This window comes from Euleptes europaea, chromosome 9 (genome assembly GCF_029931775.1).
Source record: "Euleptes europaea isolate rEulEur1 chromosome 9, rEulEur1.hap1, whole genome shotgun sequence".
Taxonomy (NCBI): domain Eukaryota; kingdom Metazoa; phylum Chordata; class Lepidosauria; order Squamata; family Sphaerodactylidae; genus Euleptes; species Euleptes europaea.
This window is the reverse complement of record NC_079320.1, coordinates 30646248-30786855: the sequence shown is the minus strand read 5'-3', so window position 1 is coordinate 30786855 and position 140608 is coordinate 30646248. Positions and strand designations below refer to the sequence as shown.

Genomic DNA, 140608 nt, shown 5'->3' with positions numbered 1-140608 from the left:
ATCATGCAAAGTTGGGTGCTGCCATGCCTATGCTTCTCCTTGCTGACTACCCTGCCCACAGGCTGGCTGGGCAAAGCTGGGCACCACTGTGCTCCTCCTCTTGCCTCTCTCTCCTTCCCTTCCTGTCAGCTCACTTCATGACTATCCAGCAAGCTGCCAGCAACCCTTGCCTCATCCCAGCCTACTTTGTCTCCCACACTTTCCTAGGTTGTCCAGAACTCCTCTTCCTCCTTCACTCGCCCACAGTCTTCCAAGCTCTCAGTCTTTCCCCCTCTCTCTCTGCTTTCTCCTTCCTATAGGTACAGAACATTACATATTTAGATAAAGCATTATATCACAGTGTATTAGCATCTGCTATACATTGAATCTGGCCCAATGTATCTTAATTTTTTTTTAAACTGCCACTGTTCTTCTGGATTCAGTTCAAGAACACCATTTGGGGAAACGGTGCAGTTATACACACTATTTCATCTCACTCCTCAAGAGCCCCGCAAGGACACTCTTAGATAACTGCTCTCTTTTGGCAGTTTAATTTGAATATAAGCAGGAGTTTTTGAACCTTGCTGTGAATCTTTTTGGTCTGTCTCTCCAAAATCTCTTTCGTCCCAACTACTGAAATCTGAAATGGCTTCCCTAATTTGGCTTCACCTGCTGAACACCTGTGACAGAGCTTTAATCCTTAGTGCAATTACTTAAATAGTTTGCATTCTTGTCTTGCTTTAAATTGCCATTGGGTAATAACGGACAAACTCTTAACAGATGTGGTACTCTATTGCCATGAAATGTAAATGTCACTTGTCTTTCATGTTGACAGTTGTGCTGGGATTTAAAAGAAAAAGATGTCGATCAGAACATCCGAACAAATGATCTCTTGGTAGATAGTCCTCCATACAGAGAATGGCTTTTAAAACCTTGTCTTAATCTTCAAGGATCTTGCTTTATCTTTGCTACACATTATGACAACTTTGTGTACCCATGAATTTTATTAGATTTTTGAAAAATCCTGCTCTTCCTTGAATATGTAGGTGATTGGTAGCTACATTTAATTGTGGTGTGGGGCAGACTGAATCTTCACTGCGTCAATTACCAAGAGCCAGAGAGGACTACATGTGTATGACTTTTACTTGTGCACCTCCCAACCTCAATGGATCCAAATGGATTTAAAATCTTGTGTATTCACTAATGCAATCTTGGGGAAGAGATGTTTTTAAAGAAATTATGAAGGGGGTAAGGGAGAGACATTAACTTTAAATTGACCTAGATTTGACCTTCATTGAATATAAGCAGAAAGAAAAGTTAAGAGAAAATACAAAGGCAGTGCCATAACATAAAGAAATTACACAAATGGAGAATACCCTAATACTAAGAAACCACATATATGCACATCAGACAAATTGGGGGAATAAGAAATTAACAAGCAATGTCAACAGTTCCTACTGGAAGCCATTCTGTTATTCTTCCATGTATAGTCCAAAACTGGTCCTCACCCACATTGTTGTTATGTGCGTGCAGTGTCCCCCAAAAGCAAGGGACATGCATACACCATGCGTTCACTCGTTTGATAATAAAAGGCACAGTAGTCAGGAACATTATTATCAGGTGATGACTGCTTCGTCTGCTGGCAGAAATAGGACTGCAGTATTGGTGTCGAACCCAAGAAAAGCAGCTATTGTGTTAAGTTTTTAAAAAATATTTCAGAACAATGTTTTTAATAGTATTCAGTATAAGCAACAGTAAAACTTTAGGTAATATGCCTAACTATTCATAAAACCAGAAAGATCAGTCGCTCTCTTCGTCTTCATCTTCGTCTTCATCTTCGTCTTCATCTTCGTCTTCATCTTCCTCATCCCCCTCCCCACTTTCTGGTGCCTCACTTGTAGTCTCTGTAGTGGTGGGGTTCTCTTCTGTAGTGGTGGGGTTCTCTTCTGTAGTGGTGGGTTTCTCTTCATCTCCTTTATCTGCTGCTGGAGATTCTTTTTTACTGGCGGCTTTAGGAGGTTCCTCTGCCTTGTCTGAATCCTTTTTCACACTGGGCTTTTGAGAAGGAGTAGAAGATGGTGGAGGAGGAGGAGGCGGTGCAGCAGCGGGAGCAGGCAGCAATTCAACTGGTGGTATAGATAAGGTTTTTGAACTGGGTTTCTTACTAGGGGGTTCATGTAAAGATGGCTTTGCACTTCCCCAGCTGACTCTATCTAGCTCTTCTGAGGACTCTTCATCATGCAATTTGTCTGCCATGTTCTTCTTCTGTGTTTCATCCTGAGTCTGATACATGTCTTTGAGCCAAAGAGGCTTATCCATCATCTCAGTGCCTGTTGTGGAAAACTCTAGATCTGATGGTTCCTTTTTTCTGCCCAGAAAGCTCCTTTCTCTGGCAGAAGAACGCTGAGAGCAGATCTCAATCAGGCTGATAATGGCAATGATAATCATGATGATAGCAGTCACCGAAATAGCCAAAAGCAGCTTGTTTCCATATCCGTATTCTGGAATCCCTTGGCTTGGTATCACGGCCAAAGGCTTCTCCAGTTTCCTTGAACTTCCTGCAGTGGTATTAGCTACATTCTTGGAAGGCACAAAATATGGCTTCCACGGGGAGGAGGTCTCCTTGATATTTTCACTGAAGAGTTTCATGAGGAGGCTTGTTCTGGAGATGAGTTTAACACAAGCTGTCTGAATTGTGGGCACCGTGCAATCCATTTTCAGAACACGGACCACATGAGAGATTAGCTTCCTCACCGGTGCATTCGGGATGAGGGAAGTCAACTGCTTGTTCAGTTCAGCTTCAAAGAGGTCACCCTGAAGCAAGTGGTCACCCTTTTGTGGCAAGAAGTCCAGCGGGGGGGAAACAGAGGTCCTCTGATGCTCCCAGTATGTCCCATGGGACAATGTTATGCCAGGCGACCGCTCATTTAAGGAGGGTTCTGAGCCAGAAGCTGAGACTTCAGATTTTCCATTTCCTGAAAGAGGATCACTTCTGTGTAGCAGCTGCTTTAGCAGCTCTTGTTTAGTCAAAATGTGCGCCCCAAGTCCGTTTCCCAATTCTGCCATGGAGTTTTTGTCGCTAGAGAGGCTAGACAAATCGTTGTCATTATTTTCCGCTATGATGGAGCCAGTCAGCTTGCCAGTGTCAGTAGGGGAGTCTGAAACGGAGCGTTTCCGAGAAGACTGAAGTGCGGCTTGGTGAAACCTGAGAAATGAAAGGGGGTGCTGAGGGGTGAGGGCCTTTGCTAGTCGCCTCTGGCTTTGAGCCTCGGTGTCCAGCTCAACGACACTGGGCTGGTCTGCAGACAGTGAGGCTACCTTTGCAACCTCTTGTCCATCCCTGCCAAGCCTGACCAGTGTGGCTTTGCTTCTTTGGTGTATCCCAGGCAAGTTTTCTTTCGCTACTTCCCTTGCATGCCTTCCTTTCCTGAGGGGAGTATCTGTAGACTCTGTTGCCGCCTCGTGCACAGACGTCGTTGAAACTTGGGCCGACAACTCGTTTTGGGTAGCCACCTCCGGACTGCCCTTGTCAAGTTCCAGAATTTGTTTTTTGATTGCTGTCTGCAGCAGACTGACCAGCAGGTAAAGCCTTTTCAGCTCATGTTTGTCAACCCAGTTCACATCCAAGGGCTCATCTGCCTTCAGATGCATTAACCGCTGGACTGATTTTAACAGGCTAACATTGGCAGCTAAGCTGGAGTAGTTTTGGGCCAGAGCCAGTATGTCATTGTTGGGAACGGCTCCCTCCAGCAAGATGCTAAGAGGACTGCTGCCATTAACTTTCCTGATTTCTAACGCCTTCATGACCTCTCCTTGCATCTTTTTCAAGGGCTCTTCATTTCCACATTGAGACGCATTTATAGCACATGACTCTGTGCATTCCAGCGTGACCGTCTCAGACAAAACTTCAATGTCGTCCTTAATATGGCAAAGACAGCAGAACATCTTTTTGGGCAAGATGAGTGTTCTCAGATGCAGGTCGGTTTGCAACAAGTCCTCCAGTATCTCTGGCATCATTTTGGTGTCACCGAGATCTAGAAGCTTCAGTGAGGGGAGATGGTAAAAATATGAATCCTCAACGACTGCCAGTGGATTGTGGCTGAGATCCACCTTGAGCAAAAATTGCATGCCATGCCAGGCCCGGAATGTCCCATTAGTGATTCGTTCAATGATGTTGCCGCTGAGGTTTATAATCTGCAGGAATGGGACAGGCTCAAACACGTTTCTTTCCATAATTTGGATTTTATTACATGACACGTCCAGGTAGGTAAGGGAAAGCAAGCCTTCCAGAGATGAGCTCTGAAGTCTGCTCAAGCTGTTGCCCTTGAGGACCAAGTATTCAGCCCAAGGGTAGGCCTTCCACGGTTCTTCCCCAATAGACGAAATCACATTCCCAGTAAAGTCCAAGTACTTGAAAAGATTAGGATGAACGGCTGGCTTGAGAAGGGGCACTCGGTGTAATCCGGGTGGGTTGGTGATCCTGCTGCAGTTGAGGATTTCCAAGGTGCAGCGGCAGGGGGATGGGCAATGACCTAGAGCTCCATCCAGCTTCATAAGGCACATCAGTAGGATCACAAGGAAGAGGTGGGTATAAGTCATGGCAGCAGGGTCCGTACTAAAGAGCAGACCTTTAGCAGACTAAAGAGCAAGCACTGTGGGCATGCATTATGTGTGTCTGATTAATTGTGACATCATTTATCAGGTCATCCAGCATTATAGCGTAGCTGTCACCACGGCAACAATGGAGGCAATGATTCAGAGGTGAGATGGGCTTGAGACCCTGGGAGTGGCTGGCTCTCAGTTGGGGCATTTTTAAATTTGTTTTTGTAATCATGTAATACAAATCTAATTTTAAGTGTACTCATTGTACAATGTACAGTATTAGGACCAGAACCAATGGGTTGAAATTAAATCAAAAGAGTTTCTGTCTAGACATTAGGAAGAATTTTCTAACAGAGCAGTTCCTCAGTGGAACAGGCTTCCTCAGCAGGTGGTAAGCTCTCCTTCCCTGGAGGATTTTAAGAAGAGGCTAGATGGTCATCTGTCAGCAATGCTGATTCTATAACCTTAAGCAGATCATGAGAGGGAGGGCACCTTGGCCATCTTCTGGGGATGAAGTATGGGCCACTGGGTGTGTGTGTGGGGGGGAGGTAGTTCAGAGTTTCCTGCATTGTTCAGGGGGTTGGACTGGATGACCCTGGTGGTCCCTTCCAACTCTATGATTCTATGATTCAAATATATCTAAATATAATACAAAATTTCTTCCTTATACATTCATCCAGTTTAATTTTGTTCCAATAAAACAAAAATACCACTTAACAAACATTATCTTGTGCAAGTTGTTTACCATCCCAGGTTTGTCTATAAACAGTTATTAACTCTGTGTACATAATGTACCATATTTTACGGAGCCATACTCCATACTTGGTATCTTTACCCGCTTCCATTATTGTGCTACCCAAATTCTGGCTGCTATTAGCAAATTCCAGGTAAGTGCCTTACCTTTTCTAACATTACTAAGATACCCTAAAAGAACTGTGATAGGGTTACATGAGGTCTTACAACGAATCATTTCTGTTATTACATTTGTTATGACATATTTCTTGCCAAAAATAGTTGAATATTTGGACAAAACCACCAAATATGGATAAAAAACACCAACATGATTTTTACATCTCCAGCAAACTGAAGAGGACATGAATACCATGTTTGCCTTTGCCAGTCTTTGTTGCGTATACATCATGATGCCTATACATCATTTTCCCTTAACCTGGGTGGCCTGGGTTTGCCTGATCTCATTATACCTTGGCTGCAAAGCAGGGTCAACCCTGGATGGTACTTGTATGTGAGACCACTAAGGAAATCGAGGGTTGCTATACAGAAACATACAATGGAAACCAACTCTGCTTGCTTCGTGCCTTGAAAACCCTACGGGGGTCAATCATAAGTTGGCTTGACAGTACTTTCTATCACCATGCATCATCTTAACAGTATTTTCTCTTACTTCAATATTTAATGAAGATTTTCAAAGAATTGTGTGTAACTGAAGCCAAATATTATCCGACATTGATATCTTTAAGTCAGTTTCCATCCTGGTCTTTTTCTTTTTTCCATTCTGTGTATCTGCTAAAAGTGTATATATTTTTGGTGACTAGCCTTTCTTGACCAAATGGTCTGGATATAATACAATCCCATTTATTTGTGGGATGAAATATATTTATGTGATGTTGTATAGACAAAAGGGCACTTCTATAGGACAATCCTGATGCCATTACACCTGAGGCTCCCCAATCCACTCCTAAAGGGTTTCTGGAGGAGGCTGGCAGCGAAAAGATGAAATGTGGGGCTGTACACTGGCATCCCCAGCAACTATACTGTCACTGTCCAAGCAGGTCACCGGGAGCAAAGGCAGGTTCATGACAGACAGGGTAGAAAGAACCAATCATGGGCTGCCAGGAACGAGGACCCAACCCTGTGCTCATCACAGTTGAAGGGAAGATTTGTGGGCTTCCTAGAGGCACCTGGTTGGCCACTGTGTGAACAGATTGCTGGATTTGATGGGCCTTGGTCTGATCCAGCATGGCTTTTTTTATGTTCTTAGGGGTGAGTCCATGGACCACAGGGCCCTGCCTGTGGCACACCTATCCACCCCTTTAAAGGAACAGGGTCTTTTCAAAAGTAACAGGGCAGCTGACAGAGAAAGCAGTTGGGAAGGGCCCCCAGCAACCTGCCCACCAGCAGAAACCCCAAACGGGCACACGCTGCTTGCAGCCCAAAGGGTGCAACCACCAAAAAAGGAGTACAGGGAGGTGACAAGGAGAATGCCCCCAGCCAGGGATGTCTGGTGCTCACCAGGGTGGTGCCTCCCAGTGGACTGGTCACATTGCCAAGGGCATCCCCAGGCAGACCTTTCTGGTGGTGGAGCAGGAGCAGGAGTGGGGCTGCCGGGGCAGGCCCTGGTGTGGGGGCAAGCAGTGGAGCCGACAGATCCTGCAAGAGCCACTCAATTCATGCCTGCCCATCCCTGACAACCAGGAGCAGCCACCACTGACACAACCAGCCCCTCCATGCATTGGTGTTCCCAGGAGAAAGCATCCCTCCACTCATGGTAGGTCTCTAGCTACTCCAACTTGATTGCCACCCACATGGAGGAGAAAGTGGGAGAATGGACTGTGCTGGCCTTGGCCAGGGCCCTGACAAGGCTTCCGAGTCCCCCACATACACAGGGGGCTGCAGTGGCCACAGCACTGGAGGAAGGCGTCAAATTGCTGTCAGATGGGTGCGAGGTGCTGTGGCCATGGCTCATTCTTGGGCTTGCCCCTTCAGGCCCCTTCACCTGACTTTCACTGCTGATGTTATGGACCACCTTTATGCCCTGACCCCTTTGAGACAAGTCATGACATACACCTGAGGGTCCTTAGGGAGCTCAAATGTTAGATTGTTCAACCCGTATATGTAATTTATCACTAGATTCAACCATAATACCAGAAGACTGGAGATTAGCAAATATTATACCAATTTTTTAAAAGGGGTCCAGAAGGCAACCAGAAAATTACAGGCCAATAAGCCTAATGTTTGTCTCAGGCAAATTAATAGAGGATAGGTCTATCAGTGGTGGCTACTAGCCCTGGTGGTGACTAAAGGGAACCTCCATATTTAGAGGCAGTAAATCTCTGAATACCAGTACCAGGCGGCAGCATCAAGGGAGACATGATAGAGGTTTATAAAATTATGCATGGGGTGGAGAGAGTTGACAAAGGACTTTTTCTCCTTCTCCCAAAATACTAGAACTTGAAGGCATCCAGTGAAGCTAATGGGCAGTAGATTCCGGATGGACAAAAGGAAATACTTCTTTACATGAGTGATTAAAATGAGGAATTTGCTGCCAGAGGATGTAGTGATACCCACAGGCACAGACAGCTTTAGAAGGGGATTAGACAGATTCATGGAAGATGGGTCTATCGGTGGCTTCTAGCCATGGTGATTAAGGGGAACCTCCATGTTCAGAGGCAGTGAACTTCTGAATAACCTGTTGGCCACTAATTAAGACTGTGTGCTGGACTAGATTGACCACTGGTCTGACCCAGCAGGGTTCTTTTTATGTTCTTATAGCCCTATCATCAGTAAGACTGGCATACATACTCATTGGAGCACTTTCAATTGAGCCTTGTATTCACCCCATACCTCTATCAAGTCTTCTTGAATAAGATTCCCTTTTGTCTTAAAGTGATGCTTTAGTATATCCATAACCAAAATGAGAGAGGGATGTTTATATTAAATTGTTTGACTCTCCAACTTATTCTTATATTTATTTACCAGTTTAAATATTTATATCTCTCCTTTCCTTGTGGTTCAAAGCAGCTTAAAATAACAGTTTAAAACATTTTTTCAGTTAAAACCAAAAATAAAATAGCAAACCTCAAATCTCTCCCCCCTCCCCCTGCCATTCAAACCCACTCAAAAGCCCTGGCAAACAGGCAAGCCTTCCAGCACCTCCTGAAGACAATTCAACCAAAAGATATTTATCTGAAATAAGAAATCAGGAGACAGGGGAAACTGTGTAAGGTGCAATATATTGGTTAAGTACAGAAACACACTGGAGAAGACAATTGCTTACTACATTTTTGTTCATCCAGGTAATAAATGGATGTGATAACCATATTTGCTTCCCCCTCCTACCAGAGTTAAATAAATTTGCATTCTAAAGATGTTTGTCATATCATACGCTGATGCTAGATGAGAAAATAATAGTGAATCATTTCAAGAGGAAATCGTTAAAGTTAGACTTAGCTTCTTTGTTAAACTGTATGATGTAAATGTAAACAGCTCCTTCCATACATTGTATACTAAATATAAACAATTCACCAAAACTTCCACCATAAAAAAAGAGCATCACATACAAACTGTACTTACAGGTGGTTTCGTGGCTGCAAGACCCATTCAGTACACAGGAAAAACACCTGCTCCTGATTATATACTTCATGTGTAAATGCAAGATGCCAATGCCATACAGGTACACAGCTTTTGGAACATATGCACATAATGATTGCCACAGTGAAAAATGTGGGAACTAAAAATATTGTTGACAAACCTGATTAAAACTGCAACTCCAGTGAACTATAGATCAATTTTTTATTAATAACGTAAGTGTATTTCATCAGCGTACTATAATCACACAAATTTGCCCTTTGACGGCTTTCATTATGTAGACTGGTTTTTCACAGAAACTTGATTTCAAATATTATTTCACATTGTTTTTTGAAGTGTGGTTGAGACACTCAGAAAGCAAATCCAAAGTGAGTCTACTTAGAAGCAAGTCCCATTTTATTCAGCCTCAATTGCAATCCTAAAACAACTTTCCGCAGACTAATGCCCATAGAATGAGATTTACTTCTGAGGAATCCTGGCTAGGATTATTCTCATAAAGTTGGCATAGGAATCGATTCACCTTTCTTCACCTTTCTCTGAACCCATCTTTGTTTCAGTAGCATTTTCTTGTCATTTTTTTCAGCCCCTTCAGGTGACTTGGGGTAATCAGTTACCGCTCTGGATAAGCTCTAAGCCGGGACTGTGCTTTACCTAGGGTTGCCAACCTCCAGGTAGTACCTGGAGATCTCCCACTATTACAATTGATCTCCAGATGACCAAGACCAGCTCCCCTGGAGAAAATGGCTGCTTTGGAGAGTGGACTCTATGGCATTCGACCCCCGCAGAACTCCCTCCCCTCCCCAAGCCCCCACCCTCCCCAGGCTCCACCCTCTAAATCTCTAGGAATTTCCAAACCCAGAGTTGGCAACCCTAGCTTCTTATACTTAATGCTTAAGCTTGGTGTCCTTCCACACTTCTAGTCCAGCTTTTGCTTTGAGAGCCAGTGTGGCATAGTGGTTAAGAGCAGTGGTTTGGAGGGGTGGGCTCTAATCTGGTGAACTGGGTTTGATTCCCCACTCCTCCACATGAGCTTTTTTTCATTTTGGATTGTCTCATCATAGTGGTTTCAAGGTAAAGGTTGGTCAGAAGTGGTTTACCAGTGCCTTCTTCTGTGCAGTACTAACCAGGGTTACTAATTTGCAAGATCTGAGCAAGGCTGTCAAAGACAGGACATTCTGGAGGACTTTCATTCATAGGGTCGCCATGAGTTGGAAGCGACTTGGCGGCACTTAACACACACACACACGAGCGGCGGAGGCTAATTTCGTGAACTGGGTTGGATTCCCCACTCCTCCACATGAAGCCAGCTGGGGCACTTGGGCTAGTCACAGCTCTCTTCGAGCTCTCTCAGCCCCACCTACTTCACAGGGTGTCTGTTGTGGGGAGGGGAAGGTGATCGTAAGCCGGCTTGATTCTCCCTTAAGTGGAAAAGAAAGTCCGCATATAAAAACCAACTCTTCTTTTGATCTAATTCAAGTTTTTTGAAGTAATTAAGATACTAACATAAATAAGTAGAGTTTAAGATAATGATAAAGGTGGTTTATTATAATGAATTAGACACTGAATACAAAGAGAAATAAGAATATCAAATGGACAGAGGAGGGGGAGGGGAAGTCAACTATATATATTTCTTTAATGATAAGACAGAAATTCTTTATAGTATATACTATATGAATGTAATGATATAATAGAATGTGAAATAGTTTGAAAAAATAATTTAAAAAGTTAAATAAAAACCAACTCTTCCCATTTCCCTTTGCAATGAATGGCCGTTCCATCCAACTATTACACACCGGCAGCTGTTTCTAGCCTCTCCATACGGTATGGAAAGGAGTAGCTGAGGCAGCAGCAGCCCAAGTGAAAGAGCATCTACTAAAAGCAATCCTTCGTGCTTCCTGTAAGAACTTGCAAGAGTTCCCCCCACCCCCGCTCTTTCCAAGCTTCTTTCTTAACGCATGGGAGGTTTCACCTTGGATCGGCCCCTCTCTAGATGCCCATTTTCCTCCCATCTGAATTCTCAAAACTCTGCCTGGGGGCTTATTGTCGAGTTTGGAGAATTGGGCTGGGGGAGACATGCATCTGGAGAGCGGCCAATCCAGTGGCTCGGTGGGAGAGCATCCGCTTGGCACGCAGAAGGTCCCAGGTTCAATCCCCGGCATCTCCAGTTAAAAGGACTAGGCAGGTAGGTGATGCGAAAGATCCCTGCCTGAGACCCTGGAGAGCCGCTGCCAGTCTGAGTAGGCAATACTGACTGATGGACCAAGCGTCTGATTCAGTAAAGGCAGTTTCATGTGACTCTTGGCTATGAAAGGCAATGAGATTGTTTAGCCAGTTACTGCACATTCTCCATGAACAACCAGGTGTGATCCAGAGAAGAGATGGAAGTACTGTTGGTTGACATTTGCAGTTTAGGGTACACTGGAATGCCTCACTGCCTTGTATCCTTACCAGCTGCCCTGGCCTAGGCATTGTAAAATATTCTTTGGTAAAATCCAGACTAGACTGCTGTACGATAGTCTGTATGGGGCAACCTGTGAAGATGGTTTAGTCACTAGAGCCCTGAAGGATTCATCGGCTTGAACACATTAGATCAATGTTTTTCCAGCCTTAGTTGGTTTCTGGGCCCAGTTAATTTGTGCTGGTGTTGATCCTTAAAGTCTGAAATGACATGGATTATTCAGGTTTTTAACCTGAAAATTACCCCCATTATCCTCTTTGGTGTTGCCATCTGGATAACATTCATCAATGAATTTATAGATCGTACATTGCTTCAGTTCTTACGAAAACTCCTAAATGCCCCTCGATGTGTTGCTGGCGTTACTCTTCGTTCCGAGTTTGGCCAGGCGATGCGAAAGACCCCTGCCTGAGACCCTGGAGAGCCGGTCTGAGCAGACAATACTGACTTGGACAGACCAAGGGTCTGGTTCAGTATAAGGCAGCTTCAAGTGTAAATGCGTTCAATTTTGGGGAGGGGCTGTGGCTCAGTGGTAGAGCCTCTGCTTGGCAACGCAGAAGGTCCCAGGTTCAATCCCCGGCATCTCCAGTTAAAGGGACGAGGCAAGTAGGTGATGTGAAAGACCTCCGCCGGAGACCCTGGAGAGCCGCTGCCGAAGTGGCTCAATGGTAGAGCATCTGCTGGGCATGCAGAAGGTCCCAGGTTCAATCCCGGGCACCTCCAGTTAAAGGGACCAGGCAAGTAGGTGATGTGCGAGACCCCTGCCTGAGACCCTGGAGAGCCGCTGTCGGTCTGAGCAGACAAGACTGACTTCCATGGACCCAGGGTCTGGTTCAGTATAAGGCAGCTTCCTGGGTCCATGCGAAACCTCCCGCGCGCTTCCGCCCACAGTTGACTGGCGGGGAAGCCGCGGCGAGGGCTTCCTCCTAGCCAGTGCGCAGACTCCGAGGGCCTTTTCCCGACGCGCTCCCCCCGCCCCCGGCTCGGCGCGCGCCCTCGCGAGCACTGTTAGACGTGGCAGTTCGCGGAGCGCGCTCCCGGGCGGAGCGAGGAGCCGGCTGGTCTCGAGCCTCCCTGCCCAGCGGCGGCTCCTTGGCGGGACCCGGCTCGAGGGCTCGCCCGGGAAAGGGAGAGAAGAGGGAGGAGAGCCCCGGCAGGTGAGCAGAGCCGAGGAGCAGCGCGGCCGGGCGTCTTGGGCTTGGGACCACGTTGGGATGTGGGGGTGGGAGAGGGGAAGCCCGGGGTGGGAAGGAAGCATCCCACAGGAGCAGCAGCAGCAGCAGCAGACTGGGGTGCAGCAGGTGTGCCTCATTTACACACTTTGCAGATTCCCCAATAGTACAAAAGGGCCAGAGTCCAGGAGCACCTTAAAAAACTAACAAAAATATTTTCTGGTAGGGTATGAGCTTTCTGAAGAATATTTTTGTGAGTCTTTAAGGTGCTCCTGGACTCTGGCCCTTTTGTACTTCAGACAGACTAACTCGGCTACCCACTGTAAATTATGCTAGGAAAAGTTGAGGGCAGCAGGAAAAGAGGAAGACCCAACAAGAGATGGATGGACTCAATAAAGGAAGCTCATACCCTACCAGAAAATATTTTTGTTAGTCTTTAAGGTGCTCCTGGACTCTTGCCCTTTTGTACTACTGCAGACAGACGAACAGGGCTACCCGCTGTGAATTATCTGCATATTCCCCAGGAAGGGAGGAATGCACCCCTAAGTTAGAGGGAACTGAAAAGTTCATCCTTCTCCCGCAGCATTGGGGAGGGGGCGGGCGCTTTGTTTACAAACCAACCATTAGGGTAGTTGCCTAGGGTTTGGAGGTCTTGCATGGACAGGAACACATGAAGGTGCCTTATACTGAGTCAGATCCTTGGTCCATCGAAGTCAGTATTGTCTGCTCAGACCGGCAGCGGCTCTCCAGGGTCTCGGGCAGAGAGGTCTTTCACATCACCTGCTTGCCTAGTCCCTTTAACTGGAGATGCCGGGGATTGAACCTGGGACCTTCTGCGTTGCCAAGCAGAGCCTCTACCACTGAGCCACAGCCCCTCCCCAAAATTGAACACATTTACACATGAAGCTGCCTTATACTGAACCAGACCCTTGGTCCATGGAAGTCAGTATTGTCTGCTCAGACTGGCAGCGGCTCTCCAGGGTCTCAGGCAGAGGTCTTTCATATCACCTACTTGCCTGGTCCCTTTAACTGAGACGCTGGGGATTGAACCTGGGACCTTCTGCATGCCAAGCAGATGCTCTACCACTGAGCCGTGGCCCCTCTTTGAGGAGCAGGTTCAAAAAATTAGGTGATTTTGTTAATAATCAGGAAACATTTTATGTATGCTTTTAAGCGCCGTTTAGAAATCTTCCCCCCCCTCCCCATCATTACATTTCTAATTGAAGCTTCAATGTCTCTTAATTGTGCCACAAGACTTTGGTTTTCTGGCTACCTTAAAAATCCACAAGAGTTGACCACGCTTCCTTATAATGAATAATTAGTTGATACACTTATATACTACTTTTCTGCCATTGCAGCTAAGGTGGCTTATGAAACAACTGCCCACAGTATTAAAAAACAGAATGAAAAGGGGATAGGAAGGGAAGACGTGAACAAGCAAACTCAGGTGTAAACTCTAAGATAATTTATAAAACTGTTCCATAATGACCAGATGATATAGCTGTTGCAGGAGAGATTTCTGGGAGTGGAGGAGACAAGGGCCCAGACAGGCCAATGAAGGAGGTTTTGCTGTTACTTCTAATTGCAGCTAGGTGGACTGGGCACTAATGGAAGCAGTTTAGGAAAGATGGAGTTGGCCATTCTTTATTTGTAGTGGCTAGAGTAGAATCTGGACCATGGTAAAAAATCTGGGGAAAGTGGGATCTGGATCACATTGAAAAATCCGGAGACAGTACATGAACACTGAGAAGGAATTGTACAACTTGTTCACTAGGTGCTGAAAGTAGCAAAGATCAATACAGCCACATAACATATTGCCAGTTTGGGCATGGGGAAACTTCCCACCATTTCAGTGAATGGTGCCTCCGTATCACCTTCTGATTTATTTCTTCTAAAGTCCTTTTATGTTAATCCTTCTGGCATCAGCTTTAGCATTGACATTTCAGTTGTTGCTCATTTCTGGCCCATTCAAAATACAGCCACATGTAATGTGATGGTGCATGCTTTGGCATGCTAAAACCATGTATGAGTAGATTTCTGCGTGGCTGCAATCCATCTCCTCTTTCAGCAGGACTCTGGGTGTTCGGTTGGGTTCACATGGACATGCTTGCAAGATTACCCTGTGAGCTTCATGGCAGGGTATTTATTTATTTATTATTTACTTCATTGATATGCTGCCTTTCTCCCCAATGGGAACCCAAAGCAGCTTACATTGTTCTTCTCTACTCCTGTTTATCCCTATAACAATCCTAGCAGGTAGGTTAGGCTGAGAGTGTGTGGCTGGCCCAAGGCCACCCAAGCAAGCTTCCATGGCAGAGCGGGCATTTGAACTCGAGTCTCCCAGATCCTAGTCTGACACTCTAACCACTGCACCACACTGGTAGGGATTTGAATGCAGATCTCCCCAGTCCTGATTTGATAATCTAACCGCTACAACACACTGGTCATGAGTAGTTGTGCTCTTGGTCTAAGGAAAAGATTTTCTAGGAATGTCAAAAGCATTAACCAAAGTTTTCTGTGATATGAAACCAGCATTATGAACACTTGTTGCAGTTGTGCTTTTCTCGCTCAAGCAACTCTAAATCTAACGTGCAGCTTTAGTATTGCCTTGTGTGGTTTTAATGATGTGCTCCGTAACTTGCATTTCTAATGTATTTCAAGAGAAGGATGGGATTGATTGCCATTTATAATGCAATATGGAAGAGACTCAGGTAACTCAACCAGCATTGTTTTGTTTGCACTTCTGCTTTCAGTCCTCTTGGTTTCTAATGTGAGTAGCAAGTCTGACGTGGCACATTTTTTTTCTGTCTCTCAGCTGTGCAGGAAGTAGTTTTCTTTATTTACTATCACTACGAAGAACATTACCAGCTGCTGGAACTTCTTTAAATGTTACTCTTTATAATGACAGTGCAAACTGCAGTATTGGTGCTTTAATGCTTGCCGGTGACCAAAGCTCAGTCTGCCACGTTTCATTCTGCTCAGGAAGGGGAAATAAAAACTGCCACTGGGAGCAACTGTGTGCTTACATCTCTCTCTCTGTCTCTTTCTGTTTCATTCACTAGAAGTCTCAAAAGAGAGCATCGGCATTTCTGTGCTTTTGCACTGCTGTATTTGCATGAATCGTAAGAGCTCTTGACTATTTTTAGAAATTGTTTTAATAAGTTTATAAAAACATTCATTTGAAACAACCTTGAATATAGAAGGAAAATAAAAGCAAATATTCCAACATGAGGAATAAGCAATTTACAATACAGGCTATGTTTTCTGGATTCATAGAATTTAGTACCCAAAGGTCAAGAAAAAATCAATATCCAAGGCCAAATTATACAATATAAAGGTTATATCAATAGAAAATATGTGTGTGTGTGTGTGTGTGTGTGTGTGTGTTTATATATATATATATATATATATATATAATGTATATTTTTAGTTTGGAACTGTGATTGTTTTGACCACTGAAGAAGGCTATTTGGCCGAAACATGTTTGGTCGAATATATATATATATCTTCGACCAAACATGTTTCGGCCAAATGGCCTTCTTCAGTGGTCAAAATAATCACAGTTCCAAACTAAAAATATACATAACTTTCTAAAAATCTTGATGACTGTAGGTACATTGTGTTCTGAAAAAAATAAATAAAAAGATATAAAATCTCTCTCCCTCGCTCCAAGAACCGCCGTCAGCCCCAGACAAAGATTTCAGCTGGGCCTACTATATGACCCTGATTCAAACCCAATTCCATAACAAATCACTTTGCTTACATTTACCATGAATCTATAGTACTAAAAGAATCAGCCTATCTGTCCATTAATGGCAGGTCTCACTCATCAGAGAATAAAGCAAGGAGACTTAGAATTGGCCACCAGCTTGTGGGAGTTCTAGGGCCAAAAATGAAAGGCATGGTATTAGTCTGGCCCAGATGAGACAAACCACCACCACTACCCCATACTATTTGCAATGGAAGCTAAGGGTCTTTGTTTGTGGCAGGCATAACTCTTTAGAAAATAAAGCAACATGTTTGAAGACTGGCTACCAACCACAGAAAGATGATGGAAGTTGCAGTGCCAAAAATGAAGGGAATCAAAACACTGTGAACTAGGTTATCTTCACAATAGGAAACATGTAATAAGAGAACTTGTAAGCAACCTGTCATGTGTTTCTAATACTCAAATCCCCAATCTACCATGGAAGGTTGCTGGGTGTCACCCTACCTCACAGGGTTGTTGTGAGGATAAAATGAAGGAGAAAGATGTGGCTTTGGGTCTCCATTTTGGAGAAAGACTGGGTATGACATTTGTTTTATATTTAAAAGATTACATCCTTTGTCATATAACAAAGTAGGCTTTACAAAGGGCTGTTAGATTTTCCACCAACACAACAACAACAGTAATAATCCAGTGCCTGAACTGGGCGTTCTAACTTCTGTTCCACATGTATAACCACTAAAACAGATTAATGTTCCATTATTCATGTAAAGTGTGGAGGAGGGGGGAAGCATCCTTTTACTACTTTGTTGGATCATGAAGAAATATTAACTCCCCCCCCTTTCTGTTCATAATATTAACAAAGGTTTGCTACTATACTACTAGTAAATACATTCTGCTGCCAAGCAGGATAAGGATGAGAAGTTGAGACCTTGAAAATAATTTTTGGGGGGCATGGAAAAAATTACGTGGAGGGGGAGAGAAATGAGTGAGAAAGTGTGGAAAAGAGGGAGAGATGTAAAAGAAAAGAGGGATGGTTTGTTTTATCTTGCTGCAACACACTAACTACCACTCTGCATGATCTGACAGCAACTGGAGGCTTACTTAACAGTGTCATTAACATATGGATGGCACCCTGATATAAGGCGAAGAATGATCTTGTTAAGTCGTACATAATTAACTGGGGGTATCCAGTAATTTGCAGGGAGTGCCACATTATATGCCTACTGGACAAAAATTATGGGTGTGTGCTTGATGCATGGCCCTCTTGGCCCTCAGGAAGCAGGCTTGTTCTTTGGAAGCTAGGGTTGCCGACCTGGAGAAGCTGAGGGAGAGAGGTACGTGGACAAATCGTTCATGTAAACTGAGAACATCCAGCACTGCCGGTATTTATTTTATAAATAGATCTACACCACCTTTCCATTATTGCTCATGGTGGCTTACAATTCTAAATTAAAACCATCCCTAAAACCCCATTAAGGTATTTTATGCATGGGTTGGATCTCCCTGCTTGGATCTGGGTTCATCGCACATTAAAGTAACCCGGGTTTGGCGAAACTGTATGCATTGGCTTGAATGATCAGGGACTAAACTGTGTGCTGATCAAACCATGAATACAGAAAAACAGTCTCCCAGGCGCCAATCAGGTACCACCCCTTTAAATGCTGCTCTGTAATAGGCTACTTCGCAGTAATCCCCGTGAGAGAAGATTTCCTTCCCCCCAGACCAAACTGCCGCATAAAAAAGCATTTTAAGAACAAAAAACGGAGCTACCTGAAAGAAGGGGGGGGGATTGAAGCCTTGTTTTAAAAAAGCCTTTCTTTTGCTCAGAAAAAGCTCCGGGGTAGCAGGAAGCACTTGAATCCCCACCTCTTTACACACTGCTTTGTGATTGGCTGTGAGCGCAGCCAATCTTCTGTTTTCCCCTCTGTATGCTGCTTTGAAGAGGGGGTTGGAAAAGGGTGGGGCATGATGGCACGGGGAAGCTCAACCCGAGAACAGAGTATGCTTGCTTTGTGACTCTGGAATGAGCCAGGATGAACGGTTTAATTCGGGGCAGAAGAGGAATGGGAAAAGCCGGGTTCGTTTTGCGTCGAAACAGCTTTGAGCTTCCAAGGAATGAGGTATCGTGCATACTGAAAAATTTGATCCTGGCTGAAATGGGGAATAAAGGAGGTTCAAGTGACCATGCATAAATTCCCCTGACCCAAGACAATTCCTGCAGATCAAAACTCTTAATCAGCCTTATATCTCTGTCCCAAAACCAGCCTGTAGTCAGATTTAAAATGGTCAAGGGGAAATAATACCTGGAGTTGCTCTTCTTCAGAAAACATAAATTTGAAACAGGTCTACAGTTAGCCAAGACCTCCTTGTCCAGTGATAGTTTCTTCAATAATGGTCTATGTAGTCCCTTTCAGGACCTTTAGGAAAACCACTTCTATCAAAGAGGCATTGATGGTATTCTGATCTGAGGAATCTAAATCCCTCTTTACAAGATTTTATCAACCATGAGAGACACAGATCTAAACTACAGATAGTGGCATTGACATTACCCAAGATTTTGTCATATCACATCTATTTCATTCCCCACCTATTTCTTTTTTTTTTTAAATGTGGCTTCTAAATATCCAGAAATATTACATCTCTAGACTACCCTAACAAATGTACCACTGCTGTCCTCATTCCCCAGCACAAAATTTTTTGCTATGTTCCTGGGAATGCCTGACATGGTTGTCAGCGATCACCTTGGCTGGGTTGTGGCATAGAGAAAGTGCAATACAGGTTAATAAAATTAATTCTAATAAACGAAAGTTAAGTACTGGCTCACCTATTATTCATTGAACTATGATGGCTACCCTCAGTTATGCTCACGGGCCCTCCAACCCAAAATGAGCCTGTATTAAGTCAAGTCTAAGAAATAAATTTGGTCATCTGCTTTCTTGTGTGAGGGCTGACAGAATATTTGTCTCTTGACTGCAGATGTTCTTGCATCTCGCTGTGTGATCTTAACCTGCGATTTCTACTGTTCAATCAGAGAAATAACGGGGATTAAATTTCTGTTTCAGATTTTTATGACTCGTTTGCCTTCAAAAAGGTAGTATTGCTGAAATGAATCAGCAAGGATATGTTGCAACACCTCCATATTCCCAGTCTCAGCCGGGAATGGGGGGATTTTCTCCAGGCTTTGGTCAACCTGCTTCTTCGCCTCTATATGGACACTATGGTGACGTAAACCCATCATCTTCTGCCCCTCAGTCAGGTAGAGTAACATTGTGGTTGAGATTATGTAAAGCTTGGTTGTTGTTCTCTTAATAGTATACTCAGGATAATATATCTTCTATGTGTTTATCTTTCTGTCTAGAATTTAATTTCTGTCTTTGTTTTAAAGTCAAAATTTTCTTCTTGGTTACAAAGAAATGCTGACAATTGTTGTTGAATACCAGGAGTCTCTTGTTTTCATGCTGAATTCAAAGTTCAACTTGTATGGCTGCAAAACAAAGACCAGTGAGCAATTCACAATCACTTATTTTTGTTCTAACAGAGTACTGCAGAAAGTTAGACGACACGGGTATTGAACACATTGTTTTCTGCTTTAATGGTGGAAAAGGGGCTAAATGGCAAATTCTCTGTGTGTTTTTCTTTAGCTGTTGCTAATGTATCCTTTAATGTAATGGCTTGTTATTAGCTCCATGTTCTTCACTACATTTTATTTATTTAGCTATGTCGAAAACAAGTGTGCCTTTTGGGCCTGGTGCTCCTGTGGGATCTCCACCTCCCAGTACCCACCAGTTTAACCAGGCCAGTCTCCAGAATGGACCCAGCAATACAGCACAGCAATCAAACAGGTGATCTTAAAAATAAATCGCAAAACAGGTTTTTATGTTTGTTTTTCTGCTGTTTTAGGATGGAAATATATGCTGTATGTGCCACTGAAAGTTGGTTTAGATCTATTAAGACCTTTCTATAGCTCTTAAGACGGAAAAGCAATGGGCCAGAGTCAGCAATGCATCTTAGACAGTTGACAACATTTGACCTCCATTTTCTTTATGTGTATGCAATATGAACTGTGTGGGCCTTTTCCCCTCTAGTGAAAACGACAGTATTCACCTTGCTACTCCTTGTAGTGCAAAGAAGCCAGTCTTCTGTTAGTAGATACAAGCCAAATAAAGTTATTGGCTTAATACATTTAGGATGGCTTATGTTATCCTGGGCTGGAAAAGTGGACATTTACATGTCTGTGTTGTAAAAATGATGGGGCATGCTAGACTTCTAATTGATCAGATGGAGTCCTGTGAGACTGGGCTGCTCATCTGTTGGTTGGGTGATCAATCCGCATTTAGTTACCTGATAAGTCCCCAAAGCAATAAGTTTTATTCCTGCATATGCGTTTCTTGCCATTTCAGACTGATGCTGCGGAAATGTGTGCTGCCCCCAAACCCTAGATTCATCCAACGCACCTTTTGTAATGCCATCTAGCTTTATAAACATTTGGGTAGGGTGGATACTGGTAAAGATAAACATAATACATTTTTCAGATAAATAGTTCTTCTGGCCCAATTAAACCCTTTGCTCTGGAATACCTGTTAAGAGATGTATGTATAAGTTAGATTAATTAAGGGGGGAAACTTGATTCTTTTATTCCTGGATCAAAAATTTAGATTAGAGTTCAAGGCCTAATTTGATCCATATGTTTTGTGCAATCTTAATGTGGAATGCATTCCCTGGATAGAGAATAACCTTTGACTTGCATGCCTGATTGAAACAGATCAAAGCAGGATGTGTGTGAACCATGAGATGAGGTTTAGTTCTATTTCAGTTCTTTGTTTCCTTTATGGCATCATCTGATAGTGCCAAGCAAGAGTTAACAATGTTACATTTTATGAAATTTACGGGCTATTAATATATGCTCTAGCATGTATCTTAGTTTTCCATCCTGGGAAAAGCCTCTTGAGCAAGTTTACTTATAAATTGAAGCCAAATACTTTTGGTGAATTAACTTTCATTCAGTCAGCATTGTTTTCCATCTTTAAGCCTTTTATCTTTAAGAAGGACATATGTAACAGTATTGTTGTGGTCTGTTTATCTTGGTAGATTCTCCCCACCCCCATAGCCTCAAAGTTTACCCGAGAAAATTCATTAGCATAACACATTTGTCAAAAATGGGTAGGAGGAAAAGCCTAGTTTAGGATAAGTTATTGAGGACCTAGCTGGTGAAAAACTGTGAATATGAAGAACATAGTTAAGAAAGCAACAGCAAACAACTAAAAGAAAGATGATCGCTGAATCATTAAGTAATATAATTTATTGCCTGACTGAGGTTAGTATCACTCCAGTGACCTAGAGAGGACTCCCAAGTTCAATTTTAATTTTCTTAAGAAAAATAGAAGATATTACTTAAGGCAGTGCATAAGGATTTGGAGAAGTTATGAAGTGTCCTGCACCATGCCAATCTGAGGCTAATCCAAAATTCCTTCAGAAGCAGGTAGGCTACAATCCTGTATGCGCTTATTTGGAAGTAAATCTTACTGAAATCTGCAGTACTTGCTTATGAGTGAATATCTGTAGAACTGGGTTCTGAACTGATACTTGTGGCCATTGCTAGCTCTTACCTTTTCACCCTCTTTCCATCCCCTGTATGGTACCGCTGTTTAAAATGAGTATGTCTGGTGGAAGGGGCTTTATCTGTCTGTTAAGAATCATGTTGTGCTGCCTGTCAGAGTTACATGCCCACAATATTTCAAAAAGATTAAATAGTTGTTTAGGAAAACTATGCCTGTGTGAAATGAAAGGGTCATCTTTACAACGGGGCACATAATTGCTCCAAGAAATTTCTTATTTCCCAGATCTTGCTGCTGTTAACAGAAGACTATGTTCGTGATAAGTCTTGCTATGTAAATAGTACCACTCATTGTTCTCTAAGGACCTGAACTAAAGGCACATGATGCAACAACAAATGATTGGTGCTTGGAACATAGATTTCATTGGATCCCTATGTATCTCCCCTTGAGTTCTTCAGAAGAAAAAGTGTGTTGCAAATGTCAGAGCTCCAGCTGGTGTAGAATGCTGCAGCTTGGCTATTATTGGGAGCTAGATGGACTCAGCCTTCCATCCTTCCGAGGTCGGTAAAATAAGTACCCAGCTTGCTGGGGGTAAAGTGTAGACGACTGGGGAAGGCAATGGTAAACCACCCCATAAACATAGTCTGCCTAGTAAACTCCATAATGTGACATCACCCTGTGGGTAAGTAATGACCCGGTGCTTGCAAGGGGGACTACCTTTACCTTTTAGATGACGCGTGCATATTACTCCCATCCTGCCTGTCCATCAGTTACCGGGCTCAATTTAAGATATGAGCTATCACATACAAAGGTCTTGATAGCCTTGGACCTTTGTATCTGCGAGACTGTCTGTCCCCCTATGCTCCACCATAACAGCTTCATTCATTGGAGCAGGGTCTTCTGCAGGTACCAACTTGCAAATGGGCAAAATCAACAACGGCCCATACATGTACCTTCTTCGTTGTGGCCCCCACCTTGTGGAATGGCCTGCCTCAGGAGATCAGGAAGGCTCCCGCTCTCATTATTTAACTATGCAAAACTGAATTATTCAGGAGGGGTTTTCTACACAAGCAATACACTTGCACTGTACTAAATGATTCACAGACTTACTAAGAAAAATTATTAGGAACTGTGGTCTAAACTAACTACTGTATTGAGCTTTTGTAACTAGGATCCTACTATGGAATTTTGCATCATTTAATGTGTCATGTTAATACTTATGCTTTGCTTTAGTTCTGTTTTTAGACTTCTGGTTGGTTCTACAACCCTAATCCTATTGCATTGTTTACTGAACAATCTGTCATTTGTATGGACTCATTCTGTGTAATCCTCTGAGTCCCAGTGAGAAAGGCAGACTATGACTAACATTAAAAAATAAGTAACATGCAAACAGACTTCCTTGATAGGTTTCCTGGCTGCTTTCATGTGTGTATCTATGCATTATTTTGTGAACAGAGCCTGTAGTCATGACTTTTTCAGACCTTGCCTTTTAAGTGTTAACTATGAAAAGAATATTATGTTGGGTTTAATCTAAAGTTTAGTCAGAGGAAGTTTGATAAGGGAATGAAACTGCTCTATCTCCCCCTTCTCACTTTTGGAGGACCCTTAGAAACAGCAGGGGGGCAAAGTAAACATCTGCAATGAGAGAATAAAAATTACTCCCCCCCCTTTCTGGTGCTGAAATTACTTGTGCTGGTGGGAAAATGATGTTTTAATCTATCTCATTGTCTTAGGCTTTGATTTACCTGAATTGTTATGTGATGCTACTTTGTCTTTTCAGGTATCCAGCCCCTCCACCTTCCTATTCCTCATACTACCATCCTTCACAAGCTTCTTATCCAAACAGCCCACCACCTTCATCCACAGCACAGCTAGCTAATCGGCTTGGCAATATGCAAGTAAACAGTTACAGTAAGCATTGCACAGTTATTTGTAAAAACTATTGAGTGATCATGAATTTTGGTATTTTTAAATGTAAGATAAAAAAATATTTTTTTCTTTCAGTCTTTTTTTTTTTTGCCTTAATCAAACTTGTGTGTGTGTTAAGGGCTGTCAGGTCGCTTCCAACCTATGGTGACCTCCAAAACTTCCTGTTGTTAACAGCCTTGATCAAACGTAGCGCAAACAAAATCAGTTTGCACAATTTTGTCATCTTCAGGTCAACATGATCTTTTTCAGGGGACTTGCAAATTACTATGTACTAGAAAAATTGTTTTTAACAGGGACTGCGTTTTGGAGAAGGCTAGTTTAATCTACTGAATGATCTTGAAATATGATATTCTAATCTAGACCCTACTGAGACAGCCCCAAGTTTTGTTAGGCTGTCCAGATACTGACACATAAAAGAGGATTGTAAACTGGAAAGTTATTTTCATCATCTCACTTTTAGTTCTTTGCACAAAGTTTCAAGTGCAAATTATTGATTGGTCAATAAATTCCTGCCATTACTGAGAAAAAAAATTAATTGTTTAAAAATCCTCTCTAGGAGGAAGTATATTTACCAAAACCTTTCCAGGGAGTTTAGATTTTGTGAGCTTTTTATCAGGAAAAAGTAGATTGTTGCCCCTTTTGTCGACCTAGGCATATAGATATCCTAACACAATCTTACATTACTATATGTGCAGTGATGGGCATATGAAACGGGCTTCCTCATTCATTTCAAATCCACACATGTATCCCTGTGATTTGTGGAGCTGCCCGTCAGTTGAACTGAACAGACAAGTATGTGCAATTAAGGGAGCTCTAAGTGCACAGCAAAGTTTTGGAGATCAACGATACCATGGGGCTCAGGTAGAATGTAATGACTTGGTTTGTGGAGGGAACTGTAAATAACAGCAATTTAAATTCATATTGAAGACGGAAATTTTTCCTAATCTGTTCTGCAAAATAACAGAAACTTACTACTTTTTTATAATACCAGTAAAGTAGTAATTTTAAAATGTGAGGTCTTAGTGATCCTTGTCGTATGGTTTAAGCTCTCAAATAAGGCCTTTTAATATGGAGATGTATGAAGCTGCCTCATGTGGTGTCAGACCCTTGGTTTTTCAAGGCCACTATTGTCTTCTCTGACTGGCACTGGCTCTTTTGAGTTTCAGAGGTCTAAGACCTTTCTAACTGGAGGTACCAGGGATCGAACCTGGGACCTTCTTCATACCAAGCGGATGCTCCACTGTTGACCGCTAGCCCATCCACCAAGCATTTTGATGAAAGTATTTTAATTTTTTTTAAATTGAGTTAAAAGTGTTAAGATTAGTAATCAAAGTCATACATAAGGTTATGGTAAGTTAGGATTAAAAAAAATATTGAAGATTGTGTTAAGTTAATATAAGTGATTTTGTACGAAACAGATAATAGCTGCATGGTACTCAGTTTGTTATTTCAAAGGTTTTTTTTTGGGTATGTGTATGCTTAATTATTAGCCAGTCTACTAACTTCTTCAGTAGATGTTTAGTGTATAACTTGCTTATGATATTTAGCAAGTTGATTGGTCGATAATTTGAGGGGGTGCTTAATTATTATGTTTTCATACAGGTCCCAATAGTGCTCCAACCCTTCTTCCTCCTCTGTCTTCTGGGCTCCAGCCATCTTTACAAGGTCCTCCGCCTCCATCACAGCCAGCGGCCTTGCCATCTGGTCCTCCAGGTTCTCCGCCACCAGCAAACAACTTGAACAGTCATTGCTCTCCACCTCCGCTCCCTCCAGGAGCCAGGCACGAAGGGATCTCTGGCTCTAGCCCACTGAATGCAAACCTGCTGCAGCAGCAGCAGCAACTCTCAAACCAGCCCTCGGGCCCTGGATTTCCTCCTCAGTATGGTGAGCTTGCATGCTAGTCTGAATGGAATGGCTACTTTGCAACGACCATTTTGAATCCTTTTTTGGGGGGTGGAGTGGCAGCTGGTAAAGCGATTTGGAGTCGATAAGGTGTAGGTTACACTTGCCTTTTCTTGCCTTCTCTGTTCTAAATCTCCCCTGCTGCTTTTTTTATATAAAAAAGGAAGCAACATGAGTGTATTAGGGTCTGGTGGAGGGAAAAGCAAGATGTGTGGGCAGTAGGAATGTTAAGGATGATTTGCCATGTTTCCGGAGATGTCTGTGTAATGCTACTACTATTTATTGGTCTTTATGCAATAACAAGGCAGTGAATATCTAATCCTCATATAGGCTAGATTTATCTCTCCTGCATAAATGTTTTTTTAAAAAAATGCAAACAGCTATGCCTTCTTTCAACAGTTATTTTGGTCTTTAGATTAGTTATAAGTAGATCAGGCAAAAACTTAGCTTGGAGTAGAAAATTCAAATCAGTTCATTACCAGTATGCTAGCAGTTTCCCATTTCCTTTCTAACCAAATGGCTTAAAAACCAGGATCAATCTGAATCAATGCTAGATTCCTGTGAACCAAAGTGGGTGCTGGACAGGCCAATGTAGTTGAGTCCAAGGCTAATTTTATGGTCTGAGTGCTATACGAGATGTACAGCAAAATAACCATAGGGAGATCTGTAGGCTGGACTGATGCTGGATGTTTGAGGAGCATACCACATTGTCTGTCTATGGACCAAGCTACATGTAAGTCACACGTGCACACCCATTTTTCCTGAGATGCTTAAGCAATTGTAGCAGGAGGGCAGATGATATCCATGTTGTACCTGTCTTTTTTTCCGTACCAGAACTTTTTTAAAAATAGGCTGGATAGAGACCCCTTTTGCAATCTGAAAAAAGCAAGGAGGAGGGAAGAATTCAAAAACCCTTTCCTTAGAGTTGTATTACTGATACATACCCTTTCCCAGCTGCTGGGTATTATGCTCAAAAGACCAGTCAAGAGTTTCTCCAGTCATGGAACTCCAGCATCACATGCAGTTTGGTTCTGATGACAAGTAAACTTGATGGAACATGGATATGAGAGCTTAAATGAGGCTATTCAGTCTTCAGAAAGCAAAGTGTGCTTGCTCAGCTGCAGTTTGGGTCAGTGCCATGTGGGAAGTGAAGAGGATTTGACCATTCCACCCCTTCTCAGTTTCTCAAATTGAAACTAGGCTTCTGTGCTTTTATTAGTGGTTTTAAAAGGTGGAAAGAAAGGTTTTATAAGGACATCTTTCCCCTTAAATCTGTAAAAAAAAAACTGTGGGAAGCCTAGTGTAATTAGCAAAATGGAGATGGGATTGAAGGGTCTGGACCCTTAGTTAATGCATTCACAGTGCAATCTGAAGCCGAGTCACTTCAGCCTGAGCTCATTGTTTCAAACTCATTGATTTCAGTGGGCTTGGGTTGCAGTTACTTTACATATGATTCCTCTATTAGTGAATCAGAGTGCCTTGCATCCAAAAGTTATCATCCTTCTTCCATCCTGTCTCATAAAATTCCATGGGGGTCATGTCTGTCTCGTCTGTGCATATGAGAATAGCCTCTTTGGGTGTGCAGATTGATAGCACAGAGCTAGACAAGGGAAATATATGTCAGTAGAGTGTCATTTGTGATAAAGGCAAACTATCTTGCCGTCTGATGGAACTTAGAAGAAGAGTTGGTTTTTATATGCTGACTTTCTCTATCACTTAAGGAAGAATCATACCGGCTTACAATCACTTCCCTTCCCACAACAGACACCCTGTGAGGTAGGTGGGATGAGAGAGCTCTAAGAGAACTATGACTAGCCCAGGGTCACCCAGCTGGCTCCATGTGTAGGAGTAAGGAAACCAACCTGGTTCACCAGATTAGCCTCCGGCGCTCATGTGGAGGAGTGGCGAATCAAACCCGGTTCTCCAGATTAGAGTCCACCCCTCCAAACCACCACTCGTAACCACTACACCACTCTGGCTCTCAAAATAAAGGCTTTAGCTTCCAATTTTGGAGAATTCAACATTTAAAAAAAACATTTGAATTTTGATATTCTTTTCACTTTTGAAGGTAACTTTGCTCCTCCCATGGCAGGGGCACAGTTTTCCTACCCAGGTGGCCTTCCCTCAGGCCCTGCACAACTGGCTGGACCACAACAGAAGAAACTTGATCCTGATTCCATTCCAAGCCCAGTGAGTAACAATTTCAGACCATGAGAATGGAATGATTAGAGTGGTGCCTAAAATAGATAAGTTGAAAATGTGAAGTTCCACATGATTCAGAAGATATGGGTTGGATCCAAGCAAGCAGAAAGAACTTCCTTTTGTGCAAGGGGTGGCCGTGGTGGTCCCACAGTTTCTTCATATTCCCTCTTCCAGTTGCTGCTGTTGTGCTGCATCCCAACAGAGACTTTTCATAGGGAACACAGGAACATGAAGTGGGAGATGGGAAAACCCAGTTTCCTAATTGCTGGATCTAACACAATGATATTTGTTTATTATGGTCTCTGTGATGACTTCTGCATGGAAGCTATCTGTTTATGTACTTCTTAAGTGCTGATTGTCAACCAAAGAGGAAATACTTTTCTACTATTCTTTGGGGAGGCTTATGATGCTGAAAGTGTTTACTGCATATGTGATTTGTTTGTGCTTTCCCTGTTAGTGAAACAGATTTCATTTCAAGATTTTAAATAATTTTGGGACCACCACAGACAAGGCCCTGCTTAGTAATCTCATAGATCTTTCCTTCTGAACCAAGGTTCTGAACAACAGAACAGCAAAAAAACTCCTATCTCCCAGATGTGCAGTAATGTGTTTAATAGACCAAAGACTGCTATAATATTGTAATGAAACTGAGAAAATCATAGCTGGACCCTGCTTACACTTAAAAAAATATATTTTATTTGTTAGATTCAGGTAATCGAAAATGACAAAGTTTCCAAGGGTGGTCAGCTCTATGCTACAAACACCAGAGGACAGGTTCCTCCTCTGGTTACTACAGATTGTGTGATCCAAGATCAAGGTAAATGTGCAATTACATTGAGCCTTTTTTCTGTGTGAATTTAATGTCTGTCTTGGCTGGCATATTCACATTTAATTTTTGCATTGCCTTTGTTAATTTTAAAGAGCACTTTTTTGGCTTCTTTTTTGAGCCAGGTGTGTATGTAGGATACTAGTCAGTTGAAATTGTTCTACAGCTGTGGGAATCATAGAATCAGAGTTGGAAGGGATCACCAGGGTCATCTAGTCCAACCCACTGCCCAGTGCAGGAAATTCACAACTACCTCCCCCCCACATCCCCAGTGACCCCAACCCTCCCCCCACCATACAGGATCCCACAATCAAAGCACTCCCGACAAATGGCCATCTAGCCTCTTCTTAAAGACCTCCAAAGACAGGGACTCCACCACCCTCCGAGGCAGCACATTCCACCGTCGAACAGCCCTCACCATCAGAAAGTTCTTCCTAATGTTTAGGTGGAATCACTTTTCTATTAGTTTAAATCCATTACTCTGTGTCCTAGTCTCTGGAGCAACAGAGAACAAGCTAGTTCCCTCATCAACATGACATCTCTTCAAATATTTAAACATGGCTATCATGTCTCCCCTCAACCTCTCTTCTCCAAACTAAACAAACCCAACTCCCTAAGTCTCTCCTCATAGGGCATGGATTCCAGACCTTTGACCATTTTGGTCGCCCTCCTCTGGACACGCTCCAACTTGTAAACATCCTCCTTAAATTGTGGAACCCAAAACTGGACACAGTATTCCAAGTGAGGTCTGACCAATGCAGAATACAGTGGTAGTATTACTTCCCTTGATCTAGACACAATACTCCTATTGATGCAGCCCAGAATTGCATTGGCCTTCTTAGCCACCAGATCACACTGTTGACTCATGTTCAGTTTGTGGTCCACTAAGACTCCCAGATCTCTTTCACATGTACTGTTGTCAATATGGATATCAATAATATGGATATATGGATTCCATATTCTTAATAATTCCATAACCTTAATATCCTTAATTGGCATCTTCTGCCAATATGACCTATTTGTTTGTCCATTTTGTTTGAATAACTGGGTTTAAGCTAGTATCGGTAGCAAAAAAGGCAAATGGGATCTTGGGCTGCATCAACAGAAATATAGTGTCCAGATCACGTGAAGTTATGGTATCGCTTTACTCTGCTCTGGTTAGACCTCACCTAGAGTACTGTGTTCAGTTTTGGGCATCACAATTTAAGAAAGATGTAGACAAGCCAGTTCGCTGGGGATGAGGGCGGGTTATAAATTTGAAAAAATAAAATAAAATAAATAACATGTCCAGAGGAGGGAAACAAAGATAGTGAGGGGCCTGGAGACCAAGTCCAATGAGGAAAGGTTGAAGGAGCTGGGTATGTTTAGCCTGAAGAGGCGAAGACTGAGAGGTGATATGGTAACCATCTTCAAGTACTTGAGATTTGATGAGGATGTTTGGTTACTGAGCTGATTTAATTATTTTGACTTTTGATTTTTTTGTAATGAAGCCTTAGCTACTTTTATAAGAGGGTGCTGAAGAGGAAGGCAAAGTGTTATACCTTACGTTCATTTGTTTTGGGTTTCTTTTGAATGTCTCAGGTCATGCCAGTCCTCGTTACATTCGATGTACAGCATATTGCTTTCCGTCATCCGCAGACATGGCTAAGCAGGCTCAGATTCCACTAGCTGCTGTCATCAAACCATTTGCCAATGTTCTCCCAAACGAGGTAAGCAAGGAAACTGCAGCTTTTGTTCCGAAATTCAGGTTTTTACTAACTGTGTTTATACTGGTATCACAATGATTAGTATCTTAAAGAAAACTACAGATTTTTTTAGTAACCTTCAGCAAAACAGCCACATATATTTTGTATACAAGCCATTCGTTTCTAGCACTGTGTATGTCCAGGCTGGTACACAAAGATCTCTCAGATACTTGCAGATATATCTAGGCTATCCTTGGAAAACTGCAAACTCTTCTTTCTTGAGACCTTGGATCATACAACTATTAAAAGGCCTTTGAAACAACAAAATATGTGTAGGCCTTTCCCACCCTTCTAGTGCTATTGACTAACTTCCTGGGTTGAGCCAGTATCTGCCATGATGTTGGCTACAGTCAGCCCAGTTGAGAGTACTATATATAGTCCCATCTGTTAACTATAGGTAGAAGAAGAAAGTTGTTTTTTTATATGGCGACTTTATCACTTAAGAATTAAACTGGCTTACAATCACCTTCCCTTCCCCTCCCCACAACAGACACCCTGTGAGGTAGGTGGGGCTAAGAGAGCCTGACTAGCCCAAGGTCACCCTGCTGGCTTCATGTGTAGGAGTGGGGAAACAAACCCAGTTCACCAGATTAGCCTCCGCCGCTCATGTGGAGGAATTGGGAATCAAACCGGGTTTTCCAGATCAGAGTCCACCGCTCCCAACCACCGCTCTTAACCATTATACCACACCATTTACCTTTTCTTGGTAAATGTGGACAAGCCTGATCTCTTTACACTGTGGCTAATAACTGTCATGGCAGTGTGGGTTATGTATACATAGCCTCTGCCTATTTTTGTGAGAATTCTATTGTGATGGAAGGGTAAAGAAATTTCATTGGTCAGGGAACAAGTCAGTATTCACAATTCAGGAGCATCCTCTGAAATGAATGGTCATGCCCTTGCAAAGGGGCTCTAGCCAGACCTACCAAACCTGTCGTCATGTACCCTTTTCAGCAGACATCTTATGGGGTTGGGTTTCAAGAAATCTTCGGGTTGGTTAGAGATAATTGCTGTTTAGTTGTTTAGAGAGGTTGCTAACTGTAATGTGAGTTTGTACTTGTTTTTAAATTTGATGTAAGCTACTTTGAGTCCCGTTGATTGGTAGAAAAGTGGGATATAAATATTTTAAATAAACGTAATCTTGTCTATATTGATTTATTAGTTCAGACAATATAGTTTCTTTTCATTTTTTCCTACCCCAATAGGGATGATCTATGAAGACTATTTATAGTTTTTGGAGAATACAATATCATTGTTTGACATAATTTATTTTTAGCAAGCCACTGCTTTAGCAACAGTCTATAAAAATAAATGCTAACAGGCTATCATGTTAGGCCAAGCACTCTGCAAGTTTGTTTTGGAGATGTATGAATCTTTGCCAAGCTCGGATAAACCAGATGATCTTTGTTTAACATTTGATGTTGCTTGCTACTAATATTATCTGTGCTAGAGGTACAAATTGCAATGTGTGAAGCTTATTTCAGTTCCAAATAATATGTGCATGTGTGTATTTTTGCAGTATCTGAAACAAATGTAGGTGGGTGGAAAGGTGGCATAAAATGTTTTAAATAAAATCAATAAAAAGTTACTGGCTGGTGAAAAGTTAAATAGGCATTTTATTAACATTTTTATTTTTAGACTATTATAATGTTTTAATCAAGGTTGTGGGTAACTGTATCATCTGTACTTGTGTGAAGTAATTTTATATGCATTAGACTTCGTTTTTGTTTTAAGATATTTAAAATGTTAAATTCTTTAAAAAAGGATTTGAGTGGCAAAAGTTAAAGAAAACTGATAGATTATTAAGTTTAGGTTTAAGTGGCCTGTAGTTGTAACTTTGTCATAAACCAGCCCATATCATGTTCCACTAATCAAATACTAGAAGCTGAAGATTTGGAGGGTCCTCAAAAGGAAGAAATCTAAAGTGTGAATCAGGGGGTCCCACAAAGTTCCCAACTTAACCAAGGTTTCCTCTTGCATTGTCACATTTGTACCCAGCAATCTAGATGATAAATGTATGGTACTACCAGGTATCTGCTCTAGTTTGAGTATTTTTCTAATACTACTTACTCCATAGCTCCCTCTTTATAATCATAACGGAGGTAAGATTGCTTCTTGCTTATGTACTGAAATCAGAAAGGTGCAGCATAGTGGTAAGAACATGTTATAACCCAGTATAATAATCAGATAATTGCAAATAGTCTACATCTTTGCAGTTTATGATGCCAAACCAATTTGATCAATGAAGAGAGAAAAAATTTAATCTATGAGGAATGATACCTTCAATCTGTCCTTGAATGTTTCATCATCCAGCATCAATAGAAGCTGGTCATAACATGCAACAAAGAATCTTGGAAACTTTTTTTGAGCTCTACCTACATTCAAACTAGTATAAATAGTTACCACAAGAAAAATGTCTGGATATGGGCCCTATAGAGGAAAATATGAAATGAACGCATTTGAAAAAATAGGACACCAAAATGTGACTGAGTAGCATATATGTGAGGAAAATGTTCCTATAATATTAAAGATAAAATATTAAAGATGTTAGAATGAAATGCCTGCTTATACAAGGTGATTCTACGCTGCATACAGTGGATTGTATCCAACCAGCTTTTTGCTAGTGGAAAATGAAGGATTCCCTTGGACCACCAAAAGGCTATGCTGGGGTTTATGGGATCTAGATGTACAAAAGTCACATGTGACATCCCTTTTGCATATGGGATGGCAAGGAGAGAAATTGGGTGAGAGAGAGTAAAAAAAGGGCTGGATCCAACCTTTTCTACATACATTAACACGTGAAAACAGGGTTTTGCTTGTGCTCACAGATGCTGTACCTAGATTTGAGGAGAAATGGCCTCCCTGTTCGTATTGGGTATTGTGGGTTGGGGTGGGGCTGGGTTAAATTTATCAGCCAGTCTTTCTACAATGTACCTACTCTGTTTGCACACTGTGGCGTGGTCAGAATTGTGTTGGCTGAGTCATAGTGTCTTTGCTTTATATTTTTGTAACCTCTTGACGGTATGATATTTGGACTAGTTAAGGCAAGATCCAGCTCTAATGGATCATACATGAAGCATGTGAACCATGGTTTATGAAGACTGAATCTGCAGACAGTTCAGTGTTATGATTCTTTTTAACAACAATGCTTTGGGTAGTAAAGGGGAGAGACTGTGGCTCGGTGGATAAATAGAGTTGTTATGTCCCTCTTCGCCACCAGCGGGAGGTTTTTGGGGAGGGGAGGGACTTCAATGCCATAGAGTCCAATTGCCAAAGTGGCTGTTTTCTCCAGGTGAACTGATCTCTATTGGCTGGAGATCAGTTGTAATAGCAGGAGATCTCCAGCTAGTACCTGGAGGTTGGCAACCCTATGGATAAAACATCAGATTTGCATGCTGAAGGTTCTAACTTCAAACCCTGGTATCTCTAGCTAAATTGATCAGGTAGTACATGCTGTGAAAGATCTCTCCCTGAGACCCTGGAAGCCACTGCCAGTCACAGCAGACATTTCTGATTTTGATATGGCCTGAGTTTGTATAAGGCAACTTCATGTGTTCAGTGAGTAGAATATGTTCTTCATAACCAACCTATAGCAACTGTAGAACAGGCAAAAGGTGTGGCAAAATATCTTGACTACAGTACAGTAAGAATAGGATGGCCCCTATGGATGATTTTGCTAACTGACCTTCTATTTGAGTTTTGATCTATAAATTATATAACAGAATGGTTTTTGTTTTTCGTGCATCTTACTTTATAATCTGAACATTATCATTCTAAAGTGGAATAATGTTTGATATTTAGTTGCTTACGTTTATCATAATAATAATAATGTAGTAAACGTAATAAACGGCCTAAAACCTAAGGGGAACTACATACATGGGAAACTTTATACAATTTGCTGCTTTTAAAGATGTCATGAAAAACCTTTATGGACATTGTAAAAATGAAACAACACCCTTCTTTGATAATTTTACATATACTTATTTATTATTTAATTGTTTCGTTTGTACCCTGCCTTTCTCCCTAATGGAGACCCAGAGTGGCTTTCATCGTTCTCCTTTCCTCCATTTTATCCTCACAACAATCCTGTTAGGTAGGTTCGGCTGAGAAAGTGTGACTGGCCCAAGGTCACCAGCAAGCTTTCGTGACGCAAGTGGGGATTTGAACCTGGGTATTCCAGAGTCCGCCACTCTTAACCACTCCACCGCACTGGCTCTCATGGTTCTGTTTTATAACTTCATACTTGTGGCCCTTCTGTATTTTGGTTCGGATGGGTCAGCACATTTTCCCTTTTTAACTTTGCAACGGAGAAGACTGACTTTTGGTAAAAACAAAACAAAAACAAAAGAAAGCGGGGACTTCAACAGTCATGACAGTGGACTGGTCAAATGTTATTTCACAATAACACAACAGCAATTACAGATTTTTAAAAACTCCAGTGGCTGGGAAAATGGCAGTCATGGCTGTAGGAAAACCAGATTGGCCTGCCCTGCATTGTTGTGAATAGGGTTGCAAACTCCAGGGGCCCCCTGGAGATCTCCAGCTCTTACACCTCATGTCCAGACTACAGAGAATAGTTCCCCTGGAGAAAATGACTGCTTTGGAAGGTGGACTCTATGTAGGGTTGCCAGCTCTGGGTTGGGAAATGCCTGGAGATTTTGGAGGTGGAGCCTGAGGAAGGCGGGGTTTAGAGAGGGGAGGGACTTCAATGCCACAGAGTCCAATAGCCAAAGCAGCCGTTTTCTCCAGGGGAACGGATCTCTGTCGCCTGAAGATCTGTTGTAATAGCTGGAGATCTCCAGCCACCACCTGGAGGTTGGCAACCTTAACTCTATGGCATTGTACTATGCTGAGGTCACTCCCCTCTCCAAACCCTGCCCTCTCTAGGCTCCACACCACCCACCCCCATTTCCAGATATTTCCCACCCCAGAGCTGGCAACCCTAATTATGAAGGAATACAATCAAGCAGGCTGCTGAACATCCACAAAGGGGGTCAGTGGACAATAGAACCCCTCAACAAACAAATTGTCTTCCTGTTCTCAACCCACAAACAGGATGTGAGCTGAACTGGTGGGTGTTTGAGCTTTCTTAGTAATCTGCCATCTGATTTGGTGGTTGGTTTATTTTGCCTTTCTAAGGTAACCCACATTTTTCTGAATATTGGGCTGGATTTATGTGTCAGAAGTCTTATGCAAACTCCCTCTTCATAGGCGCCATGTACACATACAGTGTCTGCTGCTGCTGCTGCTGCAAAAAAACCTTTTAAAATGTATAGTTTGTTGGTTCTTGTGGGTTATCCGGGCTGTGTAACCGTGGTCTTGGTGGGTTATCCAGGCTGTGTAACCGTGGTCTTGGTATTTTCTTTCCCGGATAACCCACAAGAACCAATGAACTCTGACCGTGAAAGCCTTCGACAATATTTTGTATAGTTCTTTGTCCAAATCCTTTTCAGGGTGCTGCTTCAGTCATGGCAAAATGTTCGTGAATCTTTTACAAATTTACTTGGTGGATCCATGTTAGTATAAGAGAACAGAGAGAGAAGCATCTTGTCTATGCCTACCCACTGAGTTACATGGCTGAAGTGGTATCCACACAGGAACAGGCTTCTGTGGTTTCTGTGTTGCTGGCAGAGCTACTGATTCAGGCAGGTTTCCCCTTAGTTACCCTGCCCTAGTCCCCTAGCAGCCGCACTTCCCCTGTCCCAGGCCAGCAAGTCTTTTTCAATTTTCCTTAAATTGGTAACTGAATATTATATCTATATGAGGTGTATAACAATATCTGTAACAAGCTCTCTGAATTCATTTCGAAAAGAATGCTTCTGGCCCTCTCTGTTGCAGAGATACGTCTTTCCCTTTTTATCTTTATAACAGAAGGGGCTAGAATCTTATTGACAGTCATGTGGGTGGAAAAAAATGCTTCTTAACAGCATTGAACAGATAACCTGTGTGGAAATGGCCTGAGTAGCATTTTAAAGCTAAGTATCCTTAAATTCAGCTTGCACAAGGCTCAAGGATTGTTTCCAGAATGAGTTCCAAAGTACCAGGACACTCTGAATTGATTTTGGTTCTTCTGGTGGATACATCAATGGATACATCCAGTGTAAGAGCACTAAATAAGAATTTTGTAGTTTAAAAGGTCTTTCTGGGTTGTTGTTTTTTTGTCAGTGATTACCAGCAGTGACATTACTTGGAGAAGGAATGGATAGCTTTTTAGCAAATGCTCATGGGGCCCCGAGTGTAGCAGCTTGCATGAAACCACAGATACATTAAGCTGTTATCACTGTATTTACAGCTGTAAATGTCACTAATCCAAATATTTCAGCTGAGTAAAAGCTATCAGGTATGAAAAAGTGAGAAGCTTCAGCCATCAGTTATTTTAACGACTTCCCAGTAACAAAGTTAAAACTACAGCTTCTTTTATTAGCTATTACCTGTCACTTCTGCATACACGGTTTGTTAACTCTCCTTTCAGTTCCTTCGTTCTGATTGCTTATTCTTGCTGACATTTTGGAGATCTGTGGTCTAGGGCAGTTTCTTGATTATCATCTTGCATTCCAATTTCATGTTCCCACTTCTGTTGCAACTGCTGACCTTCCCTTGATAAACAACGTGGCCCAACTTCCAAATAACAGTCAGCACTTCAGAGCTGAGAAGTGGCTGCTTGTGCTCTTTGGTATTAAGCACCATCGCTTCAGCTCTGCCATTGTTAGAATCTGTATCTTCTAGTCTGCTATCCTATACCAAGCACATCACAGTTGGACAAGAGAGGGAAGAAATATTCACCACACAGAACAACAGAATTACTGAGATGGAAACTGTGCTTAGAAGATAATGTATACATAAGATATCGTAGGGAGTGGATGATTCTGCCAACAAAGATTTTTGAAGATGGACTTTGTGTAGTATCTAGTTGCCCGGTATTCTATGCCCAAAAACGCATGGTCCCTTAACCCACTTTATTCCCTGTTTCAGCCAGGATCAAATTGACCCAGGCTGGGGGGAAACTACGCATTACCTTGAAAAGCAGGAACGAAACTGTATGCAAATCCATCCATGTAAACAGAAAGTGCGGGAGACGTGCACAGTTCCTGTTGAGCTTGCAACACCTCCGCCCCCCAGTGATTGGTAGTTTCCCGGGGCAGGGAAGGCCCTCATTGGTCAATTTGAATTGACCAATCACCGGTGGCGTGGGGGGTGTGCCAAACTAAACAGGAACTTTATGTCTCCCGCACTTTCTGTTTACATGGATCGATTGGCACAGTTTCGTCCCTGCTTTTCAAGGTAATGCGTACAGTTTCCCCTCCAGCCCGGGTAAATTTGATCCTGGCTGAAACAGGGAATAAAGTGGGTTAAGGGACCATGCGTTTTTGGCCTATGTATTTTCAGTGTTCAGTTAGACCAATATGTTGTAACACTAGAAAACTGCCAGTGACTGGATTAAAGAATGTATTCCTTTACGTGTAATAATTTTCATTACAATCAGCTCACTCTTCCAGATGCTTTTGGAGGCTTTAATTGTACAGCTTGTTCAAAAATAAGAAGCATTTCATATAGAGCAAAATGGCTGAATAGTTCTTTGAAGATGAATGTAAGTCAGCTTATGTCCAAGGACTGTTAAGATTGTGCTTTCAGCTATTCTAGTATCAACTCATAAATGCCATAATAGCCATTCAAGTGGTGTTGCTGACTGTGGAATGTGATAGTAAACCTTTAACTTTATGTGTTCGCTAATGTTGTCATGGTTCCCTTGATTTTGTTCTCTGGTGTTGTGGCATGCCAGTTGGGGTGCTGTACCCATTGACCATATATGAATTTGTTGAATGCCTAAGTGTGTATGTGTTGCCTCTTACCAACATCTGGGCCATCTTTACAGCATTATATCCCCCCGGGCAAAGCAGTGCCCTGGGGCCCCAACCTACACAACCACTCACAGGAATAAAAATGTAAATGGTCAATAAAATTAAAGATATATTTATTGGTGCTTCCATAATGAACAAGTCCTTTCTTACATTCAGTATTTATTAATATTGTTCATTATCTTTAGTAAAACACATGCTAAATATGCATTTTCCAATAACAAATATTTATAGTTTAGTATTTATTTATTCATTGACAGCAAGTAACAATATACATAGATTAGCATGGGGCCCCTATGCTTGTGGGGGCCCCGGGCAACTGCCTAGTGTGCCCTTGCGTTAAGATGGCCCTGACCAGCATGCAAGTTAAAGATTAAAGAAGATGAGTATCAGCTATTCCTGGGATAGGGCCAGCTTTTTCTTACTAGCAATAAGAATGGTATTAAGCAATTACCCTTAATAAGAGAATTTTGACTGCTAAGGCAACCGGTTGATACATTTCATATACTTGCATGATGATGTGTCTTTGGCCACATGATGGGTTGGATCCTACGGAAGATTTTCCATATGTGCAATAGCTAAAATGATTCCTTGCGGTTTGCTTATGCTAAATGAAAGAAATTGTACTCTCCACTATCTTTTACACATGTGCACAAGGTACAATTTCAAAACTAAATACAGCCACCTGTTGTTCGTTCCACTGCTGCATATACACATTGGTATTTTGTTAAAAATTATATTAAAGCATTTTGTTGCTGTAGTTGTGCTAGTGCTTGTGCAAGCAGAACCGAGCTCAGTACATTTTCCTTTTCACCTCCCCCACCCCCCGGTCACTGGGTCCAACCCTCTGTTTTTTCAAATATTGAGATATGATATCTGTATCTTGCTAATGGAGAAGGGAGGAATACCTAGGCATTTTATGATTGTTAATGCAACTGTAACCCAAAGTGGCAAAGTTCGTGAACTGTGTGTTTCTAATAAGGCCATCTCTGTTCTTGCCTTGTGTAGAGTTGAATGGTGCTTGCATGACCTCTAAACTATTCTAACAGTTTATGTGTGGAATTATCCTTTAAATTAATTATTGGTTCTCAAATGAATCCAATATTTATTTTAAATAAAGACAAAGCGGGCATTCTTAATATCAACTGTGAATATATCTGTTTCCCCGTAATCAACATTCATACGTAATGGGATAGTAAGATAAATTAGTAATGCAGGTTGGATATTTCCCAGCTTCGTTAGAAGGTGATTTTAATCTTCCTGTCCTGAGGACAGTATGAATTTTACCTAGCGGAGGCTGCAGTAAACCAGCCCTCTGAATTATTTTCATATCCTAGTTCACAGTGACACCTACAGAGGCTATGGTGCATAAAATTGCTTTCTAAAATGTGCCCTGTCTACACTGGTAGCTACAGTTGGGATTACAGGAGTTTGAATCTGTTATTTGCATACAGTATGTATGCAAAAGTGTATGTTTGTTAATTCCATAACATTAATGTGTATAATTGAACTTCCAGCCAGGAATACAAGACTCTGACTGTGTTCTTGATGGTTTAAAATTAAAGTTATTTTATTTAGTAGTAAAAAAGAAACGATGTGCTACAGTTTGAGTGGGAGCATAACTTTTTGAGTGGGAGCATAACTTTTTACAGAGGTGATTAATTTTGTATTGGACATACTTCTTGTGTTGGCTTTGGGAAAACTGAGGTGCAAACCTGAGTTAAAATCCACAAGAGACATCAAAGAAGCACAAAATCCTGCCAAAAGAATTTTCTATACCAAGCATGGGCTTTCCCTCACTTGCTTTTTAAAATGTGGGTTTTGAAAGGAAGCTGACGAAAGAACTTTGAAGAGAAATTGCGGAATTAATATTTAGCAGAAGGTTTGAGTTGATTCAGGCCTTAGTTGGGACAATAGTTCCTTCTCACTATACAGCTTAAAATCTTCCCAGGTTTGCTATTATTTATTTTAAAATGGCCTCCTCTTTTCCTTCTAAAGAGGGTCCGGGGCAGTTTATAAACTGAGAATATCCAGCATCTTTGGTTTTGAGGTTATTCAGTAAAAATTAATACAATAAACATTGCTGAACCAAAGGAGAACATCCACAAACCCTGATGCCTCCAACTACAAGCAGCTTTTAGATTTTTCCTGGCTGTCAGTCAGTTATATTGGTAATACATCCATCTAAAAATAGAGCACCTGTGCTGGAAGTTGGGTGGTAACCTTTCCTCCCAGGTGTTTCTATTCAACTGTTATGCCATCTTGTGAAATCAGGTGAGGAATTATGGTTTTTAATGCCCTGAGAAAAAGGAAGCCGCCCTGAGCCTAGCTGGCTGGGAAAGGTGCGGGGTATAAGTAAAATTAAAAAATAGTTTTGAGCAGCTAGGAGATGAGAATAAAAAGTGGCATATTGCTCTTGTAAGATTTCACTGTGTTCATCTTCTGTACATATACTTGAGTTGTGCATTGGAATAGCAGACTGTACTTCTGGCATTTCTTGGCCTTTGACCCGAAGTTTTTAAAAAAGTTCTATACGTGTGTGTAAAAGCTATATACATCATTTTAGGATAACCTCCATTTAGATCCCCCCAAAAAGTTAGAACACACAAAAAAAATCTTAGTTTTTAAGGATCACACAATACTATATTGTTTTAAGTGTGACAGACTAACAATACAATCTTATGCAGAGTTATTGCAGTCTAAACCCATTGGAGTAACTGCATAGGATTGAAGGCTGTTATGGTTGAATAACAAGATCATTCCTGCAGTGTGTGACATTTTCATGGTTTTACAGAACCATTTGTCTGGCAACCTATTTGACATTGCTTTGTGTTGCAGCCTCAGGCCTGTTCATTTCTATTGGGTTAGGTGAAGATTTTGCCATGGAAATGGATTAAGGCTGTCCATAACAATTCTTAGTTCTTGTTGATCAAACCCAGCACAAAGAACCAATATGCTTGGCTTCTGCTGCTGAAGACACAGACCATGAGGCCAGTTTGAAAGTGGTTTGTCAGATAAAGACTTCAAAGGAAGGTCTGTGTCCATGTGCACATAGCTCATTTGTATGGTGGTGTTGGTCAGTAACAGTTGCTGCTGCCGCCGCCTTAAGTTTGTTGCTGAATAAATAACAAGATATTAGCTCCCCCTCCCCATTTAGAGTACACCAAAAAAATCTGATCTCAATAAAGAAATCTTTTTTGGAATAAGCACATTCTTGATAAAGACTTCATAATTTCAATAGTCTCTAATTCCAAATAAATGTGTCTAGCGTGCCGTCAAATCACAACTGATTCATGGCAGCTCAATGAAGTGTAACTTCATTCAGTTTTTGAGGCAACAGATGAGTAGAGGTGGTTTGCCATTGCTTTCCTCTGCATAGCAGCCCCGGTCTTCCTTGGTGGATCATGTTTAGCTTCCAAGCTCTGGTGATATTGGGCTAGTCTGGGCTGTTAGGGCTGCTAAAAAATCAGTCTTGCCCAGGTATAATTCTGTAGGACTGCCTTAGTGCTGATTAATCATAACATTCAGCAGCCCAAGTTGAGCATTTGAGCCCTATTCATTGTAGTAGTGGTGATTTGTAGAGTAAGATGGACAAAAGCAATAAGCTGGATCACATCCTCTAGTTTATTAGAAATTTAGAACCTTGATTATATTTTACCATTATGATCTCAAGGACAGAGATGGTTTGTAAATGGATTGTATGTGTGTGTGTGTAAAGTGTCGTCAAGTTGCAGCTGACTTATGGTGACCCCTTATGGGGTTTTCAAGGCAAGGGACTAACAGAAATAGCTTGCCATTGCCTTCCTCTGTATAGCAACCCCGGTATTCTTTGGTGGTCCCCCATCCAAATACTGAGCTGACCCTGCTTAGCTTCCGAAATCTGACGAGCTCAAGCTATACCATGCTGCCTTCCCTCCCTGTAAATGGATTACCAAACAGCAAACTGGAGGAGAACAAGAACATCTTCGAAATAAAACAAAATAAGGGCATCACTCTAGACTGCAGATGAATTCTTATTTTTAAGAAGTTTACAGAAAGATTTTTAAAAAAAAGATGTATCTTCTATTTGAAGTGTTACAGCATATCCCTTTAGGATTTTACCACCTCATTCTAGTCTATGTGTAAACCATGCCTGCTGTCCTTTAAAGACAATTGGGATATATTTTTTAAAAATGTATACAGCCTGTATTCATTTACCTTGATTTGATTCTGCATTAGTAAGCATGAGGCAGGGAAAGAGCTTTGAAACGGTGAATGCATCCAGGGTGAAAGAGACTTTCTGTTATTAAATTAACATTTCAGGGCTGATGGGTGGGGATGTGAAGATTTTTTAAAAAATTAATGACATTGTTCTTCCCTTTTCTGCAGACGCCACTTTATCTGGTAAACCACGGGGAAACAGGGCCCATTCGATGCAACAGGTGCAAAGCATATATGTGCCCCTTCATGCAGTTCATTGAAGGCGGAAGAAAATATCAGTGTGGATTTTGTAACTGTGTGAATGATGGTAAGTTGTGTCCATTTGATATATTTCCCAAAATCAGCCACTTCCAAAAAACAAAAACAAAACAGCACTATGTATTAAAAAGTATTTGTTTTGCTTTCATCCCAACCCTAACTGCCTTTATTTGTCAGTAAGTCATGTTGATTACACTGGAATTTACTTCCCGTTTAGTGATTTATTATTGCGGTCGTTGATATTTTTATTCTATGGAGTGTGCAGTTGCTAGTGCTGCTGAATGAAGTTGAATGCAGATATTTTGAACAGCGTTGCTTTCTGTAGTGGGCTTTGCTAATAACATGTTAGACCCTAAGAGAAGGGGTATTCATGGCTACTAGTAAAAATGGATACTAGTCATGATGCATACCTATTCTGCCCAGGAACAGAGGAGCATGCCTATTATATTAGGTGCTGTGGAACACAGGTAGGATGATGCTGCTGCAGTTGTCTTGTTTGTGGGCTTCCTAGAGGCACCTGGTTGGGCCACTGTGTGAACAGACTGCTGGCATTGATGGACTTCAGTCTGATCCAGCATGGCCTTTCTTATATTCTTATGTTCATTTTATTGAAATCTCATCTAGTACAGGATGAAACATATTGACTGTCTTCTTAAGGAGTAAAATAGCAAGGCATTAATTTATAAAGAGTCGTTCTATCTGACACTTAAATCTGTGAGGGGGTTTTGAGAAACCTTTTTGTTTTGCCTTCCTCTGTATTACAAATTATGACTGCTGTGGAGCTGTGATGTAATGGAAATTTTTACTTATTCAGTTATAAAGTATTTTCATGTGCTGCTTTTTGGTATAAAAATACATACAGTGATTTAGAAAAATTAATACCAGAAAAACAGCAATATCAAAAAAGAACCATCAGCAGAAATGTAGTTCAGAAAGATTAGATTTGCTGCCGCAGCTGTCTTTAATCACCAAAAGCAGATCAAAAAAGGAAGGTTTTTAACTAACTTAAAAAAAAATGGAGATAGAGCTAAAAAAAATGTTCTTGAGGGAAAGTGTTGCCCAACTTCAGGATCTCAATAGAAAAGGACCTGCATCTTGTAGCGGTCAGTTGTGCCTCCACATAAAATGGAAAACACGCAGTCTGATTGATAGAGCTTAAAAAAAGAAGCTGGAGGGTAAGAGGTTCAAAACTGATAAAAGGAAGTATTTCTTCACACAACGAATAGTTCAATTGTGGAACTCCCTGCCCCAGGATGTGGTGATGGCTGCCAACTTGGAAGGCTTTAAGAGGGGGGTGGACATGTTCACGGAGGAGAGGGGTATTCATGGCTACTAGTCAGAATGAATACTAGTCATGATGCATACCTATTCTGTCCAGGATCAGAGGAGCATGCTGAATATATTAGGTTCTGTGGGAACACAGGCAGGATAATGCATAGGCATGGGGGCAGCAACTGAAAAGACTTGAGCCAGGACTGTTTCTGAATGTGGCTTAGATAAGGAGGCTGCTGACAGTAGACCTTGTGGAAAAGGTGGTGTTTCAACTATGTGGGCCCCATTTCATGAAGAACTTTAAAGCTAAGCAGCAACACCTTGATCTGGGCCCAGAAATTAACCAGAAGCCAGTGAAGGGATCTCAGAATACAAGTGACATGGTCTTGCCCAACAGCACCAGATATCGAATGGGGTGCTGCGTTTTGTACCAGCTGCAATTTCTAACTCATCTTCAAGGGGGGAGCCCTATGTAGAATGTAGTATAGTAATCTAGCTTCTCAGCTACTGAAGCATGGATCAGCATGACCAAATCAGGCTCCTGTAAACAGTGTGGAAAACAATATGTATATATTTGCTGAGATTGAACCTTTTTCTCCAAGACCAAGCAAAACTCCCAAACTCTTAACAGTGTCTTTCCGTAAAAGCGGCACACCACCAATGGTAGGTAGAGCCATCCCATTTAAAGTAGTAGCCCAGCCAGTGTCACCTCGGTCAAATCTGGATTTACCTTCAGTTTGTTCTCCCTCAGCCACACCACTGCATTCAGACACTGGGTCAGGACAGAAATAGCTTCAGCTGGAGGCTTATGCAGAGTAATATATAGCTGTCATCAGCATATTGATGACAACCTACTCTAAAACTTCTGACTATTTCAATATAGCTATTAAACAACATAGGAGCTAACACAGAGCTTTGTGGCACCATCTCCCCCCCCCCCCCATGTCAGCTCCCAAAGAGATAATTCAGCATCTGCCACTGGAACATTTTGTGAGCAGTCTGCTAGAAATACCTGGAAACATCTCAGCACTCCTCTGCCCAGACTTGCCTCACCTTCCAGGTGCCTCAGCAGTATTGCATGGCACACTGTCAAAGGCATCTGACAGATCTCATAGCAATATGTTCTCCTTGTCTTTCTGGAGATGGAGGTCATCCACAAGCACCACTAAAGCTATCTTATCCCAAACCTAGAGCTGAAGCCCAACTGAAAAGGATCAAAGGCAGATGGAGAGCCAGTGTGGTGTTGTGGTTAAGAGCGGTGGACTCTAATCTGGAGAACCGGGTTTGATTCCCCACTCTTCCACATGAGCAGCGGACTCTAATTTGGTGAAACCGGGTTGGCTTGGCATATCAAAACCAACTCTTCTTCTGTTTCTCCTTCAAATATTTGTGGAGTTTATCTGCCACTACCCATCCAATAACCTTTCCTAAAATGGAAAGATCTTTCCTAAAATGGAAAGATCAAGACAGATCTATAGTTGGCCCAGTCCTGCTTGTCTAAAGATTCCTCCTTCAGTAGAGGTCTGGTAACTGCCTTTTTCAGTGGCTTGGGAAAACCCTTTACATTAAGGAGGCATTACAAATCTTCTGAATGAAAGAACCCGGTGCCCTTCTACAGGATGTTACAGGCTAAAGAAGACATGGATCTAGATTGCAACTCCCTCCCAACCCATGCATTTCCCTGCTAAACTCAGTGGAGTCCCTTGCTGCCACTGGCTCTCTTTTATCTGGATTGAGTGTTTTTCTGGATTGTGTTTAAGTTTATTCACTTTCTTCCACTCCATTCTTGCCTCCTTGGGATGTATTCAAGGATACCACCATTTCATATGGATTCAATAGGAGAGAGAATTTGAGTATCATCAGCATACGTCACTGATCCCCTGGGTAGCTTCACCCAGTGGTTTCATGTAGATGTTTAATAGCGCAGAAGACAAAACTGAACCCTTAGAATGCCGTAGAACAACCTCTGTGTCGCAGGGTAACTGCCTCCCAGCAATACTTCTGAAATCTGCCTTCCAGAAATAGGCTCCCAACTAAGAAATATGGCCTGGAAGAATCCATAGTCAGAGGTATGAAATGCTTCTGAAAGATTCAGGAGAATCAACAGATAACGTTCTCTAACTGGTCATATTATCATGATATTTTCCATGACCCATGTATTTCTTCCAAACTTCTCCCATTATCCCAACCACCCCTAACTCCCAACTTAGCTAGTGGCTGTATCTTTTGCTACATCAAGTGATGAGGCAGCAGGTTGGCATCAGTCGTAGCTTTTTGTTAGGCACTATTGGGACACAGCTGAAACAGTACCCCAGTAGTAGCAGAAGAGCAGCTAACCCAAGATAAGTAGGGTTGAGTGGGAAATAGATTGCCGTTCTCTAGTTTGGTTTATATATCTGAACCAGATAACAACTTGGAGTGATGATGCTCACATTTGTAGAAAAGGTGAGCATTATGAGCCAAGGGGCTAGACATAGTTCCAAGGATTTTTCTCAAAGGAGGTTGCAGTAGCCTATTAAAAATGTTGAATAGCTCCACTGAATGACATTCTGCAAGTGCAAGGAAAAGAATGATTTCTTTGTTGCCAATACTGCTGCAGAATATGTTCTTTTCTGGGCTTTTGCAGAGCAATCCACAAGGGAAGAGCAGAATGCCCTTAGGAGCTGGTGTGACCCCGGCCACCGACATTAGTGCCACTTGCGCTGGCGAAACTGGCACTAATGCCAATGCAGGGCCGCTTACGCCGGCGCTAGGGAGCGGCGGTGCAGCATGAGGCAGGGGTACTGGTCTCCCGTGCAGAGCCTCCTGCTGCTGCCAAAGGGGATGTTCCCGGGTGCGGGGCTGACTTTAGACAGCTCCCTAAGCCCTTTCGCCCCAGGAACGTTCCCCTCTTACAGGCACAAACTTGCACCTGCAAATATCATGGTGTAGCCCCATGAAACACTGTGGAGCCGTTTCATGGGGCTTGGGGGGAATTAATTTTCTTATACCTACTGCTCCACTGCAAGCCGCTCAGGAGGTGGCGTGGCTGCGCCAAACCCAGGCGCTTCTTAGCTATCCTCCCCCCTTAGGATTGCGCTCAGAAGCTTGTGTTTTCCTAAGAACATGCTGTTTTCAGATGCAAGCAATTGGACCAAGAAATAAACTTCTGTCTTAATGTGTGGAAAGAGCCAAAAGGGTTTATACTGCGTTTATATGAGCTTAGCAAGGATCACCAAACAATTTAAATATAACTTACTTGAATCCTTTGGACACATCAGTTCTGTAATATAACACTATTCCAGTAATTTATGTCTCAGATGTAATTTTATAGGCTGTGTCGTTTTGTTTTCTGAATTGGTTGCACGTGTATTTTAAGTGAAAATACATTTTACTCACCTAGCGAAGAACAAATGTTTTCTTTATCATCTCCCTTTATGACAGTGGGTTTTAATAAAATAAATCATCATACGTTTACTGTGCCAGGAGTTAACTTTGCACAGGAGATGCCATCCCATATTTGTCGAATTGCAATTGCATGTGACTCATAAGTATGAGCTCCTAAGCTTTTGGCTGGATCCCAAGATTTTGCCAGAATGAGACTTTCGAGACATTTGTATCAAGTTGGATTTCCTCAGCTGGATCAAAGTGGCACAGAGCTTTCCCAAATACAGTAATCTTTTCAACTCTGAAACATGAACCTCCAAAGACTTGTGCCAATTCTTGTCTGCTTCAAAGCTTAATTTGAGGAGCTCATAGAGGGTAGTTGGCTACATAGGCTGTTATTCAATATTAAGTTTTCACAAATGCCTGCTATGCGCATAGCAATAAACTACCAAAACATTCTGTTTGCAATATCAGTTTAAAATAATAATTTGCACTTATGCATGGCACTTTCATTTGAGTTCTTTTATGTACAATTCCAAGGAATACCAGGGTTGCTATGCGGAGGGAGGCAAGGGCGAACAACCTGTGCTTAATCACTTGACTTGAAAACCCTACGGGGTCGCCAGAAGTCAGCTGTGACTTGACAGCAAAAAAAAAGTGTACAATATTCAAGCAAAGATTTTCAGTAGGAGAAGGAGAATGGCCTGGTAAAGCATAAGAAGTGGTTGCAAAAATCATGTCAGGCATTTCACTAACCATCCAGCTGAATTAAATGTAAGGCTTACCTTCTAAATGTAAGCCAGCATAGCTTCTAGGATTCATCTGCACAGTCCCCCCAAAGTGCTTCTGACTTTCACTGGTAGCAGTGCTTCCATTCTTGAATTTGTGCTGATACAGTCTACACTAAAGAGACCTTCCTGATTCTGTAGCACAATATCTTCTCTGCACTATCATGATCCATTTGAAACCTGTGTGGGTGACAAAGGAGGTTAAATATACTGCTTACTCACACATTCTGCATAGTAGTTACAAAGCTGTCTCACCATTGGTCAGTCTAGTCCAGTGTTATCCACGCTGATGCTCAGGAGGGTCTTTCCATAGGATTGAATGTGGGATCTAACCAATGTATTCTACCACTGAGCCATGATCATCTAAGTTGGTCCAGGATCTTTTCAAAAGCTACCTTTTTCAAATGATGAGGCTTCAGAAATATATACAGATTAGGTCTGCATGGCAGGGTGATTCTGGAATTCATGTTCTCTATCGTGGCTTGTATACCAGCTCGATTCGAGTCCAGTAGCACCTTAGAGACCAACAAGATTTTCAGGGTATAAGCTTTCGAGAGTTGAGTCGTTCCTCAACAGATACCCATCGAAGGGCGATTTGACTCTTAAAAGCTTATACGTCGAAAATCACATTGGACTTGAAGGTGCTACCGAACTTGAATCTAGCTGTTCTACTGCAGACCAACATGGCTACAACTCTATAAAGAGACTTTATAGAGGTCTTTATGAATGGCTTTTACCCTTGCGCTCACCCCTCTGATGACTTTGGGTCTTTGTTTTAATTATGCATGCCGTCTCCAAACGTCAGAGGTCGCCTTGCTCTCCCCCTGTGTTTCTTCACGCTTTTGCTTGTGTTTTTCAGAAACCTGTTTTATCTCAAATTTGAAAACATGGAAAAAATGTGGGAAAATGCAGGGAGAGAGTGAGGTGACCTTTGAGGGTTGGAAATGGCATGCATAATCAAAACAAAGACCTGAAGTCGGAGGGGTGACCTCGAGGGAAACAGCCATGCATTAAAAGGCCTGAGATTCTATTAGGAAAATTGGATGATGAGTGTATCTTTTTTTAGTTAATTGGGAAAAAAATTACAAAATGGTATGTGCTTGGCAAGTATTCAGCTGAGAAGTTAGGAAGACCTTTTCTATGAACAGAAAACCAGTGTCACAAACTATGTCCACAAAGGGCCAATGGCTATAACACACTTGCAGCCTCAACTGCTGTAGAGATGCTTGGTGAGGATTCTGAGATTTTGGCTGAAGTATATTGCAAGCGAATTAGCGCATTTAATTTTTCTTACTGAGTTTTCAAGTAAATACTGTGCTAGAAAATGCACTGCAGCTTTTGATCGTGTAAAAAGACTAGTGTAGAGTCATGAAACTTAATTCAGTTCCTATATAAAATTTACTGCTAGCTATAAGCATATTAAAGCCATGCTGCAAGATGTTCTATTTGTTCATCTGTGTTTAACAAAGGAAGAGAAATTAGCTTTCTTGTTTTTCTTTTTTCCGTAGTCCCTCCATTCTATTTTCAACATCTGGACCACATTGGCAGAAGAATAGACCACTACGAAAGACCAGAGTTATCTCTGGGATCATATGAATATGTTGCTACTTTAGATTATTGCAAGGTAAGTCTGTTCAGTATGAAAACATTTTGTAATGTGTGTGCCGGATCAATGTGAACCTTTCACAGGGGGAGGGAAGGCATGGGATTATACAGGATGTTTAAAAAGCCCCATGTACCATTAAATATTTATTGGAGAACTAGGAGCACGGTGTTTTAGAGAAGCTTAAATCCAGTAAGTGTACATAGGATTGTTTCAGTAATTTCCAATTACATTCTCAAAACCCAGTTAAACTGAAGTACTTAAATTGATTGTAAATTATAATTATATAAGGTATAGTCAAAACAAAACTGAGCGTGGTAAATTGCACTGAAACTGCATAAAGTCAAAAGAAAGTCAAGTGTGGTAAATTGCACTGAGCCTGCATAAAGTAAATTACCCATTGCTTACAGTTTGCCAAGTGATTCCTCACCCTCAAGAGCTTCTCCATTTGTTTCAGTGGAGTAACTATATCTGTTTCTTCTAGCACGGATTGCTTTCCTCTGTTGACATAAATAGAGAAGCCTAGTTGCTTCATGTTATGTGCATTTGAGCACTCACAGGCCTCCAGGATGACAGTGTATGAGTTTAAATTCCATTTTTTTAAAAATCAATTTATGGACTGCCTGCCATACCTTTTTTTTAAAATGATAGTCCATACTGTAAAGGTGATAACTTGTGTCACTGATGTGGTACATTTATGATTTGGGAAGGTTGGGTTCAATACAATAGAAGTAAAATAATGTACTTCTCAATATGTTTAAGGGAAAACCATAACTTTCCTTTATGCTTGAATAACAATGAGGATGAACAGTTAGGGAATACGTTAACCAATAACAGCTGTTGAGTAGTGTTGTGCTTCTTTGGAATGGAATGAATTTAGCAAATGTGAAGTATCGTGCTTTTACTGTAAATGTGGCAGGAAGTTAGCCAAAGTCTTTTAATATACTGTTATGGAATTTAACAAGAAGAATTATTTTTTATTTTTTGCAAGGCTGTTGCAAATGCTGAAATTGGAGCAGTTTTTAAAAGCTCAGCTCTCCCCTTAAGTTGCTGAAGTTCATTTACTTATCTGACTGCTCTGGATTCACATGGGCATAAGCAACAGGCAAATAAAGGTGCTTATAGTAAATCTACGACTTAACAGTTTGCTAACGCGAATCTGCATTTATGTATCTGCACCTCTGTTTTAAGCGCAATATGAAATTTACTTTCATGTTGCCCTCTTCACAATTAACCTGTGAACATTTAGATGAACTGTAGTGAGTTAATCATGGGGCAGGAAGTAGCTTTCATAAAACGCTTAACATATGCTAGAGCTTGGGCTGATGGTTTGATAGTGGAAGTACCCTGGGAATCTAGGCCAAGTGTGTGTTTGAATTCAAGGACTATCCAGTGCCAGCTTGGGGGGGGGATGTTGTTTATCATCTTTATGTTCCTAGAGCAAAGGTGACCCCACAAGTGATTGAAACGGATATCTGATATCTCAATTGCCTTCTCATAAATTGTCCTGGCACTGGTGCTTTCTTCAGAAAAGCCTTGAGAAACGCTTTTGTCTGTGTCTTGCATACTCACATAGTTTTATACTGTAGGTACCTCAAATCTCTAATGCAATTCGTTCTCCGAGCACAGCTGAGAATTGAGTGGAAGTAGTGGAAGTATCAAAATGCATTTAAATCACATTTTGTTACTCTCTCTGAGGATGTAGCATATATACCAAATGCTTACCAGTGGCCTTTATTACATTTTTGTACACAAGTTATATAATATTTCACATAACAAGGAACAGCATCCAGGGATTAGTGCCAATTAAAGATGGTACTCAGCTGATTTCATCCAGCAGAAAGGTTTCTGGAAGTGGGGTGAGTCTTTCCTGGCCTTTCTCTTCCCCAAGCAGCCTGCTGTTTATTCCGAAAACCTGTGGAGGATGAAAGAGGAGGTGATTTTACCTAATTCCCCCTTATCACAGCAGCTCCCTGTACTGTGCTGCATATTGTTTGCAAGGATTTCCTGACCCTCAGAAAGGATTTTTAGAGCAAACAGTAGGCTGCTAGGAGAAGGTGTAGAAAGATCCTCTGTGCCAACTCTTTCCTCAAGCTTTTCTGCTGCCTCAAGCCTTCTGTGTGCTTCTTAATAAACATCTATTGCATTTTTGTCTTTCCCTTTCTCCAAAGAGCTGAGCTGCATCGTTCTCCTTTCCCCCCATTTTACCTCACAACCACTTTGTCAGGTAGATTAGACCAAAGGAGACTGATGGGTCCAAAGTCACCTAGTGAGCTTCACAAATGAGTATAAATTTGAACCAGTCAAAGTAGAAGACATTAACCACTGTATCAAGCTGTCTGTCAGCGTAGTGAATGCCTGCTGGAAGAAGGAACTTACTTGTTCAAACAGGATGTTCTGTTCATCAGTAAGTGCTGGTTATGTTTTCTGACAACTGAAGTCACTTTTTGATGCAGTTAGGTTGGGTAATTATTAAAACCTTTATGCAAACTGAGTGTATAAATGGAAGATGAAACATAAAGTTGGGCACCTAGGTACTGTATATGAGAAAATATTTTCCCTCTGGTATCAGCTTATTGAAATGTGATATCTCAGTAGAAGAGAGTTATCATGGAACACCTTTAATTTTTGCAAAAATAAATAAATAACCTACAACTATAATCTTCCCAAAGATTATCTGGGTATTCTGTGAAAGTCTTTACCTAGATTTCGAATCCTGGGTGAGTGAGATTTTTCCCCCTGAATTTCTTTTTGGTAGAACAACAGACCTCCACAGCCGCCAGCCTATATCTTTATGATCGACGTGTCGTACAATAATATAAAGAGTGGCCTTGTTAAGATCATCTGTGAGGAGCTGAAGACTGTCTTGGATAGACTTCCAAGGTAATGAAAATAGTGATGCTCGGTTTGGTAAAGACAAACAACCACTGCAAAGTGAAATGCTTTGAGTTTGATCCAAAGGAGCCCTTATGTTCACGCAAAGAACTTCTATATGCCTTTCTGTTCTAGAGGTCTTTGTCTTGGCATTCCAAACTTTGTTTGCCACAACACTGCCTTAAGTATTTCCCCCATTTCTTTAGAATTTCCTCCTGCCCATTACATGCATCAGTATACTGAACCAAAGGATCTCTTTGAGATCTCTACCTTCCATCCCCATGTTGTCACTGTATCAGTATTATTTATTTGTTTATTTTTCATTTATAATCCTCCTTTCTCACCGGGAGGATGATAAAAACTTTCAGTCAATCAGTAAACCAATTACAAAATATAACATCAGGCAATCAGTGAGCGGATTGCCGCATATGATAACATTAGACTCTTAACAGCAAAGATTCTTAGTAAGACGAAATAATGCAGTTGGGCAGTTTAAAGCCACAAGACAATCACTGTAGGAAAGATTTTATCCCTAATAAAAGTCATCTTCTGAGCTGAGCCATTACACTGCAGCTTTGGTCATTCTACAAGAGCGCCCTCCTGAACAGTTCTGTTTTGCACAATTTGCAAAATGATAGAAGTGTGGCAGTCTTCCTAATAGCCTCGGGTCAACTATTCCACAATATAGGAGTAATGGTCCAAATGCTGCTGTTGTACCACCTTCATTTGTTCGGACGGGGCTTGCTGAGAAGAGCGTGTGTCAGTTCTTGTTCTTGTCCCAAGAACAAAATTCAACGAACTCTCAGTCCCAAGTATTTGAATAACAAAGTCCTCCCAGCAGTTACTTGTCTTACTTATTTTACTTTGCTCTGAAACTTCTTCCTTCACATGAATGACTGAAATTCTTGGAGGATTCCTTATATTGTAATTTTTTTTGTCCGTACAGATGCCACAGCTTTAAATATATAGCATGGGTTTTTCATAAGTCATCAGTTTAAAAGGAAAAGGCGTGGGGGCACAGCTTGCATTTTTTTTACCTATCTTGTTCCTTAGAGGCCTTTTTTTCTACTACATTTGCAAGTAACCAGAAACTCTTCTTCCGTTGGTTTAACGTAATGAAGCCATCGTTTGGCACTACATAACAAGAGTCCTGGGTTCATGCAGTCCCCCACCCCCCTCACATGCTTAGAACTAAGGACAGATTTCTGATTTAGTATAAACTATACTTTGCCATTCTGTCTGGACTGGCAGACTATGGTTTTGCTTCCCTCCAAACCAGGATTGCCAATAATGGGTTGAAACTGACTATTTCGTTCCATCACACCCTCACATTCCTCTGGTGCCTTCTTCTGATACTTAGATCCAACCCAACAGTATGAAGCCCTGTCCCTGAAACACCTGGGGCTGATTTGTGGCACGAAGCTGGGGGTGGGCACAGAGAGGAGCTCTTCCGGGGCTCCAGTCGGCGGTAGGGGGTTGGGAGCAGGACCCAATGGGAGTCTTTTGGATGTCTCCACCAGGGCGCCAGTCAGAAGGGGCAAAGGGCCACGCAGACCTGTGGCGTGGACCCATTGCGTCGACCTGCCCTCCCCCTTTAAAGCCAGGTGCCGCCGAGGCTGCGCCCGCTTTCCAGCATCATGGAACAGGCAAGAGCAGGGAGTGGAAATCGGTGGGGCCATGATTAACCAGTGAATCATAATTAATTGGTGTTATTCATACCCCAACAGCAAACCTGTGCTGTGACCAATTGTGATCAATAACAAGACATTTATTTTTTTAAGTATTAATTGCCATTTCCCTTCACTTGAAAGGAAAAGTGCTGGTACAAAGGGAGAGATATTTATAGCATTCTGGCTCAATGGGAAACTACTCAGGAAGCAAATAATATCCGCTGGCACTGGCATAACTCTTATTTATGCATCAGGCTGTTAATTTTTTTTTTAACCACATATACAGTATTTGATTTATCTTGGTCATATCTACTGTATGTAAGGCTGAAGTCTGGATATTTCATTAAGATACTTCTTGTGTCTTCAAGCGTAGCCAGTCAGAATTGACCATAAATTAGAGCTAGCCTCCCTACCCCCCCAGCTGTGAAATTACCTGCAACTGTGCTTTCTAAAATAATTTCTCTTTAAGGGAAGAGCAAGAGGAGGCCTCGACCATTCGAGTTGGATTTGTCACCTACAACAAAGTCCTCCATTTCTTCAACGTAAAGAGCAACCTTGCACAACCTCAGATGATGGTGGTCACTGATGTCAGTGAAGTGTTTGTCCCTTTACTGGATGGCTTCCTTGTGAACTTTCAAGAGTCACGATCTGTTATAAATAAGTAAACAAATCATTTATACTTTTCAGATTCAGATATATATATATGTGTGTGTGTGTGTATCTTGATTTCTTCTATAGAAATCAAAGTGGTTAACCACCTCAGTTTGCATACAATCAATCTGTTCAATGTCTGTCTGTTTAAACAGCATAATCCTGATCTATAAATAAATACATACAAATGTTGACTGCACAAACTATCAGTAGGTGGTTCTAAGAGCTACTTTGCACATTTACCTTTTATCATGGTTACGATCCCCAAGTGTTATTATTTCCCTGCGGATCTCGCTGATGTGGTGGTTTGCTTGGATATTTTTGTTCTTTCCTTGTGGGTTGTTTTTATTCTGTTCTCCCTACTTTTCTTGTCAATCATGGTATGTTCCTGCTTTATGTTTCTCTTAACACTTTCTTTGTATATTCTGCTTTCTTCTCCTCTCTGGTTTAAGGTATTTTTGTCTTAAAATCAGAGAACAGAGGGAAGCAGTTTTCCCATACTTCAACAGAAGCCTTGGTAGATAAAGAATAAAAAGTAAGAAATGTGGCTCCCATTTCTCCTATACATTCCACCCCAAAGAGGGTATCTTTAGGGAGGAGATAGAAATACCCCCAAGTACAGTCTTAAAAAACAAACCATTGTGGAAAAGCATTAACACAAACTGCATGGGGAAACGAGCAGATCCACAGGTTAGGCTGGATGTGTAAATCTGCTCTAAGAATATTAATTGATTGATTGATCGTAGGGGAAAGATGTTCAATATCCTTGTCTCCTAACTTTGCTGGAAAAGCTGAGAATACAGACCACCTCATGGCAGCTGTGCATACGGTTCTGATCTGTATGCAGCACTGGGAATCTTGCCCAGTGAGGATGTGAGCACACAAGAATGCTTGCACATGCACATTGATCATATAGGTGGTAGGGCAGCAGCTTGATGATCATGCCAATTTCCTTTGCAGTGCAATCCTATGCAGAGTTACTCAAGTCTAAGTCCACTGAAATCAATGGGCTTAGACTGGAGCAACTCAAGTTGCAGCTGACTTACTGCGACCCTTTATGGGGTTTTCAAGGCAAGAGACTAATAGAGGTGGTTTGCTGTTGCCTTCCTCCGCATGGTAACCCTGGCATTCCTTGGTGGTTTCCCATCCAAATACTAGCCAGAGCTGACCCTGCTTAGTTTCCAAGATCTGACAAGATAGGGCTAGCCTGGGCAATCCAGGGCAGGGCAGGGGTCCGTTTAGACCACCAAAAAGCCTATGCTGGGGACCTGCATGGACAAAAAGCCATGCATGGCAGTGGCTATAATAAGGAGTGAAAGTGTCCAAGACTGAGCAAAAAATTGGCTGGATCCAACTTCACATGTGCAGATACTGTCCCTCAGTTCTAGGAAGACTGCAGTGCTGATAGTGTCAATTTAATCACTGCTTCATGCACATAACACCCAGTCATGAGGCAGTAGAAGAAGAGTTGGTTTTTATATGCTGACTTTCTCTACCACTTAAGGAAGAATCAAACTGGCTGAGAGGTGGGGCTGAGAGAGCTCTAAGAGATCTGTGGTTTGCCCAAGGTCAACTTTTCCATGTGGGGAAACCAATCCAGTTCGCTAGATTAGCAACCACCACTCATGTGGTCACATCATGAGACGACAAGAGTCACTGGAAAAGACAGTTATGCTAGGAAAAGTTGAGGGCAGCAGGAAAAGAGGAAGACCCAACAAGAGATGGACTGACTCAATAAAGGAAGCCACAGCCCTCAATTTGCAAGATCTGAGCAAGGCTGTCAAAGATAGAACATTTTGGAGGACTTTCATTCATAGGGTTGCCATGAATCGGAAGTGACTTGACGGCACTTAACACACACACTCATGTGGAGGAGTGGGGAATCAAGCCTGGTTCTCCAGATTAAAGTCCACTGCTCCAAACCACCGCTCTTAGCCACTACACCACAAGTACTTTGTCTTGTTGCTGATGAGTATAGTGTTAGACTCCAATCGATTTTATTCTGATGAATTCCTATGCAGCAGTCTACCAAGAGGAAAACCAGATATTTCTGAACGACTGCCTGATGAGATAATGTGGGAGGAAATAACACCCCCCACCCTTTTGAGATGACAGGTACCTCAACGGCAAGGAATGTCTCATTGCAGACACTACTGGCATAAGTAGAGCAGCTATTGTAGTGGTGAGAGAGTTGGCCCAGGACTGATGATTCTTGGTTCAAATCTCCCTTCTTCCATGGACACTCACTAGACGACCTCAGGCCAGTCGCCCTTTTCCTAGAATACCACTAGAATGTGCTGGATGGTTGTGAAGATGAAAGCATGCACACTGTCCTTGAAGGAAGGACAAAATAAAAATAGCATAGATGAGAATAAGATTGTAATAGGATTGGTAATAGGAGAGCGGGATATAAGAGTGATGAATGATATGATAATGAAAAATAAGAAAGGCCACCTCGAAGCTCTGACTTGTCATTGAAAAATCAGTACACATGATCAATTCAATTTGTGCTGGTTTGGTATTGTATTCGCACCCTGATATTTCCAGTTTTGCTATTTTGAATAAAATTTGGGGGCTTTTAAGATATGAAACTAGTGCGTATATTTGTACATGTGATTCAATACAATGGAAATAATTTGTTAAATTGTATAGTAGCATTTTATCTATCATATTTCAAGAAGTCATTTGCATTCTTAAATTGCCAACACATTTTGTCCTGCGGAGCAGAACTCAAAGCTTTTAAGCTAACAACTGAAATCCTGTTAAACTGTTTTCAGTGCACAATTAATTTTTCAGCAGAGGATCAAATGTCTTTATGTGGTTTTACTTGGTTGTAAAGATTATTCTGTCTTCTCTAAACTGCTGAAACCTTCATCTTCTCCTCCTTCCCCAGCTTACTGGACCAGATTCCAGAGATGTTTACAGATACTAACGAGAGTGAGACTGTCTTTGCTCCCATTATCCAGGCTGGCATGGAAGCACTAAAGGTTAGGATGTTTCTGTTCGTACAAAAAGTCTGACTTGATAAACTATGAAAGTGGTGCTTGGTTATAAAGTTGCTGGATACTAAGTCAGACTGTTGGTCTGTCAAGATCAGTACTGTGACTGACAGAGGCTCTCCAGGTTCCTGGGCAGAAGTGTTTCACATTACCCACTAACTGATCCTTTTAATTGGAGATTCCAGGGATTGGACCTGGGACATTCTGCATACAAAGAACATGTTCTACTATACATACAGTGCATTCCTAAGGAGAGTTACTCCAGTCTAAGCCCATTCTAAGTCAAAGATAGGACATTTTGGATGACATTGATTCATAGGGTCGCCATGAGTCGGAAGCCACATAACGGCACTTAACACACACACACACACACACAAGCCCATTCATTTCAATTGGCTTGAACTGGAGTAACTCTCCTTAGGAATGCACTGTAAGCTACTGCCCCACCCCATGGTTGAAGTTAGCCTTTCCCACCAGTCACAATAGGAAGCATGAAAAGACACCACTAATAGTCTGAAGTCTGTCTGTATGATAAAGCAAGAAAGCACTTGAATTTCATGATCTCTCTGGGCTATAGTCTAGACATGCTGTGAAGGAAAGGGAAAAAAGTAAATATTGACCCATGTATAAGGTTGTGTTTTCTATTTATTTGTACACTGGGAAGTAGCTGACTGACATGGTTTTTCAGCACCCACAGTAAAATCAATATGATCAATAGTTTTATTACAGTTATACAGAACGCAACAGCATACACTGGAGTTACACACATTTCCCCCCCCCTTAGGGAAAGCATTCTGTGTGAAGGAGGTTCAGTTTAAGGTTGCATCAGCAGTTGCATTTGACATACTGTGATCTCCAAAGTACAAATTCAGAGTCCAGAGAATAGTCTCAATAAAGTCTACGTGAAGTAGTAGTTTAAGTGTTGGACGGGAACTAGAACACCCAGGTTCTAATCGCCGCTCTGTCATGAACCTTGTGCTGTTCACTTATTTAGGAATGATTTGCAGGTAATAAGGAATGGACATTTTTTGAAAAAGGCTTTCATGAAAATCCAGAGTACATAAAAGAAATGATATATCCTCTAAGGTCCTTTAATATTTTATATAGCCTTCCATATGTTAAATAAATCTAATCAAGTGAATCCTTCTTGTGGTATAATGTGTCTATTAACCCAGAATTAAATTTCTGTGGTAAAACTAGTTTTCAAATATGTATCTTGCAGTAATAAATGCATTATAACAATGAAAAAATGAAATCTTTCATAGTTTGTCATTTATTTTGAGTTATTTGGCAAACAAAACCCTCTCTGCTGCCAATAGTAACTTTTGAAAATTAGCACTGAACAATATTTCCTGTTCGTAAGGGTATTTCAATGTGAGTAGCTCACATCCAATTCATTCATGGATATTCATAAAAAAGAATTTTAATAATAATATGACAAATCCTGGTCTAGTGTATATTTTTTAAAGTATGTAAAAATCTAATAACAATGGGGAAAATTACCTAAAATTCATTCCAATAATGCATGAAATATATGTGCATTCATGTACCTGCACAATATAATGTGCAATATGATACGCATATGTAAATATTTGTATACTGTCTGGGATCCAAAGAACTGTGTCTGTTTCCACTATGTCAAAAAGGCCTGCTTTTGAAATTAAAGAGGCTTCCAAAAGCTGTTTTGTGATATGACCATCCGGGGGAGGGAGAAAGAAATCCTGCTGTCCCAGCCCAATGCCTTTGTGTGAACACACATTTCTGCAAAACAACTTTTCAAAGGATAACTGCTTCTGAATACACAGTAAAAGAGTGTGCAGATCCTTCTAGTTTTTAGAATCTCATCTTGTATGCCATTTCAGCTTCATTGTCCCTGAATTTATGATTCATAAAATAGAGTTTCTGATTTGCACACGTAAGAGAGGAACCCATGAGGACTTGTGGGGAAGTAAATCCCTTCCTTCCACCAGTGCCTGCTTCATGTCCTCATACTTTCATCTTTGGTGAAGTTCTTTTGGGTTGCCTAGGCAATCCAAAATGGTGGCTAAGACCTAAAAACCCTGCCATTCAAGAATTTTCAGCATTCCTCATGTTGGAATTCACTTTTCCTTTTCATCCTGGCAGTCACGTCCTTCCCGTCTTGATTGGTTTTTTTAATGGCAAATGTTAGTTTATCTTATCCGGGCAGGTTCTTGTCATCGCAAACTCAAAGCACCATGTGCATTGATGGCACTATATAAATAATACTAATGATTCTAAGTGGGTAGTTCACGCTGCCCTGATTTGGCTTGGTTACATTTTTTTGCCACAGATGTTGTTATTTTGTTCGGTTAAAGATGTAGTTCAATTTCGGGTGCTAGTTAGGAACTACGATTTTGTTATTCTTTGGAGAAAGTTTAGTTATTAATGGTGTTGGCTTCTTTGTATTAAATATAGTGTGTGAGTTTAGTTTGAAAGAAGAGGTATTTATTTATATAAATTTAGATAAATTCCAAACATCATCTGTCATGAGTGAAAGAAATAAACAAACGTGCTGGGAGCGCACATGCAAGAAAATTAAAACCAAAACCCATAAAATGAATACATCACGACTTCAAAGGGATCAATCTAGGTCCATCTGGAATTTTTTTGTATATATTTACCATGAAAGCAATCTCAGTGGCCTAGCAGACTTCTAGTCTCTACATTTATTTTTCTTATGTTTCTTTTTTCTTATGATGCCAACTGTGAGCAAATACAGTAATGCAAGTTATGCTACATAAATCAAATGATCTCAGTATCTCTAATTCATACCATCTTCATAAAAGAAAATAGATGTCCAGGTACAAATTGCTGCTTTGTCTAATTGTTTTTTACATTTGGGGAGTCTTCAGAAATGATCACTCAAGATGCCCATAAATGTACTAAGCCTTACCCAGGCCACTCTTGACAACAATAGTGAATGGCTAGCTTGCTGGATCTAGAGTGAAAGCCGTTTGTGTGAATCTTACTGCTTTTGACAGGTATTGAATTAATGGTCCAGCAGTTGTTAGGAAGCTAGATATTGTACATACCTTTCCTCCAAAGCAATTATGCCTGTTCTATGATAACTATTTTCCTCCTGCTTTAACTTGACCCCATTTCGACAGATTTCTCCCTTTCCATTATTTGTTCTGGAATTGTTTGCAGACACTGCCTTGAGAAAAATGCTTTGACCCACTTGTTCATGCATCATTTATCAAATTATGAAATTGCCTGCACAGTCTTTTGAACAAATACCTTATGAGATGCTCAGAACCTAGGTTTGGCTTGGTTACAGTCTACACTTAGCGATAAAGCTCACCTGGTAGGGGATGAGCACTATGCTTCAGGTTTCATCTGCCTCACAGGGATGAGGACTATAAAACTCTTTTGTGTTAAAAGTGCTATAGAAATATATCATTTATAAGAATAGCACAGTTGGGAATGTAACTTTGGAATGTAACTTTGGAAGCAGGAGAGACAAGGCGTATGAGCAAGATGTAACAGGCATAAATTTGCAAAAACAGGAGCAGGGAGGCCAGATTTGATGGAAACTGTTGCTGTCCTCAACCATAGGCCTGGCAGAACATCTCTGTCTTGTAGGCCCTGCGGAACTGAACTAAGTCCCACAGGGCCCTGGTCTCATTTGACAGAGAGTTCCAGTAGGCCGGAGAGCCAGATGTTTCTCGGGCCAGGGAGCACTAGTAAGTTATTATTAGAGGAGCTTAGTGCTCTTTGAGGGTGTATCTGGAGAGGCGGTCCCTCAGGTACGATGGTCCCAGACCATTTAGGTCCTTAAAGGTCAATACCAGAACATTAAACCTGATCCATATTCAATCTGGAGTCAGTGCAGCTGCTGGAGCATCAGTTGGTTGTGGGCTCTCCCTGTATCAAGGAGTCCCTGTAAGGACCTTTGCCGCTGCATTCTGGACCAGTTGAAGTTTCCGGAGCAGACCCAAGGGCAGCCCTGCGTAGAGCAAGTTACAGTAGTCAAATCTGGAGGTGACCATGCATGGATCACATTCAATGAGGATTTGATAAAGTTATCCACCCATAATTAGCCCACAACTATTTTGGTTTACTGAAGTATCTCATCCCGGGGTGTGTATGGCAAAATAATTTCTCGATTGCCTCAAAGCAGGAGGATCCTTCCAGAGCTGTGTTTTGGTGGGTAAAAATGACAGAATGGGATGAAAATGAATGGTCTGTGATAGCTGCCTATGTCTTTATGGTGCTCCTGATCTTGATCTGAATTGGCTGAGGCACAACAAAAAAAGATACGAAACTAAAAGCACAAACAGCAGCAGCCAGACATTTGCCAGATTGTAGACATTGGGACTGCATCAAGCTGCGCTTTGCTGATACCACTTATCTAGAATGCAAACCCTTTGGTATTCACTTTTATCCTCGAGTTATCCACTAAGCCCTAGATTAGTAACTGCTGGGAATGCTGCCATCTTCTGCGTCCTTTGAAGCTGATTCACAGTTTAGACTAGATCAAGAGACGGCCTAATCGCCATAATGGGAGCGATGCTGCATCATTGCACAAGCACACACCCTGCTCTGAGTAGGCCTTAATTTGAATTCTGCTTACTTGGTCAGGGATTGCACTTAATCACCTGCACGTGCCATATGTGCTGTGTCAAGGAACTGTAGTTACAGGAATTTCAGAGGGGAGATGCAGAAGCAGAGACAGGGAGATTTCCTGACTTGAGCCTCTTTCCCGTGGCCTTGAGAACTGAATAATGGGGATCTGTCACTACAGCTCTGTGCTGGGGCATCCTCCTCACAGTTGCTTGTGCCAGTGAAGCCATGTAAACTGAACATTTACAACTTAAATGTAAAAGAGAGCCAGCATGGTGTTTTGGTTAAGAGCGGTGGTTTGGAGCGGCGGCCTCTGATCTGGAGAACCGGGTTTGATTCCCCACTCCTCCACATGAGCGGCGGAGGCTAATCTGGTGAACTGGGTTGGTTTCCCCACTCCTACCCATGAAGCCAGCTGGGTGACCTTGGGCTAGTCACAGTTCTCTTAGAGCTCTCTCAGCCCCACCTTCCTCACAGGGTGCCTGTTGTGGGGAGGGGAAGGGCAGGTGATCGTAAGCCGGTTTGAGTCTCCCTTAAGTGGTAGAGAAAGTTGGCATATAAAAACCAACTCTTCTTCCTCCTCCTCCTCCTCCTCCTCCCAGTTGCTTGTGCCAGTGAAGCCATGTACACTGAACATTTACAACTTAAATTGCATTATCAGCATGGTGGCAATGATCTTCATACAGGCAGGAGCAGCGTCAGCAGGTTCCCCCGCTCCCAACTCTTGCATTTTATACTTATATCCCCAATGTATATAGTTTTGTAATTATATCCCCAATATTGGGCCAGATGTTTCATACCAGAGGGACAGATTAATGACTGGACATTGTGCGGCCAGGCCCAGATAAAAGCAAATGAGTTCTGTTTTGCAAGAGGACAGTAAATTGCTTTTTCTGCTGAGCTGTAGTGTTTGAATTCCCTTCATGCTGATTAGGAATTGTCAGCACAGCACAGCTCTTCGAGATGCAAGTTTTCTGAGACTGGTCATTTAATATTGTTTGTAGCATGGAAGTGGAAGTGTTTGTAGCTCTTCTCCCGAGTTAAACATTTCTGTGTTTGGATTAAGTATTTGTGGATATTAAGTTCTCAACTTTCCAGTTGCGTTCTTTGGGAATTTTGGTGCCACAAAAGTTCAGGCTGTAAATAAATGGACTGTTTAGTTTATGATGGTTTGGAGTTTACATTGGCATTTGAGACTCGGCTAAAATCTTATGAAAATTTTGCCCAAATGTTTATAACCACAACAAAATAAAGGTCATTTTTTGTATCTTTACAACAGGCAGCGGAATGTGCTGGAAAGCTGTTTATCTTCCATTCGTCGCTGCCGACTGCGGAAGCACCAGGGAAGCTAAAAAATCGAGATGATAGAAAACTGGTCAATACAGAGAAGGAGAAAGTACTTCATAATTTATTTGTAGTTTACTGTAAAAGTTAAAAGATGTAGATGGTTATATTTGCTGTACCGAATTTCCACCAAGAACAGTAACCATAAGCTAAATGATAATTAATATTTTTTCTGACAAAGATTTTTAGTGTTCTTCCTTGTTGTCTTTTAACATGATGTTGCATATGAGTGTTTTCAATGCTTTAGCCTGCTTAACTGTATTGAGTGTAAAGCCCTAAATCTGCTTGAGGGCCCAAAGAAGGCATTTTTAATGGCTTCTGTTAGAAGTGATTAGGGAGGGAAGGCGGCAGGGTCTATCCTGATCTCGGAAGCTAGGCAGGGAAAGTACTTGGAAGGGAGACCACCAAGGAAGACTCTGCAGAGGAAGGCATTGGCAAATCACCTCTGCTTAATCACTTGTCTTGAAAGTCACTGACTTGACGTCACTTTACACACACACATTAGGGCTGATTCACTTGTGCATGTCGGTCACTGATGACTGAGCCCAATTTTTCAGCTGTCTCAGTGAGAACCCCCCCTTATATATGGCTCAGAGGCAGGCTATATGCATGTTGTGAGTTGATTTCTTCCTGATCTCTCTCCAGTTTTAGCCTGTGTTGTCACATTGAACTAATGGGTCCTCCAGTATCCTAAACCTTGCTTCCATTGGTGAAGGTTTCCAGCCACTTTCCTGTGTATCCAGTGCTTTCCTGTGGCACTAGGTACTTTCCAGGTCATTGAGAGACACTGGTCTCGCGTGAATGGAGGCTCCTTGCACCAGAGGGACACGCCCGCAATGGAGGACCATTTCAGACATGGAAAAGAGGGCAGCACAGATGGAAGCAAGGCTTGGGATCCTTGCCTAAGAGGTAGCTTTTGGTGACACAGAACTGGATGGGTAGGAAACACAAGACCACCTGCGTATGATCAAGTGTGATCTAAAGCTTTTGTGCTTTGCATCACTCAACAATAAATGAAAGTTTTATCTCTGTTTAATCTGTCAGGATGGATTCCTGTGTCTTGTTGCTGATAACATTGTTGATGCCACAGTCAAGCTCTGAACATGCCTGTGCAAACTAGCTTTGGGTTATGACTTAATCCGTTTTGTGAACAAAGCGAACATTCAGTTTGTGATGGGAATGTCTACTTCTGCTCAGCGAAGTATATTCAGCTGCCTTTGATGCTAGTGGATGTTGTGTTTACATGGGTGCAGTCGCCCTGTAAAAAAACAATACTTTAATTGCATTTACTTATTTTCCTGCTGATTAAACGTGAATATTGCCAAGCTGTTCCCATAAACATTTTAGTTTGTGTATTACTCAGAATACTTGCTTTTAAACTCTCCAGACGCTGTTTCAGCCGCAGACAAATATTTATGAGACTCTGGCCAAGGACTGCGTCGCTAATGGCTGCTCTGTGGATCTGTTCCTCTTTCCAAGTCAGTATGTTGATGTCGCTTCCATGGGTCTAATTACGACGCACACTGGAGGAACACTGTACAAATACAGCAATTTCCAGGTAACTGCCAAGAGGTTCCTTTTCTGTCCTACTACGTGCAAGGGATCTGTTATACAGCTCGGCCTCAGTGCATCCTAAACAGTGAACTAGGAGAGGCTCCAGTGGAACTGTCTGAAGGGCCTGATGCAGATTAGGAGACCATTTACAACATGCTTTAACGGAGGATTTATAATTTACTTTCTGCTTCCTCTCAGAATCTGACCACATTTGACACTTAAACTATACTATGAACGGGGACATAGAGAGAAGTGCAAATCCAAGCTAATCCTGTAGGCTAGAAGTCTTTTTCTAGCAGAGTGAGTTTTCAGAAAAATTTCTGATTCTTTCCAGTGAGAACCTTCATCCACGTCACTTTTTAAAAACAAAAGTACTGGATTGGAAGCAGTGGTTAATTTGGCGACGGCATTGCTTGAAATATGGGGATGCGAAAGTTGGCTTGCTTGAATTGCAAGCAGTGTAGCCAAGTGTTACCTACACCTCTAAGGAGTTTAACTCTGACAGGGTTTTCAAAGTGTGAACTGCCTTTTCTTTGGCTATCTGAAAGTGGCTAGAGGAGGCGTCATCTCTGCCTGACAGCACCCCAACTTCAATATTTGTGTCAGATGGACCTGAAGATGCTCTTCTGTATTTCTTCATTCAGAATAACATAGAAGATTCATGGACTTAAGCTATGTGGACTTCCTGTGTACTGGTCCCTGAGCCAACAGAGCAATTCTATTGCTTTTGTTTTTCTTAGGCAATTGCTTTGCTTTCCAGTTTAACTTGCTATAGGTCAGCATAGGGTGAGACCTCTCTCTTTCCTTCTGATATGGTCTGTTGCCCTGAGGTGGAATATTGTAAGCTGAGCAATTTATTTTAGTTGCAACATCAGAGTGGGGGGCAAGGGAGTGTTTGCAACACATTAAGCTTCTGTACATCAAGCAGAGTTTCAGGCATCTGGCTTAAAAATGCTCTTTCAGTTCATCTTGAACGAACAAAGTGTTTGCTTTCTAAACATCCCTGTGAAACCTTCTTGGTTCTTCTCTGCACCACTGTGAGGAATCCATTTGAAAAGAGCAATTGTAGCTGGTGATGCCATATTTCGTTTGGGAATTTTAACAAGCAGACGGAGAGGTTTTTTATCTCTCCTTATATGCATGAGTGGTTCTGAGAGGACTTAACTGTGCTTTTCATTAAGGGAGAGGATCTGTATTGTTCAAATGCTGGAACGTTTTCTGTTGTATTGCTGCCATCCAGTGGTAGACCAGTGGTTTAGTAATGTTCTGCACATGTGTGTATTTTTTTTAAGGTACATTCTGATAGTCACCAATTCCTGAATGATCTCAGAAAGGATATAGAGAAAAGGCTGGGATTTGATGCTATCATGAGAGTTCGCACTAGCACAGGTAACAATGCTATTTTAGATAGATGGTTAAACTACTTGGCGACTTCAGTTGCAGTATTTCACAGTCAGTGAAAGAATTTGTGAGATGAAGAAGAAGAGTTGGTCTTTATATGCTGACTTTCTCTACCACTTAAGGGAGACTCAAACCGGCATACGATCACCTTCCCCTCCCCACAACAGACACCCTGTGAGCTAGGTGGGGCTGAGAGAGTGTGACTAGCCCAAGGTCATCCAGCTGGCTTCGTGTGTAGGAGCAGAGAAAAATCCAGTTCACCAAATTAGCCTCCACCACTCATGTGGAAGAGTGGAGAATCAAACCTGGCTCTCCAGATCAGACGCCACCAAACCACCGCTCTTAACCTCACACCACTAGGAGTCCACCCAGTCTAAGGAAGCAGGATTTAGGTGTGTATAAAATTTAACAGACAAGCAAGGCATTCGTCTTTCTAGTCACATACTTATTTTTAAAATTGAGAAACAGCAGATTTCTGGGATTTAAGTCTTGCCACTTTGGAATTAATTCATACATAACAGGAACTTCCAGAGGTGGTGGTGGTTCATCTGGAAAGACATCATGATTGCCCAATGTTTATCTTGGGCATCTCCAGGAAGGGCACCTCAAGGAAGAGGCCAATTCAGAGAAGGCCATGTCAGAGATTGAAATACCATCTCACCTTCATTTAACTCCTGTCATTTTCACATATTTCTTTTGAATACGGGTCCCAGATAGTGTTTAAATGACATTTGCCGCATGAAGGCAAAGAGTCACAACTTTACTCTACTTGTACCACTGGCCTTGGCTTTATTTTTATTTTTTATCTCTTAGTGACCGATGCAGCCCTTTTTATTTTCTTCTAGATCACTAACAGTGCAATCTGTTTTAGGTTTCAGGGCAACAGATTTCTTGGGAGCCGTGTACATGAACAACACAACTGATGTCGAAATGGCAGCAGTGGATTGTGACAAAGCAGTGACAGTGGAGTTTAAGCATGACGACAAGTTGAATGAAGACAGCGGAGCTTTAATCCAGGTAACAGAACTATTGACCCAAGGTCATGTCTCTTCAGGGCCTTTCCAAATGGACAAGCAAAAGCACAACTACCACTGCAGCTGTTGGTGTCCCCTGGGCCAGCATGCAAGGATGAGTGCTGGTCAGGAGAGGACCTAAATAGGCCGGGGGGGGGGGGGGCAGGGGCACACGGGTGTGCCTGCATCACGCTCCTGCCGCCTTCCCTGCCACAGCCCCCCCCCCCCCGCCGCCGCCGCAGCAGTATGCTGCCTGACAAGGAGGGGCAGATCAACCTGGCAAGCATGAGGCAGGGTGGAAGCAACCGGGAGAAACCTCCCCGGCTGCTAGGCTCCGTTTCACCCTGGTAGCTGCGCCCTGCACCCACAGTGAGCGGCTGTAGATAAGTCTTGGCCGTGCTTTTGTCATGGGGAACATACTGACCTCTTCCCTTCATGGGGGTGCTATTTCCCCTTCGATATCAAAAGGCATTTTGCAGCAGGTTGCCCTTCTTACAGACCTGGAAATAGGACTGAGAGCCAGCGTGGTGTAGTGGTTAAGAGCGGCAGACTCTAATCTGGAGAACTGGGTTCGATTCCCCGCTCCTCCACAAGCCCAGCTGCGTGACCTTTGGGCCAGTCGCAGTTCTCTCCGCACTCTCTCAGCCTTACCTACCTCACAAGGTGTCTGTTGTGGGGAGAGGAAAGGAAGGAGATTGTAAGGAGGTTTAAGGATTGATTCTCCTTAAAAGGTAGAGAAAGTCAGCATTTAAAAAAACCAACTCTTCTTCTTTTTCCCTTCTGGTGGGAGGAACTTCTACCCAGTCTCAGTCCTTCTGTTTCTTTCAAAAGCAAGGTTTTCTGCTTTGAAGCAGGGGTTTCCATTTTTTCTGTAATACCCTCAAGACTGTGGCTGGTTTAGGTGAGGTGTGCTAATATCGTGTGTTGTCCTTCAACATGCCACCATACAACAGGAAGAGAACTGCAAGGGAAATTGTGGCCCATCATTAAAGCAAAATTGATACAACTGTACTGTAATATAGCCTCAAGATTTTTGTTTTCACAGATTTTCTGTTGTAGAGGATAGAAATCTTATTTATTATTTTTTTCTGGCTTTTCTGCCTTAAAGGTTTTAGTATTTTCTGGGTTGTTGTTTTTTTAATCCAAGTTATTAGGCAAGTTCCACAATGACCTAAACGTTTGATTTAATACTATTAGTCACCCACCTGGAAATCTAGTCCATGAGTCAACCACAAATCTTTGAGTAAATGCAGTTAAATAAAACATAATTAACCCTGACATGGATGAAGTCATTCTTTAGGAAAATACTTTTTCTTCCCTTTGCCTCCCAAACTCTGGCATAGGGGAATGAATGGTATCTTTCCTGTCATCAAGATCTAAAAGGCAAATTCCATGCTGGCCATAATTAGACGAGGAATAGAGAATAAAACTGTTGATATCATACTGCCCTTGTACAAATCTATGGTGAGACCACACTTGGAATACTGTGTACAGTTCTGGTCACCACACCTAAAAAAGGATATTACAGAGCTTGAGAAGGTGCAGAAAAGAGCAACCAAAATGATTAGGGGACTAGAGCAACTATCCTATGGGGAGCGGTTAAGACGCTTAGGGCTGTTTAGCTTGGAAAGAAGGCGGCTGAGGGGAGACATGATAGAGGTCTATAAAATTATGCATGGTTTGGAGAGAGTGGACAGGGAGAGGTTTTTCTCCCTCTCCCATAATACTAGAACACGGGGTCATCTGCTAAAGCTGGAGGGTGAGAGATTCAAAACAAATAAAAGGAAGTATTTTTTCACACAATGCATAGTTAAATTGTGGAACTCCCTGCCCCAGGATGTGGTGATGGCTGCCAGCTTGGAGGGCTTTAAGAGGGGAGTGGACATATTCATGGAGGAGAGGGGTATTCATGGCAGTTAGTTAGAATGGATACTAGTCATGCTGCATACCTATTCTCTCTAGTATCAGAGGAGCATGCCTATTATTTTGGGTGCGGAGGAACACAGGCAGGATGGTGCTGCTGCAGTCGTCTTGTCTGTGGCTTCCTGGAGGCACCTGGTTGACTACTGTGTGAACAGACTGCTGGACTTGATGGGTCTTGGTCTGATCCAGCAGGGCCTTTCTTATGTTCTTAATTATAAATCAGTGTCGAACTGCCTGCAGGTGGTATAAACTATCAGTGGAAAAACGGGTTACAAACTATTATAATCGGACAAGCTCAGAAGTTGCAAGTTCCTGAATTTTTCAGAGCCATGTTCTTCAAAGTGAAGATAAGGTGTCAGAATATATGAGTAAAGAGAGGAAGATGACCTGGGGGAACCTTTGTTGAAGGGCACAGAGACAGGAGCTTGACAGGTATAGAAGAAACAGCATGGTGTGAGGGGATTACAGCTGTACAAGTATACCTGAGTATAAATGAGATTTCTTGGACTGGGTGAGGGCAAAAGATCTACTGAGTTGAAAAGGGATGCTGTGATTTCATAAAGCCTGAGAAACACTGTATAAGCCAGAAAATAAGATACTATTGCCAGATTACATTCCCAGTCATAGAATAGGTTCATAGTAGGATACCTGCTCTGCCAGCATGGTGTAGTGGATAAGAGCAGTGGTTTGGAGTGGTGGAGCCTGATCTGGAGAACTGGGTTTGATTCACCACTCCTCCACATGAGTGGCGGCCGCTAATCTGGCAAACTGGATTTGTTTCCCCACTCCTACACACAAAGCCAGCTGGGTGACCTTGGGCTAGTCATGCTCTCTCAGCCTCACCTTCCTCACGAGTGTCTGTTGTGGGGAGGGGGAAGGAAGGTGATTGTTAGCCGGTTTGATTCTCCCTTAAGTGGCAGAGAAAGTCGGCATATAAAAACAAACTCTTCTTCCTCCTCCTCCTCCTCCTCATATATTAGATCTAAGGTTTACTAGCTGCCTGTCCATTCCAAAGCTCAAAATGTTGGTTTTGATCTTTAAAGCCCTAAACCATCATGACCTAGGATACCTTAAGGACCACCTGATACCATATGAGCCTGTCCAACTTTGATCATCATCTTAGGTTTAGCTTTCTGTCTGTCTGCCTTCAGAAGTGAGGTGGGGTAGCCATAAAGAGTCTTTGATGCCTTGCTTGAGGAATTGCCTCCTTCTGAGTCTCCACCTGGCGGCATATTTGTTAACATGGTGCCGGGCCAAAACTTTTAAAAAATTTCTCCCAGGCATTTCAAGCTCTGGTGATGCTTTTTCTTTTTCTTTTTTAAAACTCTTTGTCTTCTTCCCACCTCACTGCGTTTGGATTTTGATTCGGTGCTTCTTTCTTTTCCTTTTATGCATGTTATTGGTCTATACCATTCATGCTTTTAGACACCCTGTGTATCTGAAGTTTGCTTCCATAGGTTTTTTGTTCTGGTTTACAGTATTCACTTTATGGTATGTTTTGCTTTTACAAACCACCTTGAACAATTTTGTGAGCAAAGTTGTTCAGAAACATGCTAGATAAATAAAACAGTTGAAACCTTGGAATAAAATATTAAATACATTCAGGGTTTCTGCCTGAATTCACTTTATCTTTGCCTTCCCAGTGTGCCATTCTTTATACTTCAATGAGCGGCCAAAGGCGACTGCGCATCCATAATCTGGGCCTGAACTGCAGCTCCCAGTTAGTTGATGTTTACAAGAGCTGTGAGACAGATGCACTCATCAACTTCTTTGCTAAATCAGGTAAGAGTTTGACCTACAACCCTACTTTTTTTGCCGAAGACTATATTGGCACAGCCTAGTTCCGTGTTGGCGAACCTATGGCACGCGTGCCCGACCTGGCACGCGTAGCCCTCTCTGCCGGCACGCGGGTAAGTGGCTCGGGACGGGACCGAAAGTCCAGACGGGCGAGGCAGCGACGGATGGAAGAGGTGGAGAGAGAGCAAGCCCACTTCCCGAGGGACGGGGCGAGGAACCGGCAAGCCGACAGAAGACGGAGCGCAGAGACGCTGCGGGGCACCGCCGCACCCCAGCTGTAGCCCCGCCGCCGGTCGCGCCTGCGCCAGTCAGAGGACTTGGCTGGGGCGTGGGGAGGAGGGCAGGATGTTTCAGCCCTCCCTCTAGTTCCGCCCCCAAGACCTTATTAGGGCTGAAACATCCTGCCCTCCTCCCCACGCCCCCAGCCAAGTCCTCTGACTGGCGCAGGCGCGACCGGGCGGCGGGGCTACAGCTGGGGTGTGGCAGCGCGCCGCCGCGTCTCTGCGCTCCGTCTTCTGTTGGCTTGCCGGTTCCTCGCCCCGTCCCTCGGGAAGCGGGCTTGCTCTCTCCACCTCTTCCATCCGTCGCTGCCTCGCCCGTCTGGACTTTCGGTCCCGTCCCGAGCCACCCGCGTGCCGGCAGAGGAGGCTCCACCCCCACCAAAAGTCGACCACGAAGCCTCTCCTCACCGCCCCATTTCTGGTTTATTCCCCCCCCCCACACACACACACAAGAGAGGTGGTGTGTGAGGTAAAGCGCCACCCTCCCCCTCCCCTCACAGCGCGGCCGGGTTCTGAATGCGCGCTCGAGGGCCGGCAGCGCCAAGGCGGGCGGCGAGGAGGAGGTCAGGGCTCGGGGGGGTGGGGAAAGCAATGTTTGATTCAAAACTCTGCATGGGGGGTTATTGGCCATTTATGAATGGGAGGTTTTGCATTGGATTTGCCATTCAGATGCACATTTTCCCCATCCAGATCCTCAGAACTCAACAATAAGCCCCCCTGCAGAGTTTTTTTTCAGACGGAACCCTCTGAATATAGAGCAGGTTTTGCTTCATATATTTGCTTTAGGGTTGCCAGGTGTCTCTCCCCCAATCATTTACCTCTTTTCCTGATGGTTCAGTTACAAATATCAAGTTTCACTTTGAAGAAGAGTTGGTTTTTATATGCCGACTTTCTCTACCACTTAAGGAAGAATCAAACCGGCTTTAAATCACCTTCCCCTCCCCACAACAGATACCCTGGCCATTTATGCATGGTCAGTTTTGATGTTCGCTAAAAGCTCTTTTTTAAAATGTGAATTTAAAACTGCCTATTCACGGTCTCGAAGCAAAAGGAGAAATTCCACCCCTCCCACTCGCCTGCTCCTTTGTTCCTGTTTGCATAGCCATTAGCATGTGCATAGCTAACCCGCCGCTGTTATTTTGCATGGTTCCTTCAGGGGAATTCTTCAGGTTAAATTGCCGTGTTGGCACTTTGCGATATATAAGAGGGTTTTGGGTTGCAGTTTGGGCACTCAGTCTCTAAAAGGTTCGCCATCACTGGCCTAGTTTCTCTTGCAATAAACAACTCTTATAAAACCAGGAATGATTTACCAGAGCAGCCACATAAGTTGGTTTAGGAGTATGATTGCTGTTTACTTCGTGCATCTATTGCATATGTCATCTAAGTTCTTGGGCAAGTTATGCCTTAGTGTCTCAGCTCCCAGTTTGTACCACAGAAATATTAACAACTGATGTCACATTGTGAATACTGCGAGAGTAGGACAGTAAACCATTGTGCATGCTGCAAGTGATGTAGAAATAAATTCTGAGTTGTTTTCAGTATTCCTAAAATGTATTTTAAGCCAAGAATCTGTTACTCTTTCTAAATATATGAAATCAGTGGGTTGGGTTCAAAAAAACTGTGAACCAAATTCTCTTTGCGCAGTGGATCTTTTCCACTTCCCATTGCAACCCCCCGAGCCCCAGAAAAGCCGCTGCTGAAGGACCATGAGGCATAGTATGGAATGCAGCATTATGCCTATGGAAGAAAACAGAATTGGCAGAAATTGTATTCTTCCTCTTACTTTAGCACTTTACAGAGAGAGTTTACCCTAGAGACTTCAAATTGCTTTTTAAAAGGTGCAGTATAGTGATGTTGTGTGGTTGTTGCATAGTGTTAGACTAGGTCTGGGGAGATGTAAGTTCAAATTCCCACTCTATCGTGGGGTTCAGTGGGTGAACTTGAGCTTGTCACTCTTTCACAGCTGAACCTACTTCAGTGTTGAATGAAGGGTGGAAAGACCATTCCTTGGGCTCCTTGAACAAAGAGTGAGATAAACATATTTAGTACAGGTTTCTCAATGAAATACATGTTGATTTAATAACTGAAGTCTGCTGAATTTGGTAAATACAATGACATGTGGAATTTTTTCCCCTGAACCTTCTGGGAAAGGGGGACAGGATGTAATTGAGAATTTTTTGTAACATTTGTGTCATTATAGCTTACAAAGCCATTCTCAGCCACCCTTTGAAGACTGTTCGTGAGATCCTGCTAAATCAGACAGCTCGTATGCTGGCATGTTATAGAAAGAACTGTGCCAGCCCGTCTTCAGTGAGCCAGGTATTTATTTATTTCCCGTTCTGATTTCTAAATTTTTCCCCTCCATCAAACACTATTTCTACTGTTCTTGTTTTGTTTTGCACTGATCTTATGAAGAAATAATCTGCACCTTTTGAATGGTAGAACCCTCACTCAGGTACTTACATGGGACTTCAAGTTAAGCATAACATAAACAGATATTTAAAAATACCACGTTGCTAAGCCTATTTAATCAGTAGAAGAAACACTGGGCATTCTTAACTAGTTAGATCATAACTTTAAACCTTGGGAGGTAAACACCACCAGCTAAGAGTCTTGGCATGGGATACACCCTAATTTTAAACTTTTCATAATAAATTCTCTCATGTATGTAGATCTCTTAAGTCCAAAACGTTTCTAGCTTTAACTCTGGCACCTTTCGTTGCCAGCACTGATGTAATCAGATTTTTAAGTTTGTCCTGTGTGCGTTAACTATATCTGGAAGAAACTGCATGATGAGGCAACAGTCTTGTGGCACCCTAAAGACTACCTGCAAAATGAATTGAACACTTCTCGCCTCTGACATGGAGGCCTCTGGGTCACAGATGTTTATGCTGCAATAGATGAATTAGGCTTTAGCATGCCACAAGCAAAAACAGCATGTTCACACTGGATTTTGTTCACATTGGATTTTGTAGCACAAGCAGCACAGACCGTCAGCTGTGACTTTGCACTGAGTATATTACAATATATAAACACATAGTTCAACAATTATAAAAGTCATCCAACGTTAAAGAACAATGAATTATTGTTGAAAATACAAATATATTTGAATAAAATATAACGACTTCCCCTTCATCTCCATCTACCTCATTATAAATTTGTATACTCTCTTGTATAAGGTTCTAATCCTAATATTATCACAAGTATATATATAAATTTTTGTATCCAAATCAAGTAAGAGAAATTCATGTTATCATATATATAACTATATATTTTAATATAAAAGCATCCCTAATAGTAAAAAATGGATTAGATCAATGAATTTGAATTCCCCCATTTGAAATTCATTTTCACAATAAGTTCTCCATGCCTCCCATTCTCCCATAAATTGCATATTATCTTTTTGATTTATGAATGCCGTAAGTTTTGCCATTTCCACCAGTTCCAGCATTTTTTGTATCCAGTCTTTTTTGTCTGGAATGTCCGTCGATTTCCATTTAGCTGCATAAATCAATCTTGCAGCAGTGGTGGCATAGATTAAGAATGATCTCTGAGTCAAAATAGACTCTGGTATCATACTAAGTAACATCATCTCGGGTGTTTTAGGTATATTGTTCTGTATTATCAATCTTATTTCATTGTAGATCATGTCCCAAAAGTTTTTTGCTTTGTCACAGGTCCATCACATGTGGTGAAATGAACCTATTTCTGTATTGCATTCCAGCACTTTGGGGACATTGATTTGTAGATCATTGCCATCTTTTTAGGTGTTAAATACCACCTATATATCATTTTGTAGATATTTTCTCTTAATGATTGTGCAAGAATAAGTTTCATGTCTCGTGACCAAAGTCTTTCCCATTTATCCAGTGATATATCATGGCCCACCGTTTGTGCCCAGGTAATCATAGTAGGTTTAATCTGTTCTTGCTCACAATAAATTTCCAATAGTAATTTATACATCTTAGATATAAGGTGGTCATTTGTATCCAATAAAAGTTTTACTGGATTTATTATCCAATAAAAGTTTTCATACAATTTCATACAATTTTCATTGTTAGTGGGTAGTTGTATTTGTTTCCTTTTGTGCTGTTGCCCTTCAGAATAGTTAAACATTTAGAGTAGGTAATCCTAAACTTCAAAGATAATTTCCATCGTGCTTGGTTCATGCCATTGTGAAGCAATAGCACAACATTGTCTGTTCAGCAAAGATACAAAATAATTGACTTCCGGTGGCTGAGCTGATCCCGGCGCTTGTCTCTTGAGAGAGTTCTCAAGAGAATCCAAGATACACTCTAATTGGAGTGATTTATTTCACTCCAACCCAGTCCTAATTAGTGGATTGGGATATAGGAATTCCTCTGCAGCCTGAAGATAGCAGTTTGACGCCCATACTCTCCGAGGGAGCTTTTTTAAGTCCCCTGGAGGTGTGGAGACTGTCCTGCTTGGCATCGAGGGGAGAAAGCATCGTCGTGAGCGTTTTCTTTGGCGTCTGGCCAGGTTCTCGCTCTGAGAGAGAAGGGCATCTATGATTGGGTGTTTCGGCTTCGCTTGCTTCGGGAGGCAGGACCTTAAAAACTTTCACTCCCACTTCCTGTCTCCTGGGAAACGCCCCCCTTCTTCTCCAGTTCTTTCCTGCCTCGCTATCGGGAGAGCGTGTTTTTTCAACTCTCTGCAGCTTTAGGAAAGTTCCTTTTTCTTATCTGATTCTTCTTATCTAAATCTCATCTATTTAAACCTATTCTATCTTAATCTGCTCTTCCTTCACTGTTTTCCCTCAGTTTAGGCTTTTAATAGAGGGCAACGGTCGAGTAGCGAGTTCCCGCCAAAACAAAATTGCGGACGATCGCCCCGACCAATACATCGCCCAGGGCGATTTGGACCCCTCTCTGCTGAGACCAGCCGCAGGAGGAGACCAGCCCTCTTGCAGCTATTCTGCAGGCGCTAAAGGCAAGAAAAAAGCCGCGCCTAGAAAAAAGAAAATCGGTCGGCGCACGGGAAAGCGGCCAAGCGCCTCCTCAACGCCGTCCGTGGTCACAGAGCCCCGAAGGTACCAAAAATGAGCGCGTCTCCTCCTCACCTCCAAAGCGCTCAGGGACACACAGCGGCGCTGACCGCTCCGTTCCCAGACCCCTGAAATGAGCACACAGCGGCTATGTCCGCTCCGTCTCTAGCCCACGGCGCGGAGCACACAGCGGTGGCAACTGCTCCGTCTCCTCGTGATGGCGCCGCTTCAACCTTGCAGGGGCCAGTCGCAGAAGCCTCCTTTGGTAATGTACCTACGCAGTCGGTCCCCATGGGGGCGGGGGGACTGGCGGGGGGGCTAGAATTCTTAAGGGCAGAGTTATCTGCCCTAGTGAGGGATTCTTTTGCCGAAGGCCTGAGAATGGTTAGCTTGTCTTCCCCAGCCCCTTCCCGCGGCCCTTCTACTTCGCGGGACCCTCCCCCGACTCTCCACCAAAAGGGGGCGGATTCAAGCGCCAAAAGTAAAACGAGCAAGCATCGCCTTACAAAGGCTGATCTGAAGGCTCAATCCATGTCCTTTTCACAGCAGAAGGAACCCAATACCTCTCCCTTTTCCTCAGATGACGAAGGAAGGGAGAGAGAGGAAGGCGAATTCTCTTCTAGTGAAGAGGAAGAGGGGGCAGAAAATAAGCAGAACAGAATTTTTAATGCTGAGGATTTTCCCTCTCTTCTGACTAAAACCCTGGCAGCCTTAGATCTATCAGAGGAGGCCGCAACTCCCCCTACTGGCAAAGGGAAAGGCTCAAGGGAATTTTTTCATATGAATGACTCACCTTCCAAATTCATCCCTGTTCCAGATTATTTCACTGGGCTAGTTAAGACCGAATGGGCTAAGCCTCTGGGGGGGGGGGGAAGGGCCCCTCAATTCACCAAAAAGTTTTACAACTTGGCAACTACTTCAGCTGAACTACTTCGGGTTCCCACAGTTGAATCCCCTGTTTCAGCCCTGCACTCTGCAGACTTGGCTACGGAAGAGGGCCATGTAATGATTAGAGATCCTGTGGATCGCAAGGTTGATCTAGCCTGCAAACGTTCACATGAAGCCTCAGCGCTAGCTACCAGTGTGTCCATCTCTTCAGCCTTAGTCTCTAGGGCAGCTATTGTTTGGGTCAGGAAGTTAGCCCAGCTTATACCCGAACACGATAGGAACGCTCTTGAGGGGGTGTCAAGGATACTTAAAGCAGTTTCCTTCCTGGCCGATTCCTCATTGGATTCCATGGTCTTTTCCGCTAGAGCCTTGGCCACTTCAGTGGCGGCTAGGAGGGCCATGTGGATCCGCCCTTGGCAAGTTGGACACTGGTCCAAAATCGTTTTGATGGGCTACCCGTATCAAGGTGGCAAGTTGTTTGGGGAATCCTTAGAATCTATCTTAGTTGAAACCAAAGATAAAAAGAAGGCCCTCCCCAAGGTCCTAAGCAAAGATTACAAATATCACAGCCAGACTCCCTTTCGGTCCTTTCATACCCTGTCACGTTACAGACCTGACAATAAAAGAGGCCAGTGGAATTCACAGCGTGGGTCCTTTCGTAGGGGAGGTCGCTTCTCCAGGTCCTCCCGCTTCCCCAATAATCAGTCGGATAGAGGGGACAAAGCCCCACGTCAGCCCAAACAATGACGCTCTTCTGCAGCCTGTGGGGGGCAGGCTCAAGTTTTTCCAGGAACATTGGTCCTCCTCCCTTCCAGACCCCTGGGTTTTGAAAATAGTGACACAGGGCTATCAAATAGAATTTTTCAGGAATCCTCCAGACTGTGTGGTGCCTTTTCCACATCCCATGAACAAAGAGAAACGGCTCAGAACATCAGCGGCCATTCGTCACCTTCTGGACATCTGCGCCATAGAAGAAGTCCCTCCGCTGGAGAGAAGTTCCGGAGTCTACTCTATCTTCTTTACAGTGCCAAAAAGGGACGGCAACTGGCGAGCCATTCTCGATTTAAAGTTTCTAAACAAATTCATCTATCGAAAAAAGTTCCGCATGGAGACTCTGAAGTCGATCTCAGAGGCCCTCAGACCAGGGGACTTCCTCACCTCAGTGGATCTCAGGGAAGCGTATCTTCACATCCCGATTCACCCTTCACACCGCAGATATTTGCGCTTTCAGTTTCAAAATCTTCACTTCCAGTTCACAGCCCTCACGTTTGGTCTCACCTCGGCCCCGCGAGTGTTCTCCAAGGTGATGATAACCTTGGTGGCCTTGGCTCACGAGAGAGGCATAAGGCTTCATCCCTATCTGGACGATCTCTTGATTTGTGCTTCTTCAGAACGCCAGAGTCAAGAACACACAACTATAGTCCTGCAGATACTGGCAGAGCATGGCTTCCTGACAAACTTCGAGAAGAGTCAGTTGATTCCATCACAGCACATTCGACATCTGGGAGTTTACATCAGTACCTCCACCAACCTTCTCATCTTGCCAGAGGACAAGATCTGCAAAATATGCGACTTATCCAAGAAGATGATCGCTGCCAAATCATCTCGGCTAATGCTTCTGGCCAAACTCCAAGGCATGATGATAGCATGCATCCAATCTGTGCGGTGGGCCAGACTGCATGCAAGACCTCTTCAGGATTTCCTCAAGTCTTAGCAAACGGATATCACTCGAAAACGGGACAAACTCCTTGTTGTTACACAACAAGTCAAGTCCAGTCTCATCTGGTGGTCGGAGCCCAACAACCTATCCAGGGGACTCCCTTTCATCAGGCCCATACCGACGGAGATTTTTACAGATGCCACTCTCCTCGGTCAGCCAGCCCAGGGAGTATGGAACTCCAGAGAAAAGAAACTTCATATCAATGCCCTAGAGACTAGAGCCGTCCTAAAGGCCTTGAAATTCTTTCAGACACAGATCCGGGGCGTGGACCTCCTGGTCAGGACAGACAATGTGGCCGTCAAGGCTCACATCAACAAACAGGGGGGGTCCCGCTCGGTGGTCCTCAGCAGGGAAGCCAGACGGTTGATGCTCTGGGCCGAAACCAACCTATCCTCCATCGCAGCAGAACACATTCAAGGGACCTTGAACGTGCAAGCGGACTGGCTCAGCAGGGAAACCCTGAGCGAAGCAGAGTGGTCTCTCCATCAAGAAGTATTCCACCAGATCTCCCTACGATTCGGTCATCCAAAGGTAGATCTGTTCGCAGCACGCGGAAACCATCAACTTCCCAGGTTCTACTCCAGATACAAGCAGAGCGGAGCGGAACAGACCGACGCACTGGTGTCCCCGTGGCCGAGAGAGCTCCTCTATGCCTTTCCCCTGCTACCCTTAATTCCACGAGTGTTACGCTGCATACGAGGTCTACGGGCGTCGGTGATCCTTGTTGCTCCTTATTGGTCACGTCAGCCTTGGTTTCCAGTCCTGAGAGAATTGTCCACCCAGGAGCCTTGGAGACTACCGGACAGGGAAGATCTGCATCAAGGTCCGATCCTTCACCCCGATCCAGGATGGTACAAGCTGACCGCCTGGGCATTGAAAGGGACAGGTTCCTAGGCTTAGGCTACTCTCCAGAGATTACGGATACCATTTTAGCATCTCGGAGACCTTCGACAATCAGAATATATAATTCTTCCTGGAAAGCCTTTGCCAGATGGAGCCGTCGTAAACATGTCAACCCGCTAAAACCACGTGTGTCAGATATTCTAGCCTTTCTACAGGATGGGCATAAGCAGGGGCTGAAGGTTTCCACACTACGCCGGCAGCTCGCCGCCATTGCCACCATAGTTCCCAAGATCTCAGGTTTCCCAATTGCCAGACATCCTCACGTCCAGGCCTTTTTGAGGGGTGTAGCATTAATTTCTCCGCCTGTCGTCCATAGGTTTCCGACGTGGAGTTTGCACACAGTCCTAACGGCCTTAACTAAAGCCCCTTTTGAACCTCTGTGCCAAGTGGATCTCACTTGGCTCTGCATGAAGACACTATTTCTAACGGCAGTGACATCAGCCCGACGGGTCTCAGAGCTTAGTGCCTGTCGGTCAGACCGGGCCTGTGTACCTTCCACGCGGATAAGGTAGTCCTTAGGCCTGACCCTTCCTTCTGCCCAAAAATTAATTCTAGGTTCCATAGGGAACAGGAAATAGTTTTGCCTTCCTTTTGTCCTCATCCAAAAACATTAAAAGAGAAAGAATGGCATTCCCTAGATCTGAGGCGTGCCTTACGAATCTACATTAGACGCACAGGTCCCTGTAGGACTTCTGATGCTCTTTTTATCAATCTCTCCCCGCCCAACAAAGGGAAAGCCATGTCACGGGCAGCTATTAGCAGAGCCATTACGAAGTGCATTTCTCAGGCTTACGCACACAGTAACCTAACGGTCCCTTCAAGAATCACGGCCCATTCAGTCAGGAGCGCGGCCACTTCTACAGTCTTTGACCGTAGGGCCCCCTTAGAAGAAATATGCAAGGCTGCAACGTGGTCCTCCATATCCACGTTTGTTAGGCACTATAAGTTAAATCTGTATGCTTTAGCGGATGCTGCCTTCGGTAGGCACGTCCTTCAGAGCGTACTACAGGACGTCTAAGCCCACCCTTTAGGGGACAGCTCTGGTATGTCCCAATCATAGATGCCCTTCTCTCTCAGAGCAAGAACGAGCCTTGATTACTTACCGTGAAGGCTCCTTCTGCTCTGAGATACGAAGGGCATCTCCCCGCCCAGACGTCCTGCATCAGTTGATTCCTAGTAAGAGTAGTTTAACGTTAGACAGTACTTTGTTAGTTCTGTTACTTACCTCTCTGTCTTCCGTTATTATGTTATACCATGACTTATATCTGCAGATGTTCTTTCTCCTTGTTATTGCTTGTTGTTCATAACCTGTTTTTTCTAAGTACTACCTTCCTGGGGGACTTATATTTGAGCCCATTAGCTTCTCGGAAAGTTTTGAACTGGAGAAGAAGGGGGGCGTTTCCCAGGAGACAGGAAGTGGGAGTGAAAGTTTTTAAGGTCCTGCCTCCCGAAGCAAGCGAAGCCGAAACACCCAATCATAGATGCCCTTCGATTCTCAGAGCAGAAGGAGCCTTCACGGTAAGTAATCAAGGCTCGATCTCCACCACCTATTACCAACTTATCAACTAATTAACGAACAAATACCTCACTATCTGAAGTCTATGTGAGTAACAAGTCTATGTGAGTATTCTCGCTTTTACCGGGAATAGAAGAGCAGCCTGGCTGTTAGAAATAATTGGGAACTTCGCATTCTCCCCCACCCCATCAAAAAACTGACTGGCTGAGATAAGACATTGGATAAAGCTGTAAAGAAGTTATAAATTTGGGTAGACTAAACAATTGACTTTTTGATGGATGTGACAAATACCAATTGGACTCTGTGACGTTTGAGGGAAAAGGAGCACTAAACCCCTCCCTTGGTCACAATACCTTTTCCGGGTTAGGAAGATCAGCCTGCTACGTACTCAAAACTGAAATGCCTGTCGGCTCTGCAGAAGGAAAGTACAGAACTAAGCATGACCAGAAACTCCCCCGGTGCATCCAATAAAAGGCTTATACTAAAAACTACAAAAAGGGGAAGACGAAAGGTCTTCATTTCTGGCTGACTTCCTGTTTCCTGTGACTGTTGACCTAGAGCGGCCAGCAAAAAACTCGTTGGTATTTTAAACTTTGAAGAAAATCACAGTGATTGTGCTTGATAAAAGTTAACAGTTTACCCACACCCTGGAGAAAATGGAAAAAATCCAAGATCTGTTTGCCCAGCAGTATGAGGCTTCTGCTAGATGGTATGAACAAATGTTAAAAAAACAGGAGCAAATGGCAAAGCAGATGGAATGGATGGCTGTTACAATGAATGTTGATATCCAGTTACCTGTCCAAAAAATAAATGAGGAAGACCTTACAGGCTCTACAGAATTGCCACTTGATGACAAGAAAGAAGACAGAGGAAATACTCGATGAAATGGGAAATTTCAATAAGCAAAGTGCGATAATCCTGCTACCAACAATGGATTTGACAGTGAAGGACTTGGATTTGTGTCTCTATAACCTGCCTGAGGAAATCTTTAACATATGCTTGGAGGACCTAATAAGCAAGAAAATTGGAGCTGACAAGATTCCTTTACTTGAACGTGGGATGGAACAGACTACAACCTGGATCTACTATGAAGACCATCCGTATGCAGAAGAGACTTCAATAATGACCTCCAAGGATGATTTCCGATGCCTATTGCTATTGGAGGCAAGAAGGAAACGCTGGAAATTCCAAGCAAAGAGACTAATATAAAAGAGTTGGGTCTTCCTTGGTGATATGATTAAAGGGAATGGGTTAAAGGGACTGGTTTAAATGGAAAGTGAATCATAATTGATATTTATTAGAATATTAATGCTTAAAATAAAGAATGGCTAAACCTTGCTGGAAATTATATACATAAAACAACTATTCTTTTAACGAATGGAAAGAGATGTTAGGTAATTCTTTTTATTATTATATAGGGGGTAAGGAGGCGTGGAGAACTTATTGTGAAAATTATTTTCTGATGGATCAACTTAAAGGATAAATTTTGATTTAATCCAGTGTATATATTTTGTATAATGGCTAATTAGGATACCATAAGATTTGTATTAGATAAAACAGGAAAAGGATTACTTTTTTATATAGATGGGGATTATGGTGTTAGCAAAAGTAATTACAATTTATTTTCAGACGGAAGAAAGTGAAGGGGGAGTCATTTATATTTGTATTAGAAATTTTATTAGACTTTAATTTTTATAACTGAGTAGTGACACATGTATGAGGTATTAAATGAGAAAATAATAAAAATTCTTTTAAAAAAAAGCAAAGATACAAAATAATTTACTTTGGGCAACAAGTGTCCTAATTCTGAAATCATACCACTGTTTCTTTCTCTTCAAGCTCTGATACCAAGGAAGACTCTCCTTAACACTTTGGACAGGTACTCATAGAATCAGAGTTGGAAGGGACTACCAGGGTAATCTACTCCAACCCCCTGCACAATGCAAGAAATTCACAACTACCTCCCCCCACACCCCCAGTGACCCCTACTCCATGCCCAGACAAGTTGCCCTCCCTCTTATGATCTGCCTATAGAATCAGCATTGCTGACAGATGGCCATCTAACCTCAGCTTAAAAACCTCCAAGGGAGGAGCATTTATCACCTCCCGAGGAAGCCTGTTCCACCGAGGAACCACTCTGTTAGAAAATTCTTCCTAATGTCTAGGTCCGACTGATGGTAAAAGTGACGTGAACCTAAAATGCTAAATCCTGCCAGCATCCAGAGCCTCTAGAATTCTTTTCATAGCACTAAAAAGTATTCTTAGCAGCCTTGATGGCCCTTTCGAGGGCAAAGGTGGGATATAAACTTTGTAAATAATAATAATAATTTTTGAGTATTCCTCACAACTTTTTGGACAGTGTGTGAGTGTTGTTTTATTGCAGCATAAAATGCAGAGGAGAAACTGAATATACATTCTGCCCAAAGTATGTTTACATTATAAATGGATGTAAGGGCAAATAGATTTATCAGGTGTGAAAACACTCTTTGAAATAGAATCCATGCGATGTTAAACCAACACAATGGAAGAAAGCAAAGCTTGCCTTGATTAGATCCCAAAGAAAACGTCGCCTGCAGGAATGCTGATGCAATGGAGCCCTTTGGTTTCATGGGCCTTTGTGTCTTTCAGCTTATCCTTCCTGACTCCATGAAGGTGCTTCCAGTCTACATAAACTGCCTCTTAAAAGGCTGCGTGCTGGCAGGCAAGCCAGAGATCTCCACAGATGAGAGAGCTTTCCACAGGCAGCTGGTCATGGCAATGGATGTTGCTGGCACCCAGCTTTTGTTCTACCCGCAACTTCTACCCATTGTAAGTGCATTGCTTTATTTCAAGATTTGAGAGTGAGGTTGCATTATATCTTTTCATACAGGAACGAAGGATTTCATATTCTTACATGCCTTGGTAACGTCCATTTCTTTGCCCGCCCCATATCTGTAGCATCCAGTAACTTTCAAGACCCAAAAGTTCCCCCTTCTATTGAGCCACCGCATAAGATTATGACACTACAGTTACTGTGTCAGCCTTTGGCTTTGAGGCTGCAGTGCTGTAAATGCAAGATCTCACAGCTGCTTTTTAGTTTAAGTCCCATAACTAAGTTTATAGGGTCATAAAGTAGCAGTGGCTTGGATCCTTCCTAGATCTCTGTGGGTGGGTTTTGTTTTTGCTGTGGGAGACTTCCAATTCTCCACAACCTGTTCTTGGGGGTTTCCCATCCCCAAGGAGTAGCATTTCAGGGGGCATTTGGGGCTACTATAGGAGAGAGGCATCATCAAACCCCCCCCCACCACATCCACAGAAATCTAGGTGGGACCAGGCCCAATCTGCATGCAGTTTCTAGATGAAGCTACTCAGTCAAAGGTGATCCAGGGAAATGAGATGTGAGATTTGGATGCTTGGTCCAGTCTATTGTCTTCCTGTTACTTTCAGTGGTTCTGTTCTAAAGAGACTGGCCAGCCTAATCTTTGCCCCCTCCTCTCACAGCACTCTATGGATGTCAACGCTGATGTGTTCCCCACGGCTGTTCGTTGCTCAGAAGACCGTCTGTCTGAAGGAGGGTTATTCTTATTGGCCAATGGGATACACATGTTCTTGTGGTTGGGAGTCAGTGCCCCACCAGAGCTCATCCAGGGGATATTTAATGTCCCTTCCTTTGCACACGTCAGCACAGAGGCCGTAAGTATACAGTGGCTGTGATGTTAAGAGAGAGTTGTGTGCTTGCCTCACAATTTATTCTCAGCGTTTGCAACAAATACCTGACTACTTGAACAGTGCTTTTTAAGAACATTTGTATTTGTAAATTCAGCTTTGAACATATGGATTGTTTGGTCTCACAAAACAGCTCAGGGAGATGGCAGGAGTAAATCTCTGCTTGAGGAGGATACGGTTCAGTTTTTGAAAGCATTGTGTACCTTTTCATGGCATTTGATCAGGTGGGGACAAGTTTGTTGCCCTGAAATCCTGATTCCCTCCCCATTTTGTAGGTAAAAACCATTGGCGGGGGGGGGGGGATTAATTCAGACAAGGCATATCTGAAGATGGGCATTCTCTAAGAGCCCCTTCCAGTCTTTAAACTCTCTGTGGGCTTTTTCCCTTTATAGTTCGAAGAATCCTTGGGAAGGGAGCTGACTACTTTGGAACCCTGCCAGCAGCGAGTAGAATTCAGGCATGAGGTCTCAGGTGGCTGGGGCTAGGTGGTTGGCTGGCTGCCACCTGCTTGTCAAAATCCCAGCCTCAGATGGCCGAGAGTTCATGCCTTTGTGCTGTTCTCTGCTGGCAAGGTGCCAGGGTAATAATGTCCCCTTCCTGCAAGTGGACTTTTCATGTTAAAGTTTAAAGATTGGGAGGAGCCATTGGCCTGCTTTGCATGCAGAAGGGCCCATTTTATTCCTAGCATCTCCAGTTAAAAAAGGGTCTAATAGGAGGCATTGTGAAATATCTTCTACCCAAGAGTTGCTGCCACTGAAGAAGATAATGCTGGCCTAGATAGAGCAATGGTCAAGTCAGTGTGAGGGAAAGAGCTTATGCCCTCAGATGTTTCTCCTCTGAGCCACGCCTGCTCCCTCCCACTCCTGCTGTGATTCTCTCCCCTTACTCACGTTTAAACATGCACATGGATTTTATTTGTTTTAATGATTCAGACAATACTTCCTGAAGTGGACAACCCCTGTTCTTCAAAGTTGAGGGCCATGATAGATCATCTCCAGAGCAAATCGCCTTATTCCATGAAGGTAAAAGATAATTTCAATGGATGTCTTCCACAGTGTTTGGTGTAAATGGAACTTATCTTTTTCTGTCTCATGGTGGGATCCAACCCAATTTGTACTCTTCAGAAATTCAGTTTACAGCAAAATCTCAATTTCTCTTTCCAGATCCTGATAGTGAAACAAAGAGAACAGCCAGAGATGGTTTTCAGACAGTTTTTGGTTGAAGACAAGAGTGTTTACGGAGGAGCTTCTTATGTGGATTTCCTATGCTGTGTTCACAAGGAGATCTGTCAACTTCTTAACTAATGGATAATGAATATTAATATTTTGATATTTGTTTAAAGGGACTGTTCTTAAGGACCAACCACCAAAAGGTGCTTCTTTATTTGTACAGTTTCTAATTTCATACATTAATACTCTTTTTCATATTGTAGCCCACCTACATTTATCTATGTAGAATAAGCAAGCCTGTGGCTCAGGAATCGCTCCTATGGGGAAGCACTTACTCTTCTTTAGAAAGAAGTGAGCTGCTTCTTATGGCAAGATTAGGAATCTGTCAATGCTCAAAGCATGTGATTTTAATTCAAAAGATTTTAATAAATGGCAAAGCATTGTATTTTGGTTATTTTTATTCATGTGATTGTTTTGATTTATTCAGTGTTTCTTATATTGAAAAACACATTTGTTTTTATTATGTTTTATGCAACTCTGCTTTTGATATTTATTATGACAAATTGATGTGGTCACTTGTGCCTTTCCTCTGGAAAGTTATAAGGCTTCTCTCAGCTAAACATTATTTATTTTATTTAGTCTAATCACTATAGTGGTACAAGATGACTGACCCCCTCCAAAGTGGGCTTTAAGGCATCAAGAGAAGATTCAAATAGAGTGCCTCTACTCCTGTAGATGAAGCCATGAATAATCTTTTCTCTTTGCCCCTGACATATAGTTGTATAGAAGATAGGCAAACCACTTTTACACTATATCCCTGTGCACAACTGCACTGGGCATTAAGCCAAAGATATAGAACAGTAGTTCCTTCCCTGCCCCCGTTTTTTGAGTACTTGCTTGGCGTATACTGCCTCACACCTACTACGCAGGCCCAGAGCACACTTTTTTTCTGGGAAGGAAACACCTGTACGGTCACCACCTACCTGTCAAGCAGCATCCCTTTCCAATTACCTTTAGATTTATATACAGTTCTTAACACTGAGACAAGTGTAACAGAGGACAATCACTCCCATGCTATTTACCCACCCTCAGATCCTCTAGAGATTCTCTTCTTCCCTATCACTTGCTCCATTTTTCCTGTTCTCCCTGTCCTCCGTTTCTTCCTACTCCACCAATCCAAAATGGCTGGTGAGATCTTGAGAAAATTTCATAAGAACTCGGCATTTTGAGTTTTAGCCCTCCCTTTATTTTTCTTTTGGCAAACCTGGCGCTCTGTTGTCTGCCCCTGACTTCACTGCAGCTTTTTAATCCACACTCTAGGGCGACATACAGATGTGTACCCTTAGTGCCATCATCTGTGATGAGAGCCCTTTGGAAATCTGTAAAACACAAGCTACTGCCTTACTTTACACAGCCACCTACAGTTAAGGTCCAAGAGCTACCGGGGTGTGTGTGAGAGAGAGACACACTGAATGCTCTAACTTTTGCTAATATAATGCCTGACACCACCTTAAATGCTTTAATTATCTGGCTGTAGTAAGGCTTCAGGATACATTAACAGAACAACAAGGTAGTGAACAATGTTGATGCTAAAATGTACTATAGCAACTGAAATAACTAGACTTGTCTAACAAGGAAAAATTTAAAGCATTTGTGGCTTTTTAGTTTTAAAAACTGGGAATAACAGAGGCTTATAAAATTAAGGCAGCTAAGAATCCAACTGTGGTGCCTTATGAAACCTACATCTCCCTTATGAAGCCTACACCTCATTTAGGACACGGACATCCTCTGTCAACTGAAGTTATTAAGGGATGAAAACAGCCACACTCAGACTTTCACTTCCAGTCCACTAGGTGGCATCACTCACCTAACTGATGAACTTGACCCAAGAACACCCCCACCCCAACTACAGTACCTTAAGTTTCACGTATCAGTTGTTTCTTCAATTAATAAGGAATAAAATTGTTTCTTACGAAGGAGTTAAGCTGTTAGTAAAGACAAAATGACATCTTTACAGGTTTACAGTGTTTCTCAAGTGAAATCATTTATTTGCTAGACTAAACTTGCCAAACCAATAGCATCACTATAGGGTTGTGTCTTCCTGCTACTGTCCATCCAATAACTGCTTATGTAGTGAGCTAGAATGGTGCTCAGCTGACAGTACTTACAAACTTTTCATCTCAAGATGAATTGTAGTCATGACACCCACCCAAAAAAAACCCCTAGGTCTAATATATGAAGTCTTTTGAACATCAACTCAAAGCACAGTACCTCAATAAAACATGAAAATGATTCTTATAGTTTTCAACCCAGTAGTGTAGTGTGTTCACTAATATACTTTCATAGAATTCGCACATCACACTATAAATTATACTAACCACAGATTAAAAGGTAACCGTTTGGACAAGTATATTATCAGGTTCTTTACATCTCTTTCCTCATAAAGCATTTTTTCTCTAAAAGGATTTGATTGAGCTTCATATGGTATTATAAGCTTGCTTCTTGAGGTTCCAAGTAGCTGTACAGATACTGCAGAAAGGCTTGCAGTAAACCAGGGGATTTTTATTTTAGACTTTGTTGCTTTGAACAGCAGATCCCAATGCTAAATCACAATCTTATTTTAACATGGAGATTCAAAAGCAATTTGCCACATGGCATGAACGAGAAGAGAAGACAGCTGCTGTCTGAAGATGACAAGCCTACAGCGACTTTAACTTCATTAAATAGTTTCCATGGATACTGGCCAATGATGTGCTTTAATTGCCACCAGCTTCCCACCATCCCCTTTGGAACACACACATGATAGCAAGTGATTGTCAGGGATAACAAATCTGATGGCCAAATTAGACTCTCAAATTCCCCTTTTTAAGTTACTGATCATGGATAACTCAAACATTACATACTGTTATTCTTAATACAGTATACATCGGCATAAGGTTAGCAAAGGAAAACAAACTGACTTTGGTAAACAGCTCAGTCGCTATAATCATTAATGAAACCGTTCACTTCAAGTTAAGCCCATCAGAGGAATATACAATTGTTACACAAACATCATTAATAAGCATACCTAGGTTCCTTACCAGCGCTCTTTTCAAAGAACTATCACATTTCCAGCTTTAAGTATAGTTACCTTTTCAACATCTGAAGGATTGTTGAGATATGGATTATAAAGACAGCGGGAGAAAACTTGAAGCCTTCTAAAACCAGGACATTCTCTGTACACACAAGGAAGAGGGGGTTGTTGCAAATGAGCCCCCCCCCACAGGGGCCCTATATTTGCATGCCCCAAAAGACCCTCTGACTCAACTACCAGGGGACTGATAAAAGTAATAGTAGTTTTCTATCAAAGATGGGGCCATTATTGACTAAAGTTTGCTGGTTAATAACCGAAGGCTATAGAATTCTCTTCATTCAGCCTCTCCCAGAAACACAATCACAAGCCTAGGAAACCTTTTTAATTGGCTTCAGTTTGGTTTTTCCCTTCACCTCGGACCAGCCTCTTCCTCCTGCCCTAGATCTCAGCTCAACTGACTCTTCCCTTCACTATGAGGCAACATACGATTTTTCTTTCACTCTTTACTTCCCCTTAAATTCCCTAATTAGGCAACCACCAAGGGTAGTATTGTGTTACCATACTGTAACTTTGCTTTCCCTTGTATTTCATCTTTCTAGCCTTGTATCTTGTTAGAGGAATAAAGGAGAATCTTTGGAGATTCTCTCTGTCTATAGTTTTCCATTCTTAAGTGCTCTATCTAGTCAGGATCTGGGTGTACACCAGATTGTTGAGTCCCGAAATAATTATGCTGGCAACATGGTCTGACTTGGTGTAGAAGTTGCTTTGCACATTACAGGCTCAACAGACATATACCAATTTGGGTAAGAAGATAAAGGGGCAAGGTGAGACCATGAGCAGTGAAGTATGTTCATGGCATCACAGACAAACCTCATGATGTATGAATGCAGCCACTGTTAACAGTCTAAGAAAAAATAAGTGCATGCATGCACACACATTGTTCCCTGGTAAAGTTATACTGTTTGTGCTGATTACAAACATTGCTATTTTCTTTTGGATTTTATCTGTGTGATGAATTATTTTTACACTTTTTTATTTACAAAGTCAAACCAAATTAATTCATCTTGAAAGACAAAAAACTCACCTTAGAATTGATCAGGCATAATTTTCCTACAGATGATGGAAACTCAAAAGAACATGTAGAACATTGAAAACAATTGGATGCCAGGTTGGTAAGGTGAATGAGACAGCAGAAATTATTTATGGTATGTAAATGTTGCATAATGTATTGGAATTACATGGTAAGCAATATTTGCAAACTCTTCCATCAGAATAGAATTGTGCTAACCAATTTGTCATGTACCAAGGACCACCTTGGAAATGCATTATGACTTGTTCACCTGGAAGAATTCCAAGATATCGTTATTAGTTGATATGACACAGATCCTGAAATATATTATCTGCCTTCTGTGGCATTTTATTTTCCAAGCCATTAGCTCTACAATATTGCATGAACAACAGTTCCTAGTGCCCAAGTAGAGTCATCTAACCAAACCCAGTGATCAGAATTCTAGTTCTGGTATGCTGTTTTCTAATAATGATGGCAGATTAAATAATCCCATTCTGCTATTGGTTGAAGAGAAAGAAAGGACCCCATTTGACCCCTAATCCCAAAGTTATGCTAGGGCTCAAGGGACCCTCCTGGACCACAAGCCACAAGGAGTGGGGCCACAGTGAGGAGGGGAATCAAATGAGATCAGCCCTTGCCCATCTTGCACCAGTGGAAAAATGTGTAGGTTCCAATAGCAGAATGGGATTATTCAATTTGCTATTGTGCTACAACCCCATTTGCCATCAGGTTTACAAAACTAAACACTCTATTTGAACACATTGATTTCCAACATGTGGCCTAGTTTTGGAGACCAATGTGGTTTTAAATGAGATTGAGATTAGAGGTAAACGAATTTAAATGGAGACCACAGGTTACACAAAATTATTCAGAAGGTGCAGGCTGCTCACTGTAATAATGCATTCTCTTCCCACACGACAACCCTTCCCAAGGAAAATTACTTGAAATGCTTTATGGCGCAGCAGCTATCCCTAAAACAAAGTACTCTGTACTATCAAGGTGAAGTAGCACTTGCTACTACTATTACCTGGTTAAGAACAAAATTTGCTCATTATTGGTATGCAAGTAGGATACTGCCCTTTGAAAATATCAAGGTTTCAAGTATCCCAGTTTAACCATAAATAGTAGCAAAAGCAGAGTGGTTTACAGTATACAGAAAAGGCAAAATAAACCATTTTCTCTCACCAACCAAGATCATCAGTGTCATGGAAAACAATCCCCCAAACCCAATAACTTTCAAAAAGTAACTGCAAGTTCATGCCACTGTTAGCCACCTTAAGGCTGAAAGTGAAAAGCGGCCAACGCCAGCTCTGTTGTGGAAGTTAACCATTCTGAACTTAAATAAAGGCAACCACCCAATAAAATAATGTTTGTCAAAAATGGTAAAAATATCCATTGCTACCATTTAAAAGTTGGTTTTCAGGAGCAGACATACAAGAGATTTAGGAGCACGGTACAGTTCTTAAAACACTGTTATCAGAGCACAACGAAGATTTGACCGGATATCACTGTGTACAATCTACAAGATTAGCATTCCAAAAAAAAAGCAAAAAAAGTCAAATTAAGGGTGGGGGAGTAAACAGCTCCCAGACTCACTCTAAAAACTAAATTCTTTATAATCCTTTGGCAATCTCCACACTTAAGGCGCAATCCAGGCAAACGCTTCAGTCCCACTGGAGTGCAGCACGCACACATCAGTCTCTCCCAATGAAATTAGTGGGACTAAAATAGTTTAACTCTGGATTGCATGATTAGCATTTGGAATATCAAGAAGTCTAGATTTCAGTGTTCCATTCAATGCATGTGGTAATCCAGGATTCTTTCTGGGCTCCTAGTCATTATCACAATTGCAACTAAGCTGGTTTTTTCCAAATGAACAGGGAATACGAAGAACATATGACTAAAACCCACTATCGAGACTCGTATGTTATTGTAAAGATACAAGGTGTAAATGGAATACTGATAAAGGCTGAGAGTTATTACAATCAGCTTCAAGATCACCAACTTCTTAAAAGAAAAATAACATTTGACGTGTACAAAATTTCAACTGAGTGGTAAGAGGATTAGATATCAATTGGAATGTCATTTTTCTATTATAGACTTATTATCTACTATTGCAATAGGAACTGTTTCATTTGATTAGGATGGGAAGCAACAGTTCCTATAGAAAGCAAGTGGAGAATATTGGTCACTGTTAAGGAACAATGGTATTAACTGAGAGAGTAAGAGCGTGTGTGGATACAGAAACAAAAGAGGAACCAGACAGATGAAACTATAGAACAAGCCACAATGAAACCACTAATCTTTTGTTTTTTCCGAAACACTAATCTTTGACCTCAAGCTTTCTGAATGGAATCTATTCCAAATCTTTATTTTTCTCATCAAGTGCTAGATGTTGCTTCTCAAGAAAAATAACATGCCATATTTGGCTGGTTTTTACCATGCACAAAACCTGTTTAGTGATAAATATCTGGGCTGAGTCACTAAGAAGTATAACCTGAGCAGAACTAAGCCCCTCTTCCCCCCCCCCATGCAGAAGCTACAGAATGAGGACTGAAGATACTTGGATATGTTCAACGAGGAGGAAAGCCTCCTCGGTGTGTACCTCCCCTTCCTCCCCGGAATCCACCTCTTTCCCCCCGGAAATTAGTTCGATTTCTCTCTCTGCCTCTTTCTCCTCGGCCAGCTGAAGTTCCGCCTCTTCCTCCGCCCCTTGGCGCTCCACCTCCTCGGTCTTTTGGGGGTGGAGATTTAGGTCTGAGTCTCTCAATTTCTTCTGTACAGCCAGTTAGGTGAGAATTCGGAGGTGTGAAATAGGATGTATACGTTTCTACATTGAAGTTACTGTTTGTGAGCGTTGGTCCCACGGTTAGCCAACCTAATTGGGGGGGGGGGGAGCAGCAGACAGAAAGCAAGTGAGAGATACGCACACGTTTACATGCCTCAGTAACCTCTGTATTAGAATAATAGAATCAGAGTTGGAAGGGACCACCAGGGTCATCTAGTTCAACCCCCTGCACAATGCAGGAAATTCACAGCTACCTCCCCCACACACACACCCAATGCCCAGAAGATGGCCAAGATGCCCTCCCTCTCATGAACTGCCTAAGGTCATAGAATCAGCATTGCTGACAGATGGCCATCTAGCCTCTGCTTAAAAATCTCCAGGGAAGGAGAGCTTACCACCTCCCAAGGAAGCTTGTTCCACTGAGGAACCGCTCTAACTGTTAGAGCTACTGTATTGAGCTACTGCAACGGACTCTGCACCAGAGCTGTCTTTGAAAACCATTTGGAAACTTCAGCTGGTGTGCAACACCAGCCACTAGGACGATAACAAGAACAAACCCTGTGACCCAAGGGAGGGAAGGGGTATAAGTCAAAAATAAAGTAAAAGTAAAGTAAAAAAACTGGTGCTCAAACAAGTTGGCTTTCAGTTGAATTCTGGGCATGATGCAATGTACTGGCTTTGACCCTTAAACCTCTGTACAGCACAAGCTAACAAGGGAACCTGAAGAACACTTCCCCCATAGGTCCCTTGACGTGCTTTCAGGTCGTCAGAGGAGGTCAGCTCCAAGGTCCCTTGCTGAAAGAGGTGAGGCAGCTGGTTGAGACAAGCACAGTGGAATCCCTCTCTATGAATTTATCTTGCCCTTTGGAAAACAACAGTTCTCAGAGACTTTGTAGTTTCTGCTTCTTTCAAGAACACAAAGGTTCTGGGTTTGGGAAGAAGCCTGTTTGTAATTGACTAGCAATCAACCATTGATCTGTAAGATATCTATTTAGACATCTTTCTAGGATATACAAGCTGATCACTTCCCCCAAGCAGCTGTGAAGACACTCCAAGATACTATTTTAAAGTGTTCCAGTTGTTCACAGTAAACTTAAAACAGCTTGAGCAACATGGTAGAAACGTTGTAGATGTTTTAGGAGTAAAAGCCAACTCCTATTACAAAATGAGAAATTTGGTAAGGTGCTACATGGCATAATTTGAACTCCTGTTGGTGGAGTGTCTGTGACTGCCTTCCCACAATGTCAGATCACCTGTTCTGTGGAGAGGACAAAAGAAAAACTAGGCAAATTCATCTGCAGTAGGAACATCTAGGGCTCACTACTTTTTCTCCTCCTGGACCATATTAAAAACTCATGGCCAATATTTCTATGTCGTTCCTTTCCCCCACATAATCCTTTTTATTCGTTCTACTTTCATGAGCCTTTGAGAGGTATTCCCTTTCTCAACTATGATATATAACCTCATGTCTGATCCAAGGATAGGACAAACCTGCATATCTAGTGTATCTACACAATGCTCTCCCTGAAGTGATGCAACAGAAAAAGGAGAATTTAACACATCGACCCACCCAATATAGAAATCAGTAGCAGAACATTTCCATCTCCCTTGTTCTCTACCACACCATGAAAGGCTGGTATCAAAAAATAAATACAGAGGACAGTTTCAATGAGAATCTGCCTGATATCAATCTCCTCTTTAGCATTACCATCAATTCAGCTTTTATGCTTCAGTTCTTCAAGCACAATCCAGCACTACATTGACATTTCACACTTCATCTATCAGAACTTCATATTTATTTTTGCATTCTCCTTCTCAGTTACCTTATCTTAAATAACACTTCACTCCAATATTACCTTACCTTAAATAACACTCCACTCCAATAAGCAGATGCACATAACACCTTTTATGTTGTCAGCCCTCTCCCTCCCTAACTACTCTTGTAGAAGTTCTTTCTCTTGGACAAATACTTAAACATGATAATTAAACTGCAAACGACTAACCTGGTCGAATCGTACTATCCCGTCCAAAGAGATGAAGGCGTCTTCTTCCAAGACAAAAATGTTCAATAATGTGAAATATTTCTACCGGTTTCTCTATGTTGCCAATTTCAGGCTCTTCCGTGATAATCAAATCAATGTCAACATTAGCATGGATAAAGTCTCCATCAGTACTTCGGCGGACTGTTCCTTTAATGCCCATAAGGCAATGTTCCTGAAAAGAATGCACAAGGAAAGAAAAATGAGGGAAACTTCTGAGACTAAAAATGCCAAGCCCTATCACTGAGAAAGATTACATGTATCAAGATAAGATCTCCAGACTAGATTACTGCAACTCGCTCTTCGTCAGGCTACCCTTGAAACTCCAGCTGGTGCAGAGTGCCACAGCGAGGCTTATTACAGGGACTCCGCTGCGGGCACATAGTAAGCCAGTGCTCTGCCATTTATCTGCATTGGCTCCAGCTGGAACATTAGATCAGATTTAAGGTGCTGGTTTTGACCATTAAAGCTTTACATGGTATGTTTCCCAGATAACATTATGATCATCAAATACTAATTTGCTGGTGGTCCCTTGTCCAGTGTCCGGCTGGCCTCAACCGGGGCCAGGGCTTTTTCTGCCCTGGCCCCTCTCTGGTGGAAAAGCCTCTCCAATGAGACCAGGGCCCTGCGGGACCTTAAGGACAAAGCTATTACACCAGGCCTATGGTTGAGGCCAGCTAAGGTTTCTTTTCCATCAATGCTGGCCTCCCTATCCTACCGCCCTCCCCGAATTTATTACTATTATGTGGGGGAGTTTGACTACCCGCAGGCCCTACTGTGCCCTATATGTCATAATTAAGTGTGCCATTTGATACACATTGATCTTTATTTATTGATTTTATAGGGCAGGTTTTAATCATTGTTTTAGCAAGATTTTACTGTGCTTTATTGTAAAAATTATAAGATTGTGTGAGCCACCCTGACCCTGGCTTTGCTGGGGAAGGTGGGATATAAGCTTAAATAAATAAATAAACACAGGAACACATGGCCCTGGTTTCCTTTTCTTTTGGACCTCCATTTTACATTGCCAAGGAGTAAAGTGCAACATGACTCCATGCAACGGAGCACAAGGCTTCTGCATTCAAATGAGTGCTGGGGCTTTGGATCTGGGAAGTCTGAACAGCAGTGGAGGTGGAAAGATAACTAGATTTATTTTGCTGCACTCAGACACTGTTTTGAATGGGCTCTTTCAACACAACTTTGTCTTTATTTCTGATGACAAACACTGATCACGTTAGTGAAATGAATCCATTTTAGTTGTCTGTACTTCAGAAGTTATATATTTCACAGGTATTTCCCTGTCAGCTCTAATGCTGTCAGCATCTTGATAACCAGCGTGTAGCGTGGAGTGGAAAGCTGTATCTGCCATGTAACTCGCAATGAAGACTGAGTCCATAATATTTCAGAAAGCCTCTTTTTTAAGTTAAAAGTCACCATGATCTTAAGCCATTAGCAGAAATGTAGGGAATATCACGGGGTTACAATCTACAATGTGGGAACAACACTGGACTGAACAACCAGTTTGTTGCAAGCCACCTTCTCTCAGCCCTTTCCTCAGCAACACTAGTACAGACCCCCCCACCCAAGACTCATCTACAGTAAAAAGGTAAAGGTAGTCCCCTGTGAAAGCACCGGGTCACCTACAGTATGGGGTAAAATAATGCTGAATGATTTATTGTTTTCCTCCTAGCGCAGGGAAATGTTTAAGAATTTTAAAAGTCGTCCACTCACAAGGTGAACTGAGCTGGAAATAAAACAAACTACTGTGGTGGGGGAAGAGATGAAATAGGGTTCTTCAAAATCACATCTCTGAAAAAGCCTTGGATTTTCCCCTTGCCTCCTAAGAGGAAATGTCATTTGGCCACTCTAATGAGAAGGTAGGGCATAAAAAGTGATGAAGAAGTTGTGTCTTCAGTGGAGTACTTTTTAATGTTCCTGGTGACATGTAGAAATGTGCCGCAGAGAGTACTGCATTGCTACTTTTGGAGATTCAGGTCATCATCTAGGCAGCGACCACTATAACAGAAATTTTACAAACTTTCCAACAGCCACACAATACTTTTTTTTAAAAGGCTAACAAGCAGTAAAACCATGAAAATTCTACTCGAGGCAGAACCTAAGTTTCTGGAAAGTATTTCTAAAGCAGTGTTTCTTTTAAATAGAAGTCACCCAGGAAGAGGCTGCTAAAAGTTAACGTTTCCTCCAATTTTTAAAAATTAAATATGAAGACAAAAAACTACCCGAAATCCACCTAGGTTGGCAGCCAGAGCTAAAAACACTGCAGTCCAGAAACACATTATGCTTTCTTTTTTAAACTATGTATTTACAGGCATGAACATAGATCATATGTTTTCCAGCATAAATACCATTATTTTTTATACCAAAATCTTGATTTCTGTCTTGTTTCCTCTAATTGATCCCAATTCATTCATCATCTTCCCTCTCTTCCCACGGAATTGACATAAAGTAGCTTTCCCAAGTCCTAAATATGTCTAACCCACTTTTTTCTAAATCGTGAAAAAACTTACCCTCTGGTTTAATCCTATTCACACCCAGTTTAGCCCCAACTATTCTGTGATTGACTGCCAACTTCCTCCTATCACTGTCCTTGCTCCTCTGCCATCCATTCATTCTCTCTTTGTTCTGTAACTGTGGCCATGTAACTTCTGTGTCAAATGCTTAAGCAACTTCCAAAATGTTTTATACAACATTTCTTCCTGAAAACCCAGACCAGTTGTAGATGTTCAATGCAGTATGCAATCTCTGCTAACTTGTTTAGCAGATAACCCAAAGGGCAGCCCAGGTGAACTAACAATCAGGCTGCCGTTTTCTTTTTCAAAATTAGAGGTGACTGTTAGTAGTTAAGCACCACGCTCAAAGGAAATCTATATAATTGATGTAAGATAACTTGTGGATAGGGATTAATATGCTTTTGAAAGTACAACACCCAAATGGGCAATTTCCCCTGGATCATAAAAGGCTGATTTACTGAAGTCACCAGATGGTTTCCACATAACGGCATACGAGAATGAATAATCATTGCCAGATTTCTCACAGGAGTTTCAAATAAGAAAAACCCATGAAAGACAAATGACCTCTGGATGTAGGGTTGGGCCCAGCCAGTTTTTTCACTCCATCTTGTCCAATTACCCGCATTGCTATAGCCCCCATCCCACATGGCTTTTTGCAACACAGTCTTCTTTGGTGGTCAAAGGGAAACCCACCCACATTTTGCACCAACAGAAAAGCTGCCTGCTCCCAACCCTTGGGCTAAAATTCTCATTCACTTCAATGTATTTCTGTATTTCTTCTTAGCGCTATATGGGGGACATTCAGAGAACCAGAAGGGGAGCACTGACTGCAGAATAGATCATGTCCACCTACTGCTTACTGCTGCAGCCTCCTGCCCCATCCCATCGCCCACACAGCACTGAGGGTCAGGCAACCCTTAGGCCGGCACAGTGAGCTGCGGCTAGAAGGGGGGAAATCTATGACATTACAGTCCCTCCCCCACTTGCTCAACTGCTATTGAAATGACTGGGGAACTGGAGCGGATTCCAACTCTAGGCATGACATTAGTATTGAACAAATGTTAAAAAGAACCAAACGTTATCATTCATTTAGCAATAGTGCGCTTGGAGCTACCATCATTAGGACCATTGTTAAGGCAAACCTGGCAGCAGTTGAAGGCATCAGACTTTTGACAAAGTACGTGTAATTAGGCCCTAAAACTACCCTTCTGAAACCATTGCTGCAAGCTACCCTAATGGCATTTTCCAAGGGCAACAATCCTTATACAATCAGATCTATATTACATTCTCTTTCCTCCCTCACTGGCTGTGAATTCCCAATGTTATATCTTAAAACCTGCTCTTCTCCAGAATGGTTACCCTCGTTAGAAGCATCACTCTTTCTTTTTTTAAAATGTTTTATTAATTTTCCACACAGAAAACCACCACCTGAACAACAATAACAAGCCTTTTTAAAACATAGAGAAACAATATAATACAAAAAGAAAAAGAAAAATACCTTAAATTGAATCAGATTATAGACAGAGGGCTTAGTATTTAACATATTATATATTTTGGACTTAATTCCTTTTCCATTATCTGAGGAAGGGCTTAGATAGATGCTGAGTGCTTTTCTGATTCGTGTATGAAATAAAATCATGCCACGTTTAATAAAAATCTGATATTTTAGTTTTACCTTTGACTACTATTAAGTTGATGTGTCAATTTTTCTGCCATAGCTATTTGCCACAGCGCAGAATACCAAGAATGTAGTGTTAAATGTTCTGCGGTTTCCCAACATTTTGCTATTACCCTACGGGCTGCCATCAACATAAACACTATTAATCCCTTGGATGCCGCTTTTCCATTTCTGTTTCTAAGCAACTGGAGAAGCTCAATGGAATGTGCATCTATGTCTGCATGGAAGGAGATTCCAATCCCAAAATGCCCTCGGGGATACCAGAAGGGTATCTTTGAAGCAGTCTTGCTAGCAAGACGTGTTATTTACATTTCAATGTAGGGAGTCAGTGTAGTTGACAAAATAGAAGTCAATCACATTGCACCCCTCAACTACGGCAACAGGTTGGCACAAAGAAAACTATACAAGGCATTCTACCCTTCTCCATCATCTCTCTGAAGGGTAACAGAAGGGTAAAGTATTCCATGAAGCCTTAACATATCTGATCTGCGTTTCAATAAGAATGAGTGAATAAGAGCATTCATATGTTCCCCAAAAGAACTTCATGAAGCTGTTAGTTGCAGGCAGGAGAGATTTAAATATTTACTTGGAGCAAAGAAATCCACAAATGGTAACAATTAGTTATCCATTTTTTAAAACCATTATCATATAAATGAATCTTTGCAGAAAGCAAATAGAAGTCAATTACCCTGCAACTGTTTTCTGAAACAGCTACCAGCAGCAACAGAGCATCTGGTGCTTGTTTAGATCAACTGAGATAGTGAAGGAAGAAAGAAATTCAGCCCAAGATGTACCTTTGTTCGTTGAAAGACAGCCTTTGGGTCTAGAGTTTTGGTCTTCCCGGGATTGTTTTTATTGGTTTTAATCCAACAGATATCTTCACATCTTCTATAACCCCATTTGCGCAAGCACTGAAATATTTCAACACAATAGCAACGAAATAAGGTAAGAGCTTTCTAAAATATATCAAAGCACAGAAACAATGAGTTCTGCCATACATAAAAGCCCTCAGCTGTGAATTCTACAGAGGCAGATCGATAAAATGCAAAAATCTCTAGTTGAATGAAGAGCTCAAAAGAGGCTGATAAACAATCCCCCACTATGATATCTCCAAAAGATGACATACTTTCAACAGGCACAATATGCACTAAATCGTTCAATGTATGCTATCGCGGCACAGATGCATCAGGATTGCATTGAACATTCTTTTTTTTTTAATATATAAATTTTTATTAAGATTTTTTTAACAATTAAAAAATATCAAACAAAAAAAACAATACATGTAACAACAATAACAAAAAAAATAAGTAACAAAAATTACAAAATACATAATACAAACTTGGAGGAGTATCCATATATCTCATTTATTACAATCTCAAATATCAAAGTTCTTATATTCAAAAAAAAAAGAAAAAGATACCCCTTCCCCCACCACCCACCATTAACAGTGACCCTTCACCCGACTTCCGCAGCAGGTGTCTAATCAGATTTTACTATTAAAAATATAAAGGTATAAAATTACTCTAGTTTCTACAACTCGTTAATTATAACCATAAAATCCATTTTTGCCATCTTATCCCAATATGAGGCGGCCTTTGACCAAGTTTGTTTAAACTTTTCCATATCTTTCCCATGTAGGAAATCTGTTAATTTGGCCATCCTCATATATATCCATATCTTCTCTCTCCAGATATTAATTGAAGGTTTATTCACTTGCTTCCAAACTTTAGCTATCACAATTCTTGCAGCAGCAAAGCTATACTGGCAGACAATTCTGTCTTCATCATTGATATTTTTTGGTGGTATTCCCAATAAGCAAAATAATGGTTTTCTTTTCACACTACCATTAATCAAATTATTCGTTTCCTTCAAAACTTTCTTCCAGAATTTTTTTATTTTTTTACAAAACCACCATACATGCATATATGTTCCTCTTTCCTTACCACATTTCCAGCACAGACCCCTGTCTTCTCTGTTTATTTTAGAAATCATCACTGGTGTTATATGCCATCTGTAAAACATTTTATATAGATTTTCTCTAATTTCATTGGTTATTGTAAATTTAAATTCTTTTTTCCATAATTTTTCCCATAGTTCCAAATCTATGTTAAAACCTAGCTCCTTCATCCATTTAATCATAATTGGTTTAACCCTTTCTTGTTCCAAATTAATTTCCATTAACAATTTATACATTCTACCTATCAGTCCTTTATTTCCTTTTATTAATATTTTCTCTAATTCTGATTTATTTCTATTGAATCCAATTTGGTTATCTTTATTAAATATATCTCTTATTTTGTAGTATAGAAACCAATCCTTTATATCCAGTTCTTCTCTACTTTTTAGAATCCATATCCCTTCTTTCCAGTTAATAATATTTCTATATATATCCATTTCTAAATTCAGCTGAGTTCCTCTTCTCATAAAAGCTTCCACTGGATTGAGCCATCCAGGAGTTTTATTTTCTAATATCTTTCTATACTTTTTCCACACTTTAAACAAACCAGCTCTAACAAAATGAATATTAAAATCTCTATTTACTTTTTCTTTCTCATACCATAAATAAGCATGCCATCCAAAACGTAAATTATAACCTTCCAATTCTAATAATTCAGTATCCTCTAACATTATCCAAGATTTCAACCATACAAAGCATGCTGCTTCATAATACGTTTTTAAATCTGGTAAGCCTAATCCACCTATATCTCTTAGTTGAATCAAATTTTTGTAAGCTATTCTATGTTTTCCTTTGTTCCACAAGAAGTTTAAAATATCTTTTTTCCATACCTTAAATATTTTAACCCCCTTAATTATTGGTAAATTTTGAAATAAAAAAAGCATTTTGGGTAAAACCATCATTTTAACAGCTGAAATTCTACCCCATAGTGATAAAGGTATTCTTTGCCAGTTTTTCAAGTCTGTATTAATTTGATGCCATGTTTTTATATAATTATTTTTGAATAAATTAAAATTATTTGAAGCTAACCAAATACCCAAATACTTTATTTTTTGTTCTATAGTAAAACCAGTATTTTTTGATAATTCTTGTTGCTGCAAGAGTGTCATATTTTTAACCAATATTTTTGTTTTGTTTTTATTAATTTTAAATCCTGCAAGTTTTCCATAAACCTCCACCGTTTTTTTCCATTCTGCAATCTGACTAATAGGGTTAGTTAAAAAACAAACTAAATCATCTGCATATGCTTTAAGCTTAAAATGATTTCTCCCAACCTTATAACCTATAATATTTACATTATTTCTAATCTTTTTCAATAAAACTTCTAACGTTATTATAAACAATAATGGTGATAAAGGGCAACCTTGTCTGGTGCCCTTTTGTATTTCAAATTGTGATGTTATATTCCCATTTATCAACAATCTAGCAGATTGGTAAGTATAGATCTTTTCAATAGCTAATTGGAATTTCTTTCCAAAATCCATATATTCTAATACTTTTTTCATAAACTTCCAATTTACATTATCAAATGCTTTTTCTGCGTCCAAAAATATCATTGCTAAAGGTATAGTGCTAAATTCCGCACATTCTAAAAGATCTATTACTACTCTAACATTTTGGCTAATCAGCCTTCCGGGAAGGAAGCCTGCTTGATCCTTATGAATAATCTGAGTCAGTATTTTTTTCAATCTATTTGCCAGAATCGCTACAAAAAATTTATAATCATTATTCAATAATGAGATTGGTCTATAATTTTTAACATCTAATAAGTCTGTGTTTGGTTTAGGAATTAACACTATATTTGCATGTTTCCAGGTATTTGGAATAGATCCATTCTGCAAACAATTATTCATCACTTTTAAAAGATGTGGAGAGATTTGTTCCATAAAAACTTTATAATAAAATGTTGTAAAACCATCTGCTCCTGGTGCTTTATTCAACTTACTTTTACCTATTACTGCTTTTAGTTCCTCCAAGGTTATATTAGCGTCCAATAATTCTTTATGTTCTTGTGAAATTCCTGTCCATTCTAATTGGTTCAAATATGTCTCTATTTCTTTTTCTGAAACCTCTCCTTGTCTATATAAATTTGAGTAATAGTCCACAAAAGTTTCTACAATTTTACATTTATCCATTGTAACCTTACCATCTCTCTTTATTCTTATTATAGGTAAATTCTTTTCTTTATGCTTAAGTTGCCAAGCTAATAGTTTACCTGGTTTATTTGCATGTTCAAAAAATTTCTGCCTATTATACATAATTTTTTTTCTATTTCCGCATTTATTAAAAATTCATATTGATATTGCAAATTTTTAATCTTATCTCTATATTCCTGTTTAAGCAATTTAGTTTGTACTTTTCTCAATAGATTCTCTTCTTGTTTAATCTGTTCTAACAATTTCTTCTTTTTACCTTCTCTCTCTCTATACCATCTCGAATTTTGTTGTATCAATAAACCCCTTAGTACTGCTTTACCTGCGTCCCATACAATATCATCCGATGTCCCTTTATCGATATTTTCTAAAAAATAGTTTTGTATATCTATTTTCAATTTATCCACAATTTTCTTATTTTTAAGTAAATATTCATTTACCACCCAAGATTTATTTTTTTTTGTACCTATATTAATCCTTAACATTAGCGCATTATGATCAGAAAACACCTTAGGTAAAATTTCAGGAGCCTCAGATAAACTTGTAATATCTTTAGATAACCAAAACATATCTATTCTTGAATGGGAACAATGTCTTGATGAATAAAAAGTATACCCTTTTTTATTACCGTTCATTAATCTCCATATATCAAACATTTCCCATTGATCTGTTATATAATTAAAAATACTTGGAAGTTTACCCTCATATTTACTCTTTTTTTTCTTTGTAGATCTATCCAATCTTGGTACCATTACCCCATTAAAATCTCCCATCCAAATCATTTTCCCATTAGCGTATTCTGCTAATATCGACGCTAGATTAGAATAAAATAATTTCTGATTTATGTTAGTTGCATAAATACCCACTAATATTATTTTCTGAAATCCCATTACAATTTCCACAATTAAAATCCTCCCATCTACATCTTTATATAAAAGTTTAGGTTCTAATACTGAAGGGACATACATAGCAATACCATTGATTTTTTTCATTTCATTACACGCAGTGAATAATTTGCCCATTTTTGTTTGCTCCAACCTGTGAATATCCTTTGGTAATATATGTGTCTCCTGTAAACAAAAAATATTAGCTTTGGACTTTTGTAGATGGTAAAACACTTTTTTCCTCTTAATTGGAGAGTTCAAACCATTAACATTCCAAGATACAATTTGTAGCATTTTTATTATTAATATAAGCTCCTACTCAAATTTCCATAGTTATTTCTCTTTTTCTCTTAAAGACTTCCATTATCCTTTTCTCGCCCTCCCCTCTTCCCCCTTTCCCCCCCCCTTTGTTCAGCCATCTCCCCACTCCTCACTCATCTGAGGATGATGCCCCCCCAGTTGCTTCTTCTGCCTTTTCTTCTTCAGCACGATCCTTTCCATCATGTTCTCTTGAAGTTTGGCCTGGTGGTTTGCGTAGCTCCCCTTCATATCTTCGCAAGAATTGTTCTACTTTGACAGTATCTGTGATCTTAACTCTTTTAGCCTTGAAGATAAAAGAAACTCCCTGAGGGTATTCCCATCTATGTTGTATTCCATTGTATTTCAGTCTTTCCACAAACTCTGCAAAAAGTTTTCTTTTCCTCAGCAGTCTTCCAGGGATTTCTTTCATCAGTCTCACCGGATTCCCATCAGTTGTTAGTGGGTTGTTAAAATGTTTATTCAAAATTAGGTCACGATGACTTCTGGAAAAAAGCTGAATCAAACAATCTCTTGGAACTTTATTTTTTGTAGCATAAGCAGAGTTCATTCTGTAGGCTGTAATTATCATACCTTCCACCACAGCATCATCTTCCTGTAAAAAATCAGCCAACAATATTTTCAAATAATTTCTCAGGTTTGTACCTTCCTGTTTTTCTTTTAAACCACGTAAACGAATCCAACTTTCCTTTATCTTCAACTCCAACATTGCGGTACTGTCATCTCGCAATTCCTCACGTTCCTGGGAGGCTTCCATTGACAATTCAAGAGCATCAACCCTCTTTCTGGTTTCTTTGTTATCCTTTGCTTGCTTTTGAACTTTTGCATCAAGCTTATCCTGTTTTACTGCTAAAGATGAGATGGATTCTTGAAGTGTAGTAATAGCCACTGCATTTTGATTTAGGCCTTGCTTAACAGATTCCATTTCCTGCTTCATTGAGACCATTTCCTGTTTAACTTCTATCACCTCTTGTTTAACTGATGTCACCTCTTGGAGTGTTTTAGTCAGCAGTTCTTGTAGAGAGTTAAGAGTGGCATCAGGTTTTTTAGTCATCTTTGCTGTTATTGATGTCTCTGTTCCAGGAGAAGAAGCTGGTGAAAGAGCAGGACTGGTGACAGAAGCTCTTCTTTTAAATTGTAGTGATTGTTGAATCTGAAGCTGTTTGGTCTCTTTTATTAATACTTTAGGATGTTTTTCTGTGTCTTTTTTGACTTTGTCTTCTTTGTTTTCCATGTAAAAAACTTGAGGTGGCTGCTATTGTAATCCAGGGAGGGTGGGGGGGGGGTGAGAGTTATTGCTTAAAACATTAGTTCAGCTATATTTGTTTAAACGTCTTTTATTTCAAAACAACATTCAGTTTCAAGCAGAAAAAATCAAAAGTCAAGAATCAATTCTGGAGAGGATATAGCATTTATATTCCTTCAATGCTCCATTGCCAATGTTTCACTTGCTTTCAGTCCTGGTCAGATGCTTCTCAGGTCTGAAGTGGCACAGCTGGAATTTTAAATGCGCAACACTTTGGCAAAAAGCCAAGTTTCACTTTGTTAGGGTTAGCGAGTGTAGAAAACAGAATCAAAAATGCTTCTCCTTGTTTAGATAACAGATTAGACACCTCCGTGAGTTAGTTGTTAGCAAATGTTAATCATTAGAAAAAAAAACCTTTTTACTTTGCTCCGTGCCGTTTCCGCCGCCACCCGGGCTCCTGCAGATCTAATGGTGCTGACTCATCCGCTTTCCCCTCCTGGCGCTCACTGCCGATTTTGAGGCAGCGGGCGCACCTTGGTCGGGGCGCGAGCCGGCAGCCTATTCAGCTTCCCCTCTCCTTCCAGGGGAGCCGCGTCGTTGTTCCGGGGGGGGGGACCTCCCCCCATTCCGCTTTAGAGCCCGGAGCTCTAGTCTTGAGCTGCCACGGCGATCGGCACAGGAACCGGAAGCCTGAATTGAACATTCTTAAGGGCTTCCTCTGTGCCTTTACACATTACCAGTGTCTATGACCATCAATAGAAAACAGCAAATTGCCAGCAGATGCTTCCCCCTTTTTTGGGCAAGTCTCAAGAAACTGGTTATCTATAATGTACAGTATTTTCAGAATTTGATTCATTTCATCCATGCCTATAGCAACAATAAAAAGATCACCATTAAAAATAACAAAAGACTGAAAACAGAGCCATTTTGATTATTTCGACATAGCCCCCCTTTAGAGTATTTTCTTACCATTCTGCCAAGATCCAGACCCTCGCCAGAACCACACCAGAGGAAGACAAAGGATCTCAAGGAAGCAATTTCTTCAATGTCCAGCTTCATAATCTACAAACAAATAACATACAAATTGTAATGTTAAAAAAAAACTTTTTAAAAATATGTAACAGGGTAATGGGCAGCTGCGCTCATCCTGATAACAGTGCCCTCACAGTCTTACCAGCATACAGTTTCTTTCCAAGAGAGTACGCAAATAATGGAGAACGGCAATATCACATTAATACTATTTTTTAAAAAGATAATAGTGTTGAGACAGGAAGTGATTCCAGCCAGGGGATCAAAGAAGATTCTGGCAGGACACCAGCATTGTAAAATAGAGCGGTTTCTTACAACTGCAGGATGGGGTGCTCCAAGGGAGGCTGAAGTTGTAAAAACAGAATTGCACAAAAGAACTTGGGGAGCTAGCAGGCTAAATGCAAACATTAGGTCAGCCTTAATGCCACCATTTCCCACCGCCAACTCACCTCATCCCAAGTCCAGCACTTCTCATTAGCTGTGATGCCCGTCTCTCTGTAGTACTCTTCTAGTGGTGGTTCCAAAAGGATCACATCAAACTTAGACTTTAGCTCACGGACATCAAAAGCCTCCAGGTCAGCTTGTAAATACCTATTTGTACAAATCAGCAACAAAATTGCTTGGATTAATAAGCATACTTCATATCAACTATGCTGAGAGCTTTTCAGCCTTTTACTAAAATGATACAACTTTACACACTGGGCAAAATGTGCACAAATGAGACTCTTCAAAGTTTCTGTTCTTTTCATATGCACAGACAGCAATATTTTCTCTCTGAAGGTGTTGTTCTGAGACTTAACAATACAGAGAATGGCAATATCACAATATTATTTTTTAAGATAATAGTGTTGAGATTGGAAGTGACCTCAGCCAGGATATCCAAGGATATTCTGGCATGACATAAGCACTGTAAAAACAGAGCGTTTTCTTGCACCTACGGGATGGGGGGCTCAAAGAGAGTTTGAAGCTGTAAACCAAGACTGCTAAAAAAAAATTCGGAAGCTAGCACAGAACACAAATATTAAGTCAGCCTTAATGCCACCATTCTCCTCTACTCCTTTTTAACCTCACAACAAACCTGTGACGTAGATTAGGCTGAGAGCTTTCATGGCAGAGTGGAGACCTGAATCTGGGTCTCCCAGACTCAGTTCCAACACTCTGGCTTCTAGCATTACACACAATAAAACCAACAGTGCCATCCTAGGCAGAATTACACCCTTCTAAGCTCACTGACTTCAGTGGGCTTAGATAGGTGCAACTCTGTTTATCAAATACCCCAAACAACATGGATACATTCTTTGGAAGTGTACATTGTTTCATTTATAAACACAACCCAAAAATAGAACATGCAAATCTTAAACAGCTGCTGAAAGTATCTTAGTTAGCAGACAATTAAGGTTAAGCTGGCCTAGAGAAAAGAATCAAGCCCATCAAACGTACTTACATAGGGGGAGTGTTAGATTTAGATATGAGCTCATCCTTTAGCCTGATGAGCTCCCTGAGTTTCGGATATTCTTCAAACCTGTCAGCTAAGCCTGAAAGTAAAATATGCCAACGTTATTCTGCAGAATGAAACTTTTAGCAATAACTGAACATGGGGGAAGAGACCTCATCCTATTTGATGCACACATTAGCCAAAACTGGTCCTTTTCATTACAAACTGAACACAATTGGCAAAATTTAGCCAAATACTGAACAGAAATGTGTTGCCACCCAACGCTCTAACGACTTCTTTAGAAGCCAGTAGTTTAAGTGTGCAAACATCTTCCAGAGCTGTGACATTTAAGTAAGTTTAAAATAAATCACGAAAGACATTTGGGTCCACATATAACTGCAGCACATGTTAAAACTGCTAAGATCTAACTTTTAAACATCTGAGAAACCGGAACACAAGTATTTTTGTGTGTTCCTAAGTACAGCTGGCAGGATAATCATTGTAAAGCTAAGCAGCTCTATGAAATTTCCACCCCAACATCTTGTTTCAGCACAGGAAGTTTTTTATATATATGTGTGTGTGTGTGTTACAGCCAAAGGACTAGGAAGTTCATTGCATGACATTCTCAACACACATACTCAGAATATTCTGCAAGGGAGCGTTTTAAGACCCTTTCATAGATACTTAACTGAATGCACACCCCTTTACTAGGTAAAAGAATGCTGATATCTAATTTTAGTAGTGGTGCACCATTGTAAGGGGAATTCCAACATTTGAATCAAAAACTCTACCCAGAATGAATGACATGTTATCAAAATAGATGGAAAACACGCATTTCTTTTCTGTTGCATCCAGAGGACAGATACCAATATTTAAGATGTTTTTTTTTTGCAAAGGCTGAATTAATGCATGATAGATAATTACTATGTCTGGTTTCTAATATACCTAACACTGTCCAATGTACCATTGCCATATATACTACACAACTGGCAGATGTTGGATTGACACTGCTTTCCTCTGGACAATAATCAAACCTTCAGCAACTCCAACAAGGCAACATGAAGAAAAGCTCAAATGATGTGTTCATGTTGTTCTGACCTACCCACATCTCTGATAAAGTTCTGGGGTCTGTGTCCGGTATCCACAAAGTGCTGACAGTAATCATTGTGAGGATTTAAACTCTGAGTCCCCTAGAGGAAGGGAGACACCCAAGAATAATGATTGGCAACATGAGGCACACATCAATCTCTCCCTCTCACATTCTTGATTGTGTATTAACACAACTTAGAGGCTCTTCATGGCCAGATTGTCTTCAAATCTCCACTGATATAAGCTATATACTGTTGTAACATGGATACTCTAATGCACAGAACATTCGATTTTGCAACAGTCCCTTTTGCAACAACTGATATGCAGCTTGTCTATCTGAAATATTTCTATTATCTATAATGAAGCAGATAGCTACCTAGTACAGGATAAACAACCATTTTTAAGGGTCGTAGCTTTCCAGGTTTCAACTCTGCCATCCTAAGCTGTATTTAGAGAAGGTTAACATAAGAACACAGGAACAGCCCTGCTGGATTAGACCAGTGGTCTATCTAGTCCAGCATCCTGTCTCACAGTGTTCAACCAATAGAAAAGAGCAAAAATCCAATAGCACTTTAAAGAGTAACAAAATTTCTGGCAGGGAAGAAGCTTTCAACCAGCTCCTCTGGAGGACCAACAACAGGGAAAAGAGGCTGAGGCATTCCCCTGATGTTGTCTCCTGGCATTGGAATTTAGACGTTGACTGCCTCTGAACATGGAGGTTCCCTTTAGTCTCCACGGCTTGTAGTCACTGATAGACCTCCATGAATCTGTCTAATCCCCGGTTACAACTTTATAGTTTGACACTGATTCTATGACTCAAGAATAATTAAAAAACAAATCAGATTATCAAGATATCTCTGAACAAGCTTTTGTTAATCAAAGATAAATGTTTAGGACCTAACTCTTATTTCCAGTTACTTCGGGTGCAAATACAACATTAAAGTCAGAGAGTCTAATGACAATACCAAAGTAGAGGAATGAGTTACCTTAAGAAATGTGCTGGAATCCTTGTAAATTTCTTCTTCATAGGGCAGGTTCTCATCCTCTTGCTGCAGCTCTACTTCATCCTTTGGAATAAAGCATATTTTATACGCATGGAGAGACAGGATGTTTCTCTTCTCATTCCGCTTCTTAATGAAGGAAGAAGAGGGCTGTCTATGAACATCAGCCTCCTGTAACAGCAGATCATGAGTGGTTCCAGTGCCAGTTTGGGAAAGAAAGGGGGAAAAAACCCCAGATGGTGCCAGAAAGCCCCCTCTCTATCATCATTGAATCATATCACCAAATATACTACTTTAAATAGGGTACCTTAAAACAAAGTTAACACATTTAAAACAAATGTCTTTTTAAAATACATCCCATAAGTATATTGCAACTTGTACATTCTAGAATTTTAAAAAAAATGAGCATCAGCTAAGGGAAACCGCATTAAGAAAACTCTTTAGTTGGAATATTTTTATAGCTACGGCCTCTTCATGCTTAATGGTTCTCTGACTATGTGACAAGCCACCGAGGTGGGAGGTGTCACAAAATCCTTACAGTATGGTTACGGGGGACAACCTGGGTGTGGGACACTGGGAACATTCCACAGCAGGCAGAGTGAGAAGCCAAGCAGTTCAAATCTCTCAAGAGCTCGTATGCTGTCATGCACCCGAACCAACCACTTCCCTACAAGAAAGCACTGATATCGTTTGCCGTGGGCAAGATGAGAGCATAAGATCGAGGCGAGAGACTCGACTGAGAACCCACCAAGCAGAAGCTGGAAGGAGACATGCAATCTTTTAGATCAGCCCCTGCTGCAACAGGACAGGTATTTTATCATCACCTCCTTATCTTTGCTCTGTTTCATCCCAGGTCAACTGGACATTACGGGTTAGGGGAGCTTTTCACAAAGCAAGGGAGAATGCCACTATCCCCCAAATACATGGCAGGACATCAGAAAGGAAAGGGATTGAGGGAAAGCAGTGCCCCAAGATTCAGACAGGAAATTCATTGGGAGATCATACTTATCAGGGCATCGAATCAAAAAGTCTGAGAAACAGTCCTGCTTAACCAATTTATGATAACATTTTAAAAGCCTGTTTTAAAACAGCTATTCCAGCATGTTCGTTTACATTGCCCTTTCCTGTACTTTTAAAAAGCTCTTCAACACCCTTTTTGAAATGTGACAACCAGAATTGTGCACAATATTCCAAATTTGGCTGTAACTATGAACTGTTACTATAACATTACTATATGGCGTTTTATTGCCCAATCCCTTTCAAATTGCTGCCACATAGCGAGTAAATGTTTTTGGCAAGTTATCTACCATAACCATAAGGGAAATTAGGATTTTAGGTCCCAGTATACGTCACTTTGTACTTACTTATGCTGAATTTCAGCTGTCAATTTCTTGCCCATTCACAGAGTTTGGAAAGGTCCCTTTTGGAGCTCCTCACAATCCAGATACCTCTGATACCTATCTGCTCAGCTCCCCCCATGGTGCCCATTTATTGCCACCCTCTCATTTAATCATTTACTAAAGCATGAAAGGACATGTCGTCTTCTACCAAGAGGGTTAAATTTACTCAAAAACCATGTCACACATAGAATTACAATAGACTTGATTTTGCTTCTGAAAACTCAATGCAAACAGAAGTAACGGGTGCCAGAGTCACATGCATGGAAACTGTTGCTTGTGCTCACGCTTTTTTTGTTACACCTTGATTTAAATATTTCTTGTTTAAATCCATACTGCTTTCTGAACTTGGGAGACTTTAAAGAGCCGATAAAAGAAGAAATCTCGGGAAAAATTCAGTGAAATGACACAAATGTATCATGCTTGGAGTACCCATAGCTAATCCAAATGTCCAGTATTAGTCTCCTACAAGACAAGCTTCTCTCACTAAAGACACTAGTTAAGGTTTCAGAAGTGGACTGTCAACATTGCATGCAGATACAGCATAAGATACAGATTCCATACACATGGTTAGAAAACCATTCTTGGGCCTTGCTCCAAAACCATTAAAGAAGAGATTGAAGGAAGGTATTTAAAGCCAATAAATTATAGATTGTGGACTAAAACAATGGCGTTAATTATTAAAGCCGGAATTGATAAAGATATCTCAAGTCAGTCTTCTTATAGCAATATATAGCAACCTTTGCATTTAGCACATCATTAGAAACTTTACAGCCCCACATTTCTATTGTACAAACAGAAATTTCACCACCTTACCTTATATTCTTCTATTTCTTCTTCATCGGGTTCCCCCTCATCTGGAAATTTGCGTTTGGCATTTGGCGCAGAGGTATCATAAGCAGCCCTAGATATGGGAAAAGAACATTTCATAAACATCATGGCTGAAAAGCTGATTTACCTAGTACTACCTTTAAGATTTTATTTTGTTTCCCACCTGTCACCTTTGTTTTCATGATACCTCTTTTTATTAATCTTTAATTAACCTTGAATTTAATAAAACTGACTAGAGAAGAGTGTTGAAGGAGAGTGTTATGTATTCCATGGACTGCCAAAAAACAAATCAGTGGATTATAGATCAAATCAAGCCTGAACTGACCCTAGAAGCTAAAATGACTAAGCTGAGGCTATCGTATTTTGGTCACGTCATGAGACGACAAGAGTCACTGGAAAAGACAGTCATGCTAGGAAAAGTTGAGGGCAGCAGGAAAAGAGGAAGATCCAACAAGAGATGGATTGACAATAAAGGAAGCCACAGCCTTCAATTTGCAAGATCTGAGCAAGGCTATCAAAGACAGGACATAGAATCATAGAGTTGGAAGGGACCACAAGGGTCATCTAGTCCAACCCCCTGCACAATGCAGGAAACTAACAACTACCTCCCCCCACATCCCCAGTGACCTCAACCCTCCCTCGCCATGCAGGATCCCACAATCAAAGCACTCTTGACAGATGGCCATCTAGCCTCTGCTTAAAGACCTCCAAAGACGGGGCTCCACCACCCTCCGAGGCAGCACATTCCACCGTCGAACAGCCCTCACTGTCTTCCTAATGTTTAGGGGGAATCGCTTTTCTCTTAGTTTAAATCCATTACTCCGTGTCCTAGTCTCTGGAGCAACCGAGAACAAGCTAGTTCCCTCATCAACATGACATCCCTTCAAATATTTAAACATGGCTATCATGTCTCCCCTCAACCTTCTCTTCTCCAAACTAAACAAACCCAACTTCTTAAGTCTCTCCTCATTAAGGCATGGATTCCAGACCTCTGATCATTCTGTTCGCCCTCCTCTGGACACGCTCCAACTTGTCAACTTCCTCCTTAAATTGTAGAGCCCAAAACTGGACACAGTACTCCAAGTGAGGTCTGCCCAATGCAGAATACAGTGGTATTATTACTTCCCTTGATCTAGACACAATACTATTGATGCAGCCCAGAATTGCATTGGCCTTCTTAGCCACCAGATCACACTGTTGACTCATGTTCAGTTTGTGGTCCACTAAGACTCCCAGATCTCTTTCACATGTACTGTTGTCAAGCCAACTCTCTCCCATCCTGTACTTGTGCCTTACGCTGTTTCTGCCTAGGTGAAGTACTTTACACTTCTCCCTATTGAAATCCATTTTATTGCTTATGGCCCAGCTCTCCAGTCTATCGAGGTCATTGTAAACTCTGATCCTACCCTCTGAGGTATTAACTACTCCTCCTAACTTGGTGTCATCTGCATATTTGATTAGCATGCTCTCTATTCCATCATCTAAGTCATTTACCGTATATACCCATGTATAAGCCGACCCGCATATAAGCCGAGGTGCCTAATTTCTCCCCAAAAATGGGGAAAAATTAGGCACCCGCGTATAAGCCGAGGGTCGGCTTATAACCCTTCCCCCCCCCCGCAGGCTTACCTGACAGGGCTCTCCAGCGGCGAGGGTCCGGCGGCGGCGCGGCCCAGGGGGGCCTGGGCAGCCTCCCTGCAGCTGCAGGAGGCTGCCCCAGGCCGCTCCCGGCGGGAGGAAGCGGCGGCGAGGCCAGGGGGACCCGGAGCAGCCTTCCTGCGGCTGCAGGAGGCTGCCCCAGGCCCCTCCCGCCCGGGAAAAATGGCGGCGGGGGGCGGGAAGGGCCGGGGCAGCCATCCTGCGGCTGCAGGAGGCTGCCCAAGGCCCCTCCCGCCCGAAAAAATGGCGGCGGGGGCGGGGGGGGGCCTTGGGCAGCCTCCTGCAGCCGCAGGATGGCTGCCCAAGGCCCCTCCCGCCCGAAAAAAATGGCGGCGGGGGCGGGAAGGGCCGGGGCAGCCATCCTGCGGCTGCAGGAGGCTGCCCAAAGCCCCTCCCGCCCGGGAAAAATGGCGGCGGGGGCGGGGCCTTGGGCAGCCATCCTGCGGCTGCAGGAGGCTGCCCAAGGCCCCTCCCGCCCGGGAAAAATGGCAGCGGGGGCCGGGGCAGCCTTCCTGTGGCTGCAGGAGGCTGCCCCAGGCCACTCCCGGCGGCGGCGACGGCGGTAAGTTTCCCCCCTCCCTCCTCCCCCCCGTATTGACCCGCGTATAAGCTGAGGCCGGCTTTTTCAGCCCATTTTTGGGGCTGAAAAACTCGGCTTATACGCAAGTATATACGGTATAAAAATATTAAATAGTACTGGTCCCAAGACAGACCCCTGTGGTACCCCACTGGGGTAAGACCTGTTTTTGAGAAACCCATGTTGACTGTCCGTGAGCACGGCATTTCCTTCTAAGTGCTTACAGACCGTCTGTTTAATTATCAGCTCTAGTATTTTACCTGGTATTGATGTCAGGCTGACTGGGTGATAATTGTTTGGGATTTCTCCCCCCCCCCCTTTTAAAGATGGGGACCACATTTGTCCTCCTCCAGTCTGCTGGAACTTCTCCTGTTCTCCATGAATTCTCAAAGATTATTGCCAGTGGTTCTGAAATCATTTCAGCCAGTTCTTTTAACACCCTTGGATGAAGTTCATCCGTCCCCGGAGACATGAATTCATTAAGAGTAGCCAGGTATTCCTGTACTATCTCAGTGCCTATACTAGGCTGTAATTCCCCCATTGCATCCTCTGCTCCATTATTCCCAGGTTGAGCACCATTCCCCTTTTGGGAGAAGACTGATACAAAAAAGGAGTTAAGTAATTCTGCCTTTTCTGCCTCTCCTGTTAATAACTCACCATCCTCTCCACGCAATGACCCGATCATTACCTTGATCTTCCTTTTGTTATGGACATAACCAAAAAACCCTTTTTTGTTGTTTTTAACTTCCCTGGCTAGCCGGAGCTCATTCTGCGCTTTAGCCTTCCTGACTTTCTCCCTGCATGTGCTGGCTACTTGTTTGAATTCCTCTTTGTTTATTTCTCCCTTTTTCCATTTCTTGTACATGCCCTTCTTAAATCCTATCTCAACCAAAAGGACTTTCATTCATAGGGTCGCCGTGAGTCGGAAGCGACTTGACGACACTTAACACACACACACACACACACACAGAACATTTGCTCAAAAGACCCTCATGTTAGAATACATTTTCTCTTCTACTGCCCATGCAAGGTCACCTTAAAATTCTGAAGGGAATCAGAAATGTTTAAGGGAGGCAAATTAGAGCCTCTTCTGCTAATTGAATTGTACTCATTTGTTTCTATATCTTTCAGCTAGTGGGAATATCCATAGATGGGAAACGAAGTTTAGTCAAGCTTGCTAACCCACAGCATGGCATTATATTTACACAGAATATTTCTACAGCCAGTGTGCTGTAGTGATCAGAGAGTCACATGAGGATTTTGGAGACCCAGGTTCAAATCCCCGCTTTGCCATGGAAGCTTGCTGGGTGATCTTGAGCCAGCCATACACAATTGGCATAACCTACCACACAGGGTTGTTGTGAGGATAAAATGGAGAAGAGGAGAATGATGAAAGCTGCTTTAGGTCTGCACTGGGAAGAAAGGCAGGATATAAATGGCGTTAAATAATAAATAAATATAAAGCTTTATACGAACTTCTGCTTTATATGTTGAGCAATGTTCATATGTCCTCACCTGGTTGGCCCAGGCTAGCCCGATCTCATCATATCTCATCAAGCTAAGCAGGGTCAGTCCTGGTTAGTATTTGCATGGGGAAACCACCAAGGAATACCAGGGTTGCTACACAGAAATAGGAACAGCAAACCACCTGTGAATGTCTCTTGCCTTGAAAACAGTACAGATTTGCCAAACGTCGGCTGCGACTTGACAGCAGAAAAAAATAGCTCATAGAATTCATTATGGTTTATTTAAAAATATTTATTTAAATATCACATTGCAAGGCATGCTGTACAGTGCAGATTGTTTGGGGTGTAAAAAATAGTTGTGGTGCAAGAAAGTGGTTTTTTTAATTGTGGTTCAGGACCTAAATGTGAGTCTGCACTCTCTGACAGGTGGATCACAAGGGCAGTTACTATGACAGAATTGGCTACTGACACATTTATCAATATCAGAGGCTGCTGTGGGGATACAGCAGATGAGAAACCAGGAGAGTGTAGGCTCCCTGATAGTTTAACAGACATCCATTCCAGCAGAGGCTGTTGAAGAGCATTAATGTTAAATAATGTTAATTCATTCTTCCATTTTATAACAGCGTAATCTTCAAAAGAGCTGTACCCTTCTTAGCCTACAGATTTTTGTGGAGTTAGAAGGTGGAACTCTTCTTGGGAGAACTATTTTTAGTTCAAAATGACTAATATAAAAATAACAATAGACAATTGTTAAATACTATGTGAATACTATTTTATTTGTCAGTTCTTGGTTTCTGCGACTTTTTAAAATTGGCCATGAAAGAATTCTTTTTTCTTCTTCTTTGGCTGCTTCATACTGTACCAAGGAGCATAAGCTTATTTAAAGAGAACCGATGAGAGTGGACTGATATCCGAAGGGCGGCAGGTATAAAGCCGGTAGTAGAACTGTCCAAGTTTGGAGCCAGGGTGAACCCACCCCAAGTAGGCCACTTGCTGGTGGCAACTCACACCAGAGTTAGGGTTGTTCATTTGAAAATAAATAAGTACAAACTTGTGTCTTTACTTTTTAAAAGTTTTAAAATAAATAAATAGAACTTTTAAAAAAAGAAGATGGGCAAGAGAACTTGGTATGCCCATTGTGGCATTTATTGATGAAGGGCATTCACCTAAGCCAGCCGTTTATTGTCTGTATGACCAAGGGGGCCCGGGGAAAGGACTCACTTGGTTTGCTCCCAGCAAACTGGTTTTTATATGTTCCTTTAGAACTTTAGAGCTGAATCCTACTTCTAAGAGCCAAAAGCAAAGTTAACTCCCTTGCAAGGCAGCATTTCCCTCCAACCCCTTGCAAGGCAGCATCTCCCTCCAACCCCTTAAACACTTCCAGCATGGGAACTGTAACAGGCCTCCATTAGTACAAACCTGCATGTTTCTCTTGTTTCAGCAATCTCCCGTTGCTCATCTTTGCTATTCAATACTGCACCAATGCTATCAGCACTTTCCGCCCCCAACTAAAGGGAAAGCAAAACAAGAACAGTATACAGCAAGTTATAATTACCGTTAAAAGAAGAAGTAAAAGCATAACTGTTCCACCATTTACAATGACTTAAAGATTTCTACCTTCATAAAGCTTGAAGGGGATTTACACCCTTCCTGTGTTTTCCCACTTTGTTTCACACCCTAAAATGAAATACTACCATTCCTGCCAAAAATAAGATTGCTTTAATCAACAGCTCCGGGAGTTCCACTGATCTCAGCCAAGAATCCCAAGTAACAACAATGCAGACACCACGTTTACATAGCTCATTTTTAGTGCCCAAAGCACTCCACATACATTATTTGGGCCCTTGGCTGGTAGCCAGTGTCCACTGGATGAGCCAGCTACTGAGACCCAACCAGACCAAGATTTATTTTTTTGTTAATTGTATTTTTTGTTGTTGTAAGTCTGTGGTACCACATGTTTGCTGGGGGGGAATCTATCATGGAAACTAAATGAGGAGAAATGCTTAACCCCTCTCCTCCCACATTATAACTCCAATCCAAATTGCCCTGAAACCTCAGAGCTCCTTTTAAAGTTTCTACTGCACAGACACTCCGCCCCGCCACCAACAACATGACATTCATCCCTAAGGCTACCTAGTCAATACATTGATAAGGTGACATTTCAACAACAGAAATATCTCATTAAATTACTTTCATGCAGCTAATGAAATATATTAACGTGAAGAATATAGCACTCCGTTTAGAAAACTGATTAGCGTCTATTCCGTGACATGTTTAGTCAGAAGAAAATCCCACTGAATTCAATGGGGCTTAATCCAAAGGAAAGGCTGACAACACCTCAGCCTATAATAGATTCACTTATTCACACAGCCAGGAAGTTAACGGCATAACTTATTCCACTCTATTATTTCAAAATGCAGGAATTTATAGGGAGGCAACTGCAATCTAACCAGCTAGCATATACAGCAGTTAGAGAAATGCTCACATACACATAAGTACCAACTCTCGAGAGCATCCTTAACAAGATTCACAGTGGAGGAACTCTTCTTTAGAAAAATTCAGTTTATAAATTCAGCCGCCAACTCTGTAACACTAGAATACACAAGTGATGAAATCACTGGGAAAACATGAGGTCTACATTAAAAAGGAGGAAATGAGCCATCTCATAATTGTAAGAAACTGTCTTTTACTTTTGAATTCCACCTCCAAATACAGGGGCTTTTCTTTGTTTTACTTATTCATCTAGAAACCACAAATGTGTTTTTTCATATTACATTTTCCCTTTGACAAGCAGGGAAATTATTATTGTAATATTTTCACCCTGCCCTTTCTCCAAGTAGTTACAAGGTGGCCAACATCTACATCACTCCAGTATTCTTGGAAGACAGGTTACCCTAAGAAGTAGAGCGGCCAAAGGAAACCCACTGGTTCTTCACAGTAGAAAGTCGTACAGATTTGGCTCTCAGTCCAGGTCTCTACTCGTCACATTGGCTCTCCAGTTTATCAGAAGGACCTTATAAGGTTCATTCACAAGGCTCTCCTATTGGAATTTGTTAAGGTGGTAACCTGAGTACATTCCCTTGGCAAAAGGGCAAGGAAACTTCTGGGGGCAAGACTGAGCCTGGTTCACACATGAAGAATGAGGCAGAACCCTAAGGTGACAGAAGGTACTACACCTATTCAGGTGCTAATCCCAGCTCTGAATGTTCCTTCACATTAATACAAACCTGCTTAGCACACAAGAACATAAGAAAGGCCCTGCTGGATCAGATCAAGGTGCATGAAGTCCAGCAGCCTGTTCACACAGCGGCCAACCAGGTGCCTCTAGGAAGCCACCTGCAGCAGCATTATCCTGCCTGTGTTCCACAGCACCTGATATAACGGGCACGCTCCTCTGATCCTGTTGAGAATGGGTACGTATCATGACTGGTACCCATTTTTACTAGCAGCCACACAAGCAAACTGGAAGGAGGGTACCAATCCCCACTCTTTGTCGGTTGTTTTTTTTCTATCTGCAGGGAGTTTTGAACATTCAAAAGGTCACCCACCCGTCTGCAGCGGGTCTGTCCACTCTCCCCCATCTCATTCCCCTGCACGTGTGAACAAGGACTAAACGGGAGGAAGACCCAGAGCCCTGCTACGCCTCCCCCATCCACACGGTGAGGGAGAGGGCCCCCGTCCCCAGGGAACCATCCAGGTTGTCCACAGGGCCGTGACGTCACGACAGGCCAGGGGGGAAAACAGCAACGACCCTCCCCCTCCCCCAAGATGTAAATACGCACGCGCGTCGCCGTCGCGTGCTAAAGGACGGCCCCGCTTCACAGACGGAGCCGCCCTCCGGAGACCGGGCCAGGCAACCGAATAAAAAGCTACCTGCTGAGCCAAGAGCTGCCGGCGCAATTTCTGCCGCTCTCGGATCTCCTGGAGGCGGCTGTTCATCCTCCACGAACGAACTCGCGGGCTCAGGAAGGCGCCGCCTACCCGGCGCCTATTGAAAACGTCACTTCCGGCCCCGTCTTGCCAGTACTAGCGAGCGAAGGAAAGGCTGCTAAGTTCCGGTGCGCGTGGAACGCAATAGAACGAGAAGGACCGTTATTAGCGGCCGTTTTTGTGGAGGGCGGGAGGAAAGTATACTTCTTCTTTTTTTTAGCAATTTTGTTGGAAGTTCATAGAAACGCGTTAGCTGCCATGAATTAAACTACGCTATCCAAAATGTAAGAGTTGTTATGATAGTTGTTAATGACTCTTCTCTATTTCACAGTGGGTAGCCGTGTTAGTCTGTCTGCAGTAGTAGAAAAGGGCAAGAGTCCAGGAGCACCTTAAAGACTAACAAAAATATTTTCTGGTAGGGTGTGAGCTTTCGTGAGCCACAGCTCACTTCTTCAGATACAGCTAGAATGTATCTAGCTGTATCTGAAGAAGTGAGCTGTGGCTCACGAAAGCTCATACCCTACCAGAAAATATTTTTGTTAGTCTTGAAGGTGCTACTGGACTCTTGCCCTTTTTGTCTTCTCTATTTGTAAGTAGTTTAGAGAACGGGAAGAGCGATCTTTCAGGCTGTCAACAGGTTATAAATCTAATAAGGGCATTTAAATTAACATCAAACTTTTAAAGCAATTAACAAAAAAATTTAAAAGTGAAAAAGCATACGTTTACAATAGTACAGGTACTCTGCAAATAGTGAACACGTGCATACATATTAAGATGCAACTAATGTTTGGCTGAGAGCCCCATGGCGCAGAGTGTTAAGCTGCAGTCCTGCAGTCAAAAGCTCTGCTCACGACCTGAGTTCGATCCCGACGGAAGTCGGTTTCAGGTAGCCGGCTCAAGGTTGACTCAGCCTTCCATCCCATCCCTCCGAGATCAGTCAAATGAGGACCCAGCTTGTTGGGGGTAAAGGGAAGATGACTGGGGAAGGCACTGGCAAACCACCCCATAAACAAAGTCTGCCTTGGAAACGTCAGGACGTGTTGTCACCCCATGGGTCAGGAATGACCCGGTGCTTGCACAGGGGACCTTTACTAATGTTTGGCTATTGTCATTTTGACCAAAGAGAAAATACAAGTTTTCATTAGTAGGTTACAAATTAGTTCCTTCACAGTGTTGAAAAGGACTTGAGAGCTTCTTTTATACTGTGCTGTGACCAAATCAGTGCTCAGTATACTTTGCTCCAGTGATCAAGGAACCTGGTACCATATTGTCATGACCATTAAGCCTGTGCTTTGTTGGCCTCTGCCGTAAAAAGGTAAAAGCTGGATCTACATGGATCCTCATGGATTCTTTAGTGTGTTTTTTTAACAGAACTCCCCCAAATCCAGTATCAAATCACAAGTCAATGCCAGGACTACGTATTAAACTATAAAAAAAACACAGATCCAATACGTGGTGGCATAGCAATGGTGCAAACATATGCATCTGAGGCATGGATCCTCACAAGTTCTTATAGTTTGTACATTGGAACAAAATAAAACCACCATGAAAATCACTAATTTGCAAATAGCAGGAGCTAGAGTTGCCAACTCCAGGTTGGGAAATGGCTGGAGATTTAGGGTGGTGCCTGGGCAGGGCAGCATTTGGGTAGGGAGGGGAGGTACCTCAGTGGCATATAATGCCATAGTCTAACCTCCAAAGCAACCATTTTCTCCAGGGGAACTGAACTCTAGTCTGGAGATCATTTGTCATTCTGGGAGATCCTCAAGTCCCACCTGGAGGTTGGCAATCCTAGGAGGCATGTTGGCAGAAGAATAGGTAGGAGCAGAGAGAGACCTGGCCTCCTTACATTGTAGCTACAAATGCATGATGACAGCCCAGAAAAGCATTCACAGCCTAGAAAGTAGGTGACCGAGTCTGCAATCCTTTAAAAAAAAACACCAAAACTTACTAGGGAGTAAGTCCCATTGAACTCAGTGGGATCTACTTCTGAGTATACATGTTTAGGATTGCATTGTCAGCACACAGAGACTTTCATTCAATGTACTGCAGTTCAATCAAAGAACCTCTTTGTCCTGTTCTCATGCCATGGTCATTTCCAACAAAAGGGACCCCAGTGACATTAGCTTTTATTTAATAATACTTTCTGTTTCATTTTACCATTTGCCTTTACTCAACTTCTGGTTATATAATTAAGTCTTTTACATGCTTCGGTCCCAAGCATTCCACTCCTTTTCTTATTTGGAAAATTTCCCATGTCAGGAATGCTTCTGGCACACTCCCAACCAATCAGAAGGCTCATCTCTGACTTCACTGTGCTTCCCCTCCCTTTTCAAGCTATGGAAAATTAAAGGCTTCATACCCCAATATTGCTCTTCCCCTTTTCAAGAGATGCAATAATCCCCCCAATGTATGTGCAGTGATCATATCTTGAGGTGTTCCACTGTAACGTAGCCTGATCATCAACTCTAGCGACAGCTTGCAGAGTGGGTGACAGCCCCCACTATTAAGTGCTGCTGGAGGTGGCACCCTTTAGGGGTCAGGTGGTAGTGACATAGGTCACATGCAGAAGTTTACCTATTGAGTGGCTAATAGAAGCAGAGGAGGAGCAGGTGATGACATTTACTAAGTGTGCGTGTGTGTTAAGTGCCGCCAAGTCACTTCCGACTTATGGGAACCCTACGAATTAATGACCTCCAAAACATTCTGTCATTAACAGCCTTGATCAGGTCTTGCAAACTGAGGGCCATGGCTTCTTTGATTGAGTCAATCTGTCTCATGTTGGGTCTTCCTCTTTTCCTGCTGCCTTCAACTTTTCCTAACACTGTTGTCTTTTCCAATGACTCTTCTCATAATGTGACCAAAGTACAATTGCCTCAGTTTAGTCATTTTAGCTTCTTGCGAGAGTTCAGGCTTGACTTGATCTAGAGCCCACTTATTTGTCTTTTTGGCGGTCCATGGTATCCATCAAACTCTCCTTCAACAGCACATTTCAAAGGAATCAACTTTCTTCCTGTCATCTTCCCTCATTGTCCAACTTTTGCATCCTTACGTAGTATTGGGGAATACTATGGCATGAATTATCTTGATCTTGGTTGCCATTGACATATACTTACACTTCAGAATCTTTTTTAGCTCCTTCATGGTTGCCCTTCTCAGTCTCCTTCTGATTTCTTGGTTGCAGTCTCCCTTTTGTTGATGAGCCAAGGAATAGAAAATATTTAGCTATTTCAGTTTCTTCATTGCCGACATTAGGTCTCACCATAATGTCTGCTGTGGCCACCAACAGGAAAGCGATTTGGGAAGCAGCTAATTAAAGTGACTAGCATCCGAAAGATGGAGAAAGGAGCAGGACTTTCTGGCCCTCCCATACAGTGGGAAAAGGACAGGAGGAGGGCTAGAATGACAGTTTTTCTGTGCAATTAGGGTTATCTTGCATTAGGCAACCCCAGTCAGCAGCGGACCTACTCCTGTTAATTCGCGCCCATAAATAAGGGTTTTAAACTTCGGAGAAGAAAACTCTGCTTCAAGCGAGCGTCAAATTCTTCCCTGCATAAATGGCCCATGATTTCAATGGGAGAGACTGGATCATTATTTCAGTACTAGACTTGACGGCACTTTACACACACAGTAGTAGTAGTAGTAGTAGTAGTAGTAATTATCCTTGAATAATAAAATATTCATGAAAACAGGTATTAATTGATAACTGCTTGCATTAAGTATTGCTGATGACTGCACTTTCCCAAAGAGGGATCCTACAGAGATGCCTACTAAGCAGAATTTTAGTGGGAGGTAACAAGACATCTAGTCTTGAGTGAATAATGGAGAGAGAGAGAGAGAGAGAGAGAGAGAGAGAGAGAGAGAGAGAGAGAGAGAGAGAGAGAGAGAGAGAGAGAGAGAGAGAGAGAGATCTATTAGCTATAATAACTAATCTATTAGCTATAATAGATCTATTAGCTATAATAATAATACCAATGTCCTTAATATAAGCAGATAAGTAGCAAACATAAGAGGAAAATGCATTTTGAAGTACTTGAAAATAGGATGACCTAGTTAAAATATCAACAGAATAAAGTATTAAGTAACAACATTAATTTTGAAATAGATATGCACTGTCATATTGGGGAGCAGCTAACCTAACACATTTCCTCTCAGTGTTTGGTTACATTTTCCAATAGAAGATGTTAGTTTGTCATTTGATCTACATAGTATGGAAGTAGTCAGGACATTCCTGCTGTGTGTGAGACTAAACTTCCTACTAGCTCTTAAGGGCTCAAGTGCCACGGGTTAATCTTTTTATTATTATTATTTTTACTGTGAGTTATGATGATTGGAATGCTAGAAAGCAAATAGACAAAATGAATTTCAAGAGTCATTTCAGAAAACTGGAATTTTGTGTTGCCATGGGTGGTGGTGGTGGTGGTGGGGTACCAGAATATTAGCAATGCCAAAATACCTTTCCTATATATTTTACGGTTAGCAACAGTGATACTAGAATGAAAATAATCTGTTTCATCAGGTAAGCAAAACAAACAAGGTTATCTATTAAAAGAATCATTCCTGACACCACATAACAGTTCTTAACCATCTGTTGTATGCAGTACAACTTTCTTCCTTCATAGTCACACTTATTTATTTAATTCGTTGGTATCCCGCACTTGTATTTTTGTTGCAGAGGTACTGTGTTTTCTCAGCAACAGGTAAGATTTGAAGCTGAGAAAAAGTTTCTTCCATTCTATTGGTATTGTCATTGCCATATGGAACATGACTGAGCTAGTGTCAGGGGTATATATTGGATATTACCAGTATTTTAGTCAATAAAGAAGATAGCGATAATTTAAATTTAATGCACAATAGTTTAGATGTTAACAAAAGGCAATTGCCAGTTTAAAAAAAGCAGAAAATGTGGACTCAGCTTGCTCCATATAACATGATATGGCTTGCTTGCTGAAGAGAAGTTTGTCCTTTCCCCAGCAAGCAGTATATTTGTTGAGGACCAGATGTTATTTCCTGCGCATTGCTGTGAGCACAGCAATGCAGTGCAGGTTACTATAGGGCAGATTACTGCCACAGAAAGGCACCATCTAAAGATGCAAAGCTCTCAAACAGGCTAATACCCAGCTGGATTTGCATTTTCACTGACAGATGGATAGCAAAGCTCCACTATCAGTTAACGTCCCAACATTTGTTAGCCATGATAGCTAAGCGGAACGCCTATGTTCAAAGCTAGTGTATCTTTGAGTGCCAGTGCTACAAATAAATTACATGAGCTAACCATTGCTTTCTTGGCCGGTTTGTGTGCTTCCAGAGGCATCAGAATAGCTGCTGTTGGAAACAGAATACTGGTTTTATTATTGCCACGTTTTATGTTCCATGTGTGGGTGCCCGCGTAGCACTGACACATAAGCATAGAATTCAGTAAATCTATTTTTCTCATTAATGTGGTAAGTTCTCTCACATACAATGGTGTCCTCTGCTGGTCTATATAGGGGAGAGGCTTAGTGATAAAGCACATGCTTTCAGAAGGTTCCAAGTTCAATTTCTGGTATCTCATGGATAGTAGTGCTGGAAGGGAACTTTCTCTTTCAGAGACTCTGGAGTGCGACGCCAGCTAAAGTAGATAAAACTGAACCAGACAGACGAATAGACTAACAATATAAGGATGAAATATTGTAGAAGGCTTTCACGGTCAGAGTTCATTGGTTCTTGTAGGTTATCCGGGCTGTGTGACTGTGGTCTTGGTATTTTCTTTCCTGACGTTTCGCCAGCAGCTGCGGCAGGCATCTTCAGAGGAGTAACACTGAAGGACAGTGTCCTTCAGTGTTACTCCTCTGAAGATGCCTGCCGCAGCTGCTAGCGAAACGTCAGGAAAGAAAATACCAAGACCACAGTCACACAGCCTGGATAACCTACAAGAACCAATATAAGGACTCTTTGTATATTCACATGTATAGAGAAAATATCTGGATATGCTGTTTGCAGTGAGGTCCAGAGTATGTTTGTGAACATGGATTGGGCACTTCCAACAATTGTTAATTCCCTAACATAAAGAAGGGGCCGTGGGACAGTGGTAGAGCATCTGCTTGGCATGCAGAAGGTCCCAGTTTCAGTGTCCAGCATCTCCAGTTAAAGGGACTAGGCAAGTAGGTGATGTGAAAGACCTCTCTGCCTGAGGCCCTGGAGAGCCGCTGCCGGTATGAGTAGACAATGCTGACTTTGATGGACCAAGGGTCTGATTCACTATAAGGCAGCTTCATGTGTTCAAATATTTTTCTTGTTAACACTGATATTGTGAGCTCGTCTACTTTTATATTTTTAAAATGCCATGATGCGATGTAGTACTACCTTCAGTTAATAACTTGCTACTTTTACTTTCCCTATAGATGGAAACTTCATAGAGAGAGAACTGTTATCTCAAACTACACATCTCTGATAGTGTTAGCTGTAATGAATATAGTAGAAGTTCCTGCACAGTAACTGAATCACTTCCTCATGGATATTCAGCCATCCCAATTATATATCTACTGAAATGATGAAGAGGGGATTTGTATGCGGGAGAGTTCTATTTTTAGGACTGTCTAGTAAGACAAGGTAATTTTATAGCTGTCTTGCTGGCTGTGGAAGAAGGGAGGATCATGTTATATGTTTGTGCTTCTGGTTCAGAATAAAAGCATACCACTAGAAAATGTGAAGTCCTTGGAGCCTTCAAAGCTATTTTCATTTTAAGAAAGTTGTCTTTCATTATTTTGGGTAAAGCCCAAGTTTGAAGTGCATATTTCCAAATAAAATATGACAGAACAATCCATACAAAGTTGAAAACTTTGAAGGTGAACTGATTTTAAATAGGAGACTCAAGCATAGGAGACTCATCTCTTTCTCTCTCTCAAATCAGTGAAATCCAATTCCATTTCCAGCAGTAGAGTATTCTGAAAAGCAAAGTGCAGTTGTCTCTAAGAGATCCAGGGTTCTATCATAACTCAGCTATGAAATTGCTTGAGCAAGGAACAACCTCAGCCTTAGTTCCCTGTGTGTAAAATGTGAATTACCACGATGTGTTTCACAACATGGTTGTGGTGATTTGTCAAATTACATTTTTGTTACCTGGATTGATCTTCAGAGAAAAGGTGAACTGTAAATCAAGTATATTGCTTAGTGTAGACTTCAGTTATTATCAAATGACCATATGGTTCCCAATATGAAGAACATGGAAGAATCCATAAATACGTAGGCTTTAGTGAGATTGTATGCAAGAGGGACGTGCGAAAGCCCCTGAGTGTTTTATGTTAGAGCTTATTGCAGAAGAGTTCCTGCAACTCTTAAAGACACATCTATACTACCCTGATATAGAGGCCAGTATTCAAGGAATCACATGACTAGTTCCATGAATTACTGCTGCCAACTGACCAGAAATAAACCAGCCTGACTTGTACTTATGCCTTTAGCAACAACATTATATGTGCTCGTGTTAACTTTTAACGCCTGTATGGTTTGGGTCTAACATGCCTGGAAGACTGCCCCTATAAACCTACCCAACCTCTGCAGACATCTTCTGAGACCCTGCTTCAAATGCCCCTGCCTTCTGTGATTAGGTGGATGGCAAACCAGAAAAGGGCCTTCTCAGTTGTGGCACCAAAACCCTAGAACTCTCTCCCAAGGAAGACTTCTGTAGCCATTTCCCCCCAGCAGGGGAAGACTTTTTTCCCTTCAGTTGGCATTCCCTCAGTGATTCCTCCTTCCTGCCCAGCTCTTTTAAAATGTTTTAAGGATGCATTTTGGTAGTTTTAATGGTTTAATGTGGTTTAATGTATTTTAATGTGGTTTAATTATGTATGTTTTTAATTTGTTAGCTGCTTTGGTGGCTCTTATGAGGTTGCTCTTATAAATTCTGTAAAATCAATAAAATAAAATGTAGAGCTAAACAGTTGAAGCTTTTTCTAAAGATACACATCGCCATCTGCTACTATCTTCACATCACAGATTTGTGTTTGTCAAACAACTGCTGTCCTGGGCCTCATGACAGGCTGCTGTTTAAACTGAGGGGAGTTTCCCAAAGCAACTTGTGGTGAGATGTGAGGATTTGCTGTTGAAATAACCAAAGGGTTAAAAACAGCAACTGGGCATGTGCAAACCCATGGGCATGCCAAAAGTTGTTGTTTGAATCCTAGTCATAGATTTTACCCTAGCCAGTTTAAATACTTTCATTACTACCTGTGCAGAAGTTTTGCTGACGGGGACCAGCTATATAATCTGTACATCTGGATTTCTGAAGTTAACATTGGTTTGGGAAGGAACCATACCTCTTCAAAGACCAACCGAAAATCATTTGAAACTGCCATTTGATTGTGCTTTAAATTCCAGACCTTTGCTCCAGCTGTGATTTCATTTCTGTTCTGATGAACAATCGTGTGCGTTGATCGGATCCTTCCATGTCAATGAATGAGGAAAACATGGAAGGCAGGTGAACTCCATTTGCTTGTTGGCTACTGAGTACAGTATCCAGGCAATCCAGGAGCTGTAGCCACCCTGGGATTTCACTGCATTTTATACCTGCCTGACACTGTAAACTCTGTCGTAAAAATGATTGCAAAAACATGTAGGCCAGAACTAAATGAAACCAAATTTGCTGCCTTTCCAGTATGAGATCTGCCAGTGCCAGCTCTTTGCTTTGCAAGCATAATTTTCCACTGAAAGCAGCAGTACAGAGAACTCAAATTTTCTGTTTAAATCACATTCTTCTTTGGGTCAAATTATAATAAGTGACACATCTGGAAAAACTGCATAGACTGTGCCAGGAGTGATGCCATGTGTACAATGCAGTTACTACAAGCAAATTGTTATCTTTTCTCAAGAGCAACTGAAATATAATGACATCACATATACTGGCTGTATGATTTTAATTTCACTGTGAACTTATAACTGCATGCAATAATTTAGACTTATCGCCTTGCACAGGCAGACCAGAAAGCCATTTTAATGGGCTTTTTAAAAAATGCCCGTCTCCCTTTGTCATATACAATCTTGTTTAATTTACTGAAATTGTGTTGTCTTATGGCACATTTTCCTACTAATTTTTTTTTTACTGGGATCCTATGGGAGCAATACTATCAAGTCTACTTCCTAAGTCTAAGTCCCATTTTATTGAATAGGACTTGCTTCCAGGGAAGTGTTCTTTGGACTTCAGTTTAAGCAGTTTACTCAGAACTTAGTGGCCTTCGGTTGGAACCTACACTGTCATATGAATGTAATATGATAGCCATTTCAATTGCATCTGCATTCACACCACCTTCTGTGCATTAATCTTCCTTGTGTACCGAGCACTGAACTATGGGTATGGAGCTAACTCTTTTCAGTTGCATTTTCCTTTTTAAAAATTGCTTTCAGCAAATTTCCCATCAAATGCCTGAGTAAACAGGAGGCAGTTGCCCCAACATGACGTTTGTTTTTCAATTAAAAAAACAAACATTTTTGAATATGTGTGTTATTCATATCTAATATGGTTATTGGCTTGTATTCTTCCAAGCATAATATAATTTAAATGAAAATACACAAGACAGGCAGATAGCAGGGACACAGTTAAAAATAAATAGTGCGTAAGGTGGTTAAACCATTTCTTTGGAGCATTGACAGAACTGACACTAATGCAGCACATTTACACTGCATTTGGTACAGAGGGTGACATATTTAGAATCCAACAGTCCAGGCTTCGGTCTATAATTGCAAGCTACTGCAAACTGACAGCTTTCTCCTATCAGAAAGTCATCACTGGCACACCATGGAAAACAAAACCAACTTTACAGATCAAGTATTTTTTTTGGTAAACAGTATCAATGACCTTGCCAATGGAATAAAGGACAGACTTGCGACGATGAGCTCAATATTCAGAGAAGGAATTTACCCAAATGACAAGCCAGTACAAGACGAAGCACCATCAAAGGAAACATCTCTGCAGGAAGGAATTGAACCAACTCAAGTGACAACTATGAACATAAGAGACTTTGATTTTTGCTTGTATGATCTATTTGATTAATTTTCTGAAATTGACTGGGAGAATTTACAAAGGCAAAATTTTGGAAATACCAAGTCCCTTATGTTTATTTCAGGGAGGGAAGAGGAAATGCTGCAGATTTACTACTTTTCATCGTCACTTACAGAGGAAATTGCATTAACATAATCCATGGATGTCCTTCGACGGATGGACTCATTGAAACAAAGAGGAAGATTTTGGAAATTTAAGATAAAGAAATTGGGCCAAAGGGTTTAGATTTCTTTTTTGGGGGGATTTGATTGACTGGAAATAACCAATGACATTAACATAACCAATACTTATATGATGTGGGAGAAATGGAGAACTAAAATGATTTCTATTACTGAAAGAAGTTAAGAATAGTACCTATTATTTAATCCTTTTTTAAACTATAAAAAGTAGTGTTTTTTATTTTATTTCTGTTCCTTTTTTCTTTTTAATTTTTCGCTTTCAATTTCTTTTTATTTTACTATAGATAAGTGAAGCATAAATACTTAGATTATGAGTAAGGTTAAATAATAAGTAAAAAAATATTTTATGGATGTTTGTAATATTAGGATTAAATTTTGATACTAAGGAGATTACAAATAAATGAAAAGATTGAGGGAGGTGTAGGGGAAGTCTTTAGATTCTACCTTTAAGTATATAGATATGTAGTTTCAACAATTGTTTATTAGAATTTATATTTGATGCTTACTTATACTGATTGTTGAATATTTTGTTTAAGTAGTATAAAAATAATAAAAATATTATTTAAAAAAAAGAAAGTCATCACTGGCAGACCATAAACTTTACTGGACATGGCTTTTCTTCGAAGGTTTTAAAAATATCCAAAAGATATCATGAAGGACTAGTTAACAGAGAGAGCAATGCCAAGCAGTTCTACTTAGAAACAAGTCCCATGTGGGTCTTACGTGGAAAGGTGGATGTCCTTTGGGGCACCAGCCTATTGTTGCCATTAAGTGAGTGAAGGGTAAGAGCATCTGAGCTTTAAGCCTAGTTTCTTTCACAACCTGTAGGATGTGACAAGTGTGTGTGTGGGAGGATTCTACCCACGGATTCTGCCTTGAAAATTCCCTTAGCCAACTATATTCCTATTGAAGTGGTTAGGGCATTCTTGCTAGTATAATCTACATTCCCGGCCATACACGTGCGTAGTAGGGAAATTACTCACAAACTTATGCATGAATGTATAACAAAAATGTAATAGCAGCAATATATAGAAAGACATTCCTTTTTTAATCTTTAGTATAGGTGTGCTTTTCCATATTTGCACCTACAGATATGTTGATCACAGTTAAAAGGATTGCCTGTTGAAGCTGCCCTATAAAACACTTTGCACAAAAAAAACCCTCTTTGCACAAAAGTGTACTCACTGGTTTTTCCGCACTTGGCGCCCTTTTCCATGTGTGTGTAAAAACCCCTAAATGCAACAGCAGTGTTGAGAATGGATGCACTTGTGGCTGTTGTCTGGCTCAGAAGAAAATTCACTACCAAATCAGTCTTTGAAGCTTGAGCAATACTGGCGTAGTCCCAGATACATTGCCACGGGGGGGGGGGGAAATGCTCACTTGGAGTTCTTAGAAGAACTAAGAGGCAGAGGATAAAATAAATAAATCAGCAGGGAATATTTATTACTTCTGCCATAAGAACAACACATTTTAGTTCTTAAATGTTACTTCTGAATGATCTCTTTTCTATCCTTGATAACTTAACACCGGCCATATAGTACTGGATAATTCTGTACAAACCAAAGTCAATATAGATCTTGTGTCTACACCATTTCTACATGAGGCTACAGTGGATTCACACAACCAGGCTTATTTCATACAACTAACTATTATTTGGGCTGCTTCCACATGGAGAATCATCTCCATGTAGCTGTTGCTGCTGCTGCAAATACAGAGGCATCAACAATGGCAACAGAGCATTCAGGCAGAAGTTTTCCTTCCACTTTCCTTAGTTCAGTCTTCTCGCCAGACAAAAAGAAAAAGAGCAGTTGACAGATCATAATAGCATAATAACATTATAATGATCTGAATGGCCTATTGTAACAATCCAACCAGCTTTCCCATTGGTAAAGGGGAGGGGTCTCCTTTGACCACCAAAAGGACTATTCTGGGGATCATGAGGATAGTTAGGGGAAACTGAGCAAAAAATCTGGCTGGATCCCACATAATGTACTCATTTCCAGCTTTCACCTTTAAAAAACACTCTAGCCGTTTTATTGTGGAATTATAAAGGGAAATGTTCAGCCCATAACTTTTCTCTTACAACATCACCACAAACAGGCCCAGATACTTACTGTAAGTGTTCTGTCAATTGCTGGTTTTGAAAAGCCCTCTGGTGCTTGGTGGGGGGCAGCTCTGGGGTAGTGCTAATGTGGGCAGAACCAGAAAAAATGCACACTTTCCTATCCACACATATATTCAAATATGCTTTGACAGTGATTTTTCTAAGATCGCAACAAAGCAGGGTGTGCTGCACTAATGTGCTGCATTAGTGTCAGTTCTGTCAGTGCTCCAAAGAAATGGTTTAACCAGCTTACATACTTAACCGTGCCCTTGGATTTTAAAAGTGTCACCCTCTAAATATGTGCACCCTCCTCTAAAAGTGGTAGATTCCAATTATTTTGAAGGTTTCCTGCTAAGAAATATATTCTCTTAAGACAATGGGATCTGTCAGTGGTAGATTCCAATTATTTTGAAGGTTTCCTGCTAAGAAATATATTCTCTTAAGACAATGGGATCTGTCAGTTTTACCCAAATAACATTACTAATGCTCACAGAATGCAGCTGCCAAAGTTCCTTTTCTAAAATCTCCAAATATGCTTTTTATTTTGCTGTGAATTTCCCTTGCATTCTCTTTTTAGCCATTAAGTTCAATTGCTACGTGTTTGATAAAAATCTGTGACGTATTTGTCTGTGAAGGATTTGTAGTCTCAGCAATAGATATTTGATCCTTAAACATGCTAAGCATTCATTGACTTAGCTGATATGGCTCAAGTCTTCTTAGTAGATGGAATAGGCACGACTGAATTTTTCTGGCAAAATAATTTTAAATGCATCTTTAGCTCCAGGGGCATATGCAAGTTCACCTTGCATCAAGGGATGACGCTCATGAGTGAAAAAGCCATTGCAAATGTAACACCACACACAGAACTTTCATATCACCTAAGATGTAGGACATTTCAATTGAAGAAGAAGAGTTGGTTTTTATGTGCTGACTTTCTCCACCACTTAAGGAAGAATCAAACCAGCTTACAATGGTAGATGGGGCTGAGAGAGCTCTAAGAGAGCTAGGGTTGCCAAGTCCCTTGTCGCCACCGGCAGGAGGTTTTTGGGGCGGAGCCTGAGACAGGCAGGGTTTGGAGAGGATAGGGACTTCAGTGCCATAGTCCAATTGCCAAAGCAGCCATTTTCTCCAGGTGACTTTTCTCCAACGCTCTTAACCACTACGCCATGCTGGGTGCAGATAACAACAACAGAGAAGTAACGTAAGGGTAGGTCCCTCCCCCAATGAGTTTGGAGTGTATATTTGATACATGGAAAGCAATAGACCATGATAAAATGATAGAACTGAGGATAACAGGGCAGAATGTGGGCAGCTCATTTGTTCATACTTAAGCTTATACGCTTAGGAATCTGCCTTATACTGAATCAGACCATTAGTGTATCAAGGTCAGTACTGTGTACTCTAAATGACAGCAGTTCTCTAGGCTCTCAAGCAGATGTCTTTCTTGGATCCTTTTTTAAAGTGGAGATGCCAAGTATCGAACCTGGATCTTCTGTATGCAAAGCAGATGCTGTACCACTGAGCCAAAGCTCAGTTCCAGTAGTAAACACTATGGGAATGTGCCAAGGGCTTTAGGGTTTAGAATGGAATTTATAGGAAGAGAGAGGCGATGCTACACAGGTGTTCGGACAGTCTGTTCAAAGACTGTTCAAAGGGTAGCGAGGGAGAAATCAAGTAACATAACTTGCACATCTAAACCAGACCCCTGCCATACCTTTCTGTTCTTGCTTTTGTAACCTTTCCAAGGTAAAATAGGCCATTGCCATACACAAATGCCTAAAAGTGACACTGCATTACGGCGCAACTGATGTAATATTACTTTTCTTCCTTGTTTAAGTCTACATGTGGAACTGGCCCCAAATGTTTTGGATGAACTAGAGAGGGCCCAGCTCAGTACCTTCCTGCTGTGTTCATCCTGCCAGCCTATCGAACTTCACTTCTGATTAGCTGCCCACCCTTTGCCCTTAATACAATAAAAGGACTTTTAATATATGAAAAAGAAGAGGAGCAGCAGAGCAATGCAAGATCTAGACCTGGAGACCTCCCTCACAGCTTTGAGTGGCTACAGAGCATCTACTGCCACACTAGTGCCCGTAGGGTGTATTTGCCTTCACTCTCTGTTTTCTCCCTATTACAACAAACAAACCCTTAAACACACACAGATAAAAAGGAAGACTGGGTGACAGGCCCATGTGGGTATAGTGATACACACTGTTCCAAAGCTCTTCAAGCTATAGCAAGAATCCTGTTCATGGTTGCTGGCCCTTTTAGAACAGAAGAGCTTCTCCCACCCTCTTGACCCCTAACCCAAAAGAATAGCCAAGCCAAAATTCCACTGAGCCTTGCTGGTAATACCCGACCTCTGGAAACGGTCCTGGCACCTTCCTGCAGCATGGGATGGAATACTAGTAGCTCGCTCCGAGAAGAAATCATCTACATGCAAGAGCTCTCTTGGTCTCAGATAGCAGGATTCTCTGCACAAAAGCTTAGACAACCTTCTACTGCCAGACTAGTCCAGGAATAAAAGTCTGGTATGGCCACAGCATAGAGTAGGGCTCCATATACGTGAGGGCCCTTTGGACCACAATGCAACCGCCTATGTCACCATGCACTGGTCCACTGGTGCTTGCAGAGGTCTCGACATCCTTAAACCAGCAAAATTAGATATTTGTTATGGTAGAAGGGGATTGACCAAAATTTGTTCTTTTCACTTTTCAGCAACTTGGACATATATTTTATTTATGTCTCTCCTGTGTACTAGAATAGAAATACTTTCAAAATTAGTCTTGGTGAATATATATATAACATACACACACAGTAGTAATGTATACTGAGTTACTATGTTACAGCTCACAGGAAAGAGCCTATGGTTCAAACAGAAGTGCCTGAATATATATATTCATTCTCCAATACATATTTTGCAACCAATGTATATTCTTTCTTTTTATATATATATAACATAAAACAAACAAATACAATAATAAAAAGAAAATAAAAAGAAAATACAAAAGAGTATCAATTATATGCTCTAATTAATACATTCATAGTTACAAAGTTATAAAGTTCAAAAAACAAAAATACCCTTTTGACCCTCCACCCACCTTAAAAAGTGACCCATCACCAGACTTCCGAAGAAGTGTCTAAACAGTTTTAAAAATTACATTATTAACAGTAAAATCGAAAAGTAATAAAACTTGTTTCTATAACTCACTAACTAAAATAGTAAAATCCATTTTTGCCAGTTTATCCCAATATGTGACGGCCTTTGCCCAAGTTTTTTTGAATTCTTCCATATCTTTTCCATGTAGGAATTCTGTTAATTTGGCCATCCTCATATACATCCATAGTTTCTCTCTCCAGTCACGAATTGAAGGTTTATTCACTTGCTTCCAAACTTTAGCTATTACAATTCTTGCAGCAGCAAAACTATATTGACAAATGACCCTATCATTGCTACCCATATTTTCTTGTGGAATTCCCAATAAACAAAATGCAGGTTTTCTTTTTACTCTCATATTAATCAAATTATTAGTTTCTCTAATAACTTTTCCCATGTTTCCAAATCAATGTTGTATCCTAACTCCTTCATCCATTTCACCATTACTGGTTTAATTCTTTCTTGTTCTAAATTAATAATTCTTCAATTAATAATCTATATATCCTTCCTATCAATCCTTTATTTCCCTTTATTAATATATTTTCCAATTTGGATTTATTTTTGTTAAATCCAACCTGTTTATCTTTATTAAATGTATCTTTTAATTTATAATACAAAAACCAGTCCTTAATATTAAGTTCCTCTCTACTTCTTAAAGCCCATTCTCCTTCCTTACATGCAGTAATTTCTCTATATACATCCATTTCTAAATTTAAATGTATCCCTCTCTTCATAAATGCTTCTATGAAGAGAGGGATACATGTGTATTCTTTCTTGACCTCAGTAATGTAGTAAACTGACAAAATGAGGATTAATAGAGTATCTGAGGAGCCATTTCATATATTCAGCTGCAGATTACTGCTAAATTAATTCTTATATGCCTCTGATGCACTGTAAGGCTTTGGGAGATATTTAATCCCTTGTACATATTATCTCTGAATTGCTATCGGGTTTCCTAAAACATGGATGCAGGAAGTATCAGAAATATTTTAGTATCACTGTTACAAGGAATTGATAGTTCATTAGATAATAGCGGAAAGGCTTCAGTTATTTATCTGTATAAGGGGGATTGGTAAAGGATGGACTCGTATTAAAATAATGAGCCAATGGGAACCTTGTGAATAAAACGCAACTGTGCCTTTTAAAAATGTAGATACATCTGACATACATTATTTACCTGAAGAAACACTTCGGGATGTTTTCTGTCCTGTGGGGTTAATAAAGATTAGCACAGTTATTTGTTTAAATATTCACATGCCTCCGTGTTAGAGACTTGCTCAAAGCAGTTCACAACATAAAAGGCAAAATCATAGAATGTAAAGTAATTACAATTAACAACCATTAAAAACCAGCCAATAAAACCTAGAAACATAAAATCCACATAAAGCACTTTTTAAAAATCCTGCAGGTTGCTGGTATTATGACAACATAAAACATTTCCTGTCTATAGATATAAGGCCTGAATCTAAAGCATCACTTTATCAGGTACACACATCCGAGGGATGGTTGGACTATCTCAAAGAGCACCTCTTGTCACACCTGCATGCTATGGGGCAAATCTCCTTGAATCTGAGAGAAGTTTCACAAGCAGTTTATGATATATATTATGATATTTACAGTCCAGTTTCAAGCTTTATGAATTTTTGAGGTCACATGTATGCCTCTGGGCTGTACCTGAAATGGATACCGGCTCCTCTGTCCAACATCAATAATAGCGCGCCCAGGACTGGGGAAGCATCTTTACTGCACCACTAGCTAGTGGGTTCTGGGGATACTTGAAACAGCAGAAACCTGCACCTATGAACCAAGAAAGGAGAATGTGTTAGGATGGTGGTGATATGTCAAGCACTGATTTTAATGTCGTTGTAAAAACATCTTTACTCTCATCACAAAACTGTTGCGTCAATAGCAAATGAAGGACAGAATGCACATAATTTTATGTGGTTGTTTGGATTGGAGCTTAAATGTCAGGACTGCTTGCATTATTCATCAGAGTAGTCCCATTGATACACTTGAGCATACATGGCAGAAAGCTTCTGTTTGCTCACTAAGTAATACGCTGTTTGCCAAATATGCAGGTTCCATTGACAGCCCTGGCAGCCGACACACATCCTTCAATATTACTCTAATGTATTCTTGGTAATAAAGTTTGCCTTGTGGTTCTTGAGGGCAAGTCTTTTGTCTTTATGCACTGTTGCAAACTTTGTCGAACACAGATTACATACTTGAAGCTTGGGGCTGCTGCCCAAACTATATAATTAGCCAATTATTTCAACAGTTATTTTCTTGTTTTAAAGGAATCATCAATGGGTGGTAATGTATGGTAAACCCATTAAACAACATTTACACTTGCGTCTTATTTACAAAGTCTCAGTAAAGTAATGAAGCAAACGCCATTTTTCTATGCAAGGGTAAAAAATAATGCTAAAATAACAGTATTATACTACAGGAAACCTGCAGTGGTAATGCTTGGACTATCTCATGCTTTTGTTTATACATTTATGTTTAAATTTATGTTATTTATAGTCTGCCTTTCTCACTTGGACTCAAGGAGGATTACAGAGTGAGTCAATACAATTGACAGGATGGGATATTCAGTGAACAATGCAATAGGAATTAGGATTGTAAAACCAACCAGAATTCAAAGCATAAGTATCAACATGACACATTAAATTATGAAACAATTACATAGTAGGATCCTAGTTTCAGCAAGCTATATGCAGTAGTACAGACCACAGTCCCTAATAATTCATCCAAGTAACTTTGTGAAATATTTAGTACAGTGTGACTCTGTTGCCTGCGTAGAAAAGCCCTAATTCACTTTTGCATAGCTTGCGGAAAGCCAGGAGAGTGGGAGGAGAAGACCCTGCTCCAATGAACAAAGTTGTCATGGTAGATCATAGGGAGACAGGTGGTCTCGCAGATAGGTATGTGATACCTAATACATTGAGCCAAGAAACTGATGGGCAGCCAGTGAAGTACCTGAAGGATGGGAGTAATATACATGCTCCATTCAGCTCCTGATAATAGCTGACCTGCAGCATTCTGCACCAACTGGAATTTCCAAATTGATTTTGAGAGGAGACCAATGTACAGTGCATTATAGTAGCCTAGTCTTGATTTTACTGTGGCATGGATCCAGGTGGCCGGATCAGCCGTATCAAGGTAAGGGGCCATCTTACAGGCTAGGCGGAGTTGGTAGAAAGCCTTTTTTTTTTGCAGCTGCATAAACTTGCTTTTCTAGTAATAACATTGGGTAAGAAATCCTGCCAATCTTCATCCAATACACCAAGAAACTTTTTTCAGAAAAAGTGTTCCCAAATAAATAATGTCAGTACTTGCTCCTGTTAACGTTGCAAACACAATAATCTCCATCATTCACTTAAGATCCAGCAATACTACACTAATATTATCTCACACATATGCAAAAAAATTTTCTGCTTCATGCACTAAAGTTGGGAAAAAAATAACCTTGAATTCTAAAAAACACTAGAAAGAACATACCATAGTGTATTCAAATATTCGATCCTAACCTTGAAAACATAATACTCTAACTGGTCTTTATCATGTCTTGTGGTTAGTAAAGCAAGAATTTTGGCATGTCTCCAACCATCTGCAGACTTTGTAGAGCAAGATTTTTCAACTCCCTTCTCCTGGTGTAGCTCATTGGACCCTCTAACATAGCAGATCAGCATAGGGAGCTAAGTGGGGATCTGCAATGGGAGGAAAGTATTGGTGGAAATTGCTGCCCTCTCCTCCCAAATGGAAATGCCGTTCCATCAGAGAAACAGTGCCACTGTCCTGTGCTCTTCTTTTCCTCAACTGGCAGAAAATTCCAAAGCAGGTATGCTTCCTTTCAGAGAACAGAGCTGTTCCTTGCCTGTGGGGTCCAGATTCAGATCAGGATCATGGCACAAAGGGATTTCTAAGTCTCCTCCTCCCATGTTCTTTTCCTGATCTTTTTGTGCAGTTGTGAAAATTCCCGATACCAGTATGCTTATATTTTCATAACAGGAAAAATGCCACACCCTTCCAGTTGTTTTAGATTAGGAAAAGATGTGTATATGGGAAGGGGGAAGAAGGCATGGTCCTAATTCCTATATACCTGGTAAGATACTTTTTTTAAAGCCAGGAAATTCCTGAGACAGAACTCCTGGCATAGCATCCAGGTAGGCCCTTAGTGACAGAATACAAAGGAAGGCCCCAAGCTGAATCCTTGGCATCTCTAGTGAAAGTG

At 41.5% G+C, this 140608-nt stretch overlaps 2 protein-coding genes across 2 annotated transcripts; one reads left to right on the top strand and one right to left on the bottom strand.

The window, feature by feature from the left end:
• Positions 1 to 19308: 19308 nt before the first annotated feature.
• On the top strand, positions 19309 to 87065 carry SEC24D (SEC24 homolog D, COPII coat complex component). The gene is made up of 22 exons (XM_056855949.1): positions 19309 to 19499; positions 19959 to 20085; positions 23579 to 23709; positions 25330 to 25611; positions 27698 to 27819; positions 28537 to 28648; positions 30239 to 30366; positions 42627 to 42765; positions 49651 to 49766; positions 52504 to 52628; positions 54759 to 54950; positions 57834 to 57927; positions 63803 to 63919; positions 65255 to 65425; positions 66714 to 66810; positions 67694 to 67839; positions 71402 to 71540; positions 74037 to 74155; positions 84497 to 84676; positions 85349 to 85540; positions 86506 to 86595; positions 86737 to 87065. The coding sequence occupies exons 1-22, from the start codon at positions 19349 to 19351 to the stop codon at positions 86875 to 86877; spliced, it is 3111 nt and encodes a 1036-aa protein (XP_056711927.1). The 5' UTR covers positions 19309 to 19348; the 3' UTR covers positions 86878 to 87065.
• A 6379-nt stretch (positions 87066 to 93444) lies between these two features.
• METTL14 (methyltransferase 14, N6-adenosine-methyltransferase subunit) lies at positions 93445 to 120927 on the bottom strand. The gene is made up of 11 exons (XM_056855948.1): positions 120839 to 120927; positions 118385 to 118473; positions 113246 to 113333; positions 111018 to 111098; positions 110045 to 110132; positions 108952 to 109042; positions 107957 to 108098; positions 107448 to 107540; positions 100715 to 100831; positions 95676 to 95886; positions 93445 to 93762 (listed from the first exon to the last, which is right to left on the bottom strand). Exons 1-11 carry the CDS (start codon positions 120902 to 120904, stop codon positions 93458 to 93460), a joined length of 1371 nt encoding a protein of 456 aa, XP_056711926.1. The 5' UTR covers positions 120905 to 120927; the 3' UTR covers positions 93445 to 93457.
• Positions 120928 to 140608: the final 19681 nt, after the last annotated feature.

Excerpts from the sequence above, each read along its gene's own strand:
- SEC24D (XM_056855949.1), top strand. The coding sequence starts at position 19,349 with ATGAATCAGCAAGGATATGTTGCAACACCTCCATATTCCCAGTCTCAG. Across the intron at positions 19,500-19,958 it reads ATCTTCTGCCCCTCAGTCAG|CTATGTCGAAAACAAGTGTG; the intron begins GTAGAGTAACAT and ends TTATTTATTTAG. Across the intron at positions 52,629-54,758 it reads GTCTTGGATAGACTTCCAAG|GGAAGAGCAAGAGGAGGCCT; the intron begins GTAATGAAAATA and ends TTTCTCTTTAAG.
- METTL14 (XM_056855948.1), bottom strand. The coding sequence starts at position 120,904 with ATGAACAGCCGCCTCCAGGAGATCCGAGAGCGGCAGAAATTGCGCCGG. Across the intron at positions 113,334-118,384 it reads GAAACAAGAGAAACATGCAG|GGCTGCTTATGATACCTCTG; the intron begins GTTTGTACTAAT and ends TCCCATATCTAG. Across the intron at positions 107,541-107,956 it reads AGTGCTGGACTTGGGATGAG|ATTATGAAGCTGGACATTGA; the intron begins GTGAGTTGGCGG and ends ATTTGTTTGTAG.